Source organism: Sturnira hondurensis, unplaced genomic scaffold, assembly GCF_014824575.4.
Source record: "Sturnira hondurensis isolate 20B ecotype Veracruz unplaced genomic scaffold, ASM1482457v3 Scaffold0017436, whole genome shotgun sequence".
Taxonomy (NCBI): domain Eukaryota; kingdom Metazoa; phylum Chordata; class Mammalia; order Chiroptera; family Phyllostomidae; genus Sturnira; species Sturnira hondurensis.
The window spans coordinates 11,119,106-11,263,284 of NW_028090067.1; the positions used below are offsets into that span (position 1 = coordinate 11,119,106).

The following is a 144,179-nucleotide window of genomic DNA, read 5'->3' on the forward strand; positions in this document are numbered from 1 at the left end:
TTATCATCACAGCACATGCCCAGGTATATCTAATTTTCAAATGGTGGATGGCATATCTTTTTTTCTCCCTTTTTTAGTGGATTTTTTTCATTACCATTTAGCCTCCTTATAATCCCCCCCTCTGCAGCAATCACCACACTGTGTTGTCCGTGACCATGAGTCCTTTTCCCTTTTTGTTCAACCCTTCCACCAACTAACCTCCCTGAGATACCTCCTGTATCTTGATAGGATTACTCGGTTCTCACCATTGCCTTCAAGGTCATGTTCAAGGTCAAGGCCAAGGCTCTAGGTCACTAGAGCCTTGCTTCTGCTTCAAGGTTTTCTCTAAACACAACTGTTAACCAGTATCCCTACACCCTCTGGGTGCCTACAGCACCCTGTATTCCTCTGGAAACACCCCTGCTATAGTGTGATTAGTTGACTGGTCCCCACATACTTGTATACTTAGGACTTAATTGTCACAAAAATATTTGGCACAGGCTAGGCTCTCTATAAATATTAGATGGATTTAAAATGAGCATTTACCTTCTGTCTTGAATTCACCTCACAAAACATTTCCTGAGTCTGTACTATGAGCCAGGACATTATGATAAATCAGCTAGTCCTTACCTTCAGGGAATTAGTATTTACGTCTAATAAATTTAAGAAAGAGAATGCCTGGCATTTATTTAGGGTCAGGCACCGTGTTAGGTCTTTACACGTGCAGCTGAGTTATTATTGCCATTTTACTGGTAGAACAACCCATATACTAAAGGGTTAAGTGACTACCCATATACTTAGTATATGAACAACCCATACAGTAAGGGGTTAAGAGGTCAGGAGGGGCAGAGCGGGGATTTTAATTTGGACAATCTGACTCCAGCAACACTTGCCGGACTATTAGGTTGAAGGCTGCCCTGTAAATTCACAGTTCGGCCATTAACTCAGAGTGGAGGTCCTGTACCCAGATTATCACAATTGTGGCATTTATTTTAAAGTGCAATAAGTTAATATGACCAGTGTGGGGAATATTTATGTACTTTACTAGCCAGTGTGAACAAGGGGACAGCATTAGCTTTCTGTTAAAGAGAAATGAATTTCAGTGTAGCTTCAGATCTGCACATTATTTAGTCAATAACATCTATTGAGCTCCCAGTGTACACAAAACAGGTGTTCCCTGCCACTTCCTCCGCTCCCCACATCCTGGAGTGAGGAAGTGGGGAAGAAGAAGAGAAGGCAAAGAAGCTGTGCAGGGAGAGCAGATGAGCAACCTGGGCTCCTCTGACACAGCCCCGCGCCCACGCGGGTCACACCTCTCTGCCTAGCCCTGGCCCCCAACCCTTTAAACTCCCGCCCCCTCTTAATGATTACCAATGCCTGGCCAGGGAGCCCGTAGGAGGCTGCGGATTGGCCGGCGCCGCGGTTGCCGAGGTGACGGGTGGGCCCAGTGGGTCCCGGAGCAGGGCGAGGGCTAGGGTGCTCGGTGGTTTCCGCCGCGCCCTGGCCGGCGCGCGTGGGCGGCAGGAGAGGGCGGCCCCGGAGCGCCCCTCGCCACCGCGCGCGCCGCTCCAGTCTCCCGCTCGGGACGCACCGCCCTCCGCCTCGGTCTCCGTCTCCGCCCCCAGGACCTGCTGCCGCCTGCTTCCAGAGCCGCTTCTCCAGCCGGCGGTGCGATGGGCTGCGGGAACTCTACTGCCACCAGCGCGGGCGCGAGCAGAGGTGAGCGCAGCGGGAAGCCCGGGGCGTGGGGACGGCGAGACTGGGGGTGCTGTGGGGAGTCAGCAGGGCGGGCCATCTCGGTGAGAGAGCCCAGGACAAAGGTGGCGGGAAGGAGGGGTGCAGAGAGCCGGGTAAGGAGGGCTGCAGATCCCTTGTACTGGCTCCCATCTTCGGGACGGGAACAGATCGCCCGCTTTGGGAACCACCGAAAACGGGACATTTACCCCGCGCGGGGGCGGTCACGCATGGACGAGGAGAGTCTGCAGGGCGATCCTGCGGAGGGAAAGCGCGGAGGACCGGTCGGCAGGGCTCTCCTGCGGCGAGTAGGCTAGGCATTCTCTGGGGGGGCAGAAGGTTCCTAGTGGCGGTCCGCGTCCGTGCCTTGCGCTCCCACGCTCGTCCTGACACTCACCCCGCCATCGCCCAGGCCTCGCCCCCAGCCCCTCGGAACCCAGATGCTGCACCTTGGAAGAGTGTAACAGAGCAATTCGAGACTTTTTTGGTGGTGCTGCAGGGGGGATGCGAGTGGGGTTGAGAAGTGCAAACAGGACTCTAAAAATTCATCCCAGTCGGTCTTGACGCTGAAGATCGCTGGGCTGTTCGTAGGATTTTTCTGAGAGGCTGCGGTATAAAGGACGTTTTGGATGTGTGACAGAGTTTTAATATATATAAGTAGTGATCCGTTCCCGTATTTTTAATTAAAAAACAAAAACATACCGAAACTTCTTTTTACACCACTTCGCGTCGTTGGTTGGCAGGTGAGGTCTTCCGGGCGTCCCCCAGTCCCCCAGGCTTTGTATCCAGTGACTGATCCCCAAATTCAACCCCTCCCTTTAACCCCGTGCCTCCCTGTTTTGCGTGATATCTGCTGACCTATTTTAGTGCCCGTTAGGATGAAGAACTTGTATCTCCTCCAAATGAGAGTCAATGAGATGCCACATCCTACCCCAAACAGCCAATGTAAACAGCGGTCTGGGGCTGCAGTGTTTCCTAGGCGGGGCAGATGCCCTGTCAATGACTTTGTGACCTTGAGCCTGTCACTTGGGTTAACCCAGACCTTGGTGGAAAGTGCAGTTTAAGATCCAAAGCCTTATTTGTTTGTTTATTTTTAAGTTTATTTTGATGTTCATGTACAGGGAGCAGGTATGGAAATCTGCTTGGTTAATTGGCCAAGTTTGTTTTTTCTCTTTGGTTGTCCAGGACCACACATATGGAATATTTTAAGAGGAGGTGCCCAGGTAATAACTTATTGAAAAGTTTATCTCTTACAGGTAACGTTTATTATCCTGAATTAAATTCCTATTCTTGTGCTATGCAGAGAGAGGGAGGCACCAGGAACAAATCATTTCGACTCAGGAAACAATGACACAGGTTGGTTATCGCCTTGTGCTAAGGAGGGCAAGAGCAGGCGTCTCCACGGAGAGCGGCCAGAGAGCGCTGCATGGAAACCTGGAGCAATGCCAAGGCCACATCCCACACGCACCACGAATTACATTTCTCAATCCGACCTGCCCTGCGGCCGGCCCTATGTGACCCACTGCATGTGCACCCCTTGAACTTTACAGAAGGTTAAGGACAATTATCCACATTAAAAAAAAAAACACCGTAGAGAGGATTCACTACAAATTTTCTTTAAAGTGGAGCCAGTTTAGTTCATTTACACTTTTACTACTGAACGGCTTATCAGGCGCGGGGCCAGAGAGGCAGGAGCCGCATTGCCAAGTCAGAATGGTGATAAGGTAGCTCTGAGATGGGCACCTATGCACACAGGCAAATGTGATTCTCCTTACACATATTTGGCCGACCTTCCACACGCGGCGCCCCCCCCCACCTCGTCCTCCCCCCAGGAGCACATCCCTCATTCCATCCAGGGAGGTATAGTTATGTCGGAAAAAACCACTTACAGCTCAGTCTGCTTGATGAGTAGCCTTTTGTTTATGAAGGACAGCTCATGCGAGTGCACGTTGTTCTCTCCGCTGGCTTGTTCTTTGCTAAAAATTACTTTGTGTTCAGAGGAGAGCAAGATAGTGAGTGCAGACTGTGAAACACGAAGGAGCAGAAAACATCATGAACAGGGAGTCACTGCACCATCTCTGTGAGGGATCTGCCCTTGGCTTTGGGAAGTCATTCCCCAAACCTGTCCCTGCTGGTGAGTCTAGCTGGCTTGCTTGGGGATTTGTTGTCCCCCCAAATTTTGTTGTTATTTTGAAATTTTTTTTGTTCGCTGGTGGTAGGACTTTAGTTTTAGAAAGGGCACGCGTCAGATTGAGAGATGTCAGGTTAAAAATAAAATAAACCAGAGTGCAAAGGTACTTAAATTTCTTTCAGTTGTGAACTTTGACATCAGTGTATCAAATATGCTGTTGACCGAGCTGCAAACTTGAGTACGGAACCCAAGCTCAATGCAATGCGTTAAATAGATGTTGTCCCTGTACTCCAGGTGCTTGCAGTATGCAACTTCTGAAATGTTCCAGGATCATACAATTCAATAGCTATACTTAAGCTTTTCAGCCAAAACCCCCCACCCAGAAAACAGAGAGATGGTGGGAAGGATACTGAACTCCAGTCTGGAGAGTGAGGCTTAAGCTTGACTTTGGTGCTGAGCCCGCTGCGTTACTGTGGCCACTTCATTTCACTTATCTGGAGTTCCAGATGGAAAGCACTCTGTGCTGTAATTATCACAGAGTAGGGGAATTTTACTGTGTTGAAGGTGAAATGGCTTTCCCTGAATATTTTTCTGTAAGAACATGGCAAATCCACTTTCAGAGGAAGCATTAGCACGTTGTTAATAAAGCTCCCGAACCTGAAATCTCCATTATGAGCCCTGTCTTACTCTCTAAGTAATTCAAGTCCAAGCAGATCGTTGTTTCTCCCTCCCCTGAGCTGTCTGGACAACTGCCTTCCTTGGCTTTTGTCTGGCGGAATTGGTTGACGTGACACGTTGGTATTTAGTAGGATACTTGAGTAAATTTGATTCTGAATGTCCACTCTGTGTCGAAACTGAGATGCAGTAAAATGGACAACGGCCAGAAAAAATCAGCCCCTAGGCCGGCCAGGCCCTGGATCATTCAGTTAGATTTCCTGGGTGGGAAATCTCTAAGTGTAAACTTTTTTTTTTTTAAATTGTATTTATTTATCTTTAGAGGGGAAGGGAAGGAGAGAGGAGGGAAATATCAATGTATGGTTGCTTCTCGTGCATCCCCTGCAGGGAACTGGCTCCTGCCGGAAACTGGCCTGCAACCCAAGCATGTGCCCTGACTGGGAATCGAACCGCGATTGTCTGGTTCACAGGCCCGCACTCAATCCACTGACCTACACCAGCCAGGGCCTCTAAGTGTAAACTTAAACACACCCCCGTCTATGTGCAGAACTGTACTCCTAGGAATTTAGCACAAGTGTCCAGGCAGCCAGCAATGATGGCTGTAGACCGAAATCAAACTTTCTTGCCCTCGAGAAGTTAATAGTGTAGGTAGGAAGACCAACCATTTGAGGACAACTGCAAAGCCGATAGAACACACGTGGAACATCTGTGTGGCCAGGAGATGTCGAATAATAGAGGAGGCTTCTGAGAGGAATTCGGCTGTCAGTCTAGATGGGGTCACGGGAACCATTTAGATTACACGAGAGCTCTCTCCATTTCCGTGTTTCGGTAAGATGGCTCTCTCAGTGGAGGGATGTGATTTTTCCCTTCTGAGAGGAAGAAGAACAGGACTTCTTATGTTTTCCATTCAGTGAAAATTCAGTACGTTTTTTTCCCTGCATTATTAGAATCTAAACTAGAGAGAAACATCTGGATGAAATAGTCCATTTTTAAAGGGATGTATTTTCCATAAGGCAGGGAGTTTTTGCTCTCTCTGTTTTTCTCTGCCATCAGACTTCTGTCCCTTTGTGTTCCTTTGACTGTACTCCCTAGCCAGGCGGCGCACTGAGCAAGCCTGCATTTGAGAAAATGGTTCACGACGGGTCAGTCATTCTCTCTGACGCAGTTATACGCAGAGATTGCTAAGCGGGTCTGTTGTAAACCAGAAAGCCCCTTAAACGTTTGGGCGGTTCCAAATATCCACAGTGGCCTGTTTTGATGCTGGCTAGGGCTGTGGATGTTCTTTGCCACAGCAGTTGTTTCAGAAGTACTCTGCTCGTGAGAGTTGATCGAACTGGTTTGTTGCAGCTTTCCTACCAGAGGTATGTAACTGGCAACCATCTAACCGTAATTTTGTGGGCAGTTTGGTATCAGAATGTTTCTGTCATGGTTCTTCTGCTATTTATATAACAGTCTGAGGAGGAGAGGTTTAATAATCATTTCGTTTTATCAGTGTACCCAGGCAGTTGCCATCATTCTTTTGAGTCCAGTTGTTTAGATTAGTTATCCTCATCCCCAGTTAGATCATTGCACGCTCTTTTGGTGCCGCTGTGTGATGCAGCCTTAATACGCATCCATAAATGCCCTGGCAGCATTGGAATGCCACCCTGTGCTGAGCATCAGTGCAGGCTGAATGACGCTGGAAGTACTACACAGCTTTGTTGATACCATCGAGCAGTCCTGTTATCGTGTGCTTTTCGGCTCGCTGAGGTTCTGGCCCCACCACCCTCCTTCTATTCTTTAAATGCACGGAATTCTCTTGTTTTCTCTCTGTGGCCCTTTCTGCTGGAGAGCTGATATTTATTTATTTGTTTTTTAAATTTTATTTATTTATCTTTAGAGAGGAAGGGAAGGAGAGAAGGAGAGAAATATCAGTGTATGGTTGCCTCTTGTGAGTCCCCTGCTGGGAACTGGCCCGCAACCCAGACATGTGCCCTAACTGGGAATCGAACCACAATCGTGTAGTTCGCAGGCCCACGCTCAATCCACTGAGCTACACCAGCCAGGGTGAGAGCTGATATTTATTGTCCCTCTTGTTCTCCTGCACCAAATGTTGGCTTTCTGAGACCCTCCTGCATCCTGTTCACCACTGTGCCCTCAGCCTCCAGACTAATATCCAAACTTTCAAAGAAATTTTTTCACCCTCAAAACATTTTGTTGAGTACATAAGTATATTTGGGGTGGGGGGAGGTGATACAAAATTAAGTCCTAAATTGTGTTGCGGGCACTGTGACTGATACAGCAATTGAGAGAACAAAATAAAACTTTGGGCAGTCTGGGAAGCCTGCCTGGAAGAAGCTGTACTTGATTTAGTTTTGAAGAACAGGTAAAAACTGGCTGAGCTGAAACAGGAGGGAGGGCACTTTCAGGGCCATATGAAATCAGAGGGACAGAAATGGACTTGGCCCATTTCAAGGCAGTGAGAAGTCGGGCCAGCCGGCGTTAGTAGTTCAAGTTGGTCGCCAGGTGCTAGGGCGGAGGTAAGAATGGTTAGGATGGGGTGAGGAGGACAGGGAGGCTTCTGTCATTTTTGTCATAGCAAGTCCTGCTTTTGTCACTTATCAGCTGCATGACTTCGACATTCTTAACTTTCAAAGTGTGATGTTTGTTTGGTGTGAGGCATTCGTGTTGGGGATGGTTACTCTTTCCCAATACTTCATGTCAGCAAATGGAACCAGCAGAGATTTCCTTGGGATGTGTTTGAGCAGCCACACGCTAAGTGTGAGAGGGCACAAACAGATTGCCCAAAAAGGACATGAGGGACCTAGCTAACTTCGGGACCACTCCATTCTCTGGGGAACAGAGGTTAGTAAGAACAGCTTAGCAAGATATCAAGGCCATGAAGTGCAAGTTACAATCACATTTATGGTTTGGGGCTGCATAGTTCTTGCCCGAAGGTCTCCTGTTGCCAAGTCCTGTGGTACACCTGGGATGGGTAACCAGATGACCTGTCTCCTGGAGGGCTGGCTTAAGCATGGCTGTGACCATGCCCAGGTACTCTCAGCTGTCCCCACTTCCACGATGGGGGAGTCATTAAGCAACTGACTCGAAGTTAACTGAGTTAATGTATGTGAAGTGCTTAGAACAGTGCTCTGTATAGTGTTAAGCACTCAGTGTGCCATTTATTATTAATATAGGGAAAGACATCGATAGCTGGGGTAGAAGGAAGGAGCGAGCGCCTGGGGTGACGTGAATTAAAGCTGCTGTCTGGGATCAGTGAAGCGACGAGGGCCCGGAGTGGTGGCGGTGTTGGTGTCAGAGACCCTTGGAAGACAGCCAGGCTGAGGGTGGACTCCACGTCAGGGAGGAGGGAGGAGGGAGGAGGGGGAAGCAAAAGTGCACCGGAACTGTTAGTGCCTGGGTAACGGGAAGGAGACGCTGCTACCTCAAAGGGGCGGTGGGAAGATGCAGGTGACCAGTGTACTCTTGGCTGCACCCCCTTTGAACGACGAGATGTGGAAATATCTCAGGCACCATCCCTGGTCCGACAGAGTCAGGAAGTTCACTGTTCCAACTCCCCAGAGTTGACCTCACAAGCATGTGACCTAAGGAAATTATTCAGTCCTGCCGAGAGCCGCTTTTAGCTCAGTATAGACGCGCCTCGAATTATCGCAGCTAAGTGTCCATGCGGTACCTTCGGTCTGTATCACACGGCTGCCTGTACTTACTAGTATTTTTCTCCACCTGAGGTGGAGTGCAGCTGAGCAACCAGGAAAACTTGTAAGCAAGGAGAGTTTTCTGTACGGGATCCCACGTTCATTAATGTAATTTTATATTTCTGAGACNAGGCACCATCCCTGGTCCGACAGAGTCAGGAAGTTCACTGTTCCAACTCCCCAGAGTTGACCTCACAAGCATGTGACCTAAGGAAATTATTCAGTCCTGCCGAGAGCCGCTTTTAGCTCAGTATAGACGCGCCTCGAATTATCGCAGCTAAGTGTCCATGCGGTACCTTTGGTCTGTATCACACGGCTGCCTGTACTTACTAGTATTTTTCTCCACCTGAGGTGGAGTGCAGCTGAGCAACCAGGAAAACCTGTAAGCAAGGAGAGTTTTCTGTACGGGATCCCACGTTCATTAATGTAATTTTATATTTCTGAGACAGGTTGACCTGAGTGGTTGCCCCCCCCCGCCCCCACCCCCCACCCCCCGTTGTTGAGGAAATGACTTAGGAATCCGTGTCTTTTGTTGGCTTCTTGAGAAATAAACATTGCTTTGGATGAGCCAAAGAACTGTCTTTCTACTTGTTTGGGCCAAACAGTCGGTGTGACACGGTTTCCGAGCTGTTGTGGGCCAGAGGAGGCCTAGCAGGCTGTCACAATTAAAGAGAATGTTGTTTATTTTTCTGTAGTCAGGCCTCTACCGTTCTCAGAGGGGCTTTCTTGTAAAGCAAATAAGGGGTAAAAACATTCCTAGAGATTTTTATTATTTCCCATGAGAGCCATAATCACTTACGTTTCTGATCATTATAGTGGAAGAAGACTGATTTATAGACCTTTAGGACTTTTTGGAAAGTCTTTCTGTCTATAATTGTATTTTTTGGTGTGTGTTTAAATGATTACCACGTAGTCTGACGAAAGAAATATGAGTTACTATGTAATGTAACAGTTCGTTTACTTGTGTGAAGAATCTCGGTACATTACATAAACTCTGTAATAAAAGTGCCTAGAAAGTAGTGATGAAAAAAGGCATTAATAGACTGTTTTTTCAAATGCAAAAATGTGCACGATCTTTCTTCTAAAAAGATCAATATTTTCTTTATATCAGAACTTGACATGAGTGAGGAACTCATAACAATAAGTATATGAGTCTGAAGAATATTAAAACCATACTGGAAAGTACGTCTTCTTCTCCTTCACTTACCAGACTGATTTAAACTGAGAAGGGGCTTCTGGCTTTAGGAGCTGAGGTTCAAACTGCTGAACTGATGTAGTAGCTTGCAGCTGGCTTGCTTGATTATTCATCAGGAATAACGTTTGGTCTGTTTTTGTGGAATGTGTGATCCGCGATGTAAAATTTAATTCTCTGCCCTCACCTTCATATTAGCTTTGCTATGTATTTCTTTTCCAAAGGGAATTTCTGGTTTTGGAGGGGTGGGGTGGATGGGGATAAGAAGGTATAGCAGGTTGAATGATAACCCCTAAAAAGTTAAGTCCATGCCCTAATCCTGGAATGTGTGACTGTTACCTTAGGGCCTCTGAGATGTAATTAAGTGAGGAGGTCACCTTAGATGATCTGGATAGGCCCGAACCCCAGTGATAAGTGTTCTTCTAAGAAACTCTAGCCCTGGCTGGCGTAGCTCAGTGGATTGAGCGCGGGCTGCGAACCAAAGTGCCTCTGGTTCGTTTCCCAGTCAGGGCACATGCCTGGGTTGCAGGCCAAGTCCCCACTTGGGGGCACACAAGAGGCAACCACACACTGATGTTTCTCTCCTCCCCCTCCTCTCTTTCTAAATATAAATAAAAATAAATAAAACTTAAAAAAAGGAAACTCTAGAGGCAACAGAGATACCAAGAGGAGAAGGTGGGTGCCGATGAGCAGAGTGAAGGGACCTGAGCTGAGGAACGTTCACGGCCACCAGTTGCTGAGAGGCACGCGTGGACTCTTCCCCAGAGCCTCAGTGGGGCGTGTGCACCCACTGACACCTTGATCTTGTACTCTGGCTCCCAGAATTCCAGGAGCATAACTACCATACCCCCCCCCCCCGCACTTTGTGATGATTTGATTTGTTACAGCAACCGCAGGAATTGAATACAGCAGGTTTTTCTGTGGCTGTTTGGGGATGGGACAAAATTAGAAAATAAGAAAATGTCATTTAAAAAAAGCTATGCCTAGAATGTAAATAATTATTTGTTGACCTAAGTCCAGCACAATTCCATCTTGGTGTGATTCATAAAGCACCTCAAGGTTGTTCAGAGCCCCATTTATGAGGATAGCAAATTGGTACAAGGCACGAAGAACGTATGATAAGTTTTTTCCCCCCTGCTACCCTCCCGTTTTGCAGTTACTTTTTGGCACTATAACTGCATGGGATGCTTTTGTGAAAGCAAACCTCCCCCTCTTCTATTTTCTAGGAAGATATTTAAAATTACGATGACCATGGATACAGTTGGAAAATAGTCATTAACTCTTTTGCTCCACAAAAATTCTAACGAGTCTGTATAGTTTCTAGTGCTCTTACTCTACAAGAATCATTGTCATCTTTTTCCATCTCTGTTTCTTCTTAGGTGACTACATCAATACTTGTTTAAAAAGTAAAGAGTCCTGTTGGCAGGAAATGAGGTGGTGTGAACAGGGTTAATGGCTCTGTCCCCAGGGCCTGGAAAGAAGGAAGCTCATCACTACAAATATTAATGAAATATTAATATTTCATGCTTAATGAAAGACAAAGCATGTGAACCATCAACCCAATTTAATGCCAATGGGATTTTGCTGCTATCTGAATAGTTCTAATCAAAGTATTTTTTGCATAAATTGGAGACCTCCATCTGGTTAATTATGTTCAATAGTTAGGTGAAGTGTGATTAAAATGTTACGGTGAGGGTAATGATAGGTTTTCTGCTATTTATAATACTTTAAAAATATTTTATTTATCTTTAGAGGGGAAGGGAAGGAGAGAGGAAGAGAAATATCAATGTATGGTTGCCTCTCGTGCGTCCCCTGCTGCAACCCAGGCATGTGCCCTGACTGGGAATCAAACTGTGATCCTCTGGTTCACAGGCCCATGCTCAATCCACTGAGCTACACCAGCCAGGGCTATTTATAATACTTTTATGATTTTATACTTTTGCTGAACAAAGATATTTCACATTTATATTCCTAGATATTCTGAGATTCTCTCTGAGGGTTTCCAACAAATACAATTTTTTAACACTTTAGTCCTGGCTGGTGTGGCTCAGTGGACTGAATGCTAGTCTGTGAACTAAAGGGTGGCTGGTTCAAGTCCCCATCAGGGCATGCACCTGGGTTGAGGGCCAGGTCCCCAGTAGGGAGCACACTAGATGCAACCACACATTGAAGTTTCTTTCCCTCTCTTTTTCCCTCCCTTCTCCTCTCTCTAAAAATAAATAAATAAAATCTTTAAAAAAATTGATTCTGAGAAGTTGTGTGTGAGGGAGTCGTGTTCTACCTGCCCTTGTAAACTTATCATCAATACCATGTTACTTTGCTTCAGAGATGTGCATACGTCCCTTTAAAAAACAGAGCACATATTACAATCATATATATGCACTTGATGTAGTGTTTCTGACTTCTTTGCTCTCCTTGCCAGTTTTAAATAGGTGGTGACATAAATAAGGGACTTCTGAGAACAAAGAAATGATGTCTGACTTCCTTTTGGAAGGTGACACCCACTGGGGCGTTGGATGGTGAACCCAACCGGGAAGAGGCCCAGGGGGGCCCAGAGCCTGGTTCAGTCTAGGTGAGCTGGGCGGCAGGTTCCTGGGGGCTGATGAGAATAAGTACTGATTAGACAGTGTGGTGCCATTTGCAAAGTAAAGTCACGCATGTTATTGTGTTCTGTCTTCTCAGCGTCTTTATCGGCCCCGTGTTAGGAACTGAAGCACAGAGATTGATTGGCTGTTAGACAAATACTGGAGCCAGGCCTCGACGGAGGCCTGCTGCCTTCCAGTTCCATGGTGTTCTTTTCCTGCCGCCGTCCCTGAGATGGAGTGGGTGGCTCTGTCCCCTCTGCTGTCCTGGGGGCTGTACTGGGTGGCCCTCCACTGCTGAGTGGACTCACGGTCCACATGACGGTCTCTGTGTTCTTTTCCCCATAAGACGTCATAGAATCAAAGTTTCGGATACGTCTGGTTCTCCCTTCCTAACCTCAAACATTCCCTGTCCTTTTCCATGAAAAAAAAAAGAGAGAGAGAGAAAATGAGGGTATTGTTTTTATTCTAGACTGTCTTCCAGCTTCTCATACTTGTTTTGACTTTGAAATAAAATGTTCATTTTCACGGGTTTTTGGCGGCACTAATCCTTTATTTTTTTTTCTATCAAGACACCCCACTGTTGGCTGTGTTTCTTGCATGAAATTTTTTTTTAAGTTTTAGGATTTTTTTGTTTTAATGATTTCAGATTCCCAAGCAGTTTTTATTTGTATAATTGAGTTGAGAGTTGTGACACAGAAATATGACTCTTCTCTGAAGAAAGGAACTAAGTTTGTTACAAAACTCAGGTTTGGTCAAAGTCTTAAACGTCTTTCTTTGAGACACAGTCTCGATCATCTCAGTGCTCTGCTTTGAATGCGCCGTGTGACAGATGCGGAATCAGTGTCGCTGGGCCCTGGCTCTGGCCAACTTGACAGGGACTTTTCCTGCAGACTTGTTCACTTACTTTGCAGCAGTTCGTCCTTTATTTTCATGTTTCTGTAACTTGTGTAGAAGTATTTTCATTTCCATTTCGTAGATATGGAAATTGAGATATCAAGTTAAATGTGACTGTGAATAATAACTGAGCTATTTTTATGGCCAGACTTGGTGCTGTATTTATATGTATGTTTATTTTTTTAAATCTTCACAACCTTTGAGAGAGGCACTCTTACTACCCTCATTTGACACATGAGGGAAGTGAGGTTTTTACGAGGGTTATAGGGCACGTGAGGCCATAGAACTTGGTTCTGTGTCACTAGATAAGGGCGTTGGGGGAAGGGCGGAGCTCAGGCTGTGCTGTGGGTGGAGAACCTGTGATGAGCAGTGAGAGTGGGGTCCACGTGACTGGCTGGGATGCAGCAATGAGAGGCTTCAGCAGGAAGTAGGAGCATCCTCCTACGCGTAGGTAACTCCTGGTGGAGCTGGGCTGTTGTCCTCGACACTTCCTACTCCACTTAGGACATCACCTCCATTTCATCTGATGGCTTTGATTTACTTTGCAGACTGAAATTGATAGCGATGCCGCCCAGCTTAGAAGGGGTGTGGCTTAGAAAAGAAGATATTTCTCCAGTCTACATCTGTCAGATGGGAAGATTGGATTCGGGGATCTGTAAAACCCCTTCAGACCCATCACCTTGTATTATGTAGGAATCGTTAAAAATGGGCAGAACAAATTATAAATTTAAGATTTGAATTTTATGATTGTCTTGCGCTCCTTTTTCTGAAATAATCTTTTGAAACACCATTTTCTCCAGTTGCCTCTTGTAGACTATTATTTTAATTGGGTATCGGGCCTATAATTTTTGTAGCGATGCTCTCACACTGATACAAGCCCATCTTTTTTCTTTCCTAGGCTCTGCAGGAGCAGCCAAAGATGTGTGAGTACTTCCTGTTACAATTTGCTAAACTCCTCCAGAGAAAGATGCTGCTTTTCATGATTATGACCTTTAGATATGTGTAGCCATGGCCCAAAAGACACGGCAATACTTTCTGTGCTTTGTACACATGAAGAGTATCATTCGGTTTGTGACTGAAGTACTATTTGAAGAATGCGATTATTTGTGACTTTTCATTTTAGCTTTTTAGTTGCCCGAGGCCTTTAACGTGGAACTCGAAGAAAGGGAAATGTCCGTGTTTCCCTCCCAACGTTGGTGGAGATTTCTGCCGAGGTTAAAAGCCAGTGGTGCCGGGAGGTTGTGCACACGGCCCTGTGATTGTGCCGTGTCTCCAATCAGCCCCGGGGAGCGGCTGGAGCCGAGCACCGACTGAGTGCGCAGGGAATCGATTTGAAGTTGATCATTAGGTTCACGAGTGGATGTGCATGACCATCGGGCACAGCCAGCCAACACGGAGTTGATCTTGAGACCACAGGACACTGAATGAAAGCGCTGCTGTGTCTGAGAGGTTTCTGGGAACCCTGTGGGTGCCTCCGTCTACTCCTCCCCTGCATCCCTTCCTCCCACCTGAGTGGAGTGAGGACTTTGCACCAGTTCACTGTTTACGAGTGTGGTTACTTCATGGAAGGTGGGAGCAACCCCTGCCCTGCTCACCCCATGCTGGTTCGATGTCAGGACTGATGGTGCCACACACACACCCCAACAGGGTGTGCAAAGGTTTATTACTCACATGATGAGTCTTTTCTGGGAGGGCAGAGTTGGCATCAGCCTGGTCCATTCAGCTTGTGTGAAGGAGGGGATGCTTGGCTTTGGTTTTTGCTGGGATAGGGTGTGGGGCCGGGTGTGTGGGGGCAGAGGCTGGCATGGTTCGCTCGTCCCTGCCAGCACCAAGGGGACGTGCCCGGCTTTCTCGTCAGCTTGCACAGACATTGGGCGGAAGGAGGGTGGTGGCACTTGAAAGCTGTCGGTGGTGAAATACCCAAAATAGATATTTTTTTAATTATCAGGAAGAATGAAGAGAAGATGAGAATGGGGTTGTATAGTTTGGGGGGAGTTAAGTGTGCATTTTATATGGGACTTTAGGTACAAAGGAGGCAGTACAGATCGCTTCAGTTTATTGTGAAGACATTTGGCCCCAGTGAGTTCAGCATCTGTACCTCTTTTCCTGTCCGGACAGTGTCCTGGTCTCTCCCTTCCCTTTTTACATGTTGTTGCCAGATTGATTTCTTCAAACACTCTCCTGCACATCTAGGACCCCTGTGTAAAAGCTTTCAGTTACTTTTCATTGCCCACCGGATGGAGCGCAGAACGCTTTGGGAGTGGGAAGGCCCTTTATGCTTTAGCCCGCAGCTCACGGACTCCACGTGAGGTAGCAGGAAACGCCGCAGCCGGGGATGGGGCAAGGCCCAGGACCCTCCGTGAGGTCGCTCTCGGGGGCCCAGACGGACCTCACGCCCCCTGGCTCGGTTCCGAGTGTTTTGTTCTTCCCCTTGCCTTGGAATGACATTTTTCCCAATGCCCTTTGTAAAAATTCTATTTTTCAGGGCTTACATCTTATTCATTGGGAAAAGAGTTCGATATAATCATCTGGATATAATGTGTCTTTCTCTTCTGAACTTTGATAGCAATTTAGATCTCTCTTATGATACGTCATGCTGGGACTTTATTTGAGTTATTCATCTTCTCGTCTTGTCCCTGCAGAAACTGGAGGAATTGAGGGAAGGAAATGCCTTGCTCACCTCCGCTGTAGTTGTTTGTGTTGTGCTTTGAATACAGTGCTTAATGAATGAGTGTTGAGTGAATTTCATCAGTTCTTTTTAAGCAGCGGTGGATTTCATGACTTTCTCTTTCCTTTAGAGTATGAAAATTTCTAGTAAAATTGATCAATGCCTTGTGGACATTTGGCCAACAAAATGAACTAGTCTAGGGTGTGAGATGTCATTTAACTACTTTTTAAATCCTGAAATCTCCAGATTTAATTTTTCGGTGCGTCTGTATATAGCTCATTGTATGTCCTATAATTAAAATGATATAATTTTATTGAGTAAATGACTCTTTAAAAAATCATTGATTTTTCCCTTTGAAAAATCAATGTAGCAAATGTAATTGGAAAAAGTACCAGAATATTACAGTATTACTTTTCTGTGTGTGAAAGTTATACTCAAACATGTTCTTTTTTTAAAGCAGAAGCTACAGATTTACTTATAAATCTGACTGTACCATTAGGTGATGCTGTGAATGAACAAGGACCTGAGTAATTAAGACAATTTAAACTTCTTATTACGAAGATTTAAACATTTTTTTGAATTTAAAGAAACTGACCCCAAACCAAAGGCAGTGGCCGAAATCATGCAACAGGCGCTGACAGTGCAGAGCTTCGGACGGGACCACCACCAGGTTCTGCAGACCACAGAGGGGCTTTGGGGAGGATTGGGGTTATTTGCAGAAGTCAGACATACTGGACTTTCTCCCTTAATATACAAGCAAAATTCAGTTCTTTAGAGAGGCCTGCAATTTTTATTTTATCCGTCTTTTCCTGTTTATTCATAGGCAAGAAGCCAAGATATAATAACAAATAAGACATTTCTTCCCTTAAGTAGTTCAGTGTCTCCTGGGGACTAGAGTACACCGTGGTAAGTGCTAATTATTAAAATACTAAGAATCTAATGCTAGTCTGGGTCTTAAAGGGGGAGCAAGAGTTCCTAGGGAAAGCAGGAGAAGGACAACTAGGGCCCAGGAAAGAGCCCATGGAGAGGCGCTGGGTGAGGGATGGCCAGGACAGTCCGTGTGTTTCCATGGAGACCAAGGACGCGGCCGATGGGCTGTGTCTGGCTTGTGAGGGGTCCTGCGTACCAGTAATGATATTTGAGCTTGTATGCATTCAAGAGCCTTTAGACATTTTAAGGCAAGGGAATCGAGTCATTGTGTTTGACCTTTAGGGTGATAAAGACGAGGGAGCAGTGCAGTTAGAAGTGAGGGGCGTGAGGCTGCACAAGGGTCAGACTGCGGACAGGACAGTCACCACAGGAAAGGAGAAGAGGAGACGGAGTCAGGGTCCACTTGGAGATAGAATTGGTAAGGTTTGTCCAATGACTGGACGGGGAAGGGAAGGGGAGAAAATCTGAGGATATTGCTGCGGATTCCAACTTGAGTCAAGTGGAGGGGTAGCCGATGATCCCTAGAGGTCAGATGGGCTACAGGGAGAAGATAAGCCATAGGTTGCAGCGTGGTAGCCATACTGGTCACCGTGGGGACTGTAGTTGCAGGTGAGTGGTGTGAGTCAAAGTGGGTGGGAGTGAGGAGCGGGGGAGCAAGGTGTGCGTGGCCTTTCACTTAATGTCTGGCAGTAAGGGACGGGAAGACGGTAGTTGCTGAAAGAGGAAGCATAATATTTCTCTTATAAAAGAAATACCAAGAAGATTTGGAAAGTACAGAAAACTATTTTTTTTTAACAAAAGAGAAAAAAATCAGCTATTATCCTACCACCAGAGACAACCATCATGAATAGTTAACACGATTTCATTTTTTTCTTACTACTTCTGCCTGTCTGGTGTATGTGCGATTTTGTGTATTGAAGTCTGTTACTCTTTCACTTAATTTTTGCCTGGAGGACATAGAGTTGTACTTACAGGATAAAGGGTAGAAACTGGTAGTGTTGGAAAAGCCGAGGGTGGCTTGGGGAGGGAGTTATCTGTGGCAAGGGAGAGAATAATCGATGGACATAGATAGTGGGACAAGCGACAAGGATGAAACATGTAGAAGATTACCCTTAGAAACCCGAGATAAGGAGGAATGCGTGGGTGAATATAGAAATTTAATTACCTTAAGAGAGACTCACATGTATATCAGGGAGCAGGCCTTTCTGCTTTCTCTCCCTCTGTCTCTTCGGAATTCAATCACTGTGCAGTGACAGGCAGAAGAAATATGAGTGGATTCAATGTGATGACATTTGGCTGTTTTTGAAAGCCTGCAGAACTCAACCATGCCTTTTATTTTTTTAATTTCAGTGAATGATCTTAGCTATTTGGCACAAATAGGTTGTGTTGGGATATTTTTGGTTGGAAATGGCAGAAGCCCAGCTTAAACTGGGTTAAACCAACAAACAAAAAGGAATTTATTGGCACATGAAACAGGAAAGCTCCAGGGGTTTGGCCTTGGTCGCAGCTGAGTCCAGGTAATCAAATGACAGGAAGAAGCTCTCTCATCCCTGCCTTCCTGTCTTTGGCTCCATTTTTACACAGTTTTCTACCATATGGTGATGGAAATGCCAGTTTATATCTTAACAGCTTAATAATTTCCATGGGAAAGGCACTTTTCTTTCCCTGTGGTTTGGTTAAAAGTCCTAGGGCTGGGCAGTCCCTGGTCAGGACAGGGGGTCAGTCATGTGCCTCTCTCTGAATTACTCAGTGGGTCAGAGGAATGTGAGCTGCTCATTGGTCAGGCCTAGGTCATGTGACCACTGCTAGAGCCAATCAGTGCCATTAACTCCACATGACTATATGGTCAAAAAGTGAGAGAGTGGCGGTTCCCACACCAAAGAAAAATTGGGATGCCGGTACAGAGAGGGGGGCAGTTATATCTGGCAGGCAGGAACAAAGCATGTGCTCCATGGAGATCAATTTTCATGTTATTTTTTGAAAAAAAAAACCTCAACTTAAAACTTTAAGCAATACTTATAAGAATATTATAAATATGCTTCAAATAAGAAATAGTATTCAAGTTCACTCAAATTTAATATTTGCCATTAAAAATGAAACGCCATAGTTACTCAGTGTAAGCAAGGTAATTCAGATACTTCTTTCACTTGAAACTGGTAAAGTGGCATTTCATTAAGATTCCATTGTTGGACTTCTGGTCAAGATGGTGGCGTAGGTAGGCACACTTCGCCTCTTCGTGCAACCACAAACAGGAATTACAACTAAATCTCAAAACAAGTAACACCCAGAACTGTCAGAAAATTGAACTGTACGGAAGTCCAACAACCAAGGCTTTAAAGAAGCCAGATTTGAACAGATTGGTAGGAGGGGTGGAGACATGGGGATGGGGAGGAGAGGTGAGGAGATAGGGTGTGGTGCGGAGAGGTAGTGGTGGCAGAACAGGTGTGGCCAGTCCCACACTCACGGGTGGGGAGTAAAAATCAGGAGGGACACNGGCAGGAACAAAGCATGTGCTCCATGGAGATCAATTTTCATGTTATTTTTTGAAAAAAAAAACCTCAACTTAAAACTTTAAGCAATACTTATAAGAATATTATAAATATGCTTCAAATAAGAAATAGTATTCAAGTTCACTCAAATTTAATATTTGCCATTAAAAATGAAACGCCATAGTTACTCAGTGTAAGCAAGGTAATTCAGATACTTCTTTCACTTGAAACTGGTAAAGTGGCATTTCATTAAGATTCCATTGTTGGACTTCTGGTCAAGATGGTGGCGTAGGTAGGCACACTTCGCCTCTTCGTGCAACCACAAACAGGAATTACAACTAAATCTCAAAACAAGTAACACCCAGAACTGTCAGAAAATTGAACTGTATGGAAGTCCAACAACCAAGGCTTTAAAGAAGCCAGATTCGAACAGATTGGTAGGAGGGGTGGAGACATGGGGATGGGGAGGAGAGGTGAGGAGATAGGGTGTGGTGTGGAGAGGTAGTGGTGGCAGAACAGGTGTGGCCAGTCCCACTCTCACGTGTGGGGAGTAAAAGTCAGGAGGGACACCTTGGGGGCGAGCAATCCCAGCCCCAGGCCAGACTGCACAGCCCAGGATTCCAGGGCTGAGACGTTACGTGCCCATAACTTCTGGCTGTAAAAACCAGTGGGGGCTGGGCAGTGGAAAAAACTGCCAGATAGTCAGAAAACTTCACTTAAAGAGCCTGGATGGTTTTAAAAGCCACACACTCTGGGATTCACCACCAGAGCAACAACTGGAGGGTGCCAGTCACATACAGGGAGTGGATGAAGGGACTGGAAATGGGGCAAGTGCTGGGCAACCCCCCAGAAGCCAGGCAGTGGTACAGTCCCCTCTTCAAGCCCTCCCTCCACACAGAGCCACAAAGAGGTGAAGCGGGTTGCCCCATCCTGGTGATTACCTAAGGCTCTGCCCGACACGATTTACAGATGACTTTCACAGGGAGTCAAAGCAGTTCTACCTAATACACAGAAACAACCATAAGGAGGCTGCCAAATTGAGGAGATAGACAAATATAGTCCAAATGAAAGAACAAAACAAAGCCCCGGGGAAAGACTAAGCGAAATGGAGATAGCCAACCTATCAGGTGCAGAGTTCAAAATACTGGTGATCAGAATGCTCAAAGAACTCACTGAGTATGGCAACAACATAAAAGAAGAAATGAAGGTTACACTAAGTGAAATAAAGAAAAATCTATAGGGAACCATCGGTGAAGGGAAGGAAGCCGGGATTCAAATCAATGATTTGGAATATAAGGAAGAAATAAACATTTGACCAGAACAGAGTGCTGAAATAAGAATTTAAAAATATGAGGCTAGTGTAAGAAGACTTGAGGACACCTGCAAAAGTGCCAACATCTGAAGCACAGGGATGCCAGAAGTAGAAGAAGAGCAAGAAATCCAAACTATTCATTAGCTATTCATTGTTTGAAAAAATAATGAATAATAATTCAGTAGCTATTTTAAAATAATAATTAATAGCTAATTAATTTGTTGTTTAATCTTTATTAATTAATTCCTGTGCCAGGAAGCACAGAGAGTTCCAAACCAGTTGGGCCCAAAGAGGACCACATTAAGACACATCATAATTAAAATGCCGAAGGTATAAAAGATAAAGAGAGAATCTACAAAGCAGCAAGAGAAAAGAAGGGAGTTATCTACAAAGGAGTTCCCATGAGATTGTCAGCTGATTTCTCACAAGAAATTTTGCAGGCTAAAAGGCACTGGCAAGAAGTATTCAAAGTGATGAAAAGCAAGGACCGACAATCAAGATGACTCTGTCCAGCAAAGCTATCATTTAGAATGGAAGAGCAGATAAAGTGCTTCCCAGACAAGGTAAAGCTAAAGGAGTTCATTGTCACTCAGCCCTTATTACATGAAATGTTAAAGGGACTTATTTAAGAAAAAGAAGAAGATCAAAGCTATGAACATTAAAAAGGCAACACATATTCACAACTGTCAGCAACTCAATCTAAAAAACAAAAAACAAAAGGAAATTAAGCAAACAACCAGGACAGGAACAGAATCAATCATAGACAGGGAGATCATTTGGAAGGTTATCAGCTGTGAGGGGGAAGGGAAAGAATGGAGGAAAAGGTGCAGGAATTAAAAAGCACAATTGGTAGGTACAAAATAGAGAAGAGAATGGTAAGAATAATATAGGAACGGAGATGCCAAAGAACTCATATGCACGACCCATGGACAGGAACTAAAAGGGGAGGGATTGCTGGAGGGAATGAGGGTGCTGGGCAGAGGGGGACAAAGAGGGGAAAAGTGGGATAAGTCTAATAGCATAATCAATAAAACATACTAAAAATAATAAAAAGATTTCATTGTTAATGGAAGGTGTCCACTATAGAGAAAATTATCTTGGAATGAGTTAACATAAAACATGTTGAAGCTCTGTCTTTTTTAAAACTGAAATTATCCATCTCTAATGCTGAGTTTCCTTGGAATCCTTTATTTTTTGTTCATTTTTTTTACATAGACTCATGTCGTTTTATGTCTTATTATATTTTATTCATTATGCTATTACAGTTGTCCTGACTTTGCCCCCTTCGCCTCTCTCCACCAAGCATCCCCACTCCCTCAGGCAAGGCCCCCACCCTTGTTCATGTCCATGGGTCGTGCGGGTAAGTTCTTGGGCTGCTCCGTTTCCTATACTGTTCTTTATTGATTCCCGCATCTAAAGCACCTGTGTCAGCTGAGCCCTGTCTGTGCCTTGCTCCAACCCTGAGGGTCTCTGATGGACTCGCTTCTCCTCTGTGAAGCAGCAGGCAGGGTGCGGAGGAGGGGGTGGGGGTAGCATTGAAAAAGCGTGCCTTTCGGGAGCAGAGGGACCTGCCACCATTTACTAGCTGTGTGATACTTGTCCTCGGGATTCTTGTCTGCAGAACTGGGATGGTCATAACTGTAGGGTGACCGTCATCATCACCATCATTCTCCGTCAGTAGCTCCTCTTGATTGAGGACTGTATGCTCTACCGTGAGTCCAACACTTCAAATACATCATCTCATTTAGTCCCCGTGACTGTCTGATGGGACAGTCATGCTGTTTCGTGTACGAATGAGAAATGAGGCACAGAGCCTGAGTAAGTGCTTAGGATTACGGTGGTTCTTGCTTGGCGTATGCTTTGCCACCCCCGTAAATGCTATAGATTTTTAGGTGGTTTAAGGGTTGTCGAAGAGATTAGGCAGAGCCTCTGTCCTGGATACCCTATGGCAGGAGACCCATCGCCTTGAGGGCCTTACCTTCGGTGGAAACCACACAGTCCCAGTGGTTGCGTGGTCCCAGTGGTCATGATGTGCATGAAGAAAGCCCAAATCTTCAGTGCACTGGGCTGCTAGAGCCGGCTCTGAAGCCAGAGGGGAGAGGTTTTGCATGGGGTGGGACTGGCCTGTGGGAAAGCTCTGCAGGGAGGTTGCCCCATCTCCTGTTTGGAGACTCTGGGGTGTGAGCAAACCAGCTGCCTCTGCTCTGGGTTTTGGAGAAGCGGTACCATCAGGAATAAGCAAGGGTTCTTTAAGGCAGGGGAGAGACCATTGCTGACTGACTTATGGCAAATGGTTCTTTTACAGCCAGTGATGGAACAGCCCGTGTGCTTCTTAGAAGAAGAGCAGCAGAGGGGTGCGGGAATTGTAATTAGGCTCTTGATCCATCACTCCCACACGGAGAGGGAGTGTTGTCAGGTTCTCCAGCAGTGCATTCTGGAGGACAGGAAGGGACAGTGTGGGCCAAGGGGCCCATCCAAGGCGGGAGATTCAAAGATAACTGTCCAAAGAAGTTTTGAAATTGCGAAGAAGTGAATGAGATGACATCCAGGCCCAAACGGTCCGTGATAAAACGTTCTGTCCTAAATCAAATGTATTTAAGTGTTTGGTAGACTCGATCGGAACCACCCTAAAAAAGCGGGAGCCGTCATACAAACATTGTAAAGAAAGCGAAATGTTATTACTTTACTGGAGAACTGCCGTGTGACTGGAAGTCAACGTCGTTCATTAAGAAGCCTCCCCCAAAAGGCCACCGTGAGTGGTGACTGACTGAGAGTGCTTAGCGACACACACGGCCTCCAGAGGGTCGATTCCCTGGTACGTTTTTACCGTTTCCAAACCGAACTGAGTGAGTGGCTCTGCCGCTCTGGAAAAGGAAAAGACGGCAGCCTGTTGTTCTGCTTCTTAAGTCATCGCTAAAAAGAATTGCCCTAGATGTAGAACATTTTTCTTGATGAATAAGTAAAAAATAAATCTCTCTCTCTCTCTTTCTGTGTGTGTGTGTGCTGCATAACTATGTTAGGTCTGGAAAGCCAGGCGAGGGAGAATTTTGTGCATTTGGAGCCGGGCTGTAGCCAGGATGAGTGAGGAGATGTCAGCCAGGGGTGGGGGGAGGCTGCTGTCTCGAGTCTGTCATCTGTGTTTATTCTTGGGAGTGCACATACTGTGTCCATGCTGTGGTTCCATTATTTTACCTTTGAAACCCCCTTTTTAGGTCACTTTGATTGCTGTTTTTATACAACCTGAAACTAAGCAAATAGAGTGATGAAAATGTTTTGATTACTAAGGAAGAAAATAGTAGTGGTTTATATTTGCTGTATTGCTATAAAGTTATAGTAATGTAAGGTTAAGGTTTCTCTTAATTAAAGTGATAGTCATTGATAAACTGGGCATCGTAGTGGTGTGAACTGATGGACGGGTTCAGGTGGTCTGTACGGATATTTGCTTTCAAATGGGCAAGCACAGAATTCAGTGATAAACAGGACAGGCAGAGAAAAGCCATCTTGCCCCAGAGAGTGACCACAGACCCGTAGCTGGTGTTGAGGCAGCCCACCTCCTAGAACCTCGACTCACAAGAAGTCAGAGTTGCGGTTAGAGAGAAGTCCAGTCTCTCTGGTTCATTTAGGGAAGGTCTACAAGCTAGTACAAAGCAGGCAGCCTGTGGTTCCCCAGAGAATCTGGATCCGAATATTCAACCTGAGAAGGGTTAAGAGAGTCCCATGCTGCTATTAGCAAGTTCGCGGGAAGCAGGCCAGAAGTCCTTGGTGGAAACTGAGATATAACAAAGCAATTTGAAACCTGAAGTTATCCAACCGTAAATTTAGTTGTGGTTGCTGATGGCTGGCTGCTTGCTTGCTTTTTCTGACACACTTGTGTGAGAGTCAAGTGTTGGGCTGACTTTGGTAAGATAGATATCACTCAACAGTATCCTACTCTGCAAGGGTGTGTCATTTTAAAACTGTCATCCGAGGGTTTATCTTTTTAACAATCTCCAGAGTGCAGGGGGCTGGGGGGTGGATGTTAGTGACTGGTGGTCCATCCTCACACATTTTTATGGATCCTCTGAGCAAGAATGTAAGTCAGCCTGTGAGTCTGTGGTCTCACTCTTGGAGGTTTTCGTAACCGATGGCTTTAACCTTGATGCATTCTTTCTCCTCGAATACCTGCTCTTTGATAAAAGAAGCTAAATCGTTGCTAACAAAAAGAGACCCAATTTTAATGAAATGCCTAGTGTATTTTTTTTAATCTTCATCTGAGCACATTTTTTCATTGCCTTCTGAGAGAGAGAAGAAAGAGGGGAGAGAGAGAAGGAGAGAGAAACGTTGGTCAGGTGCTTCCTGCATGCACCCCGACTGGGGATCCAACCTGCGGCCTTTCGGTCTCTGGGATGGTGCTTCAGTTAACTAAGCCACACTGGCCAGGGCCCCAGTGTATTTTTTAAACCTGGCCCCAAATTGTTAATACAAGTTCCACATTTCTTAGGAAATGTTTCTATGGTTTAGAAAGTTTTCTCCGTAAGATGGGATATGAGCTTATGGTTAAAAAATAATTGCATTATTACATTTTTTCCAAGTACTACGTTGTTTTCCAGAACTCTTCAAATGACGTATATGGTGAGAAATAGAACACTATCTTGGTATCAGAGAAAGCAGTTTATCACTAGGCTTTGCTCCTTCTGGAAAAAACAAGTTTATCAGTCATGCTCACCCTTCTGAGTAGTGGCTCATACATAACTAGGAAATGACGTAACTACTCGTTGACGTTGGTGTAAGTCCTTGGGCACTGCTTCCCTCCTTCACTCTCTGGACGATGGAAGTAAGCCTTCCGACTAAGACTGAGCCTGGACACAGCTGTGAAGTGGACGATGTTGATACCCAACCCCCAGCCTTGGTTCTAGCCCCTTCACTGCGGCTTCCCCTTCTCCCCCCCGTCTCTCTCTTGCTCTTTCTCTTTCTCTAAAACACTCTCGCTCTGTCTCTCTCTTCGTTGGCACTGAGGCACGCGCAACTGATAATAGGGAACTCAAATTTGTAACTTCAGCCAACAGATACAATGAAACTCTACTTAAATCTTATCCTTTCCAAACCCTTAAAATTATTCAAAGAGTTGGTTACTTGTACCTCTGAATAAAAAAAGCCGACTCTGACTCTTTACGCCTCTGACTCTTTACGCCTCTCCTCACCTCCCTGGGGAGGCCAGCAGTCAAGGTGGGCGGTGACTTTCCTGACCCCTTACCTTCCTGCTGTTAGGGCATTGAAACTCGGTAAAAGGCAGGGCTTCCTCTGGTGGAGTTTTAGATTCCGTCCCAGATGGCAGGGGCATTCTGTGGCTGTGCCGTCCCTGGTTAGATTGGAGACAGTGGGGGCGGCCTCTTTCCTTCCCCATTTCCTCTCTTACTTGATGGGCCTAAGCTGGAATTGGGAGAAACCAGTGACAAGGAGCGGACTTTCTTTGCCAGCCAGGAGCTTTCCGTTTTCCTGGCAGTGCCTTTGAGAAAGGGGTCTTCCCGGTGGGTGGGAGGCATGGAACTGGGCCCCTCACCCAGAGTGGTTGCCTTGTTCGGGGAGGCCTGTCCTTCTCGAGACCTACCCTAGTCACCCCTGATCGCCACTAGACCCAACAACAGAGTCGGATCTCAGTGTGCCCCAGAGGCCAAGTGCACAGTGTGACCTGGGAGGAAAGAGCTTATACTACAGCATATTTGCCGGATTTTGCCGTTTATATTACCAGAAACCTGGGGGCCATGTGAGGGCATGGATTCTAAGTGAATTAGACTGAATTTGTTGTTATATCCAACAGGGATTGGAGATTGAGTGATTCCGGTGCATGGCGGGGACTCTAACGGTTCGGCAAACCTGGGGGATGAAACAGGAGCTTACATTCTACCCAGGGGAGGGGTGTGCCAGAACCTCAGGAGATGGGGACTTCGGCATGACCTTCTGGAGTGTGACTTGCTCCCCTCCACAGAGGAGCCCCCTTCGCTCAGACAGAAATGACACTGAGAAACACACAGTGCAGGGAGTGTCCCCGATAAGCTCTAAGGTGGCTGTCCTCTGTCAGACGGCGGTGACAGTGGGAGAAACTGTCCCTGAGGTGGGCTCTTAGGAGCAGAGGCCGAGTGGTGGTAGAACTTAACCCCCTGGGGCAAGGCTGGCACAGCGACCATCACGGACATCGGGGGTGAGGGGGCCATTGACACGGTCTGTCCTGGAAGGGTCTGTGCTCGTGGCTATTTGATCACAACCTCTCTGGGGAGGAATGAGACGGACGGCCTTCTGAAGGTTAATTTCCTCCCTCCCAGTATTTCTATGAGGGGAAGACCTTTGGTCTGGGAGTCAGGAACCTGACTTGGGGTATCACGATGGAAAGACATAACCTCGGGTTTCCAGACTCAGGTCGGTCTCTGAGTCCCTTGATTGCAGGCAAGGCCATGCTCCCTGCGGGAATGCTCAGCAAGGCCACTGCAGCCGTCCCTCCACGTCTGCTCCAGAAGGACGCGTGTGCATTTACTAGAGCAGCTGTGCCCAGAGCCAAAGGCAGTACCTGGACTTTTTAGAGATTTCTAGGCACTGGTTCTGAGTGATGTTAATACCTGAGGACCCCCAAACACCACTGTGGTCTACCAGTTCATGAGCGGGCTTATGGTAGCCAAGTAAAAAATGGAATTTTGACTACTGTTCAACATTACAGTGGGTCCAGTAGTCCACAGGCTCGTGCTCTGGGCATTTTCTGTTTTTGACTTTGTAATCACTATAGATGTATTTGGCATCTGGCTGAATCCCTGAGTTGGCCCTCTGACCCCTGAGGCAAGGCTACCTCAGTAGGAAGGGCCACGCGGAAGCCCGTGGCATTTCCCCTCCCTACCCGGACCATAACCAGAAGGAATGCTGCATCCCTGGGGAATTTCAGAGCGAAGTGTCCTCACAAAAGACTTGAGAAGATGAAGGCATGGAGGTACCACTCATATCCCCGTTGAACTTGCCTGTTTGGCCAGTGCAGAAGGCAGATTTGTTTTAGAGAGTGACTTTGGGTTATTGTAAACCTCGTGAAGGGGTGACTCCAATTTCAGCAGCTGGTCAAGATGTGGTATCTTCATTGAAAATAGCGCACGTAGCCCCAGCTCCTGGCATGCAGCCTTTGGTCTGGCAAACCCTTTGTCCCTGTCCCGGTTCGCAAGGATTACCAGAAGCGTTCGAGGCTCCTGCCACGGCCAACAGTGTACCGTCACGGTCTTCCCTCTGCGCTTTATAGCTTCCCTGCTTCCTCACACCCTCTCTTCTGCAGCTTCTCCATCTTATTGATAAACCGCAGCACATCACACTCCAGGACATGGATCACATGGTAGGAATTGGATCTGATGAACAGAGAGTAACAAGTACTTTAGACCCTTTAGTAAGAGGATTCAGTTTGTGAGATAACTCCCATTCTTGCCGCCAGGTAAGGTATCAGTTGGTGTCCCGTCAGTGTGAAGGAAATCACAGTAACTATTTTAGAGAAGAGAGTTTACTGCTAGGAATTGGTTAAGCAGGTGTTGGAGGGCTGAGGCGGTAAGGAAGGAAGATGGAGATGAACAGAATTAGTAATGGCAGGAAGTGGCTGCCTGGGCTAGGGCTGGAGCAACAGAGGAAGGAGGCAGGGTTATCAAAATCTGGGAGCTGGAGGGAGAGGGACTGTGGGGGCCTGGCACCCCAACGTCCAAGGGCACAGTGTTGCCTGGCTGCTGCCGGCATCTTAGGGCCTTAGAAGACAGGGCACTGCCAGGCTGGAGCTGTCACATCTGACTTTTGAAATCCGTCGGGGACCGCAGCCGCAGGCTCCTAGGCACTGGCCCCTCCCCCTTCCCCCCCTTGAGCTGTAGGGACTGGAAAACGGAGGCACTGGGTCCTGTTCTGGGCCCCGGAGCCAGCTGCTGGGGCGATGCTGGCAGGAACAGCACCCGGAGCCGCAGAGTGGCCCTTTTCCTCCTTTGGCATCTTATCTGTCTCCAGCATGTGCTTGGTAGGACCTATCAGGGAGCCGGGTGGCTGAGGGGAATGTGGTTTTCAGAGTCCAGGACCCAATGTCACAGAGCAGGGGGCAAAGATTTGGTGCCCAGAGACAGCGGCTTGCTGTCCAGCACAGGTCCCCTGGCAAGAGCAGATTTTGTCCCCATGCGCTGCCTAGTTGCTTCCAGATCACCCTTGACCCTTTGGTAGTTTGTGCTAGTTTCCTCACTGACCCTGGCCTTTCGCTCCCTAATGAGCGAAAGGAAGCCAGGGCAGGAAGCAGGGAGGGACACTGGTCAAAGTTGCCCTTCATTTTTTGTGTTTGGGTGGTTTGGCTTATGGTACCTGGTCCCTTACCTTCTATAACCCTGTGTTTTCGATCCTCTTGGTAGAAGCCTTATTCTCGAGGGGTCTCCCCCACTTCTGGTGGATGAAGGGGTGGGTGCTCAGGGAGTTGTCAGATTTCCTTTCTCACAGTTCCCATTTTTCAGTGCCCCCGCTTGTAGGTGTCTGGGCCTCGACTCCTGAACTCTGTTTTAGAACTGTTATTCAGGGGTGCATTACCTCTAGGAGAGTCACCCTGGCTGCTGTGCACCCACTTCCTCCTTTTCTGAGGAGCAAGATCGTGTGTAGGCCGAGTGGACCGAGATACTCAGGCCACTTAACCCCTGGGTAGCGTTACCAAGGACGGCAGGGCTGCTGGGCCTCTTTTCCAGTTCGTCTGCTGTGAGATGGCCTCGTTTTTACTTTCACTTTTCTGACGTGGGATAATTCAATCTCCAGCCTCTCCTCTCTAAGGGGAGATTCAAGGGCGAGGCCATCTCACTCTGCCTTTGCAGATCTGCAGGAAGGAGAGGAACGGCGCCTGTTTCTGGGGACCGCCTAGACTCTGTCCGTGGCGCTCTTCTCCCAAAGCCCAGGAAGGTGTTCTCCAGCCGGCCCCTGCTCCTGTGCTGGTTTGGGGGACAGATTTTATAATTCATCAGCCATCACAGCTGCAGGCCACCCAGTGCCCACTCTTCTCCTGCTTATGCTGAGTGGCTCATCCAAGATCTCTGTGGGGTCAGGGGAGGGTTGGCGGGGAGAGGGCTCTGGCCTGAACGCGATTCTCCCTGGAGCATTCTGGGTCTTGGAGGCTGAAGAAGGGCCGCAGCCCAGCTTCATTACATCAGACATAGAGTGGAAATCTGCATGTGTCCACAGCGAGGCGGCACAGGCCTCCCGAAATGTGAGCCTCATTTGCCTCTGGTTCTAATTACATTCGCTCCCTGTGGGAACCTTGGTTGTCCCCGTGCACATCAGAAGCTCCCTGGGGCAGTGTGTGTCTGACAAAACCGCAGTGAATTAGCTATTAAGGCCAGTTGATAACAAAATCTTCCCAAATATGTTTGGTGAGAGGAAACAAGTGCAGTGATATCTGGGCACGGTGTCCAAATGAGCAGCCCCAGGGTTCAGACACCCAGGGCTTCGTTCCAAACTTGAGACTCTGCCAAGGATGGAGCCCCAAGGGCAAGTTTGTTGCTACGTAGCTCAGTGGTTAGACGACCTTGACAAACCCCACTTTTGTGTTGCCCCGAGGGAATGTCCGCCTCTCTTATCAGCCAGAAATAGCTTTTCAGGGGAAGGGCTGACGAAATGGTAAAAATTGGCAATTACAAAACGGTCACGGCGTGTGAGGTTCAGCATGGGGCATATGGTCAACAACACTGTGATCACTAAATGTGCTGCCAGGCGGGTACTCGATTTATCGGGGTGATCCGTTCAGACGTTACGTAAGTGTCTAATCATGGGCTTGTACACCTGAAACTAGCCTAATATTGTATGTCAACTGTGATTGAAAAATAAAAATATGATTTAAAGATAAAAGACAAAAAAGAGAGAAATTACAGTCTAGTGAAAAGGAAGGCTCTGTACTCCAGAAAAATAGAATACTTTAAAATCTAAAAAAACCCAAAGACCTTTTAGGGAAGTGAGTCCCCCACACCAGAGGGTGGATTTCTTAGCCCTCGCCTGCAGCGAGCAGTAACCAGGAGGCAATTCTGCTAGTTTGTCTGGGCCTTTGGCTTAACAACTCCAGGTCTTCCTTTCACCAGGAAGCTCTGCGGCTGCCCGATGAACCATTTCCGCCTCCTGATGCTCTAACCTCTGCCGTCGAGGCAGGACCGCGCCATCCCGGCGGGTGGGGTGCAGTCCTCTTGCACACGGGCAGGGCAGCGTTTGGTCCTCAGGCAGCTGAGCACAGTGTCTCGGACCTGTCTCCTCACCTGGGGATTCAGTGTCGACCAACCACGGTTTTCTGATTGCATCTCCGTCTGGACCTGAGTTTTCAGGGGAGTGGATTCTGATGTAACATCTGATCAGGATAACTTTGGTACTTGGGTAAAAATGAGTCACGAAGCAATTTGTCAAGTTCTGCAAAGATGGCTTGTCCATGGCAGCCGTGAGAAGTTTCTTCTGATGCTAATGAAATGTTCACTGAGATTCCTTTACCATCTTGGTTCGCTCTTTCCTTAAGTGGGATGATAAAAATTGCAGAGATCCAGCGTGGGAGATGGGGGTGTTTCTCTGATTCAAATTTGCATGGGCTCACAGCTTATAAGGCAGAAATTGGAATCGTATGAACTTATGTTTGAATTCTGGCTCTATTACTGGGGTGTGTGGCCCTGGGCATGCTTCTCAACCACTCAGAGTGCTGTTTTTCATCTTTAAAAGGTGGCCAGTACCCATTGTGCAGGTTAGTGGAAATGAGGTAATAGCACCAACGAAGTGCCATTGTACAGTTTACACAAGCAGGGTGTCAGCCAGGCGTGATGCTGAAAGCGTGGGTAAGCGTGGTGTGGGGGCAGCTCCCACTTTAGGGGCAGCCACCATGTTGGTGTATCACTGGACGGGGTTTTGATGTTTCCATCTGCCTATCTGATGGGCAGAGTAGTAGGTTAGAATGTGGAGCATGGCTCTGGTGTCGGATGGGGTAAATGCTGGGCTTGCTCGTTGGCTTTGCACGTTTATTAATTAAATTACGTGGCCCTCTGAACCTCAGGTCTGAATTTTCAGAGTTGTTGTGAGGACTAGCACTGATGATGGTGTGGAGTGCCCCGCGCTGTGTGCGACGCGGGAGGGGCCCCTGGAGATTCCATTCGTCCCCATGGAGTCTCCGGTCACCGTGTTGTGGAATCGCTGTTTGTGGGAGGGATGGCTGAGGCAGCAACCTCATATGTGGCGGCACGTGCACCAAGGCGGGATGATGACTTATCAGGAGGTTTAAACGAGTAGACATCTTGTAAGCCTTTCTAAGTGGTATTTTTTTAACATTTCGCATTATATCTGAAGGTTAGTTTGGTATCCAATGAATATGGCAGCTGCATTACCTGCCAGTTAGATGAATAACGTTATTGATTCATTTTATGAAGGAGAACGCAGATTGGGTTTTAGCATATTGACTATTTCATAAGGTATAATAGATTAAAATAATTTACAATTTTGTATACTTGGGGAAGTTAAATATATTTCAAACCCTTCACTATATCCTTCCTCACAATTAGAAAGGGAAAGAATGGAAATAAACAGATACGTAATTGGATATGAAAAGTATAGCTGTGGCAGGAAATATGAGGCTTTGTATGTGTCCAAATCCACCAGTTACGTGCAGCTTCAAAAACCAATTTCAGGACAACATGAGTTACTCAGGGCCAAAGTAAGCCGTTCTAATAATCTTGAATGAATTGATTTCGCTTTCCTATTATCTGTACTAACGGCTTATAAATCCATTCTAATTACGAGCAGTAAACAACACTTCGTTGGACTGCTTCAGTGAGCATAACACCATTTAATACAGCATGGCCTTGACACCTTTGAATTAAAAAACGACCCACCATTAGCAAGAGAGAAACGAGGTTGGTAATTGTCTGGCCACTGTAGGCTATGCACTCACCTTGGATCGATCGGGTCTCACGGGGAGTTTGTGGCCTGCTGAAGCCCCAGCTGCGGGCCAGGCCAGCGTTCAACTGGTAATTGCCGCATTTACACTCCCCTCCTTCACAGACTTGGGCCTTATTGGCTGTTGCAGTGAAGCCAAATCTCATGGACGTGCACACTTGAAAAACTAACGACTTTGAAATAGGGGAAATCACCATTAGTCCCTAGAGTTAGGAGATTTGGTGAAGCAGTTTAGATGTTTTCAGTTTGCTTTTCTTCTTGACTGAAGCGCCTAAGAATGATGTGTTGGGCTCAGCCAGAACTACTTAGATCTTGTTGAGCTGTTATTTTCTTTCAAAAAGCATCTGATTGACCCCCTTATTTTACAAATGACATACAGGCAAGCCACTTGCCCACTGCCTGTTTGTCACTGGGCGCAGGTGGCACAGGCCAGAGAAGAACCTGGGCTTCCCGATGTCCAGTTTCCGTGCTCGTCTCCATTTCGCCTGCCCTCGATTTTTCGTTTTGTTTGCAGTTGGGCTCTTTGGCATTTGCTGGGTTTGAATATTATGGTAAGTAGAAAATCAACAGCTTTTTTAGTGTGTGAATGATTGAGGTGGAGACAGAATACTGTGTTACAGAAGTACTTGGTGGGAGAACTTGAAGTAAAAACACTGCAACTCGGAGCCCTTTCCTCATAACCTCACATGAAGTCTCTGACTGTGTACCCAGACGGCTCACAGAAGGTGTTTTTGACCTTTCAGAACAGAAGAGTCGATAACGGAAGATGACAAGAGGAGGTATGTTTGATGTTGAAGCTGGCTTTCATTTGGATAATTGTGGCCGCCTCTCATGGATTTTATTTTAACGTGGGTTAATTTAACTCACAAATTTAATTGAACACGGTAGCACGCTACCAGTATAATATAGATGCCACCTGGAAAAATTCTTGCATAGAGCATGTGATCTGAAAAAGAACTTGCCCGGGGTTCAGTATCTTTGCTCCTTTTAAGCAAGTTTGGTTTTCGTCCCATGCATGTGGCCTGTGGCGGTTTTCATCCCGTGGCTGTGGGTGTGCTGTTCTCCCTAACTGGGCGACTTCCCTTTATTCTCTCAGCCTCCCGTCCTCCTGTTCCTCCCCTGCCTACCTGCTCCCCACCCTCGTGACTCCCCAGCTGTCTGTCCCCGAATCTTATATTTAGACCTGCCTGTAGATGACATGTGTTTTTGTGTGTCCAGAGCATTGACTATATCACTTTGGCCGCTCTGAATTCTTGATAACTATCACATGTCACTCTACTGTATTTATTACTACACTAAATTATAGCATTCTGACTTCTTTTTTTTCTTACTGTAAGTAAAATATCTAAAATTCCTACCAACTCAGTACAGCTTTTTAAATATATACGTAGCTTCTTTTTAACAGAAAAAAGAAGAAATTACATTTCCAAGGGCAATAGTATTTTAAATTCTACTTTAAAAAAGTCATGCGTTATTTCAATAACTTGTTTGAACTACTCCATGCTGCTATTGCTTTCTTCAAACATGTGGCACCATTTAAGTTGGTCTGACTTTTTTTCTGTACTTTTTTTTCTTTTCACAAAGAAACTATGGAGGAGTGTATGTCGGTCTCCCATCTGAAGCTGTCAATATGGTATCGAATCAAACAAAGACGGTTCGAAAAAGTAGGTAAAATCATGAGGTACTTATTTTCTCTCACCATCTATTTTAGGTTTGGTGAGAAAATATGAAGTGTGTATTTCAGCTTGACTCAACCTCCGTACGCTTGAGTGGCAGGGAGCCCGGTGTCTGTCTTTGTAATCATTGGTTGACACCCCCAGCCCTGTGCAGATGGGAGTCATGAGTTAGCTTCTGTCTGTGGTTACGCTCCATGGGTATTTTTAACTTTTCACTACTATCAGCAGTGATTGGGATGGAAATGAAAGCCAAGGCGTCAGTCAGTTCTGGGGATTTTGAAGAACACAACCGTGAATTCCTGTCCTACATTATAAAGGTGACTGACTGGTGATCCGTCTGGTGATTCAATGAAGAGTGAAGGCCTATTGTCCGATTAAATGGAGTGAGGCTCCCTTTTATGAGTTTTCACAGTAACTGCGAGGTGAATGAAGTCCTTTGGATGACAGGTGCCACTGCAACCTTGCAGATGGCTTCTTGCATGAGTCAAGTTTAAGTGAGGGCTCTGGTAAAGAATGCTGACTTCCTAAGTACTGTGCAGTTGTCTTGTGTATAGTTTTAAAGAACTATTCAGGCGGTAGTGCATTAGTTTGACATACTGTAGTTATTTCTTCCTCATTATTATTTTCTACTTTATAATTTGAAATAGCAAATAATGTATGTTGTGATTGTTTGAGCTTTTATAAGAAACTAGAATATGCTCTTTATAATCTGAACACTTACCTTTTTTAATTTTCTTTTTAAGACTAGAAGACAAATACGTGACTCAATAATCAAGAGGTACTGTATATTTTTCTAAATAATTGGATATATTTAGCCTTGATGATGAATGAACTGTAGATATTATTTTGCTATGTTATTTCTAAGAAATTTTGGGACTTGGAGATTAGGAGGGGGTTTCATCTTGTGGTTAAATCTGTGGAACCAAACATATTTTATTGCAAAGAGGTCTTTAATGGTCAGATCAATTTTCTTTGGGGTTTTAAAAAATGTTGATTGTCTTTCAAATGCAACTGAATTCATTTGAAAAGAGCAAGCCACGTGTTCACCAAAAACAATGAGTTTTCACTGTTCATTGCCAAAAACTTTAAGAGTCTCAGACCTTGGAAATGACAGGGAGAGACTAGCAATTGGGAATTTCATTAGGATCAACATTAAGTGTTTGACCACAGCCAGGAGCCAGTGAAAGTACATAGAGGAGGTGTATCAGTACCACGGCTCCAGTGGAGACAGGCGGTACCTCTGCCCAGTTATGCAGGAAGGAAGAGTAAACTCACAGGCCAGGTTTGCTGGTTGGATATCATAAACCATGTTCAGTGTGGACAGAAGAAAACCTTGTCTACATGATGTACTGTGGACCTGCGATCCTGGTGAAGAGCTTGGAGCTAGAGTTACAGTAAGATGAGCAAGAACAAGGACAGGAGAAAATAGCTTTCATTTGTTAACTACGCCCCATCTCTAAAAGATGCCAAGCAGCCATCCGTAGAGAATAAGAGCCTCAGCTCACTTGGTCCAGCAACACGTTGGTGCTCGGATCCCCACTGTCTCTCAGTCTTGCTGAATCACCTGTTGACTCCTTTGGACCCCCACTAATCATGGATGTTGTCTCCTGGGATTCCTGAGATAGCCCGTTCTCTTTCGGGAGCCATACAGCCTTGGATTTGAACTCAGGCTAGGCACATTGCTTTCCCTTGGTGGCCTCCATTTTTTAAATCTGTAAAATGTAACTAATGCTTAGCTTGAAGGGTGGTTGTTAGGATGAAGTATGAAATACACGGTAACTTCCGCTATCCTCATCATCCTCATCACTATTATCATCATCATTGTGATATTCTTTTGTAGCCAGCACCCAGCCATTGGCTGACCCAAAGCGAGAGAGATTTGACAGTGGACCAGCTTCTTGCTGAAGGACAGTACTGGAGTTGGTGTTTGGGGTAGGGGAGGGGTCGCAAAATAAGCTCACAGGTGGAGACAAGTAAGCCTTCCCACTGGGGCTTGAGGGCATGGAAACTGGAGTCAGTTTCTTCCTGGGAAGAGACCTAACAGTCTTAGCTGGCAACTTCGAAGATGTTCCCATCAAGGCAGCAACATCATGGGACTTGCACTCAGTCCACTGAGCCACACCAACCGGGGTGATTTCTCATATTTTTGATAGCGTTCTAACCCTCCATGTTGATTTCTCAGTTTCCTGCCAGTTTCCCCCCATTGTAGTAGTAGTTTTGTTATTCGCATCCAATCGTAAAGATAATGTAATTGACACAGAGCATATGTTACTGTTTACCTTCCTGAAAACAGGGTGCATTTTGAAACGCGTGGGAATGGAGTGGAAAAACATGCTCTGTAGATGGATATCCGGACACTGGGTAGCTCTGCTAACACAGGACCGTAGACGCGTCCTTTACCTTCTCTCAGCTTCTCCGTTTTAGTTTTTTCATGGGAGACATGATGATTGCTAAGTTTTGTACGTGGACCTAAAATTCCCAGGTAACAGTTTAGCAATATTGCTGGTAAGCCAGCCCACGTAACTTCAGGCAGCTGGCCAGGACGGTTCCTTCCTGCTCCTGGCTGTAAATGTGTATTGTTTTATTGCCATCCCTCTCTCTTCTCCGTTTTCCCTATTTCTACATGATCGACTTGACCCTGCCCTTTCTCCCACCTCCTCTGAGTTACCCACAAAGTTACCCTCCTTTGAGTCACAGCCTTTCTAAGTAGAGAGACTGACCCTTTCCTAAGTTGTTATTTATCTGTAATACAACTGAACTCATGGCCTTCTGGGCTGACATTGTTGGGCAGAAACCCCGATGCGAATGAAGAGTATCTTTTTGGAGTGAAAGACAGTTTTATGGAAAGGAGTGAAGACATCCTCTTTGGCCTGACCTGTAAAATTTTCTTTGAAATAAAGCCACTGAACTCACTCAATGACCAACATTCAAACTGGTCTTGGTTACTTTTTGAAGCAAAGTGAGAAATGATTTCAGAATCTTTTAAAATTACTCATGTCACGATGCAAATTTGTAGTTTCTTCTGCAGATGACTCAAGGGCGAAAGTTATGCTCACTTAGACCTGTGGAGCACGGCCAGCCCAGAGGAGCTTAAGGGAATGGCTGTCAGAGGCCAGTGGATGGACCAGCTGCGTCAGAATCTCCCCTGACACAGTGTGGATGGCTAGAGCCTGCCCAGGAGAGTCTGCCCACGGAGGGAAGGGATGGGTTGTGGCCGAGCAGTCTGTCCCTTTCGTTTGGGGGATGATGACATGCAGCTAGGTTTGGGCATTATTTTGTCGTGTTTTAAGTGTCCATTTATAAGTCTCTTTTTCTACCTGACTTTGTCTCTTTACATCAATCAGTGGGTGGCACCGTGCATGAAGTCTTAAATAAATATCAAGTGAATGCTGAATGTGTGCTTTACTTAAAATCAGTAAATGATTTCTAGGCTTAAAGCTGATGTATTTTTATTGAAGTTGTACTTTTTCAGGCTTGCTAATTATTTCCCCTTTGTCTGTTATCTTCATAGCTTGTTCATCAAGATTTAGAAGGCTTTCTGCTCCATGGGGTGTTGTAATGTGCACAGACATTTCCAAGGAGAGTCTAAACAATCACTTGCCCCTCGCCCCCACCTCCTCAAAATGTTTAAGTCGGTAGTTCAGACCACGGGTGCACATTGAGCGATGTGGTACCAGAAGGGACTCGGATAAATGGGACACCTGGGTATGGAACTCTCTGCAGCCCGCCTTTGGGGACCAGCTAGCAGACTGCTGCCACCCAGCCAGCCCGCTCCGCGCCAGCAGCGTGTCTACCCCGCCATTCCACGCCGTTTGTGACGATGGTGTCTTTTCACTGATACTTTTTTGATAGTTTTTATATAACAAAATCCTCACTCTATTTGTAACTTAAGATAATAAGGCGCTGTAAATGAATAGCCTGAAGTCATATATTTGCCTGTTATCTGTCACTGTTTCTACTTCATGTTAATTTTCAGCTGTAGCATTGTTAAATTGATTCTTACTGTTATCTCTTGCCCTTTTTTGCTATTCAGTTTTCAGCTTTATTTAAGTGTCAGAAATTTTCCTTTATTAGGGACAGTATATGACATTGCAGTAGTTTAAAAGGAACCGCTGAAACTGGCGTGTCGTAGACACATTCTGATCAACTTCCTGCTTTCTTTAGTCCAGGCTCTGGGACTACAGACTCTTCCCAGGTGTCGAGTCTCCCATTCTGCCCCTGAGTGATCACAGCATCTCATCATGTTCCTTCTGTCCTGTTTCATGGACTTGTGACTGATGGTCAGTGGGATATTGGGGGAGTCTTTCGTTTGATAATGACCATGTGTATCCACGTACTATTGCAATGTGAATTACTCAATTTACCAGTGTCTTTCAATAATTAAAACATTTTTATCTCTCTTTACTTGAATTTCTTAATTATTTTGCAAAAGAACACTTTCAAGGAAGTCACACATGTTATTGTCATGCATCAATACAGTATATCAATATGTAAAGAGAATGTATAAATAGATTACCATGATAAACCAAAATTTTTCATATGAAAAGCATTATCTTATATATTTGGTCCATATAATAACTATAGGGACATCAAAATGATAAAAAAATAATCGAAGGTAAGAATCACTAAGAGCCCTGGCTGGTGTGGCTCAGTGGAATGAGCACCAGCTTGTGAACCAAAGGGTTGCTGGTTCGATTCCCAGTCAGGGCACATGCCTGGGTTTCAGGCTAGGTCCCCCGTGGGGGAGATGTGAGAGGCAACCATACATTGATGTTTATTTCCCTTTCTTCTTCCTTGCTTTCCCCTCTCTCTACAAAAATAAATAAAATCTTTTATAAAAAAGAATCTTTTATAAAACAAAATCTTTTATAAAAAAGAATCACTGAGAATTGATGGTGATAAACATATGCCTGTCCCATATCCACAAGTCCATAGTGGTATTTAGGTGGACCGTTAGCAGTTTATCCTATTAGTTGTATTAGGTAGAGTCACTCTTTGAAAACTTCTAATTTCAACATAATTTTAGATGTACAGGCAAGTACAAAGGTGGTACGGAATGTTGTATGCCCTTCACCCCGCTTCTCCTTACGTAACCATAGCACACCTGTCAACACTGAGAAGTTGAATGTTAGTGCAGTGCTGTAAACTAAACCACCGTCTTTACTTGGATTCTGTTCATTTTTTCATCGACGTCCTTTTTGTATTTCGGATCCAATCCGAGATTCCATTGCAATCCGAGATTCTGTTATGTTTGGTAGTCCTGTCTCCTTAGTCTCCTCTTCCTGGTGTTTTTTCAGTCTTTCCTTGTTTTCCATGATCAGGACGCTTTTGAAGCCTACTGGTTGGTATTTGGAAGAATTTCCCTCAACTTGGATTTGTCTGATGTTTTCTTATGATTAGGCTGGGGCTATAGATTTTGGGGGCTAAAGGACACAGGTTGGTGGGCTAAAGAATATCCTCATCCCATTGTACCTTAATATCTCATGAGATCAACATGACTGTTACTGGTGGCATTGACCATGGCCCCTCGGCAGGGGGCGTCTGCCACATCTCCCCGTGGTCAGGTCTCCAGCTTTTCTTTCCCACCCTCTGTTCCTCATGGGTGAGTCACAGTTTTGGACCACACTCAAAGAAGAGAATTAAGGACTACCTCCTGAAGGAAAGAGTATCGAGGAATTTTTGGACATTGGTTAAAAGCAGCACAGTAGTAAGTGTTTTCGGGGAGGTACTTTGAGACTCTGCCAACGCCCTGTTTCTCTTCGAAGGTTTGCCCGCTGAATGAGCCCCCGTCCTTGGGCGTTGCCTGCGATATTATCATCCCTGGGCTGTTGGGGGCGGTCTGCACTGTTATTTGGAATTCTGTTCCAAGGAGTATTCATCTGTTCCCTGTTTGTTTATGTATCCGATCATTGATTTCTAACCATATGGACTCACAGGTATTCTTTTTGTTCTTTAGGTTATGATCCAATCATCGTTTTATCACCATTTTTTTCTGTGCAAATTGTTTGAACTTTGACCCTGGGCAATTTTTCCAGGTTACTTCCTGACAAACCCCACGCTTTCCCTGCCCCCTCCCCTCCTTACATTGACTTTAATAGCAAGCAGACCTGCAAAATAAAGTTCCAGTTCCAAAGTTAGTTAAAACGTTCCTAAAACTTGACCATGTTTCATTCTCTTCCATGTTATGATAAGCCTTAATGTTTTCTGTCACCCAGACATTATTTAAATTTAGAACCTACTGTGTGCTGTACGTTAATCATGCTTGTGGCCCACCAACCTGTGTCCTAAAACTAATGATTGTAACCTTTATTGGGTACTGGGACTCTGGACTGAGAGGCTAAGAGCAGAGATCTGTCCAAAGAAAAGGGAGTCTTAAAAATGCCCACATTTTAAGTTCATGACTTTTCAAACAATGTTGGTTATTTTCAAGAATATTGTTTAAAAATAGGTAAGAGAGGGATGGATTTTAGAGACTTTCTGATGAACAAAGTCATCTTATTAGAAAAGGTTTTCTTAAGAAACCTGAGCCAGGAGACATTTATTCCTAGATGAGTTAAAAGACAAGACTAGAGTTTAGTTTTGGGAAAACCCTTTGAGTCCCCGGCGTGTAGAAATCTGGATTCGGCAAGTACAAGCAACTTCTGGGGCTTTACAATTAAAGATGCCCTGGCCCAGTGAGCTGAGAGTTTTTGCAGAAGCGGTCTGGCGTAGGCTCCAGAGAGAGGGGGCGAGAGGATCACAGGCACCAAGTCAGTACCAAGGGGAAGTTGCCTCTCTGAGCTGCCGAGCTGGTAAGAGCTTGAAGAGGGAGATCACACAGGCTCACTTTGGGAAATGGGAGCTTTGTGTAGTTGCATTGTAGCCATGCCTGGGGTAATGATTTCAGGAGTAAAAACGGAATGTAAGGAACTCATTCCCAGGGAGGTAGTTTACATCTTATTTGCTTATGTTTATGTAATGTACATGAGAAACTCCAACAGTGCAGAATGGTGTGCTTTTCATAGACTGTGTTCTGATACCCAGCTCTGACGTTCAGTCATTTATCGACCATGGCCAATTGACTTCCTGCTGTGCCCAGTGGGCACTAACCACCAGGGGACAGCTGAAAGGCCCTGCATTCGCAGCTCTTTAGAATAGCAGGGGTAGCCTGGAATGAACACAGTGCTGTCCAAAGTTGGCGCGGTTACTTTGGGAGCATCGACGGGCACCTCCGTCAGACTGGTGGGTTAGGAAAGACCCCCGCTGCAGTCCCCTACAGAGTCAAAGGAGAGTGGAGTTAGTGAGCTTTAGGCAGGAGTAGCAAAGCTTTGGGCCGAGAACTGCAGGTGCAAAGACACAGAGCCCTGAGGGCCCGTGAAGCGTCCTGGGAACTACTTAGAAATTCATCCAGGCTGGGTGGAAGTGAGGAATGGGGTGGCAGGTGAGCTTGTAGGGAGTTCCAGGGGCCCTGCTGACCTGCAGTCTGTGGGAAGCCATCGGGAGTGAAGCAGTCCTGGATCCATCCTGCCGGGTCTTCCCAGGTACCCACCTGCTGGGGGCCATCGGAAGGTTTGCTCCTCCTGCCCCTTCTAACTCTGGTTGACGGGGTCTGTAAGAGGCCTCGGGAATGCGGGTCTGTTCTGCAATGGTGGGGCTTTCCAGTTAATCTGTGGCGCACCTTCCTGGGTTTGGGAAACAACCAAGAGCCAGGGCGGAGGTGAGTGACACGGACTGTCTCCCCCACGGCAGCACACCTTCGGGATTGGGAGAGCTGGTGGTTCTCTCCACAGCACAGAAACCAGCACAGAGAGTCAGGGAAGATGAAAAAAGCAGGAATTTGTTCCAAATGAAACATTCCACCAGGAACAGGAGAAGCATTCCGATAATGCAGGGCCATGCCTTTCCCGGCAGCAGGTAGAACCGGCTGCTAAGAAATCAGGTTTTCGGTAATGTCGAGGACATCCTGTGGCGTCACCTATTTCTCCCATTTCTCTCTCCACAAAAACCACTCCATTAACTGAAGACAAACTTCTTTCACTGGAGTCTAACACTCAGATAATTTAGCACTCAATTATATGTTTCACATGGTCTCTAAATGTTTAATATTGGAGTACTGTGGACTCCTTAGGAGGCAGGTGCCTTACATATTCTTTTCCATTCTTAGAATTGGTCCCAGGGACCCATTGTATGGTGTGGCCTTAGGTTGGTATGAAGACAAATGTGTGACTCTCCCAGAGTGGGACAAACTTCTGGGGCAACTGCTATCTCCTCTAGAGCAGAAATGTCTTTGGGACAATTTTTAAGGCCTTTGGCAAGTCATTTGTGTTTTGTTCACCTTGGAAGTTTTCAATGAATGAGACAAAATCTAATTCTGTTCTAAGATTGTTAGAGAAATCATTCATTTTTTGACTCATTGATCCAATACTTATTTCCTGAGTGTCTGCTTGCTGTGTTAGGCCTTGGAGATGTAGCAGTGAACAGAGCAGAGAAAAGTCCTTGACCTTGTGGGGCTTCTGTTTCACAGAGGGGAGACACACTAAACAAATGGTATGTGTGCAGTTGTCAGGGTAACAGGTTCTAGGGGGAAACTATACCAGAGAAGTACAAACAGAGAGCTAGTTGGGAAAGTGGGTAGTACAATTTCAGTCCTGAAAAGGATGATCAGGGAATATCTTATATATATAAGATATATATATATATACATACATACATATCTTTAGCTATCACTTCCCTCCTGACATCTTGTTCTATGTCTCCACTTTGAGGTTAAAGAAGCATCTCAAAGTTAAGGTATCTAATTATCTGATAACCAGACAGGAAGATAAATACTATATATCACTTAGGTGTGGAATCTTAAAACAAACAAACAAACAAACTCATAGGAATGGTGGTTTCCAGGGGTTGGGACAGTGTGGGGGGGATAGGGATCATATGTACGGCATATGACTATAGTCAATAGTACTGCATTGATGATTGGAAATCGCTGATAGAGTAGACTTCAAGAGATCTTGCCACACACACGAAAAGTAACTGCGTGCAGGTGGTGTTCACGGCCACAGAGTGGGGGGACTGCCAGCACAGTGAACAGATGGAGAAGAGATTGCAGGGGGCCGAGTCCTGGCCGCTCAGTCTGGAGTCCAGAAAATGAGGAAGGACCAGTGAAGGAGAGTGAAAAGGAGTAGCTAGGAGTAGCTAGACAGAGAGAGAGAGAGGAAGGAAGGCCCGGATTGTTTGTTGTCCTGAAACCCACTCAGGCCGAGCCCTGAATGAGGGCTGTATGAGAAGTGCCACGCAGTAGGAAATGGGTTGCATAACCGAATTCTCACAAGCACAGATTCCCATGTAAACAAAGCCGATAGCAATAGAGCAGCGAGTCTAGAGACACTGATAGGCAGATGGGGTGGCACACTGAGGAGGAGGGACCAAAGGAGGTCGTGTCCCTAGGGAAGAAACTATTTTCCCACCTGTCTTTGGTGTTTAATACTTGGGGGTTAGGGGGCAGAGGTCCCTCCCTTCTCCTGCATCTCATCCAATGGATCTTGCTGGGTATCCTCTTCTCTTTTTCCAAAGGCATAAAGACACTCCATGTCCTGGGACCTCAGTCCAGAGTATTGTCTTCTCGGAATACTTCTCCATTTCTGCCCATCGGACTTGCAAGCTCTTTTTCATGTTAAAGCTGAGTTCCCATTTCTCCAGGCAAAATCGCTCACTCCCTCTCCTGCACCCCTCCACTCCTGGGCTCTAACATAGCACTTAACACATTGTTTTTCAAATTCAGGCTCATCCAGTTGCTCCAAATATATTCTGAATTATCCACTTCTTGCCCCCACTCCAGACCAAGCTACCATGCACCTTGTGCCCAAACCATCTCTATGACCTTTTCACACAGAATAAGCGTGAGTGTACGATGCTACAGGGGCATGGCCGGTCCTTGTCCCTCATCAGGGACCATCAGGCCCGGTGCACCCTGACCCCTGGCAACAGTGCAGTGTCTGGTTCAAAGGAAGGAGCAACAATGGTTTCTTGAATGTTGATGGTGTGAAGCCCTTTCATTTGCTTGACAGTTTCTGAGACACTTTGCATATGTATTTAATTCTCGCAACAATATTCTATATTCAAAGTAGTAAGAAAATAGAAAACTAGTTTGGATTAATTTCTTCCTTCACAATCTGCATAGAATATGTGATAAAACTTTGTGTTTAATATTTAAAAAAAAAAAATTCCACGGGCTAGTGTCGAAAGGCATGTGTCTACTTCCCCCTAGTGGAATTAGCTTTAATAGCAGCTTCATTTTTCCTTTAACGCCAGTGGGAGGGAGTAATCCATATTTTACTTTGAAAAATGTATTCATGGAATCCAGGATTCGTCAGCAGTGTCTTCACAATAGCAGGGAGTTTATGTCCTGCCTTATTACATTAGAATTATTATTATACACACTTATTACCTGTGCACCTTGAACGGTTTACTTCTCTCAGTTTCCTAATTTGTCAAGTGGAGACACTAGTGATGGGGTCTTTGCAGATGTAATGAATTTATATGAGGTCATGCAGGACGAAGTGAGTCCCAAGTCGAATACCTTTGATGTCCTCCTTATGAGCAGAGAACACAGACTCGGGGATGCACAGGGAGAAGGCGGTGTGAAGACAGAGGCAGAGCTTGGAGTGATGCAGTTACAAGAGAAAGGATGCCAAGGACTGCCAGAAGGCACGAGAATCCAGCAGAGGCAAGGAGGTTTTCTTCCCCAAAACCTTCAGAAGAAGTACAGCCTTGCTGACACCTTGATTGTGCATGTCCAGCCTCCAGCACTGTGAGAGAAGAAACTCTTATTGTTTTCAGTCACCCTTTTTATGGTTGTTTATTGCAGCAGCCACAGGAAACTGATGCACCGAGGAGAACACGGCTTTCTGTTCGCAAGGAAGAGGGTTTGTGGGTGCATCACAAACCCTGAGCAGATGGACCTTCCCACCCAGCCTATGACATGCTTCCCCTGCGCAGCCAGGCTGGCTCCTGAGGAGGAAGGAGCTGAGCTGAGTGCAGGTCCTTTCCTGAATCACACCAATCAGAGGAGAAAGACTGGAGGTTGGGTGTAGTCTCGAGTCTCTCCCACAGGAAACAGAAGGACTGGAGGGAAAGAGTTCCTACCTAAGAGTGGACCGCCCCACCCCGGTGCCAATTCTTCTGTTGGCACAAAGTTTCCCTAAAACTATTGGAAGCAGTTCCCGACATAGAAAAGTTGGGCGATTTCATATAAAATCCAGATTCCAAGCTTCTCTTTGAAAACGGACAACGTGGCTGCCCTGGGCCGCATGCCCACGGAGCTGTGCCTCTCTCAGATGAAGCACCGCAAGCTCAGGGGCCCCGTTCTGCTGACCGCTCCCCAGGTCTCCCCCCTGACCTGTGCCCCCTGCTTCTGTTCTCGCCCCCTGGCTTTAGACATTTTGGCTTAGGATTCCCAGAGCACAGACTCTGGAGTCAGACAAGCCTGGGTTCAAATCTGAGCTTAGTCACTTCCCAAATGTGTGCTCTGGGGCAATTGACTTAATTTCCCCGAGCCTCCGTTTCCTCGTATGCAAAATGGGAGTAATGATAGAACCTATGTTATGGGGATGTTGGGAGAATTCGATAATGTGATCATGGGAGTCATTTTGAACATACACAAGACACGTAAGCGTCCAATAGGTGGGAGCAACTGTTACCATTTGAAAAGCAGAGCTGGGCAATGTGAGAGGAACCCTGGCAGAGAGAGCCAGCCTCTGGCTTCAAACGTGCTTTGTCTGGTTTTAGCACTGCCCTCCGATTCACCGGTTTTCAGAAAAATATTTTACTAAGCCAGCTTCCAAGATTCCCCCTCCTGGAGGAAGGAGTCTAATAGCAGATCTGAGAATTGGAGGTCTAATTAAGGTGATTTTCCCTCCTGCCCACAATTTGAGTCTTTTCTGGAAGAGAGGTCGCAGGGATGCAGGAAACTCTGGATCCCATCCAAATACTTTGATGTCTGGGTTTTAAAATAGCTGTGATCTTAGCTGGCTCTGCAGACTTCCTAGTGGCCCCTGAAGGACAGCTTCTCCTGTGACCGATCACTCCTCCTGGGCCGCCCAGAATGATGGGCGATGCAGAAGGAACCAATTGACTTCAAGTAACCTACTTCCAGGTAGAGGTGAGAGACCAGATGTAATTGAGGAGGCGGGATGATGGGACAGTTATTTATTTTTTTAAATGAAGAACACATAAACTTCTGTGAGAAGGAATATCCAGAAAGAAGGTCGTTGGCTTCTGAAATGATTATAAGGAAGTCAACTCAAGCCAGTTTTTGTAAAAAAGTGAGTTTGTTTGAAAGGATGCTGAAGTATTTGTATAGACTCCAACCCACCCCACCACCCAGGACAGCAAGACCTGCTCAGGGACTAGAACCAGGCACTGGAAAGTTTCAGTTCTAGTTCAATGCCATCTGTCATTCCTGGTGCTTATGGGTTGAACTGCATCCCACGAAAGAGACGGGTTGAAGCCCTAACCCCCAGTACCTCAGAATGTGGCCTTGTTTATTTAGAAATAGGGTTTTACAGAGGTAATCAAGTTAAAATGAGGTCACTACAGTGGGTCTTAATTCAGTGTGACTGGTGTTCTCATGAAAAGGGGAAATTCGGGCCCAGGCACAGAGGGAGGACATCTGTACGCAATGAGGAGAGGGTGCATCTGTGAGCCTAGGATGGTTGGCCAACCACCAAGGGCCAGGAAAAGGCCCGGGCGCACCCTTCCCCAAAGGCCTGGGAAGTAGCACGGCCTTGATCTCAGACTCACAGCCTCCAGGCCTGTCAGACGGTAAGTTCCTCCAGGTTGCCGCGCTGTGTGAAGGCGACCCCAGCAAACTAACGTGATGCTCCGGTTCCAACTGTTTTATTTATTGTAGGTTTCTAATATTTAAAAATACCTGCTCACGTTCATCCCAGGGAGGATATTTTTAAGGCAGGAAACATCAAATCCAATGTTAATAATGCTGAAGATTATAGTCTAGAATATCATTTTAAAAATTAATTTTACTGATTTAGAAAATGCACTGAAATACACTCTTGAGAAGGGGACATTTTACTGCATGTTCATTATGCCTCAATAAAATTGATTAAAAAGAACTGTGGAAACAACACAGACTCGAATGCATTATGTACCACAATGTAGCAAGTGGGGAACACCCACCCCTGTTTTGCTTATGTTGCGGTTTATGCACACTTTGGCCCAGAGCTCTGCATATATTTAAAATTCTTGTGGAAGTCTTGCTGACTTGTGGGGCTGGGGTGTTACACTAATATTTAGAAATAATTTAGGCCAGCACTCAACTACTTGCTTAAAACTGTGCAAATGTATACATTCTTATAACACATGTGCAGGCCATTCCCAAGTACGGGCTGGTGCGGCTCTGTCGTAACTTCATAGATCAGCTGGGTAGTAACAGCCGAACATAAAACATGCTGAGTTGTGACAATATAATTTCATAGATCATTTATGTATTTAAGTTTTTGTTACAGTTCTGGCTTTAGTAAGCAGAATTGTTTCAATATGGCAGTGCCGGGCTCATCATAGCCAGGCCTAGAGGAACTGCTGAAACTTCCTTCAAGTGATTGGAAGACTACATTTTGGACTCAACATTCAAAACAAAATAAATTAGGTAGTTTTGAAGTGCTTTGTGAATATCTGATAGAACAGGAATAGAAATGTCAGACAATTAATTGCACACATCTTTGGATGTTTCAAGATATATTTGAAGAGTGCCTTGATTTTCCAAAGGAAGGAAAATTTATTTATTTACTTCTTTTCCAAGGTTTTTAAAAAGTATGTTTTATTGATTATGTTATTATAGTTGTCCCATTTCCCCCCTTCATTCCCCTCCACCCTGCACACCCTCTTCCTCCCACATTCCCCTCCTTTAGTTCATGTCCATGTGTCTTAAGTTCTTTAGCTTTTACATCTCCTATACTATTCTTGCCCTCCCCCTGTCTATTTTCTACCTACCATCTATGCTACTTATTCTCTGTACCTTTTTCCCCTTCTCCCCCTCCCACTCCCCTGTTGCTAACCCTCCATGTGATCTCCATTTCTGTGGTTCTGTTCCTGTTCTAGTTTTTTCCTTAGTTTGCTTTTGTTTTAGGTGTGGTTGTTAGTAACTGTGAGTTTGCTGTCCTTTCACTGTTCATATTTTTATCTTCTTTTTCTTAGATAAGTCCCTTTAACATTTCATATAATAAGGGCCTGGTGATGATGAACTCCTTGAATTTGACCTTATCTGAGAAGCACTTTATCTGCCCTTCCATTCTAAATGAAAGCTTTGCTGGATAGAGCAATCTTGGGTGTAGGCCCTTGCCTTTCATGACTTGGAATACTTCTTTCCAAAAGAAGGAAAATTTAAATTGGATGGAGGCCTCGTCCATCAAATCTCTCCTAAGATAACACTTGATTATGAAATGTGAACAACGGTTAGTGCTAGCTATTCATCATCAGACCCAAAAAGTCCTGCTACCTCTCAAGATCTGGATTGTTCCATTGTACTGAGAATGCAAAGTGGGCTGTGAAAACTGTTAAATATCCCCTGTTCCCCTTTGTTTTGCTAACGGGAGCTGCCTTCCCCATGGGCGTTCGATTCCCCCCGGGTTGGAAGGTGCTGAAGTTGTATGCTCCCCAACCACCAAGGTGGCAAGATGACCCTAACCTGGTCCGTACGAGCCCACCTTTTCCTTACCTGTAGTCATCCCTCCTGCAAAGGACATATGTCCTGAGACTGCCCTCTTGGTGTCTGCTCTGGAATTTTCTCCAGAACTTCAAGGAGATAAAAGTCATTTTTTTTCTTCCAGAAGAAAAAAAGCTTAGAACTCCTGGGTCCACCCTCCCCCCAGTTCGGGGAGGCTCCCCAGCAGTGTAGGGAGGGGAGGTGGGGGCATTGCCCGGCTGACGCTCTGCAAGCCCTCTACTGACTTTTCCTTATGTGAGCTGAGAAATGCTCCCCTCCACTCCCCTCTCCTTAATCTAAACTGAATTGAATTTCTCTCATTAGCAACATAAATGGTACAGGAAAATTGTAATTGTAATTACTGGCAAATTGCCTGCTTATGAAAATAAGAATTTCCTTAAAACGGTGCAGTAGCAGCAGCCACAACAGCAATTAGATGCTGAAGCCGATATGGATCTGAACTGGCCCGCGCTGTGCAGAATTCCACAGTGTGCTTTTGGGATCCATCCAAGGAACCTCAGTGAAACTCAGTGACAGGCAACTTGAAACGAAAATGATAACAATTCTGCCCTGGCTGGTGTGGCCGAGAGGACTGAGCACTGGCCTGTGAACCAAAGGGCTGCTGGTTCGATTCCCAGTCAGGGCACATGCCTGGGTTGGTCCCCAGTAGGGGCTGTGGAGAGGCAACTGCACATTGATGTTTCTCTCCCTCTCTTTCTCCCTTCCTTCCCCTCTCTCTAAAAATAAATAAGGTCTTAAAAAAGGGAGAAAATGATACAGTTCTATGAAAAAATAGTACTTTATCCCCCCATTTTCTGCATTAGGATTTTGGATAAAATTTCATCTGACAAAAGTGTTTTCTTGCTAAAAATTATTTGAAGATGGCTATATGGGATGATCTCAGAGCTCTCCTAACTTGACATTGTAAGACTCAGACATCCTTCTCTGGATTGAATGGAAAAAAGAAGAAGAAAAATATCCAGGAGAAGGAAATGTTAGTTTCCATTTTTTTTTTCTTCTGCATTAACCAGTCTGTGTTGGTTCTCAGCTGGGCTGGGAAGCCAGGTATGAGGTCTCCTTCAGGAGAACGCATGGGTTCATGGGAGCACAAGGCGGGGATGCAGCGGGCTGTGAACGCTTATTGAGATGCTTTCATTTATGCTGCTTCTTACCCAAGTTGCTCAAACAGCTCTTCTCACCAAGACTACCTGGGTCATGGGACAGACATGCTCATTTGTTCAGTACCAGTTCTCTCCCTCTCTCAATGAAGAAAACGAACTAGCTTCCTTCCGTTAGCAATAGCGTATTTTTCTGAAACCTCCGTTAATGGGCTCTGTTTACACACATGTCCTCTCCCTTTGTTCTCTGACAGGAGTTGGTATCCCACCCCCAGGAGCTCTGAGACAGAATGAACCACAGAGACGTAGGACCAGAATGGCGTGTCGAGCAGGAATCGTGGCATCTGGATGCTGGTCATCACCCCAGGGCTGGCACCTCACTGGGCTGAATGACAGAGTGACGACCATTTATAGAGCTCTGGCTGCCTGCCAGGCCCTGCTCAGGCTCAGTCTCATTTAATCCTCACAAGAGTCTCGGGGGTAAATGCGGTTATTATCCATGACCTCTGCAGGCTGCATGAGTCTCTCCCATACTCTTGTATAATACTCTGTAACTTTGCCGTGGACCACTTGCCTCAATGTGGAATTATATACGAGGTCTGTCCAGAAAAAGTCCAGCCATTGCTAATAGAACAAGAACAGTTTGCCTGACGTTGATGTAACCTGGCAGCCAAGGAGAGTGGACTGGAATGTGCGTGTGTAAATAATGATGACTTCACTGTACTAGTCAGTGGGGGCAGTAGACACCACTGAGTGAGCATGTGTCCTGTGTGGTTATCACATTTAAAAATGACTGAGCGAGTAGCAACAAATCTGCAACAATTTTTGCATTAAGCTTGGACATTCTGTGGGCAGCCAGTGATTGGCAGCTTCATCATGACAATGCCCCCATTCATGCATTCATGGTGCAGTTTAGCAGCAACACTATGGTATTTGACGAACCAGGTGAGAGTCCTGTGTCCGGTGATGGGAATCAGTGGGACCAGAGTGAGAAGAGTGGACTCTGAGTCCTGGTGAAGGAGATGAAGTTGACTCAGAGTTCACCCATGGGCAACCCCTGATGGGTTAACTTGGGTTGCTTCTGAAAGATAGTCACCTAACATATCCTTTTTTTCTCCAGAAGTACCGGAATCGTAACAGGGATAAGTATTCCAGTCACAGGAATGGCTGCCTTTCCTATGCAGACACTGTGAGCTGTAGGTGTCAGGTGCGGGAAGGAAGAGGGGTGGGGTGAGTGACGATGGAGGTGTCTGTAGCCTGGGTGAGGGGCTCAGATAAGGTAGAGAAAGCTGGTTCCGTTTCTGCCCTTGTCTCCCTCCACCACTGACTCAGGACCATCATTGTGTGCCCCCAGACTGTGGCAATAGCCAAGACCATGGTGCAGGTGTCAATCAGGACCAACCAGCAGCCCTGTCTCAGTGAAGAGTTGAGGAAACAGGTGGACGATTGACTTCCTGTGGGGGTTCATTTCTCCAAAACTCCTGCCAATGTGGTTTGTCTTTGAAGGCATGAAGGTGAAGTCTTGGCCAGAAGAATGTCTTGGTGGGTGAGGCCAGGAGGAGTGATTGCCAGGTCTCCTTCCTAGGGCTTGTCTCATTCTCTCCTGGAAGCACCCAGGCTGCCACACCAGGTTTGACCTTCCGCTCTTCTGTAGGTAGCCTAACAGACACCTGGGGGACTATGAACTCACAGATCAAAATAAGAAGAAATCAAAAGTACAACCTAAGGAGTACAATGACCTCCAAAGAAAAGACAAGAAACTGGACTCCATGCACGCACAAAGCAAACATCTCTTATTAGAACCAAGATGTTCAATACATCAAAGATCAGGACATAGAGAAGGGACTAGACTAGACATGAAAAGGAAGAAGAAAATCATGAAACATAACCAGGTGGAAATAAATACTTTGCTTGAAATCACCGACCACAATTGTATGATGCAGTAGAACAGACACAACTGAAAACATGAATTAGCTCGTTAGATAATCACATTGATGAACTCTACCAGTAGGAAGCAAGGATAATAACAATAATGACTAATGGTAATGATATGTGGAAGGTTACGATACGGAGGAAGCAGTTTATTTTGGCTTTGAGATCAAGGCCGAGTTTCTACTAATTGGTGCAAGGAGCAGTGGGAGGCTTTGGCTGCAGAGACTAGATTCCTCTTTGCTGATCTGTGGAAAGCGACTTTCCTGGCCGATGCCTTCTCAGGTGGGGTTTTCAATGGTGTTTTTTTCAATGAAGGATGTGCGGTTGGGAGTCAAGCTGCTGGAAAAGGCTTTTGGCAGGCTCGTGGGCACGCCAGCGAACTCCTGTCCTTCCTTCTGAATTTTCGGCAGTTACCCTGCTGAGTTCTAATGAACCCCCGGAAATGTTTGCCTGAGTTGTTCACTCTCGATGATTGGGAATATTATGTTCATTAGGATCAGCACTTTTGTCCCACACTAGCCTCAACATCTGGCCGTTTTTTATGCGAGGAGTGTGTCGGTTCTAATCTCCAACCGATCTTGAAATTTCTGCTTTTGGTGTTCTTGTTTTAGGGGCTGTGATGGGCTTGATCGTTTTCTGTGCTAAAATGTCGTGTCTTCCAAGGAAAATAAGAGCTGCCCTTTACTTGGTGTTTACTCTGGGTCAGGTACTAAGCTAAGTGGGGTATGTGCATTATGTCACTGAGCCCTCCCCAGCCCAGGGGGCTGAGGACCGTTACTGCCATTTGGTAGATGGGGTCCTGGCAGGTGAAGTGGTTTAGTCGAGGTCATGCAGTTATTCAGGTCACGAGGAGAGGAGTGACCCCGGGGCAGGGGGATCCCAAAGCTGGCTTGTTTAACCACAGCACCAGGAGGCCCCTCTGCCATGCTGGTACCCTTTTGCCAGGACAGAATCTGGAGCTGAGGGCAGTGGAACAGCGGCTGTCTGCTGGCCCAAGCCCCCTCCTAAGGTGAGTTTTCTGGGACTCCTGTTTTAGCAGGTCACTCAACATCAAGCATTGCTTTCCCACCTGGAAGAACTTAAAACACTGATCATTACAACCAGGACTTCAGTGACAACACAAACACAGGTTATTCAACAAACTCTACCTTTCCCCAAGGAAGTCTGCACTGAGGAGGCTTTATACACCCCATCCTCTTGAGATGTGTCAACTGTGTGTGCCTGTGTGCCTTTGTGCGCGTGGGTGTGAGGGTCACACGGGAAGCCTCTACTCTGATGTCCCAGCCAGCATTTCTGCTCTCCATTCCCTGTCCCTGGCATGTTGGGTACAGTTGTCCTGGCGGTCATTTCTATTGGCAATGGTGCCCTGCTTCCTGGGTCCGCAGGCTATTCCCCATGGGAGTTGCTGGTACCTAACTCCACCACACAGGGCATTCAGTCTCTTCTAATGCTTTGAGTATATTTCCTGTATCTAGCCCTCTGCTGGGATCCTCTAGCAGTTAGCCCACCATTTCAGAGTGAGTATCCTTCTTCCAGGGGAGGGGTGGTGAGATGCTTCAGTGAGGACTATGGAATCAGGCTGCCCTTTGTTGCTCTCCTGCTTTATTCTCTGCTCGCTGTGTTTCCTTGGGCATATTGCTTAACGTCTCTGAACTTGAGCCTTTTCACCTGTGAGATGGAGCTCATGAGACTTATCCCACTGCTGGCAGTGGAGAGTAATGGAAATGATGTATTTAAGCCTTGCAGATAGTACCTAGGAGACTGAGGTCTTTTTATTCCTTTCCTGATTCACAGTCTCATTTTCTTTCTTCTCATCATGCCTTGAAGTTACTGGGAGTAGGTTCCAGCAGTTCAGGCTCCGTGGGGCTCTCAGTAGAACCCAGGTGATTTGTCTGTGGTTTTCTCTTTGTCCTTCACAGGCTTCAGGGTCTATGTCGGCATCTGAGGACTCAGGGTGCTCAATGCCAGCATTCATGCCCCTGGTGAGACTCTTGCCCCTCATGGCTCTGCTCTGGAAGCCAACATTGACATGACACCTTGTGGAACAGTGTGTGTTGTTCTGGCTACAACCTCACCATCCATTCAGTTTTATTTGTAATTAGACACAATCAGGCTGTGAAAGGGCCCAGGGGACATATACTGCCCACCTCCTTGTTCCCTTGCCTGGAAAAGGTGATTCCGGCTAGAAGACACTGACAAAACATGCGGAAGCACAGGGTGGGAGTGTTACAAAGGCCTTCAGTGCAAATTCCACTCCACGGAGGAGCAAACGGAGGTCAGGAGAAGGGAGGTGTCCGTGTGGTTTCAGAAGACAGTACCGTGGAGTCATGAAGGCTACTCAGGTCGGAATCTCAGTTCCTTCCCATGTTGGATATGTGGCCCTGAGCAAGTCACAGGATGTCTCTGAATTTCAACCTCCTTGCCAGTGAAAGGAGAATGACAATGATAGTACCTGATTCACTGTGAGGATTCATGGAAAGGACTAAATGGGATCGTGCATGCCCATGGGTGCTTGCACACGTGTGCGATGCTCAGCCCAGTTCCTGGCACTGAGGATGTGCTCAACCAGTATAAACTCTCGCCCCCACACACCCCATTCTCCCTCCCTCTCTTCGCAGCACCCTTGCTGTGGAGAGCCGCCTGAAGCACCCAAGGGCTCTAGTGGAAGCTCACACCTTGCTCTCTGTAATGCCCACATTCTGGAATCTGGGGACCTGGGAATAATCCCCTTTCATTTTTGAGGTTTCCATAGAGCCCAGGGCCACATAAATGCAGGGCACAACTTTGGTTACCTTACTTATAATCATGTCATAATAACTACAATAAAATTATAGAATTGCATGTCTTATAAAAGGGGCAGTGAGTGTCTATGGGATGTGTCCAATATGCCACCGTGCATGAATCTTCATACCCACCCTCTGAAGTAGGTGCTATTTTTGTCACCCTCACTGTCCAGATGAAGACACAGAGGCCCTGAGAGGCTAAGCCACTACCCAAGGTCACTGGTTGCTACGTGGCAGTGTCCTGACATGGTCCCAGAGCTGTCTGATTTTGGAGTTATAGTACTTCCCTCTGTAAACTCAAACAGTATGCCTTCTTTATTCCTAGCTGTTGCTTTATTTAAAGAAGATCACCCTCCGATCTTTTGTGTTTTAAAATCCGTGTCAACTTTCCAAGTTTTATGGGCAGTTATATATAGTTTCCCAGTTGTTGGTTCTTGGGTGCAGGCTGGTGGTTTCCTGCGAGATGGCCAAGGTTGACCAGTTAGCTGCAGACGTGCAGACATTGGACAACTGGTATTCTCTGCTACATTTTCTCTTTCCATTTAACAACTTTTGTCTCAGATGGAAAAGTTTATAGTTTTTCTTTAATGACTTTTTAAAAAATGTGAGGGGTGGAGGTTGTGGGTGGAAAAACCAGGCAGGGCAAAGGAAAAGTTTCTTTATTTTTTAGTCTGGTCTCATTTAAAAAGCTCTTTTCGTTCTGTTCTTAGCATTTTGGCTTTCCAATTTTTCTCTTGTTAGTGGTTTTTCCCTGTCTCTGTTTATTTTGTGACTCGTGCCTGAAGGGATGTTTTCTCAGAAGGGAATTATCCACACCACATCTCGTTCTGGCCACATGTTGACCACTCTCTCGGTCAAGGTCTCCTTTGTTCAGCGGAGTGGAGAGTTTATTCTGCTTAATGGGGATGCCATATAGAAGCAGCCGTTAGATGGGGCAGAAACAGAATGAACTGCCATTAGCGGAGGCAGACATTTGAGTTGTAATATCCATTGCATGATGTTTTTCCTGGCGCCAGAACTGCTTGAGCAGAGGGCTAGTACTCAGATTCTAATGTGGCTGACGGGAGCACATCAAGATCCCTGTCGTTCTCCTCAGAACTAAGAACAGGAGTCTGTTCAAATGGGGGCGCTCTCTCAAGGGCCACAACGGGCTGTTTCAGTGTAAAATGAAGATGCTGGGGCCTCACAGGAAGTGGTGTTGGACTTTAGGGCCACATCACACCCTCCGGCTTCCAGGCAGTGCAGGGGTTCCCTCCTCCTCTCATTTCTCAGGGATGCATGGTCTCTGAGCCTCAGTTTCCCCCTCTGCACAACGAAGTGGTCACAGAGCTGGTAAGGGTGCAGGCTCAGAGGCAGAATGTCAACATTCATTCCTGCCATTGCCGATTTCTGAGTGTTCCGTCAATCAGCTTGTGCCTCAGTTTCCTCATTAATAAGTGAGCATTGCCAGATCCTGGGTTTGTTGAGAGGTCTCAACACTTGTCAAGTCCTTTCTTTGCACAGTGCCCGATGCTGGGCAGTGAGCCACCCCTGCTGCTACTAGTTGTCCCTTGTGACTGGCTTCCCTTGCTCTCGAGTGGCCAACTGTAGCCGTAGCCAAGGACAGCATTAACTCTACTAGAAATAAGCATGAGAACTCATAGTTATAAAAGTTTTAATATATATTTTATATTTTCATTTTATTCTCATGAAAATCACGTTGATATAGTTACCTTCATTCTTCCCGCATCACGGATTAGGGAACTGAGGTGTAAGGAGGCTACGTCACTTGCCCAGAGTCACGCAGGTAAACCGGGACCCATCCGTGTGCATACCGTGGGAATACATGGCTTAGTCTGTTCAGCTGCTCTGATGGAAGACCATAGGCTGGTCGCTTATCAAGAATAGAAGCTTATTTCTCACAGTTCTGGAGGCTGGAAGTCAGACCTCAGGGTACTGGTCAGGTTCTGGTGAGGGCCTTCTTGCAGGTAGCAGACTGCTGACTTACTGTTTCCTCACGGAGCAGAAAGAGGTGAGGGAGCTCTTCGGGCTTCCTTTGATAAGGACACCAGTCCCACTTAGGAAGGCTACACCTTCCTGACCTAATCGCCTCCCAAGAGCCCTATCTCCAAACATCGGGGATTTGGTTTTAACATATGAATTTTGGTTGGGAGCGGAGGGGGAGACAAAATTCAGTCCATCACAATGACCTTTTAAGTCCAGAGCCTCTACTTGTGGTATGGTTTGCAGTTCTTAATCTTGGTTTCTTAGTTTCCTAGTTCCAACTCTTGATGAGGAGTGGGAGGCGCTAAGCTCAGTCTATGAATTTTCCCCTCCTTGGGTTAGGTGTACATTCTTGGTTCAGTCAGCTGTGGCTAGAGGGGGTGGAGTCACGTGGCTTCAACATGGCGGCCCAAACCACAGAGAGACTGAGAGCTTTTCTCAGAAAGGGAATTCGTGGGCCACCAAACCCTTCTGTGATGCACACCCCCATTCAATCCTAAAATTGTTTCAGGGTTCTCCCTGGAGGGTTAAGGCACTGCAGGATTGCTGTCTGCCTTTCTCCTGCCAAGCTCGGCTGTAGGCATGGGGGACCTTCACTGGCAAGCTCTCCCAGTTCTGGAATTAATCTACACAGTGTTGGCAGTACATTCAGTGCCCTGTGCCTGCCAGGGGGTGGGGTCTGGAAATCACTCTGGCGACCATAAACAGCAAGTGTCTGTATGTCTACCATGCTGGTCTCCTCCCACCTCTTGCCAGGTCTGTCTGGTTCTTGGGATTGTACTCCCATATCAGTGCTGTTGCTGGACCCCTCTGATGAGCCTGGCCATTTGCCTAGCACGGCCTCCCCACTGTTGAGGGCCCCCACCATCCGCTAAGATCCTGCCTTAATCTAAACGTAAGGTGCGAGGCACAGACTTGTTCTGCCACTACCCACCCATCGAATTAGACCCCTTCGCATGTTTTTCTCTTAACTTTTATTGTGGAAAATCTCAAATATTCACAAAAATATAGAGACTCGGGTAATAAATCTTCATGTACCCATCACCCAGCCTCAACAAGGATCCGATCATGGCCAGACTTGTTTACCCATGCCTCCATGTATTCTCTCCTACTATTATTTTGAAGCAAGTTCCAGATATCATTGCGTCTGTAAATCTTTTAGTGTACGTCTCTATACTATTGGAACTGTTAGTTTTTAACGGAACCACAATCCTACGATCACACCTAAAGGTAACAATGATTCCTTAATGTCGTCAAGTAACTGAGCCAGAGTTTACATTTCCGGTTTCCTCCTAAAGGTTTAAAGGTTTTTTTCATGAACAGTTTGCTTGGGTCAGCACCCAGATAAAGTCCACATATTGTGATACTAAAACCTCCCGATTTCTGTTCCCGTAACTATTTTTTCCTTGCAATTTATTTCTTAAAGAAATTGAGTGGTTCGTCCTGTAGAGTTTTGCACTTGGATAACTTGCCGACGGGACACGCCTGCGTGCGTTGGTGTTGGATTAGAAAGTCTTGTTTGCGTTTAGATTTGATTTCTCTTGGTAAGACCACTCTGTAGGTGGTGCTGTGTTCTTCCACCGCAGGCATGAAATATCTGGTCGTCTCATTTTGTGGGGGTAACAGGTGTTGATGCTCACGCTGGAATTAATTCATTAGAGCTTGCAGAATGGTTAGTTTTGACCCTGGCTGGTACGGCTCAGTGGGTGGGCCTTGACTCATGAGCCCAACACTGCTGGTTTGAGCCCTTTCCAGGTGAGGACCTGTGACCACAACCAATTGGTGTTTCTTTGTTTTTTCTCCCTCTTTCTCCCTTTGTCCTCTCTCTCTAAAAAATAAATAAATTTTAAAAAATGATTAGGTTTGGATTCTCTGATTCCTTCTTCAATTATTAGATAGCATACCTTAAAAAAAACTTCACCATATCTACCATTTGGTCACCCAATGGCATAGTCCATATAGAAAAAGCAGAATAAAGACTGCCTCTTTTTCTTTACTTATCAGCTTTATGAATTTGGAGTTAGTTCACAAGCAATTAGAGTTTTTGAGAAGTATCATGAAAACTCATAGAATTAAATATATTTGATAGGTTTTAATACATTTCAGTTATGAAATGTATTTAATCAAACTTCATCACCTTTGGCCAGTGGAAGCCTCTTCAAACTGCTTCTGGGTCCTTTTAACAACTCCTCTCGTTTGCCCCCCCCAACTTCCTCCCCACCCCGGCATATTGAGGGGAGCCCAGATTGAGCCCCAGTTTTTCAGGCCGTTTGTCTATTTAGCTCAATGTCTGGCATGTAGTGAGTGTTCAACAAATGGTAGATGGGAGTGTTATGATTATTTAATAGAAATGCTAACCTCCCCATCCAGGGCCAGTTCTACCACTTGGAATACCTGCCTTACCCAGTTGTGACTCCTAGGGGCGGGGAGAGAATGAGAGAAGGGGGTGGAGGGAGTTCCATCTCTCTCTCTTTTGGTACAAAGAGTCCTTATCGCCGCTCCTTTTACTAATCCCTCTCCCTAGGGGAGGAGGGACGAGCTCCTTGCTGAGACTGAGACAGGGAAGTGAGCACATGCAGCATAGCGCCTCTGCACTCACGCAGAGACAGGCTTCATCCACACGCTGTGTGTGTCCCCTTTGCACCTGCCCCCTGGAGGAGGAAGCAGCCAGGGAGGGTCTAGCATCTGGAAGGGGTTGCCTGGAATTGGTGGGGGCGAGGGAGGAATGTAGGGGAAGCTGCAGCTGTATCCCAAAATGAGGGTGTCATTTAATTCAGGAGGGAAGGAGTGGAATGCTCCCATCAGCTTCATATCTAAGCCGTGTTATCTAATCCAGAGAAGCCACAGAGCTGACACCATTGGTCCTTATTGAACTTCCCTTTCTGCTTCTCCAATGGCTGTCGTCCAAAGGAAGAAGGAGTAAGCTAAGTCAGTGTCTTAGAAATGCCACCACCTGCCTTCCTTTCCCTTCAGCCACTGGCTGCTGAGGTCTCACTGCCCCCATGGACAGCTTTGCCTGAGGTGACACGGGAGCATCTTGGTCATGTGCAAATGTCACCTAGAAGAAGAGCTGTCAGGTAGGTAGTAAATCATTCAGCACACTTCTAAAACAGGTGTGGCTGAGGCAAGTATTCTATTAAGGAGCAAAGAGAGTCTTTCCTTTTATAAACCCCTTAGATTCAGGAAACTGAGCCTGTGCAGCTTTTACTGTACTTTCCAGCCAGCCCTGCAGCTGGGCACAGGCGTGTGCACATGGACACCAAAATCATTAGTGCCACATTTGTGCCATGCTGGGTGCCCCAATTCTGTGCCTTTTAGGTGGATTTGAAGTATGCTCAAGGCTGGTGGTTAGGGTATATCTTAGTCTATTTGGGCCGCTATAACAAAATACCATGAACTGGATAGCTTACCAACAACAGAAGTTTATTTCTCACAGTTCTGGAGGCCTGCTATCCAAGATCAAGGTGACAGCATGGTCAAGGTCTGATGGGGGCCTCTTCTACGCTGCAGAACGCTGACTTCTCGCTGTGCCCTCACACCGTGGAAGGAGGGAGGGAGCTCCCTGGGGCCTCTTTTATAAGGGGACTAATCCCACGCATGAGGGCTCCATCCTTCTGACCTAACCACCTGCCCAAAGTCTCATCTTCTGATGCCATCACATTGGGGATCAAGATTCAACATGTTGGAGGTAGAACATGTGGTCTATGGCAGGGTACAGCATGGACTAGATATGAAATAGACTCCCTCTACAATGTATTAAATTAGACAGAAATGCATTTCTCTCATGTAAAAGTCTGAGCTGACATAACAACTCTGCTTCACAAAAGCACCAGGAGCCACAGGTCCTTCCACTGTTTTTGGTGGAGAATTTAATTTTCATTGATTACAAGAGACGAGAATTCCTTTACACAGGGCCAAGAGGCTCTTGTGCTTTTGCAGTTAGTTTTTTTTTTAAATTTTTATTTAACTCTTTTCAAGTACAGTTTTCTTTCTTGAATTCCCAGCCCTGCCCCGCCCCAGTGCTCCCCACCTCCCTCCCATCTCTGCCCCCCACCTTAGTTATTGTCCATGCGTCCTTTACATTTGTTCATGTGAGTCCTTCCCCTTTTTCCCTGTAATTCTCTCTCCTCTCCTCTCTGGACCCTGTCAGCACCTTCTGTATTACAGTGTCTTTGGTTACATTTTGCTTGCTTGTTTGTTTTGTTGTTTAGAATCCTGTTAAAGGTGATATCATATGGTATTTGTCTTTCACCACCTGGCTTATTTCGCTCAGCATAATGCTTTCCAGTTCCATCCATGATGTTGCAAAGGGTAGGAGCTCCTTCTTCCTTTCTGCAGCATAGAACTCCATTGTGTAAATGTACCATAGTTTTTTGATCCAGTCATTGACCATTGGGCATCTAGGTTGCTTCCAACTCTTGGCTATTGTAAATTGTGCTGCTATGAACATTGGCGTGCATAGGTTCTCTTGGATTGGTGCTTCAAGGTTCTTAGGATATACTCCTAATAGTGGAATTGCTGGGTCAAAAGGCACGTCCATTTTTAGTTTTCTTAGAAAATTCCATACTGTTTTCCATAGTGGTTGTACCAGTCTGCAATCCCACCAACAGTGAACTAGGGTCCCCCTTTCCCCACAACCTCTCCAGCACTTGTTTGTTTCTTTGTTTATGGTAGTCATTCTGACTGGTGTTAAGTGGATTCTCATTGTGGTTTTGGTTTGCATCTCTCTGATAGCTAGTGATATCGAGCATCTTTTCATGTGTCTCTGGATCCTCTGTATGTCCTCCTTGGAGAAGTGTCTGTTCAAGTCCTTTGCCCATTTTTTAATTGGGTTGCTCGTCTTCTTTGAGTGGAGTCGTGTGAGTTCTTTGTATATTTTGGAGATTAAACTTTTGTCTGAGGTGTCATTGGCGAATATGTTTTCCCAAACTGTTGCTTCTCTTTTTATCTTGATACTGTTTTCCTTGGCCATGCAGAAGCTTTTAAGTTTGATGAGATCCCATTTGTTTATTCTTTCTTTTATGTCCCTTGCTCTGGGGGATGTATCAGTAAAAATCTTGCTGCATGGAATATCTGAAATTTTCCTGCCAATGTTCTCCTCTAGGGCTTTAATGGTTTCATGGCTTATATTTAAGTCTTTTATCCACCTTGAATTAATTTTGGTGTATGGTGTAAGTTGGTGCTCGAGTTTCATTTTTTTGCATGTAGCTGTCCAGTTCTCCCAACACCATTTGTTGAAGAGGCTAGCTTTACTCCATTTTATGTTATTGCCCCCTTTGTTGAATATTAATTGACTGTAGAGAGTTGGGTTTATTTCTGGGCTCTCTGTTTTATTCCGTTGGTCTATGTGCCTGTTTTTATGCCAGTACCAGGCTGTTTTGATTACAGTGGCCTTGTAATACAGTTTGATATCAGGTATTGTAATCCCTCCTACTTTGTTCTTCTTTCTCAAAATTGCAGCTGCTATTCAGGGTCTTTTATGGTTCCATATAAATTTTTAAAGTGTTTGTTCTATGTCTGTGAAATATGGCATTGGAACTTTAATAGGTATTGCATTGAATCTATAAATTGCTTTGGGTAGTATGGACACTTTGATGATGTTAATTCTTCCAATCCATGAACACGGTATATGTTTCCATTTGTTTGTGTCTTCCTTGATTTCTTTCTTCAGTGTTGTGTAGTTTTCTGCATACAGGTCTTTTACCTCCTTGGTTAGGTTTATTCCCAGATATTTTATTTTTGTTTTTGCTATATCGAATGGGATTTTTTTCTTGATTTCTGCTTCTGCTGCTTCATTGTTGGTATACAAAAATGCCTTTGATTTCTGGATATTGACTTTGTATCCCGCTGTTTTGCCAAATTCATTTATTAGTTCCAGCAGTTTTTTGGTAGAGGCTATAGGATTTTCCATGTACACTATCATGTCATCTGCAAACAATGCCAGTTTTGTTTCCTCCTTTCCGATTTGGATGCCTTTTATTTCCTTTTCTTGTCTGATCGCTGTGGCTAGAACTTCTAATACTATATTGAATAGAAGTGGTGAAAGTGGGCAACCTTGTCTTGTTCCTGATCTTAGTGGAAAAGCTTTTAGTTTTTGCCCATTGAGTATGATGTTGGCTGTAGGTCTTTCATATATGGCCTTTATTATATTGAGGAATGCTCCCTCTATTCCCACTTTGCTGAGTACCTTTATCATAAATGGGTGTTGTACCTTATCAAAAGCTTTTTCCGCATCTATTGATATGACCATGTGGTTTTTGTCTTTGCTTTTGTTTATTTCGTGTATTACATTTATTGATTTGCGTATATTGAACCATCCTTGCATCCCCGGGATGAATCCCACTTGGTCGTGGTGTATGATCTTTTTGATGTATTGTTGGATGCGATTTGCCAATATTTTGTTGAGGATTTTAGCATCTATGTTCATCAGTGATATTGGTCTGTAATTTTCTTTCTTTGTTGTGTCTCTATCTGGCTTTGGGATTAGGGTGATGCTGGCTTCATAGAAAGAGTTGGGGAGTTTTCCCTCCTTTTGGATTTTTTGGAATAGTCTGTGAAGAATAGGGGTTAGCTCTTCCTTAAAAGCTTTGTAGAATTCTCCTGTGAAACCATCTGGCCCAGGGCTTTTGTGTGATGGGAGTTTTTTGATTACTTCTTCAATTTCATTTGCTGTTATTGGCCTGTTCAGGTTTTCTGCTTCTTTTTCATTGAGTTTTGGAAGATTATATTTTTCTAGAAATTTGTCCATTTCACCCAGGTTTTCAAATTTCTTGGCATACAGTTCCGCATAGTAATTTCTTACAATCCTTTCTATTTCTGTGGTATCAGTTGTAATCTCTCCTCTTTCATTTCTGATTGTGTTTATTTGTGTCCTCTCTCTTCTTTTCTTAATGAGCCTACTTAAAGGTTTGTCTATTTTGTTTATCTTTTCAAAAAACCAACTCCTGGATTCATTGATCTTTAGAATTGTGCTTTTAGTCTCTATGTCATTTAATTCTGCTTTGATCTTGGTTATTTCCTTCCTTCTACTTGCTCTGGGCTGTCTTTGTTGTTGTTCCTCGAGTTCTTGCAGGCGTTGGGTTAGGTTGTTTGTTTGAAATGTTTCTATCCTCTTTAGGTGAGCCTGTATCGCTATGAACTTCCCTCTCAGGACTGCCTTCACTGTGTCCCATAAATTTTGGGTTGTGGTGAGTTCATTTTCATTTGTTTCAAGGAGTTTTTTGATTTCCTCCCTAATTTCAATCTTGACCCATTCATTGTTCAATAGCCTACCATTCAGTCTCCATGATTTTGGGTGTTTTGGGTTTTTTCCTGTGGGGTTGGTTTCCAATTTCAGTCCCTTGTGATCAGAGAAGATGCTTGGTATGATTTCTATTTTCCTGAAGTTGTTGAGACTGGTTTTGTGTCCTATCATGTGATCTATCTTTGAAAATGTTCCATGTGCGTTTGAAAAGAAAGTGTATTTAGTTTCTTTGGGATGGATGGCTCTATATATATCAATTAGGTCCATTTCTTCTAGAGTGTCGTTTAATGCTGCTATATCTTTGTTGATATTTTGTTTGGAAGATCTGTCCATTTTTGACAGTGGGGTGTTAAAATCCCCTACTATAATTGTGTTGCTGTCAATATCTTTCTTGAGGTCCTCTAGGATTTTCTTTATATATTTGGGTGCTCCTGTGTTGGGTGCATATATATTTATGATGTTAATGTCTTCTTGGTGGATTCTTCCCTTGAGTATTATGAAGTGACCTTCTGGGTCTCTCTTTATAGCCTTTTTTTTGAAGTCTATTTTGTCTGATATGAGGATTGCTACCCCGGCTTTTTTTTCATGTCCATTTGCTTGGAAAATTTGTTTCCATCCTTTCACTTTCAGTCTGTGGTGGTCTTTTGTCCTCAGGTGAGTCTCTTGTAGGCAGCATATGTGTGGGTCATGCTTTCTTATCCATTCAGCTATTCTATGTCTCTTAATTGGTGCATTTAATCCATTTACGTTTAAAGTTATTATCGAAAGGTACTTATTCATTGCCATTTATGTACCTGTGTTCCTCTCTGTCTCTCTCTTTTCCTTCCTTTCCTTAAAGCAGCCCTTTTAGTAATTCTTGTAGAGCAGGTTTTGTGGAGGCGTATTCTTTTAGACTTCTTTTGTCTTGGAAGCTCTTTATTTGGCCTTCTATCTTGATTGAGAGCCTTGCTGGATAAAGCAGTCTCGGTTGTAGGCCTCTGTTTCTCATTACTTGGAATATTTCCTGCCATTCTTTTCTTGCTTGGAATGTTTCCGTTGAGAAGTCATTAGCCAACCTTATTGGGACCCCCTTGTATGTTACTTCCTTTTTCTCCCTTGCTGCCTTTAGGATTCTCTCTTTGTCCTGGAGTTTTGCCATTTTAATGATGATGTGTCTTGCAGTAGGCCTCTTTGGGTTCCACCTGCCTGGGACTCTCTGCGATTCCTGGATTCATGTGACTTTCTCTCTCCTCAACTTAGGAAAATTTTCCGTTATTACTCTTTCAAGTAGGTTTTCTATCCCTTGTTCTTCTTCTTCTCCTTCTGGTATTCCTCTTATTCTAATATTATTACGTTTCATATTGTCTTGCATTTCTCTTAGACTCTCCTCATTTTTTCTGATTCTCTTTTCCATTATCTGGTCCATCTGGGAGATTCTTTCCACCCTGTCTTTGAGTTTGCTTATGCGGTCTTCCGCCTCATCAATTCTACTCTTCATACCTTCTACTGTGTTCTTCAGTTCAGAAATTATATTCTTCATTTCCTCTTGGCCTTTGCTGATGGTTTCTATTTCCTTTTTAAAGTTGGTATAGTTTGCGGAGAGTTCATTGTAGCTCCCCTGTAGTTTCTGGTAGCTTATTGTAAGCTCTTTGAGTTTCCTGATAACCAGTGCTTTGAATTCAATATCTGATAGTTGACTTGCCTCTATTTCATCTAACATTCTTTCTGAGACTTCCTCCTTTTCTTTTATTTGAGGATTGTTTTTTGTCTTCCCATTGTTTGTGATGCTCTTCTTGTTGGCCTCAGCTTCTTAAATTGATCTGTTCTGGTACCCTGCATTTATGGTGTGAGCTTCTGTGGTAGGATACCTGTGAGATTCAGCGGTGTAGTCTCCTGTAGGTATCTTGGTGTTCTCCGTTTCCACTACTCCTCTGGTTGGTTTCCAGCTAGTCAAACCTTTTCTTCTGTTCTGGTCTCACTAGCTGCAGCAGCCTGAGGGGCTGTTAGTGTGGCTTTTCTCGAGTCTCGGTAAGCTCAACTGGTCTCACCAGTACCCCCCCAAGATCCAGACTGGTGCCACTCTCCTGGGCCCTACTGAGAGCGGATTTCCTCCCAGGCTTTCCAGCCCTGGTGTGGCGTGAGGGTGCGCACTCCCAGCCAGGCTTTCCTGTTCTCCTAGTCCTGGGTGGGGACCCTTCCCTGTGTTGCGGCTGAACATACAGGGCAACTCACAATTCTCCCAAACCAACAGCTATAGCCTGACTCCCTGTGTTTCCCTGTCTGCGCCGGCTGAGTAGGGATGGAGCTGGTGACTGGCTCTCTTCCAGGGGCCCAGCCAGCAGCCCGAGACTCCCTGAGACTGTTCAAGAGACGGTGCAGGTCCCGCGCCACAGGGATCGCCCGGGCAACTCTCAATTCCCCAAGCCAAGAGCTGGTGCAGACCCTGGGCTGCTGGGAAAGCATGGGCGACCGGCGGTTGGTCAAGCCGAGGGCCGGCATGGGCCCGCAGGGCCTGGGAGGCACGGGCAAGCAGCAGCTACCCAAACCGAAGGCCACGGCTTGACTCCCGGTGCCTCCCAGTCTGCGCCGGCTGAGCAGGGATGGAGCTGGTCTGCGCCGGGTGAGGAGGGATGGAGCTCACAACTGACTCACTTCTAGAGGTCCTGCCAGCAGCCTGAGACTCCCCGAGACTGTTCCAGGGTCGGCACAGGCCCCTCGAAGCAGGGAATGCTCGGGCACTCTCAGGTCCCCCAAGCCGGCAACCTGACTCCACGGGTTATCGGAGCTTTCTGGTTTGCTTCCGAATGCTCACTCCTCTCTCTGCCACTACTGGCAGACCACTCTCTTATGGTGGTTTCCACTCTTCGCCCTGCCAGATGGGGGTGACCAGTTCTCTCCCAGAGACGGTGTTGCCTACCCTCAGCTCTCAGAGACCGGGGTGGCCAGCCAGGGCCCTGGCGCAGCCTGGCAGAGGGCCTGCTGCCGCCTCTGTGCTGCTCTCTTGTACCTTGTCGATCCGCGGTCATCTCCTCTCCTCAACCTCTGGTCATTCAGTGTCCGCTACACTCTCTGGAGTCCTGCCTTCTTATATGCTGGGTCCCTGTTGAGCATCTCCTGCGCTCCTCCACAGATCAGCCAGGTCCTTCTCCGGCGCGTGGAGAGAAGCGAAATCCTTTGTCCTACTCTGCCACCATCTTCCCTCCACTCCTCTGCAGTTAGTTTTTAATGGGCTAGTAGTCACTCGAGTCTTTTGTTACCTTTTCCCAAAGCACCCAATTGTTCTCCAGCAACACCCGTTCAGTTCCATTGCCCTGAGCATGACTATTTCCTCCAGGTGTTTCGAAAGCTCGATATGCCACATCCTCCGGTTCCTTTGCTCCTCCCACCATCCCATCCCATTGGACCACCGGCGGCAGTTTGACCGATTTCACCACCGTCTTCTAAACTCAGAATTGGGGTTCTCATTTTGTTGGCTGGTGGGTGACCCAGCCCCTGTTACGCTTTAGCATCTGTTCTCTGTGACTCCCCCTGGTGTCAGCTGGCAGGTTGAGGTCCCCGTGAGCAGCGGTGGCAGCCAGTCTGATGGGGCGGGTGCTGGGGGCGGGTGCTGGGGGCGGAAGCCTGTGGGGGGAGGGGGAGCAGGGCGGGGCGGGGATAGGAGTTCGACTGCATGCAAGTGAGGTTCAGCAAAGGCCAAAGCTGACCGCTGGGGGAGCTCTGAAGCGCGGGCGACCCCTCACACTTGTCTTGAGCCTGGGCAAGGAACTAAGCCTCTCTATCCCAGTATTGGCCCGTTACCACTGCGGGCTCCCCTGGGAAGGAGGAGCGTCCTGGAGTGCGGCGGCCTTCTTTAGAAGAAAAGGAGCCATTTCTGAGAGGGCTGGCAGTTCAGGGCCCTCCACCAGCAAAACTCCCAGCAGCTGAAGGAATAAGAAAAAAAGAAATGGCCGCAATAATTTGTAGATCTGCCCGTTAAAAAGTGGAGACCGTTTTTTCTCCCCTTGAATTTGACTTGGCCTTGTGACCGGCTTTGGCCAGTAGTATAGGACAGTAACATCCCATCGGGGTTGCTCTTCTCTGGCTACTGAGAGCCTTTCCACGGGCAGGTGAAGATGCCCAGGCTAGTGCCCTGGGGACAAGAGAGGCCCATTCACCCCAGGTGAGCCTCAGTCATGTGAATATGGCATCCTAGCCCATCGGGGCCTGGCCAAAAGGGCCCAGGTGGACCACCAGCAGACCCCCAGGATCATGGGAAATAATAAGTATTTATTGTTGAAAACAATAAATGTTTTCAGCCACTAGGTTTCAGGAGTCATCTGTTACAGAGCAAAAATGTATTGATAATAGGCCAGCATGAACCTGGCATTGGGTCTGAACAAATGGGGAAAATGTTATGGGATTTGGCAAACTTACATAGCTTTATTCTCCCCTCCCCAGGTTTCTAGGTTTCTAATAAAACTCTAGCCAAACCCGTGGTTTTTTTCTTTTCTTTTCAGAGCCCTGACAAAGCACCCTTTCAACTACCCTCAGCTCACAAAGGAGACTGTACGGCGCTTTTGCCATTCATATTTGCTATGGAAAATACATGCTTTCTGAGCTGCCAGTGTTACTGAAGAGAAAACACAATCCCTTCTCTGAAAACCAAGGACTGCTCTCTGGTCACAAATGTGCTAGAGACAGCAGTGTGCTGACTACTGGCTGAACTGAGTTTCTGGAGGAGTGCCGGGGGACCTGAGGTAGTGAACTACATTGAAAGGTGATAAAATTTTTAAAAATCAGATCAACAGAAAATGCAAATCCAGCACTTTTGTGTTGTTTACTGGAAAAATATTTTCCTGGGACATAGTTCTTGGCACTTGAAAAATGTTTGTTGGGTAAATGAACAAATAAACACACAAATGTAAGGGGTATGTGCTACTTACTGTGCTTGGAAAACCTGCTGCTGGGCTGCCCAGCTTGGTGATCTTGGGAAGGTCAAAATGGCATTAACCTAGGAGCTGGGTTGAGTTGGCTCAAAGATTTTGCTTCCCAGACCCCACAGGACTCTCCTCAAGTTCTAGGGCCACCGTGTTCACAGACATGTAGCTCTCCTCTCTATTATGCCATTTTCCCTTCTGAAACGAGAGGATTCTGGAAGGCCTCTCAGAAGAAGGGGTCTGGGTTTGTGCCTCCTTGTTCACCCTCTCACCAGCATTGCGTGTGTGACCGAGGGCTAGCCACTCGCTCTCTGCCTCAGTTTCTTTTTTTCTTTCTTTTTTTTTTAAAAGATTTTATTCATTTATCTTTAGAGGGGAAAGGAAGGAGAGAAGGAGAGGAACACCAATGCATGGTCACCTCTTGTGAGTCCCCTGCCGGGAACTGGCCTGCAACCCAGGCATGTGCCCAACTGGGAATCGAACCACCATCGTGTGGTTCGCAGGCCCGCGCTCAATCCACTGAGCTACACTAGCCAGGGCTCTGCCTCGGTTTCTTAATCTGAATAATGGAACGGGAACACTACTTGCAGGTCGTTGGGTGAATTGGGAATAAGATACGTAAAGTACTTGGAATATAGGTGCTAAATAGCTGGAAATTATTAACAATGGGTGAGTTGTGCATTCTGATGGAGTGAAATCTAGCGGTCCTGATTTTTGTCATGATTGTCAAATACTGGGGGAAACCCTTCTGGGCCTGTTCAGCTCCGCATCCTCATTCAGCATTCTGAACTCTTTCTCTCTGACTGTTCCCACTCCAAATCCCCGTGGGGATGCGTCACCTTTCTCAAGCTGCTGAGTCTAATGACAGCAGCCTTTTATTCCATATGGTTCTCATTCCAAAATGTTGTTTTGACTATTTCAGCTACTAAGCACAAGCTTTTTTTTTTTTTTTGCACATTTCAGATGCTTGCTTTTGGGTTTTGCATTATTCTATGGTTTCCCACTCATTTGCTCCGCCCTTTAATTACTCCACCAGCGCTTAGTCTCCCAGCCTGCCAAGACTGTCTCCTCCTTTTCCTAATACTCCCGGCTCTCCCCAAGGGCCGTCCTGAAGCCAAGGAGCTCTCGAATGCTTTGCAACATTGAACGTCCTCTGTTTACCCTGCTCCCGCCCGGCAATGTTCATGGCAGTTATCTCACTTGGGCTCCCATTTCCTGCTCTTATTCTTGGCCCCCTGCCAGTCATCACACATTCACATGAAATCCTGCCTCTCCTCACAGAAGGGAAAGGCTGTTTCCATTCATGGAATGCTCACTGGCCACAAAGATGCTACACCCTCGCCACAGGCGGGGTGTTCTCGGGTTTCCTGACATGCCCAGAGCAAGGCTGGGTGGTGGGGGGGGGCCCTCTGGTCCCAACAGTTATTTACAATAATGACAGGTCGGGCTAGAGAACAGTGTGGTCTTTGTGGCGAAGGGGAGAGAGCGCAGGGACTGTGGATTCTGACTGACCTGGAGCTCGGTCCAGGGGCTGTCACCGAGCCTCGGTTTGTTTGTCTGTGAGATGGGACTCAGAATAATACCCACTTCACAGCAATATCGTGAGGCCCGTGGATGGGAAGGGCTGTGCAGAGGGCCTGCCTGGAAAATGGCATTTGTTCCATAAGTGTTTTGTTTTCTCCCTCCCTTACTGGTTGCTAAGTGCGATGCGTCCATCAGAGTCCCAGCCATAAAGAGAATGACACCTCGAAGAGCTTAAAGAAGACAGACTAATGAAAGGATCATGTCTAGATTTACGGAGGTGTGGGCAGGGGAGGAGGAACCCCTGGGACCAGCAAGAACCGGAAGGCACGTCACGTGTGGAAGGACAATGGAGGGTGTGCACCTGGCCACACCCGCTGAGAGCCCCAGCCCTGGTACAGGGCACACTGGCTTGAGACGGTGTTTGGGGTCTTAGCAAACTTAGCTCATTTCCTCGCCTCTTTCCCAGGATTCTAGATTTCAAATAAAACCTAGGCAAATCCAAATGCTTTTTTTTTTTTTTTTAATTAAGGTGGCTGGATAGGGACTGTGGCTCAGGTAGAGGCCTGCTGCCACTACTAAAATTGTAGCCCATCGGGGAGACTGTGGGGGCCTATTGCTCCCTTTTTGTTCTTCCTGCCCATGGTTTCTATTGGCTGAACCTGACTGGAAGCCAGAGAGTGAGGGGCTTGGGTGATGAGCTCCAGAGTGTGGGCCTCCTGGGCACACAGAAAGGCAGAGGAAAGTGGAGAATGGACCTAGAGGAGCAGGGGATCCTCCTGTCATTGGTCACTGATTAGACGGTCGCTTTGGGCAAAACTCTGACCCTCAGTTTCCTATTAACTGAGGGCATCGAGCTAACGTGCTCATCTGCCTCACGGGCTCTCGTTGAAGGTGAAACGGATGCATTCTTGTCATTTCCTTTGCGGGGCAAACCTCTTTGTGTGCATGTCTCACTCAGTTCCCCAACCACCGGGCCAGATACCAGGCAGAGGGACTCTGGGCTCGGCGGGTTGTCAGTGGTGGCCTGGCCAGGCTCTCTATCCTTGCCAGAATCACGGGCAAGCGAGAGCTCTCTGGGCCTCGGCTGCCACCTTATGTTGGGTTCCCCACAAAAGTGGATGCAGAGACAAGTATCTGAGTGCGGGCGGTTTATACGGGAGCTGATTCCAGGGAGCACAGAGTGGGGCGTGGGCGGGGAAGGAAGTTCGTGATGGGTCTCATCAGCCTCCTGGAGACTGTAGGATTATTGCGCAGCAGAGTGAGGGGCCTGGGGTGTTTGCCCACCGGCGTCCACCCCTCCTTGGCTGACAGTTGCTCCTGGGTTCACTCCCTGGCCCTCCCTGGCTGCCTGTGTATGGGCAGAAGAAGTCTCTTCTTCTTCTGCCCATACAGTGTGGGCAGGAAGGACAGAAGGACACAGGAAGTCACGTAGATGCCCTCCAGTGAGCCAGGAGGAAATGCCTGGGAGCCCGACAGCATCTGCTTTGGTTTCCTAATTTGTGTAACGGGGACGATGCCTATCTCACAGGGCAGTTGTGAAGATTAAATCATTAATGCTGAGATGATTAAATGTCTGACATGTGCCAGGCCCACAGTAGGTAACGGACAGAGAGGAGGCATTCATGATAAGGTGGTAAAATATTCACATATCACCGATGGAGGCAAAAGGGACTCAAAGAAGTTAAGACGTTTGCCCTAAATCACACAGGCTTTTCTTAAGTGGCCAAGTCCGGTCTGACTCCAAGTGTGTTCCCCTTCCACTCAGTCGTAGCTGCCGCCTGTTAATGGACTATACATGCAGAGTGTTTTTGCATCATAAAGTGTGAGAAGCTCCATAAATGTAAAATGTTTGCAGTCCCAGGAGTGCTAGCTCACGTCCAACTTAAATCGACTCTGGGTAGCTCTTCCTTCAGCCCTGATCCTCATAAGCTCCAATATAGATTTTCTTAGTCCTCCGGGGTTTTCCATTCTGTGCCCCAACAATCCCCAGCCTTTCATTAGTGATGCCAAGGTGTCTCCACATATTTCAAGGGGTGCCAGAAAGTCTCCAGACAAAATAAAATGTGTCATAAAACATGGAGGGCATAAAACTCTAGACACCTTGTTCTCCATGTAATGGTTCCTTTTAAAAACAAATATTTTGAAATGCCCTCTTTACTATCCTGCTGATACATACATAAAACTAATAAAAGGCATAAGTTTTTAAAAATTTGCAGTTAAAGAAACACAACACAAAACTCACCATTTTAACCATTTTTGAGCGCACAGTTCAGGGGCACGGAGCCCAGCCACGCTGTTCGGCCGCCCTCACCGCCATCGGTCCCCAGGACCTTGCCATCTGCCCCAACTGCAACTGTGCCCACCAAACACCGTCTCCCCATCTGTGCTGTGCCCAGCTTCTAGTGACCAGTGTCCCACTTTCTGTCCCTGGGAAATTGACTAAGCTGGGTGCCTCATGTAAGTGGGATCATGCAATATTTGTCCGTTTGTGCCTTGCTGATTTCACTCACACAGTGTGCTCGAAGCTCATCCATGTCATAGGACACGTCAGAATCTCCTTCCTTTTAAAGGCCACATGGTATTCCTCTGCATGTCTGTGTCGCGTTTTGCTCATCCAGTCATCTACTGAGGGACATACCTGCTGCCCCCACCTTCCGGCGACTGTGAATGATGCCACTGTGAACACGGGTGGATGGATCATCTGAGTCCCTGTGTTTCATTCTTTTGGGTTTGTAGCCAGCAATGAAGCTTCTGGATCATCAGTAATTTCACATGTAATTTTCTGAGGAATGTTCCTGCTGTTTTCCCTAGTGGCTGCACCATTTTACATTCCCGCTAACACCGGTCTCATAAAGGAGAAAAGCAGGAAAGGCATCTGTGATGAACAGCACGTGGTCTTTCAGAACCTCAAGTCTGGGGCCGCACTGCCCACAGGCCCACGGGGGAAGTCACCGCCTGCTGCCACTGCGAATCAGCGCGCAGGGCCCACGCGGATCAGCGTGCAGGGCCCACGCGGCCCATGCTCCTTACTGAGAGCACTGACATCAGCGATTTTCCAAAAACAGTCAGCGAATGAAGCATAGCGCCCTCTGCAATAAACTCGGCACAGTTCTAGAAATTTGAGTGTATTCAAATGGGCGATAGGTACCTCGGCATTTATTGTGAAACAATCATAATCAGAAAACCTTGCACACCCATTTTACTGACATGTGTCTTGAGCTGTACGTGTGCAAGTTGTCTGGGACAGGAATAGTGTTTACTGGGCAAAACTGTCCTATGCGTGCTTTCTAACGTCCAGGAGCAACCCTCCCCCCACCACACTGCAACAACAACAACAGGAACAAAATGGCCCTACAAATTCCCCAAATGCCTCCTAGGGAATGAGATGCGGCCCCCACTTAGAAATGCTCTCACGAGCCCACCGAGGGTCTCGAATGTGGGAGATGAGTGACTTTTGCTTGCTTGACAGTAAGAATGAGAAGGGGTAACGCCATTCACAAATGCCCCGGGAGTTCCTGGTCTTGGTCAGAAAGTTTAGCACCTGGAGTTTCTTCCCCAAGTTTTTACGTCCACGGGAGCCCAGTTGTTCTGAAAACCCATTTCGGTGTCCAGCCCCACCGGTGAGAAGGACCAAGGCCTGGGCACAAACGGCCTCTGTGGGGAGGAGTCAAAATAGGGCAGACAGTTGAGACGGTTTCTGTTGGGGCTGAGTCTCTAGAACTTAAATGATTCAATGTGGGGAGCGAGGAGATGGTGGTGCAGAGTTTTTGAGACTGGGTGCTGGGGAGCTAACAAGCTGTTAACATGGAGAGTGGGGTAGCGTGTCGTTTGTAGGGGGCCGCAGAGTTCTGCAGGTGGGGAGCTGTGAGAGGTGAGGCCCAAGCATCTCCGGAAGGCCAGGGTGAAGCAGAGAGAGAGAGAGAGCTCATTTTTGGTGGTTCCAAGGTGGAGCAGCAGGAGCGAGGCATGTTGGAGGAGGAGACTGGGATTTTTGTTTCTGCTCTACCATTCGTAAAATGTGAGATTTGGGACAAAGCGCTTGCAAGTGCCAGGTTCCTCATCTGTAAAATGGGGCTAACTCCAGCCCTAACCTCCCTCCCGGGACACCTGGGTGTGAGCACGTATTCTTGGTTTTGCCATTTTGTCTGAGACCCGGAGCTCTGCTCACCTCACACCTGAAATGTGAGCACCTACTCTTAGAACTGGTCACCGTTCTCCAGAGACACAGGACCAACAGAATGCATGTCTAGATGCACAAAGGGATTTATTCTAAGGAATTCGTGGAGGTTGGCAAATCCAGTCTGCAGGGCAGGCTGGAAACTCAAGCAGGACTTCCACATTCCAGTCTTGAGGCAGAATTCCTTCTTCCTTAGGAAACCACATTTTTTTTCTCTCTTAAGCCTTCAACTGATGAGACAAGGCCCCCTGCCTCATCAAAGGTAATCTTTACTCAAAGTTGGAAGGTGGTAGATGTTAATCACATCTACAAAATACCTTCACAGCAACATCTGCACTAGGTGTGACCCAACAACTGGGCCCCCCCGCCCAGCCAAGCGGACACACAAAAATTCCCCCTTACGCCTCAGGCACATGGAGAGACAGCTGTGAGGAGGGTCTAGTGTGCAACCAGAATCGAGCCCCTGGGGTCTGCTCCACTTGTCACATCACCCACACCCTGGCCTCAGGCCTCATGTGCTGTAATAGTTAACCCTCTGCTAGAGCGAGGTCCTGCCAAAGCCCCATAAGGCTGCTCATATTAGGGGGTCTTCTACCAGAAGTCGCGGTCCCTCTTTTGGGCCAAATGCTGTCCAGGGGCCGTTTCTAGTGCCCTGGACCCCAGAGGCATGAGTGGGTCCAGGTAGGGGCCTGCAAAGAGGTGCTCTTTGTCCCCAAGCTCTCTGCATTTCTCTGGCATCGTTGCTGGCCCATTGCAGTTGTAGACTGAAAGGCCCCCAGACGTGCCTGCCATTTGCCCACAGAGCCGGGCCCCGTGGCACTTGGCAGCAACTGAGCCTGCAGAGGTCGTTTGCCTGCTGCCTGAACAGAAGCTCCAGGCGGTTCCTTCTCCTCCCAGGCCCGTGGGTGCCTGGTGCCTGGGACCATTTGGATTGAGTTTTCTAGGTCAGGGTGCAGGCAAACTAAGGGGCTGTGGAGGTGATGGCTTTTCCAGACATACCCAGGTAGCCTGGGCCCCTTGCCTCGCCAAGACTGCAGTGTAGTCGTCCATTCCAGTCCCTGCCCCCCCAACCTCCTCTACAATCTGTGAACAAAGCTAGCTGTTATCAGTATTATCACCGATGTTGAGGACATAAACTCTTGAGGATTGTATCCAGATTTGCTGTCTCTGTTTCACTGGTCACGTTAAGAAGGCCACACACAGCCCCCTCTCTGGCTTTCAAAGAGATCTCCTCACACCGACCATTTTCATGGAATTTCATCTGGACTGGGTGGTGAGGGTGGCTGAAGTTCACTGGCTTTATCTAGTTTAATCCTCACATCCGTCTGTGAGGCAGACATGATTAGCTCTCCTTTGCTAAGGATCCCGACCCTGGCCACACAGCTAATACATGAGGGGCCTTCTATTCATTCAAGATGTCCCTCTTGGGAACTTGGGGCATAGGAGCATGGTGTCTGCCTGTATGTTAACAGGCCAATTGGAAGTAGTGATACTTTTCATTGATTTCTTCATCGGTTTATTTATTCATTTATCCTGCACGTGAGTATCTCGCAAGCGCAAAGCTTGCTCCTAGGAGTGCGCAGTCTAGAGAAGGAGCCAGCTGAGTTTGCCTAGGAGGGGTGAAGTGATTTATGGGCTTCTGCGCGTGGCACAGCCAGGAATGTGGAGCTGGGCAGGGAGGCGTAAAAACTGCTGACCGTGGGCTCAGCCCGCAGCTGCCTTTCCCTGCAGCTCCCCGGTAGGAACGCTGGTGTCACGGAATGCCTTGCTCTCAAATTCCATCCCAGCTGCAGCATCCACAGGAGCCCCACCCAGGCGGGTGGGGAAGGGGTGGGGTGGGGAGAGCCCGCTGAAGGGATGGCTGCCTTTCTGGTCCCACCTCTGTGGCAGGCAGGCAGCACAGTTGGAGGTTAGGCAAATGTATGGGAGCATCTGGAAAGTGTGATGCAAATAGAAAGGCAGAGCTGTCTGGTTGGGGTTCTGCCTGCCCCCCAGCCTCTGGCTGTCTCTGCCTGGGTCACCCCTTCTTCTCCCTCCTGTCTGATGGAATGTTCTCCTCATTCTCTCATCCTCGAGCTAGTGACTTTGGAGCTCTGGTAGCCATATTCCTGTTCTCCACACCCCCACCCCCTGCCCCCAGAGCCCTGGGTGTTGTTTGGCGGTGCCTATGGGGGGTACCTCGTTTCCCTGTGTGATTGGAGGTACCTCTCCAGCCTCCTCCACACACCCCTCCAGCCCACTGTCCTGGCTTCCCCCTTTCTCTGATTCTTTTGTCTTCACCCAGCAGAGCCCCAAGGGAGCGGGGCTTCTGACAGGTTCTCAAGCAGGCCCGGTGCCTTCCTGCCTCTGCCGGTCCTGCATCGGCACCGCCTCCACCCTCCGCCCGACCCAAGCCTGGCTCCTCTCTCCCTGGCTCAGCAAAGGCGCCCTCTCCTTGGAACCCCAGACCCCATAATCCCATCCCCTCTGTGGCATGTGTAACAGCAGCACTAACCTCTGTCTGGCTGGTGTACCTTACAGAGCACTTTCCCGGGTACTGTCTTTTCTTATTCTTACCAAACGATCTTCGTGAATAGCTGCCGTGTATTTCATATTTACTGAGAACAGACTCTTTACCTCCACATTACAGTTAACGGTCACAGCAACACCACGAGATGTGTGTTGGTGTGCCTGTTATACAGGTGAAGAAGTCAAGGTGCAGAGATCTCTCCAGCACCTCAAGGTGCCGGGTCTCTCCCTCGAGTTTCTCCAGCCAGGAGTCAAACCCAGGTCTGCCTGACTTCAAAGCCCCCTGCCCACCACGGCTTGTGGCCTGGGGTGAGGATCAGTCACTCCCCCAAGATGGCAGATGCAGGACACTGGGCTGGGCCTCGTGACCGCAGATCCCAGACAGCTCCCTCCACACTGCGGCTTCTTCTGGGTGTTCATCCTGTCAGCTAATCATCCACATTCACGACCAAGCCCCTCCACTCAGTGCAAGTGATGTGGAGGTCAGATCGGTGTCTGACTCACCTCAGTGGGTCCCCAAATTGCCTAGATCGAGGCCTGGCCACTGGGGCATCTGATCCATGTTCCACGGGTGGGTGGAAGGAAGGTGTAAGATCTAGTGATGGGTAGGGGGTGGAAGGCAGGTGAGAACACCCTGGAGGGTGCATTTCTGTGCCAGGTGGACAGAGCCACTAGGGAGTCCACGTCTGGAAACTGACCGGGAGGGACCAGCATAAGGAACTGGGCTCTCGGGTAAGCAGACTGTGGGAACAAACCCTGCTCTCTTAATCGTTTTGGCCAGAACCATCTCATGTTGGGTAGTGGGAGGCGGGCTAAGAATCCCAGAGCCGGGGACCACCACAGACAGCGGCCACCTCTTCATGTGAGGGAGTGGTCTGGTCCCGGGTGCTCCACGGGCCCCTCCCTGCCTCCTGCAGTCCACAGCAAGAGATCCAACCTTTGTTGGAGTTTTCACGTTTTCTTTGGCTGATGCTGTTCTTCCGGAGTGTAGGGGAGTTAATAACAATCAATACTGATGGCTCCACTGAAGGATGAAGTGCTGCTGGATGACCAGGACTGCTGATGGGGTCAGTGTGGGTCCCCTGAGAACAGAGGCAAGATGTGCCTGGAATTTACTGGGAATAGCAGCTGTGAAAGATAAGGGAGCAGGAGTGGGCGGAGACCCCCCAGACTACAGGGCTGGCCCCATACCCACAAAGTGAGGGCAGGAAGGAAGGGGGACTGCGTAGGAAGAGCCTCCGACCGAGATGCACCAATGAGAGAGCCTGGGCCAGGCTGGTAGGGAGCCTCCTGCGAAGTCAGAGGAGTCCTGACCTGGCAGGAATGGCCAGGCTCTGGCCTGCCAATCATGCTCGGTCCCTGGCTGGGAGAACCCGGGCGCAGATGCTGTGGCAATTCCGACACAGCGGCAGCCAGAGGCCGGCGGGGAACAGTGCCCTCTGCCCGTGGTCTCCTGAAGGAAGATGTGAGCAGCCCTCCCGCACAAGTGACACGGGGATGAAGCCTGTGCTTGGGGCCCAGGGAGACCCGTCACTGGTGGCATGACGGCAGTAAGCAAATGAGTTTTATTTTTAGTTCATTTACTTGCCTTGGGCTGACAGGTGGATTCAGTGAGGTAATGTATGCAACGCCTGTCGTGGTTAAGTTGCTCAAAAATGGATAGTTATCTTCCCTTTTTGGAGGCAGTATGAAATAGTGGCTTGCAGGTGATTCTGGAGAGACCACCTGGGTTCCAATCCTGTTTCTACTACTCGCTGGCTGTGTGATCTTGAACAAGTTACTGAACCCCTCTGGGAACCTAACTTCTCCTTTAAAGATGGAGATAATACTAATGCTTAACCTCATAGGACTGTTGTGAGAATTAAATGAGATAATCCACGTCAAAGAGTCAGAACATAACAGCTGTTATTTAATAAGCCTGAGTTTTTGAGTCAGGCTTCCCTGTTCTTGAAGGGTCATGCATGTCAGTGGCCTGCAGAGGGCAGCATTTCCCCAGTAATCTGACTGCTTTGCAAACGTGACTGGGCCTTTCAAGTTTGGGGCAGAAAAAACAAGGCATACAAAGCGCTGCCCAGTGACCTTTAAAAAACAGAAGAGATGCAAAGGCCCAGGACAATGGGAAAAATTAAAAAAAAATGCTTATGGGTGAGTGGCTGCTCTGAAACGAAAAGGAGAAGAATACCAAGAATTGAAAATGTAAAGCCCCCACACACAACTTGAGATGAGCACGCAAAACAAAAGCTTGCTTTTGAAAACAACACACCTGCTCTCTTTGGCCATGTCTGGGGTGGGGGTGGTGGGGCCAGGAGTCTGGCGACCGGGGTTCTAGCTTGTGTGTTCAATTTGTGCCAGGGATCAAGACACTCTTTGAAAACACTTGGAATGCAACTGAAAGATCAACAATCCAGAGTTAACCAACTTCAGAGCAGGGCAGCTTTGGCTTTGCAGGACATCTGCTGTCTGATGACAGTTCAGTTGCTAACAAGCTGTGTGAATTTAAGGGACCATTGGGACATCTCTCTGTGGGATGCTGATGACCTTTTAAAGAGCCGACAGCAAAGGGCCAGGGTGAGGGTTATTATTATTTTGTATTCTATGCCACGACCCCCACCAAAGTTTTTGCTTTGCCCCATGCTGTCCTGCTGGACGTTCTTCCAGGCTCTCTAGCATCCTGGATAAAGGGGAGCATTTTCCTACACACAGTGTGCCTGGCCCCCTTTTTCCTCCTGGCCACTATTTGTAACATCTCCCGTTGGGCCTCTTAGGAGCCCCTTGGGACCATCATTAACGATCGTTAAACGCAGAAGTCTCTACTGCTATTTGCCCTGGAGCCTTGCTTCATGCACAAGAATACAGTTTTGTTTTCTGGTGTTTTCAACATAAATGCTTAAATCCCTGCCTTATTCCGTACATAGCATCCTGCACTTGGCCCTTTTCAAAACTGACCCTGTTCTTTACAGTGGCCTGATGGTAATCCATTGTATGGATGCGCCAGAGTTCATTTAAGAAATCTAGCATCAATGGGCATTTAGATTCTTCCCAATTTCCCCCTTTCAAAAGCAGCAGCACAAGGTTGTTCATACCCGCAATTCTTTCACTAGGAAAGGTGCCTGAAAATGGAATCGTCAGGTGGCAGAAGGCGAGCACTTAAAATGTCGACAGTTACTACTGATTTGCTTCCAAAGACGGTGCCTATTCCTATTCCTCTTTCTAACACACTATTGGTTTTAGTCCACAGATGCCAGGTTCTATGTCAAGAGCTGATGAATCAAAGAGGCAGTATAGGTCACGACCCAGATACTGCATTCAGATCTTAGTTCTATTCCCCGCAATTTATGTGATCTTGGGCAACTCGAGCTCTTGTGATTTGGTTTTCACAAGGGTAAAGTGGGAATATGAATAGTAGCTAATTCACAGGTGGCTGTGACAACAAATGAGTTAATGTATGCAAGTCACTGGGACAGGTGCCTGGTGAGCCGCAAGCCCTTCTTTGTCGTTTTGTGGTGTCATTAACCAGCTTCTCTGAACTGAGAGCCTGCGGTGTTGACTGGTGAGCTAAATGGGAGAGAAATCGCAAGATGCACGTGGTCCATCCAGCCAGAGAATAAATTTCCCTAGTAAACTCGATTGAAAAAAGGACTTCAGTTGCTAAGCGCCTCCGCACATCTTACATTCAAACAAATGGATGTGTTATGGAGAAGAATATATAGTAAAGTTCACATGTATTTGAAAACAAGAAACTTCAAAAGTTGAATACCTATTGAGGGCTGCAATAGATGAGATACTTCAGCGTCCAAGGAGTATGGGCTCATTCGGGATTATTCTGATGGGAGGAGTTTGAAGAAGCAGGTTCACAGTGGGGTGCCTTCTGAAATGCAGGGTCTTCCTGAGTTTGGGTTTGCTTTCCATGGTTTCCTAAAACTAATGACTGCTCCGAGCAATGAAATGCAAATTACTCTTGTAGAGAGTCAATATTAGCCAATCAATGAACAGATGTTATGGCTGAAATGATTTCTCATTAGTGCCCTATAAATAGTTGGAGTTTAAAATAGCCAGTCAGGTAATCAGAAATCATCCATGATCTTCTATCTTGCCCAGCCACCAGGAGAAACGGGACAACCAGAAAAATCTCAGATCTTCAGAATTACTGAACCTGTACCTCACAGTGTCCTTCACTGTGTCCTTCCTTTATTCCTGCCTTTCTGCTGTGTCTCTCTTTTTTTCCTATTTGTCACACTGCAGTAAAAAATCCAGCAGCTCCTTTTAGCAAGGTGAAGAAGTGACTTCAAACTCTGGCTTGGTTATTGAATAAATACCTGCTTTGTCAAGTTGGCTAATCTCTCGGAGCCCCGTCTACCCCAGCTGGAGAATGCGGATCGTTTCTGTATCTGGTAAGAACCCCGTTGCCACTGCCAGAAAGCTCGTTCCAAACCATTTACTGACTCACGTAAGTGGAAAGGCTGCGGGTTCCCATTGTAGGCGGATTTTGATTCACAACCCAAAGGTGTCCGAGGACCCAATTTCTCCCTCTCTCTTTTGATTCTTCAGGTTTGACTCCATTCTCAGATTTCAAAGCGGTAGCTAGACGGCCGGAAGGGCTCCATTCTCTCAGGCTTCATCTCAAAGGAAGCACATCGGTCCCATCCCGCATTTCCAGCAGAAGTCTCTCTGGGTCTCCCTGCAGCTCATTGGGTCTCGCGTCTATCTGTGAGCCAATCACTATCGCCAGGCGTATGGGAGGTGTTGATTGGCTCAGGCTAGGTCACGTGACCCACGCCTGCGCTGGGACTGGGGGCTCCGCCGGATGCTTTAGACAGAGGGTGGGAGGCGGTACTCCCAAGTCAAAACTGTTGGGTGTTGCTAGAAAAGGAGAGGATAGATGTTGGGAAGCAAGCGGCACGTGTGTGTTGTCACCTCACTTCTCCCACAGGTTTGTGGTGAAATAAGGGTGGGTGCCACTCCCCGGCGGAGGACCGCGTGCTGCCCCGTTTAGGTCCGTTTCCGCCCATGTCTCCTCCCTGGCAATACTTCGGGTCTTGCTGTTTTCTTCGTATACTCTATTCTTTGGAGATTTTGTTTGCTTTGCAACAATTTCCCAATTAATGTTTGTATCTCCAGTCCCCACGATTCTTCGTAGGTTTAGTCCCCGTTCTCCAACTGAGTTTTTGATCATTTCACTCAGTTCTGTCATTGCAACTTACAGTTCAACACCTCAAAACCCCGACTCATCATCTCCCCCAAGAATCAGATCCCCAATCCTGCTGCCCTCCTCCTGCCCCGGGGCCCCGCCCATGCACCAGGTACTACACTCGCTTTGGTTTGGTGTTCATTTCCGTTCTCACTTGCCGCCCGGATGATTAAAACGACCTCTCCTGCCGTGGGCAGCCTCACCCCTCTCGCGCATCCCGGGTTGCGGAGGATGGGGCTTGGAGTCTCACTGCCCTGCAGCTTGGTTACAAGTCTCCTAAGATAATGAGCTTGAGAAAACAGCAACCTTTCTAAGCCTCAGTTTTTTCAGCTATATATAATTTACTTTCCTTTCTTCCCCAAGCACACATCTCTTTGATAAAGGATCCAGCCTTTAGAGCAGGGCCCGAGGAGTCCCGTTTGTAAATATGGCCCGCTGCTCTGAGCGCCAAGACCAATGTCTCCCATCTCCTTTTGTTTTACTTTGTGACTCTCGCTCTCTGCTTTTGGCAGCAGGTATTTTTGATTTAGAGAGTGTAGGCCGACCCTATAGAAATGCCACTTTCACACCTGCGGAATATCATGTTGCCTGCCATTCACTCCTGGAGCACTCCTAATCCTCTCCGGCTCTGCGATACGTAATTACATACACCCCTGCTCAGCTCCGGCTGCTGCAGTCCCACCGGTGGATGGCTCGTCTGTTTCCTCCTCACCTTCCACTGACCCCTAGAAGGGTTGCTACCTGGGAGGTGGAGTTCTTAAGGCAGAGATGAATGCGCTCAGCGTAATCACAGGCTCAGCTGTAGGAGCCAATGGGGGTGCGGTGGGTTACCCGTGGGGCCCAGCTTCACCGTGAGTGGCTAAGCGATCCTACGTGCGGTGAAGCAGGGAGACAGGAAACACACCTGGGTGTGCATGCCTCACACCTGCACTGTCTACTATGACAGTCCCAGCCACATGTGGTGACTTAATTAAAATTAATTAGAATAAGTAACATTTCTGTTCCTTAGACGTACTAACCACATTGCGAGTTTCCAGTAGCCACCTGTGGCTGTCGGCGTCCATTTTGGACAGCGCAGCTGTAGAGCAGTTCAATCACCCCAGAAAATGCTGTAGACCAGCGCTGCTCTGAGGCTGGCAGCGGGAGGGGGCATGCTGGGACCTCTGCCAAGGCCGTCAGCGGGGACAGGAGAGCCCTGCCCCCTTGGCCCGTATGTTGTGGGCTGGGAAACTGGCTTGGTTTCAGAGGGAGGCCCTGTGCCTGGCAGTGCATAACGTCAAGGACGGCACAAATCTGCAGGAAGCTCCCTGAATGCTCTGCGGGGACTGTGGTCTAATCTTCTTGGACAAGCACACTCTCGAGAGACTCAAGGCAGATGGGAACCTTTGGGAGACAAGTCCTGTACCTACTGAGTACTTTACATAGATTATTTCATCCAGCTTGGGGGAGTGGCTAGTACATGCATTTCACAGGGGAGGAAGCCAAGCCTCCTCGAAGGGAGCCTGCGTGTAAGCAGGCTGTACTGCTCTGTGCGGCCCTGAGGCTGGGTCAAGGGAGCCACGTTCTGGGGGGAGTGGCAGTCTGAGCTTGAGGCCCAAAGCTGGCTGGAATCAGGTGGGGTGGCACAGATTGGGGATGGGGTCAGCTCTCCACTCCTCCTCAAAGAGGTGGAATGTAGGGCAGAGAAAAGGACGCGGGCCAAGTGGGAACAGGACCAGGGGGCAGACCCAACGTGGGTGTGATGCTGCTGCCTGGGGTGCGTGTACAGGCTGTCGTGACGCAGCCTGTAGGTCTGAGAAGGACACTGCGCGTCCTCTGAGGGCAGGACTGCCATGCGGGGTGGCCTGAGCATGGACTTTATGGGGACACACAGCCCGTCTCTGCACCCCACTTCTGCCAGTTACTCCTTTACCACAGCTGAGGGCCCCTCTCTGAGTTTCTGTTTCCGCACCAGTGAAACAGATACAATAAGAAGACATTTATTATTCGCAGCATTATCTTTGTAGCTTCAGACGTGAATACCATGCTTAACACAAGTAGCCCCTCAGTCAAAAGGGAGTGGGTGGAGTCCAGTGTCTGCACAGACGAAAAGGGAGACGCCCGCTCAGGGTGGTACGAGGGCAGTAACTGCGGTAAATTCAAGACCTTTGACCTCTTGCCCACCAAAGCATCGGTTTAGTTGTGCCCCCAGGAATTCCAGAGACGTGTCCCTCCAGTGTGCAAGTGACCACTTGGTGCTATCATTTTGTGGCCACGGGCTCCACGAATATTAGGATTCTCATGAACCCAACGAAAAACTGGGCTCCAGCTGGAAATTGGGAAATCGTTCTTGTCCATTGGGTGGGGTGGGGATAACACATTGTGCCTGTATATACAGAGTAATTTAAAACCATTTGCCTAATCAGTTATTTTGAAAATATTTAGCTTCCAAACATTAAGGCAAGATTTCAAATTAGTTTATCTGTGTAGTCCGAAGAATTGGCACGTGGAGGCTCCTTCAGGGCTGCCAGGAGACACAAGTGGACTTTTGGGTCATCCTGTGTGTATATCTTACTGTCAAATTCAAGGTCAGAATTAGTGTGAGCAAGGTCACTACCATTAACAGCATTGTCAGCAAATAGTATTGGATGCCTGTTGTGGAGATAGATGCTGGCAACCCTCACCCACCCATGCCACCTGGCCAACGTACAGGTGTAATGCTAACCCAGTTCCCAAGCTAAGTACAAACTGCTCCCAGCAGACCCGTATCCAGGAGCCTAGCTATTAAATTACACCACCCGATGAGCTGTCTGAGCATTTGACTTCACGAAAGGTGAGGTTCCTGCCATGAGTCCCTCAGAACATATAAATCCTGGCCTCTGCTGTCTGCTCTATGTGTGTGTGTTTGCACACGCATGCATGCACATGCGTTAGGGAGGGAGAGAGGCACCTGTCCCGGGCAGGACTCCAGCTTGGAATCTACCTGGGTTGCTGTCACGCACTCCTTCCGTCCTATGGGACTGTGTGTATTACCTTTCACGAGGAAGCTGAGGAATTTCAAACCATATTCACTGTTAACTGCCCCAGTACTGACCTGATCCCCTGTCTGAGCATCTGAGTCACCTGTCCTGAGGTGGGGCATCACCTGTGGGCCAGTGGTTGCCGGTGTTAGTCACTGGCTCATACTTGCTGGGTTGGCATGCCGTGTTTGGCTTGTAGAATTCCTACCCTTGGTTGTCTGAATTTCAGTTCATTCATCGTGGGCTCCAGGGCAAATATTTGGTGTTGGTCTCTCTGAGCAACTAGGCCTTCTAGTGCTCAGGCTTGTCTGGTCTGGACTTCCCTGGGTATGTGGGATAACTGCTTCGCAGTGGCTTTGTCTTCACATGGGCCAGTTCTGACCAATGTGATTTGAATGGCAGTGATGCGTGTCACTTCTGGGCCAAAACATTTGAAGGCCAACATGCCCTCTCAGTAAAGGACAGCTGTGGTGACCATAAGCACTGCATACTAAGTGGAAAAATGTTGTGAGGCCATTCCTTGTTGAGAGGATGACTTCAGAAAAGATGTGGAAGCGACAATAGGCTGTCTGTTTCCTATTTAGAAAATGGGGAGAGATTAAGTTAAATAGAAGAGTGAACAAAGGAGGGACTGGGGGTTGAAAGGGTCTAGAACCAGTGAACCTGGTTGTATCACTTCCTGTTGCCCTATTAGCTCTGTGTCTTGGGACAAGCTGTTATCCTTCTCAAGGATCGGTTTCCTCATCTGGAATGTGAGGGGCTCATGGGACAACCCTATGTGAGTATTGGGAATCTTTTTAAACCAAACAATGCTAAATCAAACAACAACACAACCCTTCTCTGTTACATTCAATAACACCATAGAAGAATAAGTATGAGTTTTGTCCCCAGTTAGTCTATTTCTTCTATCCATCCACCCTTCTGTCCATCTGTGTTAATTGAGTACCTACTATGTATCAAGTACCGCAGGCAACAGGCAACAGTGAGTTATTGTGTGTGTTTGTGTATAGAATGGCACTTTAAGAAATTCTGGTTTTGAGATATATCGGATGAATTGGAATGGGGAAGGACCAAAGGCAGACCACTGGGAGAATATTGCTACATTGGGAGAATGTAGTTTAAGTGTAAGATGATGAAGCCCAAAGTGGGCAGGTGGGAGAGAGGTAGGAATGGAAGAGAGGTTGATAATCATCAGTCATGTTACAAATGTAAAGCACAGCAGCATCTCCAAACGGACCTTTTGCTCTTGTGTCTCTGGTACAGTCTGGGGAAGAGTCGGGTGTGGTAGGGTCGGCTGAGTCTTGACACTCTAAGCCTCACCGTGGAGTCCATGGTGGTCCTGGGCATTGGAGGGAAGTATTTGTGGAAATCTTCACAGTAGTGTGAGTTAGTTGTAGCTTTGACTCTTTCATTCTTGGTGGGATCTTGCCCCACCTCCAAACACCGCATACCCATCTAACACACACACACACACACACACACACACACACACCCTTCCCAAGGACCAATGGGAAGTCTCAACAAAAGTAGTCAATACTCATGATAACAAAGCACTTCTCTCATGATGGCATTCCTGTCCACCTTTCTCACATTGCTCTCAAATTGTGCGCCCTCCAGACTACTTGGAATAGGGAACATGACTATCCCTGAGCTTTCCAAAGACTCCGGAAGCTTTGGAATAACCATTAACAAGGGCCTAGTTACATAATTAAGGGCCATATTCCTCCCCATATTCTCCCCTTCTCCTTCTAGAAAAGGCAGCTGACTGGGTTCATTTCTCCAGCTATGGAATTTTGTCCACTCACCTTTATTACCTCCACGAAGGTCTGATTTTAAAGAGCTCCAGTCCTATATTATTAATGCAGGCGTTTTGTGCTCATGTTCAACTATAAACTTGACCTAATTCCCCAAATTTACTAAAACAGTTAGTTACATGGCTTTACATTTACCAACAAAGTAGTTCATTTGAGTCTTAAACATCACCAGGGCTAACAGTGCTTTCATGTTGGTATGTTATTATCTCATTGATTTTTACGACAATCCTAGGGGGCGACTTCACTTTGTACTTTTTATTCCCTCTTTATACACAAAGAAACCGATGGTCAGAGAAATGGACTTCTAAGGTCTCTGAGCTAGCAAATGCGTCTTTCATTGCAAATAACTCATCAACCACTTTTGCAACTAACCTAAGAGCATTCTCTGTTTAACCTACAGCCAAGAGCTCCCATTTCTTTGTAAAGAAAACAGAAATTATTCTGCAAACACACTCAGGGAACATTTAAAAATGTGAAAAGTGTTGGAATTCGGTTTTTATTTTCCACTCCCTAAGACCCCCCACTGTTCATATTGCAAGTCAGAGTGAGAGAGAGTTCAGCTGGCTGATCTGTGAGCTATTGAAGTTTTTGCTTGAAAAGGAAATCTGATCTCTGTCTAAGTGGCGCTAATGTGTGGGCTGAGAGCTGCTACTGTAAATTCAGCAAGGGATTCATTAATGCCCTGAACCTCCTGGAGCGCCGTGGATGGGTGACCTCTGAAATAAAAGCATAACCAAGAAAGATAAGACTTCATGCATGATCAACAGGACTCTTTCTGGTGATCTTCAAGATATCTTAAGTCAAGAGTACTTAGGGCCAGAAAGCCAGGAGTTGGGTGGGGAAGGGCAGACCACCCAGAGATTAAATGATACCACCCAACAGGTCCCGGCTTTTTGAAATTCTTTGGCAAAGCTACCCTGCTCCTCTGTACTCCCCCCATCCCCCCAGTTCTCTTTACTGGGAAGGGTATTTGCACTGTTTTCTTTGCTGGGAGAGATAGGCTGCTGTTCTTGAAATTGCTGCGACACAGTCAATAAGACTGATGAACTGCTGATAGGGAGACAGGCTGGAAAATATCAGTCAGGATCTTGATGAGACCCCCAGTTGTTGGGGTGTCAGACAGCTTTGTAAGATTTTGACTTTGACAAGGGGAATGGGTTTGGGGTGGAGGTGGGCCATGGCTTTGCTGGACTGGCCTTCTGGAAGCTTCTGCTTATGATGCCAAAGCTATCTTGACCACAGGGCATAACCATTTTTATTATATTTTATTCCTCCCAAACTACTGTAATGTGGTTGAGTCATCATAACAAAATACTACAGTCTTAAAAGACAGCCATTTATTGTCTCAGTTTTGAAGGCTGGACGTTTAAGGCCCAGGTGCCAGCAGGGTTGATGTCTGACGAGAGCTGTCTTTGTGGCTTGCAGGGAGCTGCCTTCTCTGCGTGTCCTCACGTGGCCTCTTCTCTGTGCAAGTGGAGGTGGAGAGTGACCTCTGGGTCTCCTCCTTTTTTTTTTTTTAGCAACAGTCTTATAGGATTAGGGGCTCACTTTTATGACTTCATTTAACCTTAATTATCTCTTCACCGGCTCTGTCTCCAACTGTAGTCACACTAGAGGTTAGGGCTTCAAGATATGAATTGGTGGGGGATGCAGTTCAGTCCATACTCACTACAAAGGTATACGGTTATGGTAAGGCACTAAACAATATTGAACTATTACAAGAAAATGTAAACTGTCCCAAGTTCAGCTTGTCTAGACAGGGGGCCAGTTCGTGCGCGTCTTTCCTCGCCTCTCCTGTCCTCGGACACGTGGCACGTTTTGTTTTTGTAGCAGTGAGGTTGTCGTGTGTCTATTACTCTGCAACATGCTTTCTGATTGACGAACATTGAGTTGATTTTTAAAAACGTATTGGTTTTCTCACTGGTGTCTACGACTCTAGAGCAAGTGGTCTGAACTGGAGTTGGTGAGCACCTAGAAGTCTATGGGGTAGAAGTCAGGAGGCCCATGAATTTGACTGAAAAAAAAATTGCATCTTGATTATCACTCACCTGTAACTGAAATTTAATGTGCCTTTTGATTAAGAATATAGGCAGAAAACCATAGTTGTATTAGCAAGATCCCCAGATATTTTCATATTATGTTATAGTTTTACAGATATCTCAATATATGATATATGCTTTATATTATAATAGTGATCATATCTACTATTGGAACATATTGTTTAATGTGTTAATAAAGATGTAGCTATATTAGGTGCCTTGGCTGGTGTAGTTCAGTGGATTGAGCGTGGGCATGGGAACCAAAGGGTCGCCAGTTTGATGGCTACTCAGGGCACATGCCTGGATTGTGGGCCAAGTCTCCAGTGGTGCGAACACGAGAAGCAACCGCACGTGGATGTTTCTCTCCCTCTCTTCTTTCCTTCCCCTCTCTCTAAAAAAAATAAATAAAACATTAAAGAAGATATAGCCATATTACTATGCTGCAAATTCATTTTTGTATGTTTTTGATAATACTTTGATGTAATTGGTTTAAAAAATTCCTCTATATGTTTTTTCCCCAAGCATTGAACAACAGGATTTTGAGAAGTGAATCGCAGACCTCACCAGGCAGTTGAGGGGGACCCAAGGCACAAAAAGGTTAAGAACTCTGGCCGTAGAGACAAGACTTAGAGTTCCCTGGTGGGAATGCAATTGTCTTTCTGTCCTTGGACTCTTTGTTGACCACCAATGAAAGGAAATTCTTAAGGAAGAAGAAGGGTGTAGGCCTTCAATTAAGCCCTTTCCTCCAACTGGCTCTGGGACTGAGAAGTTCAGTTCAGAAAGGGAAGAAGTGCCAGACTTCCAATAGTCCACATTTCTCAGCTGGCATAAAGAAGCATTCCAAAAACATTCAGATTCCAAGATCTCCTCCTTAAGAGATTTTTTTGCCAAACAAAAGAAAACAGTGAAAACGACTCCTTTTTTAGATCCTCCTAAATCACAGTTTGAACCTAATAATAGCCTGGTCTTCCTACTCTTTCCCAATTCTAAGCCATTTCCGCCTGCCCCTATTACTCCTTCAGATTTGCTCTTCTCTTCTGGCCTTCCAGAATCCTCTTATGCTTAGTTATGCCTTAAAGTCAAACTTCCTTCAGAACAGACAAAACTCCTTTCTGCTGATTGCAAGCCCTGGTCTCACTCTGAGCCAAGGGCCCAGGCAGGATGGGGAGAGATTTGCCGAGTAACTTAAAATAATTTTCTGAACTTGTAAATACAGGATTTACTGGTCTCTATCAGTGCATGTTAGTGGGAAACTCAGATGCTAAGAAATGGGTGAAGAAAGCAGAATTAGAAGCTCTGAAGGATGATGTAAAGGACCCTGAATTTCATAGGAAATCAGAAGGGTGTAGAAAAACTGTAGATATTGAATAAGGTCTTTTGGAGTGTATCTGCAGTCTTCCCTGTGAATGTAGATTAGACTCTAACTCAGTTGCAAGGAAAGAAGGATGAATACTTTGGAGACTTCAGGAGCAGGCAATTGGCAGCTTTAGACAGCGTTCAGGAGGTCTAGAAGAGATGTGATCTCTTCCCTCTTTTTACAAAAATAAATGGCATTAAGCCAGAAATGGAGTATTATAAGCATAGACTAGAATAGGAAATAACCCCACTGCCAGCACTCCAACACCTGCTGAGCACGTGAAAAATAGCTTAGGATGAAAACAAAGTAGAAACGCGAATAAATGTATGGCCTTGCAGATGCAACACTGAGAAGCTCCCATCTCAGTCATGTAACTCCACAGGAGGGCGTCTCTTGATAAAGATCGTTATAGATATTGCAAACACAAAGGACATTAGGAAAAAACTGCCCTGTCTTGAGAAATGGGGGAAAATAAAGTGATGGCTGGAGGAGGTGTTCAGAGGGATCTGTTGAGCAGAGATTTTTCTAAGATTAAAAAAGTTTTCTGATTAACTTATTTCATATGAGCGCTATATCATTTGAATATTCAAAAATCCCATAAATTGAGAAAATCAAACTAATATTCAATACTTTCATTACGTTAAAAATATGTGGTGCTAGAAACTTAACTTGAATAATTTAAGAATCTGAGTTCAGATACTTTAGGTCACATTTTGCATGTGACACTAGTTTGTTATTTTTGGTTTAATGCGAAAGGTATGTCTTCTGTGATTTATCACAGTCAAATGCAACAGAAGCTAATGATTTTATTCTACTTGCCTATGTTCTTAAACTTACCAATCAAATAAACAAACATTTCTTATATTTAATGCTTAGGCTTATGAGAAATAAAAATTTGTGTTGATTTATTCCAAAAATTTAATTTCAACAATAATTATATGAGGTCTGTCTGGAAAAAGTCTAACCTTTTTTAACATAATGAAAACGGTTTCCATGACATTTGTAAAATGGCAGCCAAGGTGAGTGGACTGGAACACTCATGTGTTTACATGTGTAAACAATGACGACTTCACTGTACTAGTCAGTGGGGGTGGTAGACATCATTGAGTGAGTGTGTGTACTGTGTGCCATCACATTCAAAATGACTGAATGACTAGAGCAATGAATTTTCATAAAATTTTACATTAAGCTTGAACATACCTCTGTGGAAAGTATTCAGATGATTCAAAAGGCCACAGCCATGGGCAGCTGTGATTTTTTTTCTAGGTCTTTATCACAACAATGTGTCTGCTCATGCATCACCTGTCATGCAGAGTGTTTTGGCCAAACATAGAATCACCCAGGTGACTTGGTTCTCCCTACAGCCCAGATTTGGAGCCCTATGACTTCTGGCTTTTCTCAAAACTAAAGTCACCTTTGAAAGGGAAGGTATTTCTGACCATTGATGAGATTCAGGAAAATACGACAGAGCAGCTGATGGCGTTTGGGAGAACTGTGTGAGGTCCCATGGTGCCTACTCTGAAGGGGACTAGGTGTCATTGTCCTCTGTACAGTATTTCTTGTGTCTTCTTCAATAAATGTCTCTATTTTTCATATTATGTGATTGGATATATTCTGGACGGTCCTCACATTTTGTAGTATGCCAGCTTAAAGATTCATTTCCAAGATCTTTAAGACTACTATTAAATTGAGTTAATTAAGGGCTTTCATTGGATGGCAAGATAATTTTTAAATAAGAGGGAATACTGTGAAGGGGTTCAGAAAAGTCCTCCTCAAGATGTGCAACATTAGCATGTGAATTATTTCAAGCTGAAGGCAATTGAGACCCTGTGTACTCACATGAGACTTTTACCTGTCTCTTGAAGAATTTAAATCTGGGGCCTTACACATAACAAAAGTTATCACTGGAAATAACTTTTCATGTACTATGTATAGGAAAGGCAAACTTGTAATTACTGAACATTGCTCTTATTGTCCAGTGAATGTCCTTCCAACTCTTTGAGGCTCCAAGGCATCTTACTTCATTCTTAGTCAGAATACCATTTTAACTTTCTGTCTCAGAACCTGTCTCGTATATGGGATTCCCGTACATATGTATGAATTAAACTTGGTTATTTTCTCTTGTTAACCTGTCTCATGCTGATTTAATGACTGGGCCAGCTGAAAGAACCTGGAAGGGTAGCAGAAAGTTTCTCTCTCCCCCGCAGCTGGTGCTGTGAGCAGGAGGCATCGCCGGCTGCACACTGCTCACCTGGAAGCTGTAGCAGCGAAAAGATCCTGGGACCTCTAACATAGGCTGTCAAAAAAAGGAAGAATTCATTCCAGGTCAGACTCCTGTACCAATACCTACAGAGTTTGGTAATGAGAGTGATTAGAGTCCTTTTCTTCTCTTTTCTTTTCTCTTCTTGTCTTGTCTTTTCTAAATCTGGATTAGCAGAAGAAAATACTAGTGGAAACAGTTCTATGGACTGAGTGACTCTGGGTTGTTTGGTATGGATACTCACGGGTGTTATTAATTCTGTTTTTCTCTGTCTCTGTCTAGTGTCTCCTCTTTTGTCTTGTCTATGTGCTGAGAACTTGGCCTTTGCGGCTAGTGAGAATATTTTCTCTCTGGCTTCTGCCATCCAGAGGGTACATTTTCTGGGGTGTACCTTAGCGCCAGTCAAATAAACTGGGCATTCTGGGCAGTTGTATCCAGCTGGACGGAAGCACAGAGGTTTACCTGGGACTTGTGACTGGCATCTCTTTGCCTTTTTGTCTGATGGTGCCAAGCTTTCAGGAGAGTTTTCTGTGTTTATCCATATTCTCCCAGACATGGTAAAAACAGAGATCCACAGGTTTTGTTTTCAGCCAGCCAGAGGATGCGCATACATCTGGTGGGCAGAGCAGGCTGTGGTTCTGAGCTTAGGGAATCTAACCACCCTGTTCTGTTCAAAGTGGGGGTGGGGCAAACGTGTAATTCGTGTTCTGGACTGGTTGTTTCTAACGCTGGGAGTGAATTTTCTAGGTCTTGTGCTTTGTCTTTGGGTAAGCCATAAAAAATCTTCTTGGATCGAGTTACTATGAAGATCCTACTCATCAAGGCCAGATGATAGATTTTTTTGAATGGAAAGCCTTTTAAATTGAAAATAAATTTTTAAAAAGTAACTCTTGTATTATTATAGTAGCCAGTCATTAAGCTTTCATTAATAAGATGAAAGGAGAGGAATGAGAACAAAAATCAAAGTTAACTAGATCCCTTTCAATTTGCCTTCAGACACGTGCAGATATTATCAAAAATCAGGACCTTGGAAGTATAAGTTTCCTGCACTTAGGAAGAAAAAGGAAAAAATGGCAAAATCTTGTTAAAGACAACCTAAAAATTTTGCATCCAGGAACTTGGTTTGGTGACCATCAGGATGAAAGTTCTAAACTATGGCCAGATGGAAACATAAGCTAAACTCCATTTCCCACTAGGGTCCTACCAAACTGTTATCAGCCCAGCACAAAATTATAACCTAAAATTACAATGGCAATGATGAGGAACATTCCAATTAGATTAGATCATTTAAAAGAGCACTTAAAAGCAAGGGTTTCTAAATCCAATAAACAGAATGGGATACCTATTTTTAATTGGTTTGCAAGAGCCTCTAGAAGGCTTCAAAAATCCCAAAATAGCTCTTTCGAAAGATTGTTTGCAAAAGGCTAATGAAAAATGAAAAGGACAAAAGGCACCTGAAATAAAGGCTAACAAAAGACTGACGTTTCCCTTACAGGCAATTGTCCTCGGAGATCTTTACTCCCTGGTCCAAGGCCAGTCTAGGGTCTGTCCTAGAGAACTTATGAAATCCAGGGAAGAGCCTCAGAAGTTTTTATAAGTGGATTACCTCCTGAGCCCAGTGAGAGAAGGAAATAAAATTTTATGGTCCTTTCCTTCCCAAATCCAAACCAATTGGTCACTGAACCGTTTTCCCCTAAGAGCCAGCCATTGCTTGTGTCCTCAGGGCTTAGCTGAGCTGCTTGCCTGCCTGGGACATGCAGGCTGCCGGTTCTTTCTTTTGGCTACCAGAGGGAATGTTACCAGACGTTAGCAACCTCTGTGCCCTACTGAGTCCATGGAATTGTTTAATGCTGCCAGAAATATTTACCATTCGTCCCAGTTGGAGCCTGACAAGACACTTGAAAGGATTTAATAACTATGATCAGAAATAAAATGATGTACCTAGAGGGAAAAAAGCAAGTTAGAGATGATGTAGTTGGACAGGTAGGTCAAGCTGTGATGTCACTGAAGTTACAGCCCAGTTCTTTGGGCATTGAGAGCAATGGTTCTCGTCTTACAAATCTTTGCAAAACCTTAACGGCTGCTCAAGAGGCTGATCAAAGCCCACCTTCTGTCTTTACCATCCTCAGTTCCGAAGACTGAAGACAAAATAGGAAGCGAAGGTTGTGTTCTGGAACCATGAACTGCTACTCTGGCCTCAAGGCTCCCTTGCCAAGGACAAGTATAAATATTAATTGTCTTCTCCAAACATGTTAATAAGAAAAAGCTTTAGCCATTTGAGTAGATGAATCTAACTTATTCCAACTGTTCTCTTATAACGAGTACATTTTTATGAACATCCCTGTTTCATGGTAATTTTAAAATGAAGGCAAGGAAGTCTTCGTGTGTCTGTATGTTTCTGTGTGTTATGTGGTATTTTCTACTTTCAGATGGCATTGCTGATTTCTAAGGCAGCCCTATTTATTTATTGAAAAAAATGTTATTGTGCTTTTCCCATTTCCGTTTAACCCCCTTATACTCCCATCCCCCCCGCAATCACCACACCGTTGTCCATGTCCATGAGTCAAGAGCTCTATTTAATTGGCTTAAATGACGATGTGTAACATTTCTCAAAAATATGATAGAAACTAATCCTAATTCTTTTCAGGTTCATGTGACCTGAGGGAAATATTTGGTAGTAAATCTAATTTAAGTTTATTGGTTTAATTAAAACAGGTGTATCTTTAGAGCTATGAGAATTAAATATAATACTTTTATTCTACCTGGTTTTATTGGTTAAATTCATCAAGAAAAGATAACTTAAGATGTTGACTGATGCTGTCTATTGCCTACTGAAGTTTTTGTAAGTAATCTAGACATAATTGTTCAGAAAAAGTAAATTAAACGAATATTAACAGAGTAAAAGTTTTTTAGGTGAGTTCTTTAGCAATTATTATGTGTACTTAAAATTGTTTTCTTAATCTCTTTAGTAACTTGAGACTTTAAAGGTTTTGCTAGCTAAATTAAATGATGGGTAGTCATGGAATAGTTAGATCATTTCCAAGTAAGATAAAGTAATGAAACATTAATTACTGAACATAGATTCATCCACTTTTGGCTTCTTATTTCAGAGAAACTAAAAATAAATCTTTTTGTTGGTAAACATTTCTTGTATTTCATCAAAAGTCTGTATATGAAAAAGTATATATTTCTAAACATTGTGGAATGTATTCTAAAAAATTATAGAATGTATTTTTAAATTATCAGTCTAAATAATATTAGCATGTCAGGCAGTTCACAATTGTTCACTTCTTAGTTTTTACCAGAAATCAAAGTTGCTCAAGTTAAGAATTTTAAATATGTAATTCAAGCTACAAAAGAAATAAGGGAAATAACTTTGTATACAAGTAAAGTAAAATGTGTTTTGGCTTACAGTACAAAGATATGAGTTATTGATATGTGTTTTTGTTACAGGAAATACAAGTAACTTGGTTCGGGAATGGGTAAGAGAATATGACATGCACTAGAATGGACAGAGAATGTCATAGGAAGTTATGAAAAGGATTTATGGTCAAGTTGAATACAATTGAATAAATTTGTTAGGAAGTATCTAAAAAATAAACTTTAATATCAATTGTGTACTAAAACTTAAAATTCTTGCATCTGCTAAAAGGACAAAGTTCTGGGAGGCTATTCATCTGTTCCTATTAAGATGTGAAATGGTTTCTACTGAGACAGCATAGATTCTGTGTTTTATCAAAATACCTTTTTGTGATTTATGTCATCTTAATCAGGCCTTTGATGACTTAAGAAAACTGAATCTTCTCAATAGTAAGAGTTAAACTTCTGTATTTGTCTTTGAAGTCTTCTCTTGATACATTGGTCAAATACATAATTATTGTTTTTTAAAAATTATATTTTATTGTTTATGAGGTTGTCCCAATTCCCCTCTGCCCCCTCCTCCCAGCAGTGCCCCCATTTCCTCAGGCAGTCCCCACACTGTTGTCCACGCCCTTGTCCATGGGTCATGTGTATATGTTCTAAGTATTGTTTCATAATAACCTGCAATCCTATTTAATCAAGTGTCCAAACATTAAGCCTTCTTTAAGTTGTATCTCCATAGGTGTATAAGTATTCCTAAAGTTATGTGAAATTCCTGAAAGTTCGTTATGTCTTGGCGTAACATGTTGCCTGTCATTACATTAAAATGACTGAACCTCACCCTGGCCAGGTAGTTCAGTTGATAAGAGTGTTGTTCCAATACACCAAGATTGTGGGTTCGATCCCCGGTCAGGGCACATAGAAGAGTCAAACAATGAATGCATAAATGGGTGGAATGACAAACTGATGTTTCTCTCTGTCTCTCTTCTTCTCTCTCTCTAAAACTCAATGAATAGAAAAATTTAAAAATAATATAATAAAAAGGATTGAACCTAAGGGAAGTGTCCTAGCTGACTTTCATGAAAAGGCAGTAGCAAAATCTATAAAGATTGTGGCATGCATGAATGAAGTTCATTCTGCTTCTGCAAAAATGGCCCCTCAGTGCCAGACTTTTACCATCCTGATGCCCTTGTAATCTAGCAACAATCTGCTCCTGAATCAGAGAAACTAAGATGAGTAAATGGTCATAAATTAAACAAAGAGCCAGGGCTTTGGGAAACCCAGGATGGCCACTTGTTCTTTTAAGCTCCCTGGCCAACCCCAGTTTTTCAGTTTTTGCATTCTTTCATCTACCATAGTGCAAAAGCTGGACTTCATCCAACTGTTGCTTGGTCTAGCTTATCAATAGGGTCTTGATGTTGTGTATGTGCTTCCCAGAGGGGTTGACACCTTCCCCTGCTGTGAGACTGATGCCCTCACAGTGGCAGAGAAAGTGTTAGAAAATGTGTTTCCCACTTGGGACATACTTCCCACTGTCTAGTAATCTACGTATGCACTTCAAATCACTGCAGTCCTTTGTGGAGACCCTTAAAAACTTCTTGGAATTATCACTGTCCCTATCACCCTCAATGATCAGGTAAGGTCAAGAGAACTAGAGGAACAACTAGATTCTAGTACTGCTCATCGTCTTTTGAGGTTTTGCTCCCATCTATAAACTGGTTTGAATCCTGAATTCCTCTACTGTAGTTTCTTCAACTGTTTACCCATAACCCTCCAAACTAATGTTTCCAATATTTCTCCATCCGTTGCCTTGATACCCTTGAGAACTAAAACTGCCCTGTTTCCAAAGCCATGCTAGCTAAAGTGGGACAACTTGCTATGAACTTCAGGGAAATCACTACAACAGCTCATCTATGGACCATCGTCATGCCTGTTGCAGAAAGATCACCAGAGATGCTCCAACTGCAGACCAGGAACGCCTACCAGGCTGTCAGTGGCAGCCTTCTCTCCACCCGAAGATGCTTCGAGCCGAGCCAGACGCCCAGCAATCTTCTCAACTGGCTGCTCTCAGAACTCAGGAACTGGGCTTGTTGCCTACTCCAGTCATTAACCACTGTTTTTCTTTTTCTTTTCTTTCCTTCCTTCCTTTCTTTTTTTTTTTTTTACACAGAGATGCCTCGTTAAATAGCTTATACTCTTACTCTATACTCTTTATTAGAGGCCTAATACTGCTTGTACCAGAGGCCTAACTTTGAGAGCCTGCCCACATCTGCCTTCTGGAATGAGATACATCTATTTAACTGAACTGACCTAGTCTTAAGACAGAGACTAGTTTAATGAAATATAGAACAAATTTCTAACCCATCTTCTGGAATGTGGCACTTCTCAGGAATTTCCAAAAGCAGGACTGAAGGAGTTTAGAACCAGGGCTCTCCAAGATATGTTCCCTTGGCATGTGAATTACTTTGAGCTGAAGGCAATTGAGATGCCGAGGGCTCATTAGAAACTTTTACCCTTCCCTTAGAGAATTTTAAGTTTGGAGCTGTGACTGCTACGGCTCAATTGGTTGAGTGTTGTCTTGCAAAGCTAAATATTGTGGGTTCAATTCCCGGTCAGGGCACATGCCTGGGTTTCAGGCCAGGTTCCTGGTTGGGGTGTGTGCAAGAGGCAACTGATCAATGTTTCTCTCAAATATTGATGTTTCTCTCCCTTTGTTTTTCCCTCTTTCCCCCTCTCTATAAAAATAAATGAAAGCAATCTGAATAAAAAGAACTTAAATCTAGGGGCTTGCCCATAAAAAGAGTTACCAGAAATAACTTTTGTATGGTCTATAGGGCAGAACAAACTTCTAATTACTGAATATCTGCCTTCTTGTCATCCTGTGAACCACCTTCCTTGCCTCTGAAGCCCCAAGGCATCTTAACTCATCCTTAGCTCAGAATGTCATCTGTACATCAAATTTTCTGTCTCTGAACCTTTCACATATGTGGGGTCTCTGATTCTTTTATGTATGTGAGATTCCCATATGTACATATGTAATTAAGTGTGGTTATTTTCTCCTGTTAATCTGTCTCTTGTTGAATTAATTATTTAACCAGCTAAACCAACCTAGAAGGGTAGAGTAAAATTTGTCTCCAACAACTGCAATGTTCATTACTAAGCATATGTCAAGTTTATTTACTTTTGCTTCTTATCTTTATATGCTCTCTTTGGACCTGTTAATGAATGTGCTCATTTTTTTGCCCCTTTGAGCAGTTGTGTAAGGAGGTATGGCTGTAGAAAGTTGTGTTATGTGTGTTCATGAACTCTGCTAGTCTGCTAAAATGCTGATGTATGATAATGAACAATTATCTGCATTTCTTCTCCCACTCCCTCTATTATTCTCTGCGAAAAAGAAGTTATTTTGGGTAAAATTACAATGAAATTTACTCGATGAGTATCTACTGTGAACAATCGTATCACAAAGGTATAAATTTATATGCAACATAATGAGATATGATTTTGCTAAGGAAAAAGCTTTTAGTGTGTGCAAGTAATAAATCTGAAAAGATATGACATATGCTAAAATCTTAGCAAACTCTGTTCAATTGTAATGAGCTTGTTGCTTTGCTTTACTGTTTATTGTCTTTATGCACATTCTAAAGGCCTATTTATTTGTTTATTTATTGGCTAGAAAAAGAAATTAGTAGGCCTCTCGCTACCCCAGAGGAATTCGAGATATCATCTTTCCATAGGCTTCTTCATTTCGTGCTTCATAAGAAGCTTAGAAAGTTGGGGAAAATCCTGCATGCTGTGTTTGAGAGAAGAGCAGGTAATTTGGATAGTGCCCCTAAGGCCACAGAAGAGAATCAGAACATGCCGCCTTCATAGGTGCCACATTGGCATAAGAGTCACATTGAGCAGAAGGCAATTGAGAGAAATCAGAGGAAGGATTCTCTGCCCTCTTCCTTTCTGCCTAAAATCGGGGCATATATTTCTTTTTATAAAGGTGACACAAATTTGCTTTTGTAAAGGTGTTCCCCCCTCTCATATCAGAAAAGAAGACTGACTCTTATCTAAACAGCCTTTATTTTCCATGCATTTCCTAGTTACCTTCCCACAATTTACCACCCCTTACAGCCCCAACCTCTCCTCCCTCTCCTTTGTCTTGTCTCTTTCCTATAACTTATCACCCTTGGTTAAAATGGTATAGAAGCCCCCCAGTTCTTTAGGGCCTTCATTTCTTTCTTCTTTTTTGAAGGCCTCCTTGCCTGGTAAAATTAATATATTAACATTAAATAAAATTTTTGTGCCCTTTTTCTTGTTAATTTGCCCTCTGTTAATTTAATTGGCAGGCCCCAGATACTAAACCTGAGAAAGTGGAGGAAAGTTTTTTTTTTCTCCCTTACATCACAGAACTCCTCTTCCAAGAGGGTTATGAAATTGGAGAGGTCGGCACTCAGAGCAAAGTTGTCTTACATGTACTGATGGCCAGTCAGGGAGTAATGTGGTTTTTTAAAACGTTTTTTTATTGTTATTCAAGTACACGTGTGTTCTATTTTAGCAAAAGAATATCATACTTAGATTCCTGCAAACGTCTATAGATTTTTAATATTACTAAAAAACTTGGAGGTAAACAAAGAAATCAGAAAACCAGGTAATTTGGTTAAAGACCCCATACCTGGTTCTGCAAAGTCTTCAGATTTAGGGTAGAACCTGCTGTCCCAGTTTAGTGGGTGTGTCCTTCGCTCCTGGCTAAGGCGTGGACAATGAACTCTGACCATAATCCTTCACTTGGTCTTTGTCTGAGGGGCAGTGATCACAGGTGCAGTCTCCACAGTCGTAAAAGCTGTTGCTGAGCTGCTATCCCAGCGAGTGATCCAGCAAAGGGCCCACAGGGAGAACTGGAAAATCTGACATAGACATTGAAACAACCACCACAGGAAACTTGGATGGAACTACTGATGGAATGTTGGAATGCAAGTATGATTATCTCAAACAACAGTGGCAAAGATCTGGATTAATTGCACCCCCGGATATGAATGGTCTGCCCTGCAGCTCAGGCTGAAGAATGACCTCAAGGGGCCCTGAGAACCGAATTGTTTATTCTCACCGAACTGCTTATACAGGTACTGAGGATCAAATACACCATGTTCTCTATGTGAACCTGACTCTGCGATGTTCCTTTGTCTTCATTAGCATGGCCTTATACTTCCAGGCATCTGCTGCTCAGGTGAATGGTTTGATTGACCATTACTAGAACTTGCTGAAGATTCTTTGAATCCCTTGTGTTGAGGTTCTCCCCTTGCTCTGTCCACCAGCCCTGGCCTACTGAGCATGATCCATATCCAATCCTAATCAAACTGCTTTGAAAATCCACCTTACATGAAATTTCCATTTCTTAATAAATTCTGTCTTTCCTGTCTTTTCTTCCTCTGAGACACTGCCACAACTTTGCCAGGGGGTATTCTTCAACTCAGTGAGCAATAAACTCAGCTTCCTCTTATCCAGAGGTTGGTTCTATTGGTGAGGCAATTTTTGATGGATGTTACAGTGGCTTTAAGGGAAAAAATCAAAATGCAGACTTTTCCAGGTTAGAAATAATGAATTTGCAAATGATTGCAAAACTGCCTTTTTTGAAAAGATGGGGGCAGGTTATCCCTCTTCCAGACAGAATTAATTTGCATGTCTATAGAAAAAAATGGCTTGCATTGTTATCAGTTACCTTACAGAGAGCCATTCAAAAGCTCAAAAGTAATGAAAGCTGCAGAGCTACCATGGAATGAGAATCAGATGACTAGGAAGGATGTGCTGTAGACAAAGCATAGTTTTCTACTGAAGCACAAATTCTTCCCTAGACTACTAGGTGTCTATTGTGGTTCTAGGGCGTTTCCCGGGCTTTGTTGCATTTAATCTTCACCACACCCTCCAAAATGAATAGTACAATTTCCCTTTTGCCAGTGAGGAAACTGAGGCTCAGTGAGGTCTTCTAGAAACCACAAAAAAGCTCAAATAACATGTGTAACTTATATTTCGTTAGTGAGAACATCATCTATTAGAGGAAAAATCGCACGAATCTTTGGTGAAGAGAGAAAGGGATTACTGGATATCCTATGGGATGCTGGACGCTCTCCAGTTTTTTTAATTTGGGTTCTTTAATTTTATAGTGGTCTGCACCTTTTATTGTCTTCGAGCTATTTGAGAACTCTGTAAGTTGAAAAAAAAACCCATGGCCATGTAAACGATTCTTGTCCACATTCGGTGCAAATGAATGTTTGGTGGAAGAAGTCAGTCTTGAATCTATTAACAAATGCATTTCAGCATTTCTGAAATGCAATCAGCACTTCTGATTGCCTGCACATGTGTCTGCTCTTTGACTTCTCCTTTGAACACCTTAGGGTTCCTTATTAATTGATGAATAAAATGGAATCTGTGACATGTGTTCATTTTATATTTGTATGAGAGCCTTGATTTTTATCTGTTCAGAAATGTTTTTTAACCATTGGCAATGAGTTTAGCCTTTCATTAGCTAGGTCTGGGGGCACTTAATGTTTCAGGCCACAGAGAAGATTGGCGGTTCATCTAAGACGCTCCCTGCTCTGAAATTATTAGATTTTATGACCACATACCTGACATTCCTGGAGTTGCACGTTAAGCCTCCTATTGTTTTCTTTTCTGAGCTCTCTGATAGTGCGGTGTGTTTGTTAAATAGAGTGCGAGCAATTAGGTCGACTTCTAAGGTCTTCCTGACTGAAATGCCAGTACATATAGCTAACAGCCACAAGTGATTAAAAATGAATGGGAGCTAATTAATGGGGACTAATTTGGTGTAACAATGGACATGGGGGTGAGTACGAGCATTCTAATTCCAGTTAAAGATGTTTGAATTTCAGATACAATTAACTTTAACCATCTGGCTATCAGTACTGTGGCTCTTTGACTGTAGGGCTGCCTTGGTCCTCACAAGTCACCTAGGGGCCTTTGTAAGCTTGCGACTGCTTCAGTGTCCTAAGATTTGCATTGTTACTTACTGAGTATGGCATACTGAAGTTGGAATTCTCAGCTTGGAAGCATCAAAACATTCAGATGCTTTCATAAGATAGGGTTTTGATTATGGTCCTCTTTGCTACAAGTGATAGAAAGTCCAACTCTAGCTAGCTGGAGCAAAATTAAAAAAAAGGCTTTGTTGAGTCACATGAAAAAACTCCTGGGCAAGGTGAGTTCAGGTGGAACAGGATCTAGAGGCTCCAGAAATGTCAAGACCTGGTCTTTTTTCTCTTCTTGGTTCTCCTTCTTTTGCGTTCACTTCATGGTCAGAGGCCTTCTCCTCTGATGATGCCAGGCCGTTCCTGGCGTTCTTCCCCAAGACCGGCAGAAAAAAGGTCCCGCTCTCACCCTCTCTTTTCTAGTTGTTCAAACCACAGTCTCACAGTTAGCTCTCACTGGACTGATTGCCATGGGTTGGATCACAGGCCCAGCTCTGATCATCAGAGCAATCAGTATGCCCAGGAGGGTGTGAGGTTTTGACTGGCCAGGGGTGGACAACCACTCCCATGGTCCAACCCAGAGCACAGAGAGTACGAGTGGGTGAGGAGAGACTTCCTAGAGAAAAATCAGGAAACTTGGCTGCTGGGGGCTCAGAAACAAAACACAGTCCCTGTTGACCAAGGCTCTCAAGTTAACATCCTTGTCAGGTGGCAGTACTTTATGAGGGGTCTCTGCAGGATACTGGTGCTGTCTAAATTGGTATCTAAAAACATCCAATCATTCTATCAATAAACACATAGCAAGTGCTTACTATGAGACTCACTCTAAACTAGATCTTGGGGATACAGAAGTAAAAACCGCAGTCATTGCTGTTAGGGAGAGCATAACATTAGTGCCATTTTATTGTCAGGGTATTTGGTTGGTAGACAGTCTGATGAGAGTAGAGACCAATGCTGATGCATCAATAGAACATCATTCCCCAGGGTAATCAGCCCACTGCATGGAGCCAGGTTGGTTACCTTGGACTGCTTTCATTATGGAAGGGGCTGAATTTTTCCTTATTGGAATAGAGAGACACTCTATATATGGATTTTCCCTCCTTGCACACAATGCTTCTGTCAAAACTACTATCTGTAGACCTGCAGAATGCCTTATCCACCATCATGGCACTTGGCACAGCATTGATTTGGATCGAGGAACTCATTTCACAGCAAAAGAAGCGTGGCAGTGGGCCCCTGCTATGGACATCACTGGTCTTACCATGTTCCCCATCATCTGAAGCCGCTGACTTGATAGAATGGTGGAATGGCCTTTTGAAGACTCAGTTACAATTCAAGTTAGGTGGGTGGCAAGACCTTGGGGACCTGGGGCAAGGTTCTCCAGAAGGTTGCCTATGCTCCAAGTCAGCATAGACTCTATGGTGCTGTTTCTCCTGTAGCCAGAATTCACAGGTCCAGCAATTAAGGGGTGGAAATGGAGTGGTACTACCTATCATTATCTCTAGTGATCCACTAATGAAATTGTTGCTTCCTGTCCTTGTGACATTAAGCTCTGCTGGCCTATAGGTCTTAGTCGCAGAGGGAGCAATGCTTCCACCAGGAGATACAACAATGATTCCGTGGAAGTCAAGACTGCTGCCTGACCACTGCAGGCTCCTCATGCCTCTGAGTCCACAGGCGAAGAAGGGAGCTACTGTGCTGACTTGGTGATTGGTCCTGCCTACCAAGGAGAAACTGAGCTACCACTCCACCACGAAGGTAAGGAAGCCTATATCTGGATTTCAGGAGATGCCTTAAGGTGGCTCTTAGTATTACCATACCATGTGACTAAAGTCAAAGGAAAAGTACAACCCAATCCAGGCAATACTACCAATGTCCCAGAGCAGTCAGGAATAAAAGTTTGGGTCACACCACCAAGTAAAGAAACAGGACCAAACTGAGATACCTGAGAAAGGCAAAGGAAATGCAGAATGGGTAGTTGGTGATGGTAGTTATAAATACCAATTACAACCACATGACCAGTTATAGATATGAAGACTGTGAAAGTCCTGGGTATTTCCTCCTTGTTTTGTTATGAACACAATGGTGTATGTATATACATATATTAAGCAAATATCTTTGTTTTTCCCCTCTTGTCTCCTTATCATGTACCATAAGATGTATTAACTTTACATTGTAGTATTTCAGTTATAAGATATCAAGGAGAAGAGTAAACATTATTCAAAGACTTATCTCCTTTGTGGGGCAGGGGTTAGTATACTTTTTGTTGTATGCAGGATAGTTGTTATCATATTAGCAGAATTATGACCTTGCTTGTATTCTTATTTGGAGATTAAGGATGGGTTCAAGAGATGCATAGAGATGTCAAGTTGACAAGGGTGGACTTGTGATGCTTGATTTTATGTGTTAACTTGGCTGGACTAAGGGATGCCCAGATAGCTCATAAAAACTGTATTTTAGGTATGTCTCTGAGGTTGTATCTGGAAGAGATTAGCTGAGGAAAGAGATCTGTCTTCACCAATGTGGGTGGGCATCATCCAGTCTGTTGGGGGCCCAAATGGAACAAAAAGGTAAGGAAGGGCAAACTCCCCCTTCCTGAGCTGGGATGTTCATTTTCTCCTGTCCTCAAACATCAGAGCTTCTGGTTCTCAGGCCTTCAGACTCGAGCACTTACACGAGCAACCCCTGTGCTCAGGGCTCTGGATTCAGACTACGTTATACCATTGGCTTTCCTCATTCTCCAGCTTGCAGGTGGCAGATTGTGGGATGTAGTCTTATATACATTTTGTTCATGTGGAAAACCCTGACTAGTACAGGTGAATACGATGTGGAAGTAAATCAGGGATGTGTTGAGTTTCAGTTCCTCGGAGCTGTAAAGTAGGCCATTACAAATATTTGTCTGGAACTCAGAGGGAAGCCAGAGAGTTTAGATATATACACTTGGATGACACATTCATTTTTTAGGGCTGCCAAAAAATTACCATAAATTTAGCACCTTTAACAACAGAAATGGACTCCATAGTTTCGAGGCTCGGAAGTTCAAAATCAAGGTGTTGGCAGAGCTGGTTCCTTCCAGAGGCTTCCAGGGAGAATCCATTCCATTCCTCTCTCCTAGCTTCTGGTGGTGGCTGGCAGTCCTTGGCTTGGGGCTGCAAGGCTGCAGCTTCTGTCTTCACATGGCCTTCTCCTCTGTATCTTCTGTATTTCTATATCTTCTTTTATAACATCACTCATGTTTGAATTTAGGGTCCAACTCAAATTCAGGATGACCTCATCTGGAGATCCTTAACTTGATTATAGCTGCAAAGAGCCCATTTTCAAATAAGGTCACATTCACAAGGACTTTAACATATCTTTGGGGGACAATTATTTGATCCACTATAGCAGCTTTCAGTTTAGACATGTCCTCCAAACCTGGGAGCCCGCATGCTGTTGTCTTAAGAGAGAACATGGAGGGAGAAGAAAAGAGGGCCCAGAGCAGAGTCTTTGAGAACATGATCATGTAAGGGTTGCATAGAAGTGGATGAGCCCATGGAAGAGGCCAGAGTGGTAGAAGGTGCTCTGGGAGCTGGAACTCAAGAGAAGAGGGCATTTTCAGGTGGAGGGAGGGAGCAGTGATCACAGAACAGGGACAGAGACATTTTCTGGACTCCTTATTTTACTTTTTGGTGGAGATAATCCAAATAGCTCATCAGACTTCTGGTCAAGATGGCAGCATAGATAAACATGCTTGCCTCCTCAAATAACCACATCAAAATTACAACTAAATTATAGAGCAACCATCACTCAGAACTGTCAGAAATCAAGTTGAGTGGAAGTCTGACTAGTACAGAATTAAGGAAACTATATCCATCCAGACTGGTAGGAGGGGTAGAGACGAGGAATGGAACAGTCCCACAGACATGTACGGCGAATAAAAATTTGGGAGGGATGTCTCTAGAGCAAAGAAGTCACAGTCCCACACCAGACCCCCCAGCCCAGGGTTCCAGTGCCAGGAAGATAAGTCCTCATAACTCCTGGCTGCAAAAATCAGCAGGGATTGAGTCAGTGGTAGAAACTTCTGGAGTCCTAAGCAGATCCTCTTAAAGAACCCACACATGGACTTACTTAGACTCATTGCCTCTGAGCTCCAGCACTGGGGTAGCAGCTTGAAAGGCACCAGTGGCATATAGGGAGAAACTGAAGAGTCTGGCATCAAACTGGGGGAGAGCATGCTCCCAGACAGAAAGGTGGGCAGAGGCCATTGTCCACCTTCTGAGCACTCTCCCCACAGAGCCATAGAACCTACAGACAGGTGCCGTATCTGAGACTCCATTAACCTGGCTAACATTGTTCACCCAACTCTGGAGATGCCCTGAGACTCCATCCCACCCAACTCACTTGCACACCCAAACTGTTAACAGTGACTTTTCCATTTGAATGGCTGGTCTTGATTCATGCTTCACAACTTCCTAAATCCTCTCAAACAAACAACAGCCAACATCAGTGAACTCCCCAGCCCCCTGTACCTTTTGCAAAGTGGCCCCAGATAAAGCGAGAATCTTAAAAGGGGCAAGACAAACAAAGCAGTTAGTTACCTACAGGGGAGATCCCATAAGGCTATCAGCTGATTTCTCATAAAGAACTTTGCAGGCTAAAAGGGACTGGCAAGAAATATTCAAAGTCATGAAAAGCAGGGACCTATAGCCAAGATTGCTCTACCTAACAAATCTATCATTTAGAATCGAAAGGCAGATAAAGAGCTTTCCAGACAAGAAAAAAACTAAAGGAGTTCATCATCACCAAGACATTATTATGTGAAATGTTAAAGGGACTTATTTGAAAAAAAGAAGAAGATCAAAACTATGAACAATAAAATGTCAATAAATATTTATCTATCAACAATTGAATCTAAACAAATAAGAACAGAGACAGACTCATGGGTATGAAGAACATTTTGATGGTTGCCAGATGGGAGGGAGGTATGGGGGAATGGGTTAAGAGGTGAGGGGATTGAGAAATACAAAGAAGTAGTTATAGAATAGTGTTGGGAATGTAAAGTACAGTATAGCAAATGGAGTAGCTAAAGAATTTATATGCATGACCCATGGACATGAACAATGGTGTGGGGATTGCTTGAGGGGGAGTGGGAGATACTGGGTGGAGGGGGGAAAGGGGGTAAAATTGGGACAACTGTAATAGCATACTCAATAAAATATGATTAAAATGCATGTAAAAACAAACCCAAAGAGCTCGTCATTTGAATTTGAATTTGAGCTCATCATTTGAATTTGAATTAAGGTTTCATTTTTATGAATTAATCAATTTATCCTTTAACTTTGGAGTGAACTAAAATAGTGTCCAAAATCTGGACTTGCAGCGACATTTTAGAAACCATCCCCTCTTTTGGTACCTTCATAGCAGAATATTACTAGGAGGAAGATAAATTTAAAAGCATGTAGAAAAGACTACCGATATCCACCAACATCAGTGGACTCAGAAAGAGGCTTTATGGTATATTTCTTTTGAGGTAACACATGAGACAAAAGTATGTTGGTAAAAATACCCCACTTTATCTACTAAAAATTTTTCTGGTTGCCCCCTGGATTGAAAACTGGTTCTAGCTTTGTGGAGGGTCCCCTCCTCTTTACAGGTATATCAATACTTTCTGCTTTTCACTGAAGTGTTTTCTTGGATGTGGAGGGACCAGATGGGGGTGAAGTGCTTTCTAACTGGTGCAATATTAGGAGCTGGAATATCTACGGCACGAGTGAGGGACAAAGTCTGTCTGACAGTTTTTGTGTACAGAGCGAAAGGGAGAAAGTTGAGAGAGTTGATTCAAATGATGGAGAGTCTTAAATACCAAGTTCAGGACCTCCCAGTGTAAAGAGTGGGATCTGTCCCAGTGCAAAAACTCCTTTCTCCAATTCTGTAGCTGTGATTCATCCCTGGTTTTCAATGTGAGTACAGTGATCCAGGGTCTAGTTATTTGTGTTTTTTTCTGAGCTAATTTGGGAGTTTCTCTGGATGGAGGTCAAATTTTCATTAATCAACTTGGAATTTCTTGGCGAAGAACTGGGAAGAGTGGCTTGGGGAAAGGGCAGTTGGATCTGGGGTCCCCTGGTGCTACAGGCACCGTGGGGTCTCCTGCAGCACCCAGGGCTCTGCATCCCACAGCCTGGCCCCGATCCAATGAGTCACAATGGCAGAGTCCCCTGGCACTTGATGAGAGGTGACCAGAGGGATCCTATTCATCCTCTGTGTACTTTTGCCCCCTCCCTCCAACCCCCGGCCCTTTTTCAGCTCAGAGAAGCAGAGGAGAGATGTGTTCCTTCTGTTTTTATTAAGTTCCTCTGGTTTGAGGAGTGAACGAGACGGGGGGACAGGGAGGGGCTGCAGATGAGATGCGCTCCAAGGCTGGGATTTATAAGAGCATCCTTGCAGTGGGTGATGTCTGCCTGAGGTGGAGGTATGGTTTCAATTCCGCTCTGGCAAGGCGGGCCGGCCCACGTTGCCAGCACATAGTTCTCTTTCATGTCTCCCACTGATTCGAGAGTTTGTAGACAACTCTGTGCGTTGGGTCTCTGCCAGCTGTCCTGGGGAAACAACTCTCCTTGGCTCCTCGTTTTCTGTCTCACCCACCCCACTCCCAGCCAAAGTTGGAGGATAATTATTGTTTGATTAGCAAATACTGCTCCCAAGTAAACCCAAGAAGGACCTAAGCAACTATGCGTTTGGGGACCAGGGTAGTCTTTTCACATCACTGTGACTCTCCTCCCTTTGATTACATTAGCTTGGCATCCTCAGGTGTGAAGGCCTGTAGGAACCGCCCGTGGGCAGAGGGTCACTGCGCACACAGGCGTCTGACCAGGGGGAGCGGCTTTTTGGTTTTTGTTTTGTTGTAAACCAGGAACCCAATCTAAATTTTTGTACTTAACCTACTTACCCATGTTTTCTGATGTATCAATGAGAGAAAAGGAAATGTGTTTTTGTTTCTTCTCTCTTATTCTCCAACATTCCCTTTGTTTATTAAAGATGTGACCATCTCCAGTAGGATCCAGTTTATTTGTCTGTGGATTATCCAAACTGTTGCCCTGTCCTTTGTCTCTCCCTACCCTTTCTTTGAATTTTTAAACTGATTTATTGATTTGAGAGAGAGAGAGAGAGAGGCATTGATTTGTTGTTCCACTTATTTATGCATTGATGGATCGATTCTCATATGTGCTCTGACTGGGGATCAAACCTGCAACCTTGGTGTGTTGGGATGATGCTCTAACTAGCTGAGTTGCCCGGCAAGGGCTTCCCCCTACTCCTTTTTATGTGAGGACAGTTCACGGTGCTCTAGCCCCAGCTGGGGGAGACCGGAAGTGGAAAGTGACTGGAGCTGCCCCTGTGTCAACATGTTCTCCACCAGCACCAGAATCTGTGGAATGGAGGTCTGATCACAGAACCCACTAGTGTGAAACAAGGGTCCCACTGTAAATAGTCTAGGCTTTGCAGGCCAGGCCATCTCTGTGACAACTACTCACCACTATTGTGGTGTGAAAGGAGCCATTGATAATAGGCGAATGAGTGGCTGTGCCTATGTTCTGACACAAACGTGTTTGCCCGAATGGCAGAGGACTGGACTGGGCTTGGGGCTGTAGGTGGCTAACCCCTGATGCACAGCAGTTAGTGTGGCACCTCTGCCCTTAGACCGAAGCCCAAACTCCTCACGTGTGTGTAGGACCAGCATGTCACGGCCCCCGTCATTTCCAGTGTGCTTTGTCCCCTGAGCATGGAGGTCCAGCCACACTGATTTTGCTTCCGTTTCTCAATCTTGCCTTGCTCCCTCCTGCCTCGGGGAATTCACACAAGTTGTTCCTTCTGCGTTAAACCCTCTTCCAATCCCCTCTCCCCCGCCACACTTACATCCAACTTATCTTCTAGATCTCCATTTAATCTTTTCTTCTTCAAGCCAGTCTCCTTTAATCCTTGTATGAGTTAGGATTCTTGCTAGCAAATGAGAGAAATTAAACTTGATTAAATGGAGGCATTAAAAACAGAGAGTATTTTTGGATGAAACAAATAAACTCTGGATAGAGTTAAAAGAAATTGAGCTTAGGGGTGAATAAAATCACAGATGCGATGAATGACATTATTGATGTAGAATGTACGCATCTCGAGGTAGAGGCTCAGAGATGTCTCCTAGATCCGCTGACCTCCACTGCTTGGAACACGGCTGAGACACCGGGAGCAACAAGAGTTCTTGAGCACCACAAAGAATGGCAATAAACCCCTTGTATTAAAAAGAACCAAAACAACCTCTCATTGAGCTCTTCAGAGAATTCCTCAGACTCGAAATCAGGGCCTGTTCCATTTTCATTTAGCTTTGTCACAATCATAACTATTTTACTAATTTTATTCACCAAATTTCCCAGTGTATAGCAGTTAGAAAGAGCTTTTTAAAAAATAATACTGCTTTATCAGGGTGAGGAGGAACTGCTGGAAGCAGACACCATGTAGGACTGACAGCAAAAAGACAAGGAAGGCAGAGAGGGAGACTCTCAGGAAGCCGGAAGGCCGGGCTACCTGGCGACCGAGGAGGTACTGAGTCTCTCAGTAAGTCTCAGGGCATCAGTGCTTTTTAATAACATCCGGTAGCAAAATGGATGTGCAATGCTTATTATGTACCAGGCCCTATTCCAGACACTTTAGGGGAATTATTTAATCTTGCAATAATCTATGCAATGAGTGCCAGTGTGGTCCCTAGTCTATAGATTGTATTAGTTTTTGATTACTGTGTAGCCAAAACTTCGTGCCTTAAAGCCACAAACACTTATTTTCTCAAAGGTCTTGTGGACCAAGCATCCTGGTGCAGCTTAGCAGGTCTCTCCTCAGGCTCAGAGTCTCTGTGATCAAGGTGGTGGCCAGGGCTGCCTTGATCTCAAGGTTAGACGAGGGAGGACTCCTCTTTGACCTCAGTCCCATGGCTGTTGGCCAGGTGCTGTTCTTTGTGGCTCCTGGATGCAGGTCCTCGCTTCCTTGCCTCCTGGGTCTCTCCATAGGGTGGCACATAGCATAGCCACTTGCTTCAACAAACTGAACAAGTGAGAAGAGTCAGAGAGGGACTGTGAGCAAGACGGATTCACAGTCCTTGATTACCTGGTCTTGGAAATGACTTCCTCTGGCTCCTGCTGTGTTCTCTTCATTTGAATCAAGCCACAGGTCCAGGCAACACCGAAAGGGGTGCAGTTTGAGGGGATGACATACGGGTGTGAATACCAGGGGCTGGGAAGCTTAGGAACCATGTCAGGACTTGCCTACCACACAGATGAAGAAACCGAGGCACCGAAAGGTCATGGACTTGGCCTAAGGTCACACGGTTAAGAAACTAGAGAACACGGGAATTCGATTCCAGACTTGTGCTTTTAACCACCAACTACACACTGGACAATCAGCTTTGTCTGAGTTCCGAGGGGTGCTGATGAACCCCTGAGACTGAGAGTCTCAAGTCCAGCACTTTTCGCCTTTCAGTGCACACACAGGTTGTCTGCGTGAACTTGCGAGTTCTGGTGAGACTGCTGGTTCCGATTCTGTGGGTCAGGGGTGGGGCCTGAGTTTCTAACGAGTTCTGGCTGATGCTGATGCTGCTGGTCCATGGGCCACTCTTGGAGTAGCAAAGGCTTAAAAGGATAGCTCTGGGCTGAGTGTTGGGAAATTGTTTTTCCCCTTGTGATGCTTCCTCAGACTGGTGGTAGAGTGGACCCATCATTTGATCTTTCTGGGTTTTAGAAAATGTATCTTCCTCCCTCCCTCCCTCCCTCCCTCCTTTCCCTTCTTCCCGTTCAGTATTTAATAGCTGATTGTCCAATAACAGCCAATACTACTTTCTAAACACTTTGTCTTATTCTGATTCCAAAAGTAATAGTGATTCTTGGCTTTTAGGTCTGCTTGAAACCGTTCTTCCTATGGGAAGCCTTCTCTGCACCCCAAAGACTGCACTGCATCTTTTGGTTTTTCATCATGGCACTTATCATTTTGCAATGTAGTTGCTCATGGTCACTGATATCCAAATTTATGGTTTTGTGTGAGTTTTAAAAAGATATCTCTGCCCTGGCTGGTGTAGCTCAGTGGATTGAGTGCGGGCCTGCGAACCACACGATCGCGGTTCGATTCCCAGTCAGGGCACATGCCTGGGTTGCAGGCCAGTTCCCGGCCCCTGGCAGGGGACACACAAGAGGCAACCATACATTGATATTTCTCTCTCTCTCTCTCTCTCTCCTTCCCTTCCACTCTAAGATAAATAAATAAAATCTTTAAAAAAAAAGATATCTCTTTTTCAAGACTGCAATTTCATTGGCAGAAAAACTCAACTAAATATAGAAGCTTGGGATGTATACGATGTTGACGATGGTCTTGAACTTGTGCACGGTCCCTTGCCTTTGTCCTCATCTGTCTTCCACACTGGACCTCAACTCTTAGAGCAGGGCCCGTGCCTGTATCACTGTTAGATCCTTGAGGGCTTAGCATAATGCCTAATATGTAGTTAGCATGTAAAACATAACTTGTTGAATGAATCAACCTTCATAGAAAATATTGAGAAGCAAAAACTAAAAAAAATTATGTGCCATCCTATTACGTAGAGATCACCCTTGCCAACATTTTGCTTTGATTTCCTTCAGTCTTTTTTCTACTCATAAATACTTGTGCCATCTACATCTATACTGGCATCTGAACATGTAACTTTTCCTCTTGTTTGAGTGACAACTGCCAGCATTTACCGACACTGTGCTAAGTGTCAGAAGCTAAGTGTTCGGAAGCTAAGCCCCACTTCTGGCTGTTAAGAACTTACGGCCTAGGGGTACAGAGTTGGAGACATGGCCAACAAGGCACAGCCATTGCGAGGCTCAGTGTTGGGGGCTTTAGCCTGGCACTTGTGACAGGAGGAAGGGAGAGCCCTTCTTTAGCCCCGCCAGGAAGCGTGGGACAGACCTAGGGGAGCCGATACTGGGTGGCTGCCCTTACAGACAACCTCTGACAGCCAACACCATTTTCCACTTCATCAGGGCAATTCTTTTCTTAAAATCTCTCGTGATGGGCCATATCGTCTGAAGTTGAAATATACTATGACTGTTAGGCAATGTTTCTTCACTGAAAGCTCTCAAATTGATCTCCATTCTGCTAAAAAAATAATCAACCAAACAAAAACAAACAAGTAAGAGACAACCACCAAATCCCATTAAAGCCGGCAAAATAACTTCATTTGTTGATTAAGTCTGACAAAACATTGTCCTTCATCAATTCATTACCCTACATCATATGGCTGTTTACTGGCTTTAATGAATTTATTACACAGACACTCTGCTTTTGATTGACAATTATGACGCTGCATTTTAAAACAATTTCATCTTTAGTGCAAATAAATAAGAGACTCAGAGCGGTGGCAACAAAAGAGATTGATTACAGCAAAGTGTTTCACTACATGAGCTGAACACTGGACATACGGCATAAGACTGTGTCCTCTATAAAAGAGCCAACCCTCAGGATGCGGAGAGGAAATTTGGCGAAACGCGTGCTAACCACACACTTGCACAAAGGACCCTAGGGTGACTCTCAGTTGTGACACTCAGCTGCCCGGGAGGTGAGCAGATGCCAGTGCATCTTCCACATTCACAGATTTTAGCGGCTGCAGGAGGGCTGCTAGGTAACACTATGTGGATAAGATGAATGCAACGTCACCTCTGTATAATTCTATGCATAGTCTACCAAAGGCTCCCGAATGTAACGGGATGAGCTCTTCCTCTTCTGACTGTCTTACCTCCAAATCTATCCCTCCTCTCTTCTTACTCTCGGGAAAGGATACCACCTTGCGCCTCATTGCTTCAATTTAAAACCTAGGTACCATCTTTGTGAGAGTTCATTTTATGTGCCGACTTAACTGCGCCATTGGGTGCTCAGATATCTAGTTAGACATTATTTCTGGGTGTTTCTGGGAGAGATTAGCCTTTGAAGTGGTGGATGAACTAAAGCAGATGACCCTCCCCAGAGTACGTGGGCATCGTCCAGTCCAAGGAGGGTCTGAATAGAACAAAAGATGGAGGAAGCTTGCATTTGCCGTCTGCCTGATTTCCTGTAGCTGGAACATTGACCTTCTTCTGCTCTTGGCATCCCTGGTTTCGAGGCCTTTACACTCAGACTAGAATCTACACTCCTTGTTCTCAGGCCTTTTGAACTACACCACCAACTTCCCTGGGTCTCCGGCTTAGAGATGCACGTTGTGGGCTCTCTTAGCTTCCATAATCATGTGAGTTATCTCTTATAATAAACCTCTTTCTACATACCTGTGAATATCTATATATATTTATATCTATATTCATCTATACATATAGCTCTCTATCTATATCTTTATCTTTCTATGTACCTGTATGTATCTATATGTGCATATATCTATATGTGTATCTATATCTATGTCTATGTCTATGTCTATGTCTATATCTATATCTCCATGTTTATATCTAGTCTAATGGTTCTGTTTCCCTGGAGACCTAGCGCAACCTTGATAATTCCCTTTCCCTAATGCCCCATGTCCAGTATATCAAGTCCACACAAAATGTGCCTTGTCTTTGGCCTGTTCATCTCCACCAGCAGGTCAAGAGCTGGGCTGAGGGAAGAGGGCGCTGGGGTGTGATGCCCCCTCTGAAGCTCAGTGCTGGCCGCAAGGGTCATCAGCAGACAGCGGCCGTTATCACAAGTTCCCTGCACAATACCGAGGTTTTGTTCTGACTCCGGGAGGAGGCGATTTCTGTTGGGGTTCTGAAGAATTAAAAGACTTTCCAATTCTCACTTTTGCTAGAAAGTAGCAGAATGAGAAGGTGAGACAAGGTCACAGTCGTCTTGAGTGAAAATGACCGGGATGTGTGTAGTGGGAGACCCAGGTACTCCATGGTGTTCCTGTCCCTTATCTCTATATTATCCCACCTGGGAGCACTTAGAGCCGGGCAGAACAATGTGAGGAAGTTTGTGCGGAGTGTTATTTCTGCACTTTGCCAAATAATTGGTAAACCCCAGGTGGCTGATATAGCCTCTGTTCTGACCTGGAGCCATGCTGGGAAGCAGGCGAGGAAAGCTCCTCTGTGGTCCTCGCGCCCGGCTGGCCGTGAGTCCTGAAGCTCCCACGCTGTGTGTGCCTGAGGCTGGGGCCGGGCTCGGGGCTGCCCAGGGCCAGCTCAAGTGGGAACGGTGTTTCTGCGATGTTTTCGTTCAGCCAGGAATCACGTGGCTTCCGTGAAGGCCTTGTCGGCCCGAGAGAAGGCCTTGTCCCCGTGCAGGGTATGAAACTGTAATTTTTAAAAGGTTGGAAAAGCAGGGCTCTAATAACAACAACAAAAAACTCATGCCAGTACAAAGGAAACACATGTCAAAGACTTTATTCCACTCATTAATTTGAAAACCAATTATATGTTGAAACCTGTCCAAAGAGCATTTCAGAAACTGGGGACACATACATACATATCTCTCTATAAAATTATATATAATTAAATATATATAATATGCATGTAATTATAGACATATATACAATTATATAGTTATATATAATACAATTATATATAATATAAAGTGTAAGATTATATATAATATGAAATATAATATAATGATATATTATGTTAATATAATAATATATTGTCTTAATATGTAATTATCTTATATTTAATGTGATTATATACTATATATAATGATATATTATACTATCTATAATTGTGCACATAAATGCAATTTAATAGATTGCCGGGTTAAAGTCCAACAGGGGCCATACGTAGCAATCTGTGGGGTATCTGCTCCCCAGACTTAAATGATCTGCATCTCTATCAGAAAAAATCCCACCAGCCAACCTCTGCTCTCACAGAGCTGTGAACTTGCCCAGGATGCCCCAAGTCAAGGCCAGACATGCACTGAAAAAGCACTTAGTAATCACTCCTATATCTAGGATTCAGATAATTTCACTCCTATATCTAGGAGTCAGATAATTTTTCTGATACTAGATTTTGATGCAAGTTCCTTTCTTGGGGCATTTTGATGGCAACTAAAAGGTGCCCCATACCCGAGGTTTATCCTGACAGATGGCGGTGGCATCCCTGTTCTTTCTGTGAAGATTTCCAAATCTGTAATACATGCAATAATAATTGTTAACATTTATTAACAAGTTTGCTCTATGCCAAACACTGCTAAGTGCTTTATGTGGATAGCCCTAATTAACCCTCAAAACAAGTCAGTTATTTTTGTCTCTGTGTTGTAGACAAGAAAACAGAGGCTCGGGGAATTCAGTAATTCGCTCAAGGTCCCAGAGCCATCCAGGGAATGCTGAATATAGGATTCTGAGGCATGTGGTCAGACCCTTGAGCCTCAGGAAGCTGGGCTAGGCACTGAGTTTTAGAGGGGTTCGTTGTCCATTGGCCTGCTCAAAATCATCTTGGAAGGGTCAGCTTCCCACCAAGGCAAAGCCTTATATTTTACCTGAAAAATGAGGTGCTATTCCTGCCTTCACCAAGTTGCTGCAAGGAAAACGAGATTATGTAGAAGTACCTTATAAACTCTCCATCAGCGGGCAGGCCCATGTTATTATTAGGGAGCTAGAAAGTCTCACTATCAGAGCCGCCCTTTGGGCTCCTGGGAGCATGGACGTTTCCACGAGGAGGATAGAATTGGGGGCTTTGATGAGCCAGGGTCAAGGATGAGCTGTTTCTGACTTCCTCCAGGGCTGGAGCTGGGGCGGTGCAAAGTTTAGAGGGGCGCCATGAAGCTCAGTGATCAAGATACCAAAAAAAATTTAATACAATATTTTTTCAAAAGTTGAAATAAATGTAAAAGACATCCATGATGAACAAAATATCAAAATGTAAAGAAAGACAAGATCTGTATTGCTGACTTTTCTGTTTTGCCTTGGGCTCCAAATCTGGCTCAGCTTGGCGCAGGCTCCTAGCCCCTTTCCGAAGGAATTCTCCAAGGGCCAGTATTGTGGCCTGTACTCTCAGGCTTGTTCTAGAGTGTTTATAGCTCCTACACGTGCATATTGGATTTCCTGAATGTTAAATGTAAGTAGAGCAATTATACTTTTTTAAAAGACCACAGGCCCTTCTCGTCCATCTTGCGAGAGGCTTTCCTTGTCTTGACAATGGCTTTGCTCGGTTTGACGTGGACTGTGTGAGTCGGTCCTCTGGAGTCATCTCATTCTGCTCGGAGCTCCTGGCAGCAGATCCATGCTTCTCGTGCCACACGTCTGACCCAGCGTGTCCCCACTGTCCAATTGGGACTTCCTGTTGGCCGTCCTTTACAGCCCTCAAAATGCCAATCTTTTTAAAAAAATGAACTATGGCATAACATTTCTTGAGTGCTTTCTATATCAAGAGGGTTTCATTTATTGCCTTAATGACCTCATTGTTCATTTTTTAGCTTATTTTTCATTAGTTACCTCATCCAATCCTTTCAACTACCCCTAAGAGTTCAGTATTACTGGCCTCAGTTCACCGATGAGAAAATCTGAGACTCAGAAACCTAAGCAAACTTGCTCAACATTCTCACATAGCTGATCAGAGGTGACGTCTGTGTTGGAACCCAGGCTTCCTGGCTCCAGGGCTCACGTTCTTCACCGCCTCCCCTTGCTGCTTGATTTCTGAGGGAAACCCAATCCAAGGAGCCGCTTCTTCCACACCTAACTCAATGGCCACCTCCTCCATGCAGTCTTTTTGGGTTACTTCCACTAGACATGTATGCATCCCTTAACGAACTCAGTCCCAGGCACTTTGTCTAAACCTCTTTTATAACTCCTACCACACTTGTCCATTTCCGATAGTCATTTCTGTGTGCTTCTGAAAATAGAGTCCTTGTCTCGCAGAACATCTCTTCCCCCTACATGAGCACAATGCCTTGCTTATAGGATGCACTCCACACATTTCTGCTGAATGACGGGAATTTGCTGGGCGCCCTCAGGGGCCCAGCCTTCAGCTGCTCTGTCTATGCCTGGCTCAGCGTGGGCGCGGGGAATCCTCCTGCTCCACACAGCCTGCTGAAGGACTGACCCAAGAGTCGAGGTGCCTCTTGAGGAGGGTTTGCTGGACTTTTCTGTCTTTTTCATGGAAAATGCCTTGGTTTTTTGGTATTAAGTTTCTAAATACAGAAGCTAAAATTTTTTCCTTTCACAAGGTAGGAAAGGCCTGATGGAGGGAAAGCAGTATCTTGCCAAAACCTTATAAAAATTCTCAGCGAACTCCCCTCAGGACTCCCAGAAGCCTGTTGAAGCTGAAGGGCCCTGGGTTGAAACTCTAACTACTTTAAGAGTTTTTTCTACAGGATCTCCTGAGTTAAATTCCCTTGATGTGTTCCTGTGTATGTTTTCTAAATAAGGAAAGCAATCGTATCTCTGATGAAGAGGCAACATCTTTTTCAGCAGCCCACCCACAGAGGGATCACGTTCAGCGACAACAATAACATATGAAGGAGGCTGAGACAGGCAGGGAAACGGCGCTACTGGTGTCAGCTGGGAATAAGGTGGCGACGCCGTTGCCACCTGACGGGCACGTCTGGGCTTCTCATTCCAGAATTTTGGGCCAGTTTGACCCCTTCCTCTTCTAGCCCAACACCCAGGGCCTCCTGCCACTCCCTGTTTTCAGAAAGGCCCACACCATGGTGCCGGATGGTCACCTCCCAGTCAGGACCTCCCTGACCCTCTTCCCTCCCGGCTGAAATGTGGACATCCTGTCTGCTTCCACAGGGCCAGCTCTTGGAGTCTCTCTAATCTGCTGAAGTGATAATGGGTTGCACGCCTTCCTCTCTACCCCGATAGCACTTTTCTATTGTATTGTTACTCAGACACAGACGAGCAGGGAGGTGGTAGGAGCAGGTACAACGCTCTTTGATAGCAGCGAAGTTCCTGCAGCTCAGCCTTCTTGCTGTTGTTTTTGTTTTCAAAAAGCAAACAGCAAACCAACCAACCAAACAGAAGCTGCTTTGCAAATTCAGGGCCAACTGATGGTTCGTTGTGGCTCCAAGGTTTTTTCGTTTTGTTTTTGTTTGTCTTTGATTCTTACATAATATAACAAGGGTTTCTCCAGCTTGTAGGTTGTACACCGTGTTTTTTCCGGGAGATTTGTGTACATAAGAAAAATGTGTTCAGTTACTGTCCCCCAAACAGATGCCCATGTCTTTCCATTTCCTTCTTTGCAGTAAGACCTTTCCTCACTGACAAGGCTATGGCAGAGGAGAGGTGACAAGGACAGCAGTCCTCATAATTGCCTGAGTCCTCACCCAGCTGCCCACCGCCCTCCTGCCCGGGGTCTCAGGGGTGTGTGTGCAGGGACACGCGTGGTAGAGCCCGTCATTGGTCATTGGAGCTTCGGCCCTTGTGTTCTCTGGCTTCTTTTTGACCGGCCAGCTGGGAAGGTGAGTCTGGAGTATTCTTTCTGCTCACTTTCCAAGCGCCACCTAGGCCTTGTCTCCCCATCCCCGCAGCCCCCCTTTGTCCTCTGAGGTGCAGAATGCCCCCTGGTGAAGAGTGTTCTCTGATTTCCTCAGTTACTAAGGAAACAGAGGACACGCCCACCCCATGGAGGAGACCTGTTACCTACCGCAGCCCTGTGAGCACTTGATCTGGGTGAGAATCCCTTCCCCTTTCACGGGAAGCTTTGACCTGCCCCTGGAGGTTGAAAAAAGGTAAAAGAGGTGGACACTCCACAAGTCTCCTTTACAGGTAAGTGGCAGACCTCACTAATGAACCAGGATTTGCCCACTGAGACTGGGGAGGGCTGCCTGCGGGCACTCGCCATCTGCTGGAGTTTGTGTTAGAGAGCAAACACATCTGCCGTCCTTTGTCATTCATTCACGCAGGAGGACAGGGTGGCTCTTCACCTGCCTGTGGCCAACACGGTGTGAAAGCTGTGGGGAGAGGAGTGAAGCTGTGTCATGAGCTTCAAGGCCAAAAGCTGTACCTGAGTCACCAGCTGGACCAGGACGTCAATGCACCTACCTGAGAAGGTGGCATCTCCACTCATTTTCTCTGCTGAATAAGAAACAAAAAGCAAAAATGCCACATCTGGCTTACGTTTTAAAGGGTTTGCCTTAGGTGACGGTGGAGAACAGAATCAGGTGGGAGTGGCAGGAAAAGGAAGCAGGAAGACAAGTTTGGAGGTTATCACTAAAGTCTAGGTGCTGGGGGGCGCGGTGACTCAATCCAGGGGGGCTGCTTGCACAAGGTAGCAGCAAGTGGGACTCACAGCCCCGGGGTGTAGCTCCAGCTCAGCCACCAATGTGTAGAGTGGACGGTCTGCCCTGATGTTCCGGGATTGGGGCAAGAGTACACTTACAAGGTTTAATTAAGCTAGCAAACTCTTAAATACAATTACTTCATTCATTTTGCCTTGACAGTGTACCTTCTAATGACAAAGTAAAAATTACGATTAGGGTATACTCCTGTTTCTCCGCAGCAATGGACGTGGCTGACGATGTCACAGAGCCAGGGCTTTGGGCCCCCACTGGGCTGTGAACCACTGGGGGAGCATGCGTGGCTGACCCACGTGAACAGACACTGCTCACGGTGCCTTCTCCCCTCACCTGCTGTCAGGCTGGGGACTCCTCTCTATCTCACAAACAGGGTCCAGGACCTGGTCGTTATCCCCAGTCCAATGCGGATGGAACTAAGGCAGTTTTCCTGGACTTTAGGAATGGCAAATCTTTTTCTGGACAGTGGTTCTGGGCTCACTGTCTGCAAGAACCCAGTCCTGATCCTGCTGCATGAGTTCTACTCTTGAAAAATAGTTTTAGGGAAAAATAATTTCATATCATAAAATTCATCGGTTTAAAATGCCCATTTTAGTGATTTTTTTAGTATATGCATAGAGTTGTGCATCCAACACCACTATCTGATTTTAGAACATTTTTGTCATACCCGAAAGAAATACATACCCACTAGCATCCTCTCTCCCTCCTCTTGTAGCCCTAGGTAACCGGTTGTCTATTTTCTGTCTCTGTAGCTTTGTCCATGGCAGTCATTTCATGTGAACGGAATCATAATGTTCTCAAGGTTCATCTACATTGTAGCAGGTAGCAGGTACCAGTACTTCTTTCCTTTTTATGGCTGAATACTATTCCAGTGTATGATGAAATGTGATACCCCATTTTCACCAACCGAGGGACATTTGAGTCGTTTCTACTTTTTTGGTTATCATGAATAATGCTGCCCCGATCATTTGTTACCAAGTGTCTGAGTGAACATGTGTCTTTGTTTCTCTTGGGTATTTCCCTGGATGGAATTGCTGGGTCATTTTGAGGAAGTGCCAAACTATTTTCCAGAGCAGCTGCGTCATTTTCCCGCCAGCAGCAAACGAGGGTTTCACTGTCTTCACGTCCTCACCAGCACTTGTTACCCTCTGTCTTTTTGATGGTGGCCGTCCTAGTGATAGTAAAGTGATGTCTTCTGGTTTTGATTTGCATTTCCATGATGCTGAGCATCTTTTCATGTGTTTATTGGCGTTCGGTCTATCTTCTTTGGAGAAACCTCTATTCAGGTCCTTTGTCCAGTTTTAAATTGTTAAAGAGTGCTTAACATATTCCAGATACTCGTTCCTTATCACTGTCTGCAAATACTTGCTTCCATTCGGAGGGTTATCTTTTCCCATTCTAAATTCAACTCGATTACTGACCTTCCTAGGTTTTGGGGACATTGTCTAGGCTCCAGTAATTCCGACCCTTATCAAGTCACAGAACGTGAGAGAAAGGAACAAACATTTATTAAGTACATTTCAGGAGTTATTTATTTTAATTCCCACCACAGGCCAGAGTATATGTTATTGGTTCTACTTCACAGTGGTAACACTGAGGCTCAGAAACATTAAGGTATCTTGGCCAAAGTCTCCCAACTGGTAGGAATGTAAAAAGAGATGAAAACTCACTGCCTTTTGATTCTAAATCCGTACTCCTTATTCTCTAGCTGCTAGGTTCCCTCCTATCAGAATGAGTTGACACCAGATCCATCACGATTGTAAAAATAAAACACTGATATCAGAGAAACAATTAAGGACTTGGCCTGAAAGACCATTCACCTAACGTCACCTTTATTGAAAGGAGTGGGAATTGTGTGTATCTGGGAGGCTGGCCCAGGAATGAGAAATCTCACGTTGAGGCACGTGAGTTTTTTTGGTAAGTGATTGTGTTTGCTCTTCCTTTTTGAGGGTGTCAGGACAGCCCCACGTGGCAACTATTATTATTCCGCTTGGCATTGCAGCCTGGGAGCTGGCAGAGTGGGGCCCAGTGGCATGCTGGGATATTCATTATCGGAGCAGAGAAAGGAGCTGGAAATCACCAGCTGGCCTGGATTTCCTAGTGAGATTGTTGGGCAGATAGTGCTGGGAGGGGAAAGGGCCCTGGGTCATGCCCTGGGAGAATGATTGGCTGTGGAGGGCCAGGAGGGCCAGCTTTAAACAATCCTCTTTCTCTGGAAAGTGACACTGGAAGCATTTAATAGAATTGGATCCCAAGGCTGAAACGATGTAGTTACATGGAAAGAAACTCTGCAGGCAATAAGGTACTTTACCCCAGCCCAAATGTTGCTTTTTTTTAAATCCTGGAAGAATAACCAGATGATCTTTTACATGTATAAAATCAGCTACTCCAAATAGGCGTTCCTGAAAACTCTTGGTTTCTCCCAGTTGGAAATGACCAGGGCTGGAGACAAAGATTGCAGCAGCTGGCTGTCCTTCCTGTCCAGCAGGCCTCTCCCTGTTTCTAGTCATCTTTTTAACCTGGCACAGGCCGCAGAGATTAGCAGAGCAGATGTTGTGTATTTGGCTAGTGGGGTGGCTTTCCAGAGGGGGTTAAAAAGCCTTCAAGTGGTCTCTAAAAGCATGTTGCATCTTTCCAGCCTGGTATCCTTATAGGGTTGTGTGTGTGTATGGGGGTGGGGTGGGGTGGGCAGCAATGCTAATTTGCTACATTCTGATATAATTGAAGGAATAGTGTTAGCCAAGGCTTAGGAGCCCCTGTTCAAATAAGATACTCTAAATCACTAGCTCTTTCAACAGACAGTCCTGGGCACATGGTCTAGTCCCAATCCCATGTTAGGTGCTCTCAAGCACTGCAGATTTGAAGGCATAGCCTGTACACTCATGGGGCTGACTGTATAGAGGGTAGAGGTGGCCATGGTCGGGTAAGAAGACCGACCATCACAGCTCAGTCAGAAGATTGTGTTTGACTCCCCAAGAAGGCAGATACAAATCATATTGGGAGGATTAGGGGTGACATCTAGGAGAAACTGAGTTTGTCATTGGAAGAGCCACCCCTAATGCATTTTCTAAACTTCATACTGTTTGTTTCTCTGGGGAGAAAACTCTGGGAATCATTATACTCCTCCATATCTTGCTGAGTGTTCCGTGAATGCAAGTCCCCTGACTTCTCTTTACCTGGGCCAAATCTCAGAGCTGTGTTTGCAGTGAGCAACCTTGAGGGGTGAAACAATACCTTCCTTAAGGACAAATTGCAGGCAGGCTTGCTGCTTGCTATAAAAGTGGTAGCTCCCCCCAGACTCGGCGTTGCTCAGCCGTGACATAGACTCACTCTGTGTGAGACATCCCTCTGGGTCTTATTGCACTGCCACGTGGTACTTAGGGGCCAGAGGAAATCATGCAAATGTGCTGCTACTCATGCTGTTGCTGTGCTGTGACTAATGACATCTCTAGTCTCTGACCCAGGAGTCTTCTGTCTTTACCAGTGCCCATGAGGCAGGGACATGCTAACTTACTAGCTTGTAAAATCCCGGCCCAACAGTGAGTGACCCTTTCGCCATGTGCTGAAATGATCCTTCTGTGATATACTCTGTTAAAAAGGAAGAGGAGGGCCCCAGAGTAAGGCTGCCCCCAAAGTGTCACAGACACATGAGAATATAGTTCTATCTGAGTTGCACCATCACAGTTCTTGGAAAGACAATCAGAATTCAAATAACATGGATTATTCTAGGACAGAAGGTTCCAAAGTTTTTTCACTTTGACAGCTGAAACATTTTTTCCCAAGTAATTTATAAGAACGCAAAAATATACGAAGAATGCAGGAAACAGCACTTTTAAGGATAAATGTTGATTTTGAAAGCTACTTACCTTTCACAATTTAGATGTATTTCAGTAAAGAGCATTTATAATTTTATTTTGGTGGGAGTTGACAGGTAAGACAGCCTAGCTGTCCTTGTGCTAGTTTAAACACAAGCTGTTTGGTGGTGGAGGGCTCTGGCCAGGGGAGGCAATAATTCTCCACGAGCAGGCTTCAGGGGGAGGCACTATGTTTTGTGGATTTGCCGCAATCTGCTGTCTGGCCTTCAGCCTTGTGGATTCAGAGATCTGACTGATCAGCATAGCATGGGTGATTTTTGAGGGCCAACTCACATTAACTGTGCTTAAAATGCTAATGTACGAACCAGCATCACCTTTTTTCAAACTAGAGAAAGGTGCCCTTTGTATTTGGCCGAGGTAGGCCTATACCAAGGACTTGGTGAGAATTTACGGGGACACCCTCCCTGCCCACTGAACACCTCCCGTAGGGCAGCGCCTGCACAATGCTGTGCGGCGGCACATGACACGCAGCTCTGGGTAACGCCTGCATCCCCAGCTGGCTGCTCAGCGTGCGAAGGAGGGACCACATGCTACACATTCTTTTACCCAGAGGGACGAAGCCTTGCCTTCTTCCATAAATAAATAAAGAAAGAAAAAGAAAAGATGCAAGCAGAAAAAGGTCAAATAATAAACTAAAAGTATAGAGCTTTTCTGGTTTAGAAAACCCTTTTACATATATTAGTGCGTTAGGTCCTGTATATGCCTGCGTGTGATCCTAACAGTTCTGTAAAGTATATCAGACAGGTTTTACTTAGTTTATTCATGGCTGGCAAACTGAGACTCAGAGTGGTGGTTTGCACAGCTCATAGACTGGAGAGCTGGATTTCTCCTTTCTGTTTGTGATATATATATATATATACGCGTGTGTGTGTGTATATATATATGTGTATATATATATATGTATATGCTTTTGCAGGAGGGTGCCACTTCTCATTAAAGGCTGACTGAGGGGCTGTCCCAAGGAGGAGGGGGGCCTTCTGTGTGGTTGCCGTATTTGCTCAGCTCTGAATGGCTTCCCCTATTTGAGAAACTGTGTTAACTTTACTAGCGCTTGTTCCTGGCTCCACTACACAGCAGTGGTTTCGGCAATGTGCTGGAGAAACGTGCTAATTGCGGGCTCTAATTTTCTTCCATTTTAAAATAAATACTTGGCATTTTAGTGCTTGGAGAGAGGAATGACAGCGGAGCTGGGGGACTCACGGAGCCTGGTGGCTCGAAGGGAGTGGCTGGGAAGTTCATGGGAACAGACTGTGCGAGTGCAGAGATATAGAAGTTTGCATAAGGCCCTGGGGTCTGGGGTCTACTCGGTGGGAGGAGTACGTACATGGGTGTGTGCCAGTGCAAGGGGAAGAGGCAGAGGGAGAGCGGAATAAGGTTGTGGGGGTACCCCATTAATGCTCCCCATTACACGAGAACGTGCCAGTTCATACAACTCATGGGTACTTGGCAATTGTAGGTGGGTGAGGCATAAGATCATGAGTTGCATAGGTTGCAGAGTTAGTCTGTCATTCAAGAACTGCTTTTTGAGCACCTGTATATCCCAGACACTGTGTCCCATGCCGGGCAGACAGTGACGACAAGGGAAATATGGCCTCTGGGCCCATGGAACAGAAATTGGAGTCCCAGAATATTAGTACTGGGTGGAACCTTAAAGATTATCTCTTCAACCCTTTATTTCACAGTCACAGAAACTGGGGCACAGTGAGGGGCATGAACTTGACTCCTATTACTCAGCTCTTCAGTGGCAGAGCCCAGAATGGAATCCACATTTCTGGATCCCAGGCCTAGACTTCTGCTCAAATCTTCTTTACTGCCATTGAACAACATCTATCAGGGTCAGAAGCTATAGCTGTGTGGAGGTGTGTTAGATCCATAACTATCGTATGCATGTGCAACTTTTACATGAGTTAGGACAATGCTAGTGCTTATAGGAAATAAATGACCAAATCTCAGTGGCTTAAACAATAGAAGTTGATTTCTTCCTTAGGTTAAGTCTTTTCAGCAGCTGAAGTTCACACGGTCTGATTCTGTCATCTTGAAGCCTTCTTTAGGCTTCTTACAGTCATCTGGAAAGACCTAGGTTTTTCTAGAGGGAGGTTCTTATGGGCCTAGACCTGGAAGTGTTCCCAATCCACTGGCTAAAATCAGTCACGTGGCAGCACCTCACTCTCAGGACCTCGCCCTCTGTGGTGCACCCAGAAAGAGGAGGAACCTGGTGAGCAGTTACCCAATCACTGTCATGTACATGACCTATGAATTTCCTTGTAGAATAGGAGGGGAGTTGTAAAATATTTGTTACGAAAAGGGGATATCGGATGCAATAGAGCTGAGAGTTACCTGGTGTGTGAAAGTCCTCAGGAGCAGGTGTTCGGTAGATATTAACGTTTTTTCCTTGCCCGTGATTTTCCAGTCCCTTCTTAATGAGACTTCCCTTTGACCTGATGGAAGTCACATCAGCCTGATTGGAAGCCTACACATGTGGCTCCAAGGAGGAGGGAGCGAATTCTGCAGACAGAGTTTTATCAAAGTGTCCCACACCGGGGCTGTGCAAGGCCCTGTACTGGGCACTGTTGAACCTGACACCATTGGCGATCTCATTTCTTAGTCGATGAGCTACGAGCCTTCCTAAGCCTTTATGTTTGGGTAGTGCCTCCTGGCTTACAAAGAGCTTTCTAGAATATTATNATTTTCCAGTCCCTTCTTAATGAGACTTCCCTTTGACCTGATGGAAGTCACATCAGCCTGATTGGAAGCCTACATGTGTGGCTCCAAGGAGGAGGGAGCGAATTCTGCAGACAGAGTTTTATCAAAGTGTCCCACACCGGGGCTGTGCAAGGCCCTGTACTGGGCACTGTTGAACCTGACACCATTGACCATCTCATTTCTTAGTTGATGAGCTACGAGCCTTCCTAAGCCTTTATGTTTGGGTAGTGCCTCCTGGCTTACAAAGAATATTGTAAGAATATTATTTCAGAATATTATTGTAAGAATATTTCTAGAATATTATTTCACTTAAGCATCACATTAAGCCTCTGAGAGGAAGGGCGAGGTAGGGGCAGGAAGAAACTAGTGGGAACTAAGGGAGTTCCGAGAGGGGGGATATTGTTTCTAGCTGAGAGGCCTCTCTGAGGAGGTGGCATTTGAGATGGGCATTGAGGACAGCGTGGCAGGGAGAGGACGGCAGTCCAGGGGGAGGCCACACTGTGGGCAGGGGCACAGGAGTGGGAAAACACTGGGGTGTTTTTGCAATGGAGAGAGAAGGTCAGCTTGGCTGGAGCGGGGACTGCCTGTAGGAAGCCAGGCTGGAAAGATCAAGTGGGCCCAGGATGCGGCATCATTTATCCTTATCCTCACCGCCCTCTCTGAAACACACTTGGACGTCACCTGCTAGATGCCAGGCACTTTCCTAGGTGTGGGAGACGCAAAAAAAATGCATCACACGCAATTGCTGCCCTTGTGGGGCTTATGGGCCCCCTGAGGAGAAATACACCACACACACACACACACACACACACACACACACAAAACGACCTTTAATGAAATGCACAGGAGCTACTTGTGAACTTGGCACTTCCACTTAATGTGCACATGCTTTCCTGCTCAGATCAGAACAGAAGCCGCTAGCGGTCCCCTTCTTCCATGTGCCTGGAGCTCACTTTTGAAAAGCCCTATAACGTATTAGTCTTCTGGGAAGCAGGGTAGACAAGTGGTTAAGACCGCAGTCTCAGAGTCTGAGGGCCTGGGTTCAAATCTGCTTTCCCCCAGTGATGATATAATGACCTCCAGTGAGGTCTTTGTTTCTCCAGCCTTGGTTTCTTGTCTATAAAATAGGGATGCAAATGCTACCTGGTTGCTTGGGTTGTCACGAACATCATGCAGGACAATGAGGGAAAATACTTAGCGCATTGCATGGCTCACATAGACACTCAATAAATGCTAACAAATCCAAAGGAGGCTGTTGGCTGTGGCTTCTGCAGCTTGTGGAGAAACAGTGGAATGTCTGAACAGGGAGATCACCAAGGGGATGGCCTTCCAGGAGCCCCAGTCAGGAAGCAAAGCTGGGCTGGTGGGCCTGGTCACTGGAGGCCCTTGGTGACATTTCTTGGCTTGAAGGAGTAGAGATTTCATAATAAGTTGGACGTTTCTTGTAGACACACCACACACCCTCTGTCTCCCCCACTTCACCAGTACCTGGAGTATGGGGAAGATGTTTTAAATGTATCACCACTAACTTGTATGTCCCGTTCTGGGGCAGTGGCGTCCAGTCACCGAACCAAGGCAAGTGTCAGGGGGAATGCCAAGGTAGCTGTGCCAGGAACCCCGCTTTGTGGCACCAAATGGTGCAGTCCTGTGAAACACATGACTCCTTGAGGGCTTCCTTCAATTATACTGCCCGTGTGAGTTTGCACACCCTCGCACACAATTGTTCTTCCTCTCCTAGGAGTTTGGGATATTTCAGGCCTTACGAGTCCACTCTGTTTATTAGATAGCCTTTGTTTTCCCCTTCTAAGATAGGAAGCTCATTAGAGACAAGCACAAACAATCACCCTTGAGCCCAGAGTTGAAAAACCTCCCCTGAGAGCTGGGGATATATCTTAAGCAGATGGTGTTCAGAGACACAGCCCAACTCAGAGTAGCTAAGCTGCCAAACCAGGTCCTAGGTGATACCAGGCTGACCAGTGAAGCAACTGCCTGTTTTCCGAGGATTTTTGAGGTTCCTGAGACGAATGCTTCCCCTCTGTGATCCCACCTCACAGAAAAAGAAAAGTTGGGTGAAATAGCACATTGTGATTTGTCATGATGGCCCTGGAGTCAGACGACGTGAGCTCACACACTAGCTCAGCCATGCATGAAGTGACCCTGGGCACATTACTCAACCTCAGGTTCCCTGTCTTCAGACAGGCCTAGTGAAAACACCCACTTCATAGGATTGTCACAAGGCTTTAGTGAACTAATGCTCGTGATTGGTAGTGGTTATTATTTACAGTGGCTTTCATTCATTCCTTCACTTGACTGACACTGATGGAGCACTCTCCACGTACCGGCTGCTGTGCGAGGTGTAAGAGATGTACACGCGAGGCCTTGTCCTTGCCCCTGAGGAACGAACATCAGGGAGAAAGACCATCATGCACAGGTGATTGTCAGACATGAAGAATGTGTGTGACAGGCTTTGGGAGCACGTGGAGGACACTTAACCGGGGTGGTGGTGGTTGTGGGGTGCTAGTGGTGGTGATGATGGAGATGTGGGTGGTGGCAGTGGTGGCGAGGGCAGTAGTAATGATGGTGAGGATGGCCCTGGTGCAGAGCGCTGGATGAGCTACAAGAAGAAGCATGCATCTTGGTGTGCTCTCTCCTGCCCTTGCTCTCAAAGCTGAGCGTGGCCCTGAGTAGAGGCCAGAAAGGCGGATTTAAAAGTGGCACAGTTTGCCAAGGCAGGTGCTTTCCAATGGCCTGCTCACCAGCTTCCTGACTGTTTATTGTGACTTCTTCTTGAGACTTTTTGAAGTAGCCCTATCAGGGGACGGTAGAGAAAGAGGGAAGGGATATTCGATAGGTGTTAGGTCTTTTCCTTGAGTTCTGAGGTTGGAGCCTCATCACTGTTATCGCCAGAGAGGTTGAGTGACTTCTTCATCATCACAGTTATGAGTGTTAGGGGGCAGAATCAGAGCTCAAACCCCAGTCGCCTCCCTCTCCCTCTTCCCTCCCTTTCCCTGTCTGCCCCAATGTTGCCCCTTTCCGTACTTCATGGCTAATGCCTTACTTTCTTATCAAGAACACTGCAGTCATCAGCTAACACCTTAGTTATCAGCTGACACCTTAGCAATCTGCTGAAGCCAGTAGGATTCACAGGACGAGTGCTGCCAGGAAGCAGGCAGACTTCCCAGATGTATAAGTGGGCGGGCACTTCCCCCCCACATGGCTGCCTCCTGCTGGGTCTCTTCCAGTTCAGCCTCAAAGATGTCCTGTGTGCAGACAAATCTTTGCACTGAGCTAGAGCCTGAAAGTAGAAAGCAGAAGGCCCAGAGCAGGGGCCACCCACTGGGTATAGATACACTGGTGTGGTGCGCAAAGGCACAAACAGCGCTTTCCCTTCAGCAGCTCCAGCTCCCCAGCAAGGCTTCTCGGAGGGTGGAGGAGCACTTTGCACGTCCATTTCCCAACAGTGTCTGATGTATAGTGGGTGTGCCCCAGTCCCCATTAAAGATTACAGTAGGCTTTCCTTACCTGTGGTTTTGCTTTCTGTGGTTTCTGTTCCTTGCGGTCAGCTGAGGTCAGAAAATACTAAGTGAAAATTCCAGAAATAAACAATCTGAAAGTTTTAAGTTGCATGCCATTCTGAGTAACATGCTGAAATCTTGTACTGCCCTGCTCCGTCCCAACCAAATGTGAGTCATCTCCTTGTCCACTACCCACGCTGTGCATACTCCCCACCCCTTAGTCACCCAGCAGCCACATCAGTTATCAGGTCAACCGTCCACATCACAATGCTTGTGTTTGGGTTACCCTTCTTTTATTCCATAATGTCCCCAAAGCCGTTAGCATGGAATTTTATTACAGTACATTCTTATAATTGTTCCATTTTATTAATAGTTATTATTGTTAATCTCTTAATGTGCCCAATTTATAAATTAAGCTTTATCATAGGTATGTATGGATGGATAGGGAAGAACGGTTATTCAGTAGTATCCACCGTTACAGGCATCCACTGGGGGGGGCTTGGAGTGTACCCCCTGCAGATAAGGGCGGGCTGACCCTCGGCATGGCTCCGCCCCTTTTCAGCCTGCCAGCTCAGCCTGCAGGTTTGGGATTTGCCAGGCTTCATAACCACAAGAGCCAATTCCGTAAAATCAATCTCTCTCTGTCTCTCTCTATACACCCCATTGTATGTGTTTCTCTGGAGAACCCTGATTAATACCGTTGTGTTTGAATGGTTTCCTAAGATTTTTATAGTTGAGTCCATCTTTATTATTTGTATCTTGTTTAGGAAGTCCTTCCCTACTTTTTGCTCATGAAGAGAGTCCTTCATATTTTCTTGTATAAATTTCAAGAGTTGATTTTTCTCTATGATGTGGGGCAGGGGTAAAATTTTTTTGTGTGGGGGGAACCAATGATCCCAGCACAATTGATTGGGCGGTCCATCCTTCCCCCCCTGATCGGCGATGCCACTTCTGTTCCCAGTGAACGTGGGTGTCTCTCTTGGTGCTCTCGTCTGTCCCATTGTTCAATTTGTCTATCCCTGTGCTGATGGCTATGTGAGTCTTAATATCAGGTAGATAAATAGATATTGAAATGAGATAAGAAAAGTCTTCTACTGTGTCTTGTAGCTTATTCTTGGCCCTTTACTCTTCCATGTAAATTTCTGAATTAAGGATATCAAAATTTGTAAAACTCTTTGTGGAATTTTGATTAGACAGAAATACAAGCTATAGGTAATTGGAACAAATTGACATGTGGAAAATTTTGAGTCTTTTACTCCATTGATATGTTTATATCTCTATATATTTTAATAAAGTCAAATATTCTTACAATAAACTTCACAATCTTGTTAGATTTATCTTGAATAGTTTTTCTTGCTATTATATAGATATATGGCCTATTTGTATATATACACATACAAATATATATCCAAATATATGCAAATACATGTATGTGCTATGTATGTATATTTTTTCTTTTTTAAAGTAGTAAAATATATCCAGTGCACTTGTCACTCAGCTTCAAAAATTATGAACACACAGACTTGTGTCATCTCTAATCTCATTTACTCCTCCCTCCTCAGGATTGTTATTCTTTAAAAATTTTATTTATTTTTAGAGAGAGAGGAAGGGAGAGAGAAAGAGAAGGAGAGAAACCTTGGCCTGCAAACCAGGCATGCGCCCTGACCAGGAACAGAATCCATGACCTTTTGGTTTGCAGGCCAGCCCACAATCCACTGAGCCACACCAACCAGGGCCCTCCTCAGGATTATTTTAAAGAAAATACCCAAATTATATTACTTCACTTATAAATATAAATTATATGTTTAAATTGACATATTTAAACTGTTTGTTACTAGCGTGTAGGAATTCAAATGGTTTTTGCTAAATGAGACAAGATCTGGTTACCTTGCAAACCTCTGTCATTATTAACTGCGCGTTTGTAGACTCAGCTGGGTGTTCTGGGTAGGCAGTCAGTTCACCTGCTGATGCGGTTTGTTTCTTTCCAATGCTGTGCCTTTTATTTGTTCTTCCTGTGTTGCTACTCTGTGTCCTCCAGGTTAGCATGGAAAACCAGCGGTGATATATTTGTCTTTTCCCTGATTTTAGTAGGAATGATTCTAGAATTTCACATTAAGAATGATGCTTATTGTAGATTTAATAGGTGCCCTATATGACGTTAGGGAAGCTTGTTCCCTTGTTGCCAAGAGTTTTTGTTTTTAAATTATGAATCATTGGATTTCATCTAGGACCTCTTCTGTTTGTGCATCGGACACTTCTTGCTGTGCTCCTCGGATTTCCTCAGCCTTGACTGCCTCTTGCTCTAGCCACTGCTGCAGGGGCCAGCCTCCCCTGAGTGCACCCCACATCACCAACCTGCGGGTCCCACTACGTGCCCCTTCCCTCCTCTGCTGCTGCCACTGTGGGAACCAGCGTGGGAACCACAAGCACTCACCCAAACCCATTCATTGTGATAAAGGGCTCCCCCCTCCTATCTGGAGAGTACTTGGGTGCAATTTACATGACAGTCCAGGAACTAAGTCACCCAGGCAGTGGACGGTCTGGTAAATTCACCTCTGTGTTGGCTTGCCTCCCTCCTTCCCACCCTCTCTCCCTCCCTCCCTCCCTCCCTCTCTCTCTCCCATCCTCCCGACTCCCCTTTCTTCTTGGCCTTCCCTCCTGGCCCCCGAGTGTCACTCACTGCTCAGGAAAGTGCTCACACTTTAGCCTTTGTTTCAACGGAACTGAGATTAAGGATATTATTTCTCTCCTTCAGTCTAATTAATGTGTTGAATTACATTTATAAGGTTTATGATGTTAAATTACCCTTGCATTTCTTTGGATAGAACAGCCTGGTCATAAAATCTTACATGAAAAAAATATGTTTCTAGAGTCAGTTTGCTACCATTTGGTTCAAAATTTTCACATCTGTGTTCACGAAGGATATATTTTTGTTCATGAAGTATGCATTTTTTTCTTTTTAAAACTCTCCTTGTCTGGTTTTAATATCAGTGTTATATTAGCTTCATAAAATGAATTGTGGAGTGTTCTCTCCTTTGCTGTTCCCTGGAAAAACTATTTGAAAAGATATTCTGTTCCTTGAAAGTGTTTAAAATGCACCTGCAAGATTGTCTGGCCTGCGTGCTTGTTTTCAGAGCGATTCATATTGCTGATGAAATTCCCTTTATGGTTATAAGATTATACAGGGTTTCCACCTCTAAGTCAATTTTGGTTACTTGCCTTTTTCCTAGGGATTTATACATTTTAATCTTCATTTGCAAATTTATTAACATTAAACTTCAACTTAATTTAAAGTTATGTTTGTTAACAGTATTCATCTATGATCATTTTCAGACTCTGTGGTAGTGTTACGTCCCCCTTCATTCCTCGTATTGCTCACTTGTCCGTTGTATCTCTTTCTTTTTGACCGGTCTCACCGCTGGTTCATCAGCGTCGTCAGACTTTTCAGAGAACAAATACTCAGTGTTGTTGGTCCTTTTAGTTACGTTTTACACCACGTGGGTGTTATTCTTCTCTTCAGCACCTTTTCAATTCCCTCAAAGTATCGCTTCTGGACCCTGTAAGTTTTGGTCTGTAGCATCATTGTTGTGATGGATTTCCACGTATTGTTAAATTTCCGTTTTGGTTTCTCTTTTCCCTATGAGCAACTTATAAATTTATTGTAAGTCCCCAGTGTGCTTTAAAGATTGTCTTTCTATCACTGATGCCTACCTTAGTTGCATTATACTTAGAGAGTATCTTCTCCATGGCATTCTTTGAAATTTGGTCAGACTTATGCTTTAACAGAGGGCATAGTAATGTAAAAATAGATGTTCTGTGTGTGTTTGAGGCATTATTGGAAGCAGGTTTCCAAATATGCACTTAAATCAAGCTTGTTAATAAATTATTCAGATCTGCATTTTTTTTTTTTACTTTTTTATTTGCTTGATCAATGAATCATTGTAATGGTGGATTTGTCATTTTCTCCCTGTAGTTCTATCAATTTTTGATCTATATAATATGAGGTTATTTTATTAAATGTATGCAAGTTTAGTATTATTCTGTCACACTGGTTAATCAAACTTTGTAGCAGTTTGCTATTCCTTATCTTTGCACTTAACGCATTATATTAAAATTGCCTAATTATGTGCCTGTATCTCCCACAGACTATAAGTGCTTAGAGTTCAGGCAGCAAATCTATCTTGTTCATTCAGCACAGGGTTCAATGAACAATTGTCAAATGAATGGATGCACGAACAAATTGAACTCAACCTCTCTTTTATGTCAAATGATTAATACTGAGTTATATTTACCAGGATCTCTTGTGTCAGCCCAAGTTCTAAATATGTGTCAGAATGCCAGGTTGGCAATGCACCAGAAGCTAGATCTCAAATACCCCCATCTTGGTTTAGCTGTCCTCCTCGTTCTGCAAAGGGGTACTCTGCTGAAGAATCCTGCTGGTAACAGAATTTTGATGGTGACTGTTTCCACTTGGGTGGTAATCATTCTTCTTAGCCTTTTTGCATTTAGAGATTTCTACTTGCAGAAAACACAGAGTTAGCAGGTTCTTTCCTTCCCTTGCGCTAAGGAGAGAGTGCTGATGAAGAAAGAGGGAGAGTGACCTTGTCAATGGCCATCAGAAAGCCCCCTTCCCACCCGTGTCTGGAGCAGCTGAGATTAGGCTGGGAGCGCCTTGCTCTGAAAGAATCCAAAAGACTTTGGTCTTAAAAGAATAAAGCCTTAAAGTTGTTTCTGTTGCCAAGAGAATTGACTCAATGAGGGCTCCTCTCTCAGGTCCAATTGTAGATTTAAGGAAGTGGGCAACTATTTTAAATCAATCAAATAAAACCTTTGTTGAGCAGTACTCTGTATCAGGACTGAAGCTAAGCGTGATGGTTGTCAAGAGGCATAAGACTAAGCAACTACAGAAAAAAGTTCTATTCATGAGGCATAACTCATTTATTGTCTTTATCTCTTTTGTTCTTGACGATAGTCCCACCAGTTAATTTTTATTGTTTCCATTTTGCAGATTAGCAATCTTAGGCTTGGACAGGACTCTTACGCAGTGAAAGTTTGATTCTAACCTCATCATTAAATAATTAAAACATCTAACATTTGCTAAGGTCCTACTATGTTGCAGGTATTATTCTGTTTCAATACATTATAGCCTTTAATTTCAAAAATAAGTGATTGGGGGTCCTACTTACTCCCTATTTTGCAGATAAAAAATCCATGCGTAGAGAAATTAAGAAAACTGTACAAGGCTAACAAGTACCAGAAATGGGATTTGAATGCATAGAGTCAGGCCCTGGTACTTCTACTTTACCCTCTACATAAGCCAACATGATGTGGTACAATAACCTTGGACATGGAAACCCCAGACTCCATTTTGAGTCCCAAATCAGCCTCTGATCTCTGGCTACTCAAAGTGTAGGGGCCAGGAACCAGAAGACTCAGTTAGCATCACCCAGGAGCTGTTAGAAATGCAGAATGTAGACTCAGGACCCCAGACCTCCAGGATCAGAATCTTCATTTTACATAAGTGTCCCGATGATTTGCTTGCCCACTGCCTGACATTGAAACATGGTCATTCACAGTTTGGCCCCCCAAAACATCCCACAGGATCTCCATTGCCCTCAGTTTCCCCAACTGTAGAATGAAGACGGCATCTGTGTCCGCCTCTTCTCAGTGCCGCTGGGCAGATCAAAAGGCGGGAGGTATGTGGGAAGGCGTTGTAAATTGCACAGTGCTCTACAGAGGTCAAAGCCAAACAGTGAACCGGATCATTAAAGCTTTAGAGAAAATTCGACAAACAGATAATGCCTTTTATCTCCAGGGCCTGGCTGGGCAGGAGCTCCAGTGCTGTGTGTTATGCAAAATAACCAGACAGAAGAAATGCCCCTTACGAGCTGTTCCTGGAAATTTCTTGCTTTATCAAGGAATTTGGTGTCTCCAGTTCACTGCCTAGTGAAAATAGCTGGCCCTTAATCAGGCCCAGATGTTGACACAGTCACTCACCTTCCCCATTGCATGGATGCGTTTCATACTGAATTTCACCTAAGGAATTTTAGACTTTAAAGATAATAATCAAAAACACTGTTAGCTTCCCTTTGGGATTCTTGATGATTTGGGAGATCAAAGCCATCCCAACACCACAATGAATGTAGACAGAAAGTTAGGTTTCTCTTCCTACTAATGTAAAGATGAATGCGGTGTAACAATGGCCATCCTAGCACGTTTGCCCCCAGGTCTGCTCCAAGCTGGTTCTATTTTCACATATTTTTATAATCCCAGCCCCCCTAGTGCCCTCCTTCCCTGCATGCTGCCGGTAAACGTGGTTGGTGTGCTCACAGCATCAGCTTCTGTTTCAAATACAATTAAATGGATGCCCTTGCTAGTTAATTCTTGGCATACCTCACAAATACTTTCTTCACGTCTGGGAAAAGTCTGAGATGTTTAAATTCCAAACAACGAATGATTCCCAGGGGCATCTCACATGGAGTTTTGCGGAATGGAAACCTGGCCCACAGGAAAGGCACCCTCCATGGTGGCCCCCGGTTCTATCTGGAGGCGGCCTGATTCGACTTTCTGTGAGGGGCTGAGAAATAACATAACTCTTGACTTGCGAGAGAGCCCCACGCTCTTGCAGACACACATCCACAGACCAGGCTGTTTTCATTACGCGCTCGCTGGAATGCACGGGCTCTGCAGCGGGTCCCCGGGGACCGCACTGACCCCAGCGCAGGAATGGCAGCAATTTGACGGCTGGAGCCCCCACCGCCGTCTTCAATATGCACTGAGCTTTCCTCCCTGTCTCTAAAGAAACTATGGAGGCAAATGGTCTCAAAATGGGCTTAAAGGGCCAGACAAGAGGACCCTCCCTCACTGAAGCTTTTCTTCCCCAGGCAAAGCTAACTTGTGGGCATGGCCCTTTGCCCTGAGAGAGAGGCATGAAAATGGGAACCTTACCTGCTAAGTGAGCCTGGCTTTCATCCTGGCCATGGCGCGTCGTCGCACTGAGAGACTGGACAGTGATTCAGTTTTTCGGAGACTCTGGTTTCTTATTGTAAGAATGTGGGGCCACATTTTAACAGGCTTCTGCAGGCTGCACGGGCCCCTGGCTCAGGCTACCACCGATCATTTTTGGATTTCTCTAAAAAGAGTCTGTTTTCTTCCACGCAGGAAGTGACTGCTGTCAAGCTTTATCTTGTTTTAAAAATATTCAAGATGAAAAAAACATAAAGGGTTGGTCTGTTTAAGGAGCAGTTGAGACCACGCTGAGAGCCCAGGTCTACAGCAGACGCTGCTCTCAGTGGGAGTTTCAGACCCGCTGACTTCATTTCAACAAATACGTGTTGACCTCCTGCTCCGGGGCGGGCACTGAGCTGGGTGCTTCGTTCACACCATTGAAGGAGACAGGGCTGGTCCCCATGGTCAGTCCAGAGGCTGAAGGTTAGTCAGGGGAAATGAACAAGCCAACCGATGATTAGAAAATAGTTCGATAAATGCCACCATGGGGGAAACATAGGTGCTAGGGACACCTGCTGAGACCTGAAAGGCAGGACAAGAGCTCCCGGATGTAGTGACATTTAAGATGTGATCGTGATGATAAATGAGACAGACTTAGTAGGGACACATATTCAAAAACCTGGAAGTGAGACCATGCGGGACTTACTCTGGAAGGAGGAGCAGGGCTTGAGAGAGAGGAGACTGTGGCAGTGGAGGAGGTGGAGGAGAGGGCAGGCCCAGTCACAGAGAGCTGTATAAACCAGTTTAGGGAGTTTGGATAAACTTAAAGGCAATAGGGAGCCATTGAAGGGTATAGTGTAACAGGGTAACCTGATCAGGTTTGTATTCTAAGTAGACAGTACCTCCTGTGAGCTCAGCTGGTAAGCACATTCTTCTGTGAGCCCCTGAGGATTCCCTACCCCATGCTCGGAATCCCGGCTCTCATCTCGCTGGTGGCGCCTGCCTCTTTCCTGATCAGTGTGCCTCCTAAGGGCAGGGACTGGTTCTACAAGCTGCCTGGAGGTAGCACCGGAGAGCAGGAGGCACAGTCTTCTGGACAGGACTTGGCTCCGGCTCGCAGTCAGCAAAGCCTCTCAGATAAGCAGCGGCCCCTCCTTCTGATAAGCTAAATAGAATTAAAGGCTTTTGATGATGAAAGTGCAAGAAGCTCTGTGCCAAGTTCTGAAATGCTGAGCAAAGCCAGCAGAATCACAGAATGGAGAATCGGACAGCAGCAGGAGGGGCTGTCGCAATTCTCTCCCGGGTTATTCATGTCCTGTGCTTCCCCAGCAGGCATCCCCTCATCTCACTGTGGGGCCACCTGATTATCCCCCCAGGCCTCCTCTGGCACCTCTATGCCTTCGCTCTTTCTGTCTTCGCTCCTGGGAACATCACCTTGCCCCATCTGGTACTTGTATTTTGAGACTCGGTTCAAATGCCTGTTGATTCATTCATGTTCCACATCTGACGAGCCGTCATCATCTCCCGAGGGGCCTCTCTGCCTGCCTCACCTGTGATCGTCTCAGCACCTTGTGTCCCCGTCCCTCTGCTCTGTAAAGGCAGCGGGGAAGGTTACAGGAAGGACCCCCACGGGCTTGTTCTAACTGTCTCTTTAAAACAGAAGCCCCTAGCCAGCTTACATATGCAAAAATTGGGCTGCTTAGGGTTTCTTCTCAAGCTTGTGTGAGACATACAAAGCCACCCATCCCTACATCTGGGGCATTTGTGGCTGTCTTTAACTGTCTCTGCTCAGACCGTGCCCCCTTTCCCAGAGACGGCTGCTGGAGAAGGCTCAGGGCAGGGGGAGTATGCAGAGGGTGAGGCCCTGTGAGGGGGGAAATGGGGCCTGGTTCTGGGATGAGCAGGACTTTAACGTCTCTCCATTCCAAGGGATTTAGGTGCTTAGCTGCCTTTCACACTAATCCCTGGAAATCCTAACACTTGTGGAACGAGGAATTTCTCACTTAGGAGAGAGGGCTGTAACTTGATTATTACCCTTGGGGGTGATGTGTGGAGGAACAGGCTACATGATGCATTAGCAGATAAGGATGTGAGTCCAGCGGTGGGAGGCTCAGGGCTCTGTGCTCTGAGTTCTCCTTGTTTAGAATTCTTTCTTTGAGATATGATATGATCCCCAGGTCCTATTTATCGCTGTCAGCTCAAGGTGGGGAAAAAAAGTGCTCGTGTTCTCCATGCTGATTTAAGTTCACCCCTCTATCCTTTTCCCTTGGTCTGCCTCGTTTAGGGCATGAGAGGTGAGTGGCTTGGGCTTGGGTGATAAGACAGTGGTGTTTGCCAGGAGCTATTGGGGGCCAAGACCATGCTGGTTGCTTTACCTGCACCACCTCCTTTGCTCATCATATCAGGTACTATTATCATCTCCAAGTGCACACAGGAAAGTAAGATGTAGGGAGGTTAACAAAAAAAAAAACCCACAAAAAACAAAAAACAAAAAAAGACCCCTGTGTAATATTACATAGCTTAGATGTAGTATGGCTGAGATTCGAACCACTAGTTTCTGTGGCCTCCTCTCCAAATAGAAACACAGGCTGGTGTAGTATAAGGGTCAGGGCCTTGAGTTTGATGGTCTCACAGTTGGCTGTGAGACCCCTGCTAAGGATGTCACTGCTCTATGGCTCAGACCCCTTCACTTTAAGGGGACACTGTTGGTCCAGATACTCTCCAAGATAACTTCCAACCATGAGAAGTGGTGCTTCTAGACTGATGTCTGAAGTCAAGAGCTGGAGAAAATTATTATATTTTCTTTATGGACCTGACTCCATAGAAGAGAGCACTGACTTTGTGACTAGAACCCCAACTGCCTTTAAGAAGCTAATGTTCAGCATGGAGCTTTATGGGCTTTCTAGCTTCTGGCCCAGCTTTTCATCTTGGCTCCACCATGAGTTCTGGCAAATCACTTTACCTCTGAGAGACAGCTTTCTGGTCTGCAGGATGGGGATAATAAACTCCTTCCCTCGGAGGGTCCCTGAATGCCTCAGCCATCCTGGTGGCACATAGCATTGTGTCCTCCTTGGGCTTGGGGTCACGACTTACTTATTTCTGCCAGGCCCAGGGTTGGGTTGAATTCATTTCAGGAGGGGGAAAAGGCACGCCTGGCTTGCTCTGAACAACCAGTGCATGTTTCTCCTTTGTTGGAGGTGGGTAGGTGCATTTCCCAGCCCCAAGATCCCGCTCTGGCCAGGGTTTTGCCTTGAAGACAGCATGTCAGTTCAGAGGACTGTGTCATCCCAGATCGTGCTCAAGGGAAGGGACAGAAAGCATACAGTGTCTCTGGTTTTGATCATGGAAGGAAGATTAGGGATGGGATGGTTTTTCTTCTTTGGCCTTATTTCAGCTGGTCCCCTATCCCTCCTTCCACACATACATGCTCACGGGTTTAGTTTTCTTCTCTGGATTTCCCATCCTGAGATGTCATCGAGGGAGGCAGCCAGCTCTGGTGTCAGACACACCCTAGTTGCATCCTGTCTGTTGCTGACTTTCTTTCTGAGCCTCAGTGTCTTCAGCCATCAAAAGGGATCATGATAGAACCTGCTTTCTAAGGCCGTTACGAAGATTAAATGAAGCCCTGTACAAGGCAAGGGCTCAATAAGTGGTAACTGTTTTCACTTTTGTTTCAGCTGCGCTCTGCCTGTCACTGGGGACTCATGGTCAGTAAGTAGACAGAGTGATGAGGAGAAAAGAAATCAAAGCTGTGTATTTCTTTTAAGCTGTGCCAGCCATTCTGACCTATAGCTGAATTTGAAGCTAAAGTCAGAAATTTGAGCTCTGTAAATGCATCCATGACTTTTAACTAGAACCACTGGTGTGTCATACATGGAATGGACTTAGTGATCATATATTCTGTCTCTTCTTTTTGGAGTTTGCAGGAGGAAGTGACGGAGCATTCCTCCTTGCCTACCAAAAACAGTGGTTTAAATAAAATTAGTTTGATAGTTTGTTTACTTATTTATTTTCACACAAACATCAGCAGCTTGGGGCTGAAATAGCCTCATGATCATCCATGAAACTAGCCTTCTCATCCTCAATACAAGACTTCTACTTTGTGGTCCAAGGTGGCTGCTCCAGCTCCAGCTATCACAACTATAATCCAGCCCCCAGAGAAAGAGGAAAAGGAAGAAGAATGGTACACACATGCCACTTAGTATACACCATGGAAGTTATGCAAATCATATCATACAGACATAAGGATTTACTACGTACACAGGATTTATGTATTCATAAGGGCCACACGAGTCATATTCAACAACATCCCATTGGTGAAAATTTGTGATATGTCCATAGCTAAGCTACAAGGGAGCTTGGGCAGTATAGTATTCATTCTGGTGGCTATATACCCAGCCAATATTTGGGGGATCCTGTTGTGGAATAATAAAGGGAAAATGCATCTCAGGGGGCACCCCTCAGGCTCTGTCATACTAAGGTAACATACCTGTTTTCCTGTGAAGTTCAAATACAGATGCAGTGGCCCCTAAACCTGAGCTCTCTCTGTAGCATCACAAATTCAGGTTACATTTTTCTTAGGTTCTTAACAAAATCTCTTGAAAAATTCTAGTCACAAGGGATAGCCGCTGGCAAGTTTCAAAGTCAGACAGGCTAGAGCACAGACAGGGAGTGAGCACGAAGTGGGAAGGGCACAGGGAGAGCCAGGCTTTCCATCTGACTGAGTCCCTCACGGGGAGGAAGCCCTTGTCTGCCCTTGGAGCAGGGCAGAGACATCACTCTGCCCACCACTGAGGCAACAAGGAGGAATGAGATTGCACAGTGGGGAGAGGAAAGGCAAGAACTTCTGGGAAAATAAGACGCTTGTAAAAATTCCATCTAATCTGTAAATGTAAAATGATTTGCTTATAAGATAGGTAAGTGGTCCAAACTATAGCCAGAGCCATCAGAGCGGTGCTGGCCCCCTACATCAGCAGCCTGAAAACACTGGGAAAGCCACAGAAACAGGACCTGGGCCCAGAATTAATAAAGGGCAGAAATGTGGAGCCTTCAGTAGGTTTTAGTCTCTGAGACTTGGTAAGGATGTGTGTGTGTGTGTGTGTGTGTGTGTGTGTGTGTGTATGTGTGCACGAGAGAGAGAGAGAGAGAGAGAAGGGGGCAGACTGGTGTGTGAGACAATAGAGAGACATAGGGAGGGAAAGCAGAGATAAAAATGGAAATATGACACGATTGCGGTTCGATTCCCAGTCAGGGCACATGCTTGGGTTGCAGGCCAGTTCCCAGTGGGGAACACATGAGAGGCAACCACACATTGATATTTCTCTCCCTCTCTCCTTCCCTTCCCCTTTCTCTGAAAATAAAATAAAATATTAAAAAAATGGAAATATGAGAGAGAAAAGAAGAAAGGACATTTGAGAGAGGATAGGAAAGAAAAATGGATAAAAAGAAAGGAGGAATAAAGGGAAGGAGCATGGAGAGAAGAAGGGAGGGAGAGAAGGAAGGAAACCATGAAGAGAAAGCAGGATGGAAAGAAGGAGGGAGCGAAGGAAGAGAGAAAGAGTTGTGTTCCACCTGCATGTGCTCATCAGACACAGAGAGTTGAGTAATACAAGGTGTTGTGAGCCTTCTGTATAACTTAGTATAAAAACCCAGGCCCCGCAAATAGAGCAGATCAAATGATAACACCCTTGGGTCCCAGCAAATAGTGAGGACTCACCGCAGTTTCTCCTCCCTTTCTGCTCTCCTGACTATGATCCTGACCCTACATCAACCTCACCTGCACCCCAGTGGGGTCCTGTGGCCTTCTGGGAAATTGGGAAATTGTCTCACCAGTGGCATTGGCCGTGGCTTTAGCCGAGAAGACCGGGGTCTTCAGTAAGCCATGTGTTTTCAGTGTGCTGGCTGCCCGAGAACACATCTGTCAAGCTTAACATCAGAGAACAAAAGCCTGGGTTTGACATAAAGAGGACAGCAAAAGAGCAGCCCTGACCTGACTGCCATGTGGCATTCCTAAAAATGCAGAGATTCCGCCTGGAAGATATGCTCCACACTTGAAAGAAGTCTTTTATCCAGGCAAGAGGGGATAAACACATCTGTATGACATTGATTCCCCACCCCACTCCCTCCCCCTTTCTTTCTGGGATTTGGAGCTGGGCTGAGGGAAGGAACAATGAAAACATTTGAAACATCTG

General features: G+C 45.7%; 1 protein-coding gene across 3 annotated transcripts; it reads left to right on the forward strand.

Annotated features, from left to right (window-relative positions):
• Positions 1–1,558: 1,558 nt before the first annotated feature.
• CUNH12orf75 (chromosome unknown C12orf75 homolog) lies at positions 1,559–68,467 on the forward strand. 3 transcript variants are annotated; one of them, XM_037068222.1, is made up of 6 exons: positions 1,559–1,698; positions 13,784–13,808; positions 32,947–32,982; positions 33,788–33,867; positions 34,623–34,657; positions 68,109–68,467. In XM_037068222.1, the coding sequence occupies exons 1-5, from the start codon at positions 1,653–1,655 to the stop codon at positions 34,625–34,627; spliced, it is 192 nt and encodes a 63-aa protein (XP_036924117.1). In that variant the 5' UTR covers positions 1,559–1,652; the 3' UTR covers positions 34,628–34,657; positions 68,109–68,467. The 3 variants fall into 3 exon arrangements, with proteins under 3 accessions (XP_036924117.1, XP_036924116.1, XP_036924115.1); XM_037068221.1 differs by lacking the exon at positions 68,109–68,467 and adding an exon at positions 49,947–50,310; XM_037068220.1 differs by lacking the exon at positions 68,109–68,467 and adding an exon at positions 37,391–38,279.
• The last annotated feature ends 75,712 nt before the right edge of the window (positions 68,468–144,179 follow it).

Excerpts from the sequence above, each read along its gene's own strand:
- CUNH12orf75 (XM_037068222.1), top strand. The coding sequence starts at position 1,653 with ATGGGCTGCGGGAACTCTACTGCCACCAGCGCGGGCGCGAGCAGAG. Across the intron at positions 1,699-13,783 it reads CAGCGCGGGCGCGAGCAGAG|GCTCTGCAGGAGCAGCCAAA; the intron begins GTGAGCGCAGCG and ends TTTCTTTCCTAG. Across the intron at positions 13,809-32,946 it reads GCAGGAGCAGCCAAAGATGT|AACAGAAGAGTCGATAACGG; the intron begins GTGAGTACTTCC and ends TTGACCTTTCAG.